Source organism: Poeciliopsis prolifica, unplaced genomic scaffold (assembly GCF_027474105.1).
Source record: "Poeciliopsis prolifica strain line A6 unplaced genomic scaffold, Auburn_PproV2 SCAFFOLD002, whole genome shotgun sequence".
Classification (NCBI taxonomy): Eukaryota; Metazoa; Chordata; class Actinopteri; order Cyprinodontiformes; family Poeciliidae; genus Poeciliopsis; species Poeciliopsis prolifica.
This window is the reverse complement of record NW_026562377.1, coordinates 2,787,353-2,931,531: the sequence shown is the minus strand read 5'-3', so window position 1 is coordinate 2,931,531 and position 144,179 is coordinate 2,787,353. Positions and strand designations below refer to the sequence as shown.

General features: G+C 36.6%; 7 protein-coding genes across 17 annotated transcripts in view; 5 read left to right on the top strand and 2 right to left on the bottom strand.

Annotated features, from left to right (window-relative positions):
- LOC129373313 (ice-structuring glycoprotein-like) overlaps positions 1-1,840 on the bottom strand; it is a 17,588-nt gene extending 15,748 nt beyond the window's left edge. Inside the window, exon 1 of the mRNA XM_055051203.1 lies at positions 1-1,840. This exon is cut by the window's left edge and continues 178 nt beyond it. Within this exon, the coding sequence (XP_054907178.1) occupies positions 1-1,768 (1,768 nt within the window). The 5' untranslated portion in view covers positions 1,769-1,840.
- Positions 1-20,010, top strand: part of LOC129373265 (discs large homolog 1-like protein) — a 113,555-nt gene extending 93,545 nt beyond the window's left edge. For 9 of the 10 annotated variants that reach the window (XM_055051124.1, XM_055051151.1, XM_055051160.1 and 6 more), the window contains 10 exons: positions 6,123-6,305; positions 10,007-10,070; positions 11,856-11,871; positions 13,312-13,353; positions 13,628-13,678; positions 14,284-14,385; positions 14,688-14,860; positions 14,938-15,047; positions 15,638-15,729; positions 16,206-20,010. In XM_055051124.1, the coding sequence (XP_054907099.1) occupies positions 6,123-6,305; positions 10,007-10,070; positions 11,856-11,871; positions 13,312-13,353; positions 13,628-13,678; positions 14,284-14,385; positions 14,688-14,860; positions 14,938-15,047; positions 15,638-15,729; positions 16,206-16,312 (940 nt within the window). In that variant the 3' untranslated portion in view covers positions 16,313-20,010. Of the gene's footprint in view, positions 1-1,879; positions 2,016-6,122; positions 6,306-10,006; positions 10,071-11,855; positions 11,872-13,311; positions 13,354-13,627; positions 13,679-14,283; positions 14,386-14,687; positions 14,861-14,937; positions 15,048-15,637; positions 15,730-16,205 lie in introns of those variants that run through there. The other variant, XM_055051192.1, reaches the window with a different exon arrangement.
- A 3,143-nt stretch (positions 20,011-23,153) lies between these two features.
- Positions 23,154-34,254, top strand: meltf (melanotransferrin). The gene is made up of 16 exons (XM_055050982.1): positions 23,154-23,270; positions 23,839-23,993; positions 24,423-24,522; positions 25,175-25,357; positions 25,925-26,081; positions 26,764-26,831; positions 26,901-27,085; positions 27,629-27,794; positions 28,536-28,687; positions 28,762-28,858; positions 28,925-29,119; positions 29,955-30,108; positions 30,650-30,717; positions 30,785-30,972; positions 32,241-32,433; positions 33,404-34,254. Exons 1-16 carry the CDS (start codon positions 23,219-23,221, stop codon positions 33,469-33,471), a joined length of 2,181 nt encoding a protein of 726 aa, XP_054906957.1. The 5' UTR covers positions 23,154-23,218; the 3' UTR covers positions 33,472-34,254.
- Positions 34,255-34,550: 296 nt separating this feature from the next.
- ncbp2as2 (NCBP2 antisense 2 (head to head)) lies at positions 34,551-35,866 on the bottom strand. The gene is made up of 2 exons (XM_055051030.1): positions 35,778-35,866; positions 34,551-35,706 (listed from the first exon to the last, which is right to left on the bottom strand). The coding sequence occupies exon 2, from the start codon at positions 35,648-35,650 to the stop codon at positions 35,345-35,347; it is 306 nt and encodes a 101-aa protein (XP_054907005.1). The 5' UTR covers positions 35,651-35,706; positions 35,778-35,866; the 3' UTR covers positions 34,551-35,344.
- A 127-nt stretch (positions 35,867-35,993) lies between these two features.
- Positions 35,994-38,317, top strand: fkbp2 (FKBP prolyl isomerase 2). Of its 2 annotated transcripts, XR_008607325.1 has the most exons (3): positions 35,994-37,045; positions 37,574-37,602; positions 37,941-38,317. XR_008607325.1 is itself a non-coding variant. In XM_055051017.1 (2 exons), exon 1 carries the CDS (start codon positions 36,593-36,595, stop codon positions 37,007-37,009), a length of 417 nt encoding a protein of 138 aa, XP_054906992.1. In that variant the 5' UTR covers positions 35,995-36,592; the 3' UTR covers positions 37,010-37,045; positions 37,941-38,317. The 2 variants fall into 2 exon arrangements, 1 of the variants encoding a protein (XP_054906992.1); XM_055051017.1 differs by lacking the exon at positions 37,574-37,602 and having other exon boundaries at positions 35,995-37,045.
- A 501-nt stretch (positions 38,318-38,818) lies between these two features.
- On the top strand, positions 38,819-40,669 carry ncbp2 (nuclear cap binding protein subunit 2). Its single transcript, XM_055050997.1, has 5 exons — positions 38,819-38,983; positions 39,672-39,758; positions 39,848-39,942; positions 40,059-40,197; positions 40,420-40,669. The coding sequence occupies exons 1-5, from the start codon at positions 38,909-38,911 to the stop codon at positions 40,516-40,518; spliced, it is 495 nt and encodes a 164-aa protein (XP_054906972.1). The 5' UTR covers positions 38,819-38,908; the 3' UTR covers positions 40,519-40,669.
- A 14,972-nt stretch (positions 40,670-55,641) lies between these two features.
- LOC129374690 (contactin-associated protein-like 4) lies at positions 55,642-134,393 on the top strand. The gene is made up of 24 exons (XM_055053232.1): positions 55,642-56,008; positions 62,102-62,212; positions 73,097-73,290; positions 76,556-76,703; positions 78,319-78,522; positions 84,051-84,226; positions 85,922-86,068; positions 87,200-87,467; positions 88,854-89,003; positions 91,753-91,924; positions 103,406-103,512; positions 106,568-106,687; positions 106,776-106,976; positions 108,971-109,133; positions 111,272-111,399; positions 112,362-112,532; positions 115,795-116,013; positions 119,356-119,595; positions 122,806-123,030; positions 123,830-123,966; positions 125,596-125,683; positions 128,416-128,631; positions 129,871-129,942; positions 130,820-134,393. Exons 1-24 carry the CDS (start codon positions 55,924-55,926, stop codon positions 131,014-131,016), a joined length of 3,939 nt encoding a protein of 1,312 aa, XP_054909207.1. The 5' UTR covers positions 55,642-55,923; the 3' UTR covers positions 131,017-134,393.
- The last annotated feature ends 9,786 nt before the right edge of the window (positions 134,394-144,179 follow it).

Here is a 144,179-nt window from a genome sequence, read left to right as displayed (position 1 = left end):
TGGCAAGAGGATCATGATGAGCATCAGTGGCAAGTTGAACATCAGTGGCTGGAGGGGCTGGATGATCAGAAGTGGCAAGAGGGTCAGGATGAGCATCAGTGGCAAGAGGGTCATGATGAGCATCAGTGGCAAGAGGGTCATGATGAGCATCAGTGGCAAGAGGGTCATGATGAGCATCAGTGGCAAGAGGATCATGATGAGCATCTGTGGCAAGAGGATCATGATGAGCATCTGTGGCAAGAGGATCAGGATGAGCATCAGTGGCAAGAGGGTCATGATGAGCATCAGTGGCAAGTTGAACATCAGTGGCTGGAGGGGCTGGATGATCAGAAGTGGCAAGAGGGTCATGATGAGCATCAGTGGCAAGAGGATCATGATGAGCATCAGTGGCAAGAGGGTCATGATGAGCATCAGTGGCAAGAGGGTCATGATGAGCATCAGTGGCAGGAAGGGCAAGATGAGCATCAGTGGCAAGTTGAACATCAGTGGCTGGAGGGGCTGGATGATCAGAAGTGGCAAGAGGGACAGGATGAGCAGCACTGGCAAGAGGGGCAGCATGAGCATCAGTGACTGGAGGGTCAGGACCATCAGCAGTGGCAGGACTAACAGCAGTAGCAGTAGGGATGTGAGTGGTAGGAAGGGCATCACTGGCAGGCTGAGCATCAGTGGCAAGAGGGTCATGATTTTGGTAATACGTAGGTGTGCGAGTAAACGGCTCTAATGAGCCAAGGTCAATGAAACAAATAATCATGATAATCACAGTCAAGACAAATGTACACAAATGACCAAAATAAAAATAAAGAAACTCGTGGTTCCAACAAATAAAAAATACAATGACAAAGAGGAAGAGATCATAAAAAACAAACATTTGATTTTCTTTCTCTTCCTGTTTGGAAGGATGAGTATCAGTGGCAAGAGGATCAGGATGAGCATCAGTGGCAAGAGGGGCAGGATGAGCATCAGTGGCAAGAGGATCAGGATGAGCATCAGTGGCAAGAGGATCAGGTTGAGCATCAGTGGCAAGAGGATCAGGATGAGCATCAGTGGCAAGAGGATCAGGATGAGCATCAGTGGCAAGAGGGGCAGGATGAGCATCAGTGGCAAGAGGATCAGGATGAGCATCAGTGGCAAGAGGGGCAGGATGAGCATCAGTGGCTAGAGGATCAGGATGAGCATCAGTGGCAAGAGGGGTAGGTTGAGCATCAGTAGCATGAGGGGCATCAGTGGCAGGATGAGCATCAGTGGCAGGAAGGGCAGGACAAGCAGTAGTGGCAAGAGGGGCAGGATGATCAGCAGTGACGGGACTAACAGGAGGAGCTGCAGTGGCAGGAAGGGCATCAGTGGCTGGAAGGGCAGGATGGGCAGGAAGGGCAGGATGAGCATCAGTGGTGGGACAAATGGCAGTAGCAGGAGGGGCTGCAGTGGCAGGAAGGGCATTAGTCGTAGGAAGGGCAGGACATGCAGCAGTGACAGGATGAGCAACAAGAGGACGACCGGCAGTGTCAGGACTAACGGCAGTAGCAGGATGAGCATCAGTGTTAGAAAGGGCAGAAGTCAAAGCAATTGGTTCAACTTCAGACAATCCTCCAGAAGGAGAGGAAATATCGTCTCCCAACAAGTTCCTCTCAGCCTGAGAGCTACTGCTGTCCAAATCTCTTCCAGAGTGGTAATAATCTAAGAGTTTCCTCATACCTTTAGCTACGAAGTATCCTACTCCGAATCCAAGTAAAAAAAACACACCATCTTGAATCTTTCCGAAATTTGTCATTGTGGTCTGTTAACTTGAGCGTTTCAGTTCTGACTGACGTTCTGAGAGACAAGCAGAACCTCAGAACCTCTTTGATCTATGATGTATGTGACCTCATCAGTGACCTCACTGAAGTTCTGAGGCAAGATCTTGTTTCTGGTCATTGCTATGGAAACGATCAGATCAGTTCTGCAAATCAAACTACTGACCCTTTGCACATGACGTCACACTCTCCAGAACTCCGCTCACTCCGCCATGCACTTTATAAGTAAGTATGATTAGATATCAGGTTTTCCCCCAGATAGCTTGGTAAGCCCGGTGGTCGGGGCGCCAAGGCGGTGCACCGTGTTTTTGTACTAAAAGATGTGAAATAGGCAGGGAATGTAAATATACTACTGGGTTAGGGTATATGTTCCTGGAAAACATCGCCAGTGAAACACTATTTAAACCATACCATACCAACTTTATTTATAAAGCACTTTAAAACAGCCACAGCTGATACAAAGTGCTGTACAAAAAATAAAACAAAAAAAACCTACAACTACTCTGAAAAATAACAGTCAAAAAATCCAATTCAAATGAGTATCAATTATTTTTACTTCAATTTAATCCAAATTAAGTCAACAGCTCCATAGGCCCCCAGGGGTTCAGAGGCCCCATAAATGCTAATATTTCAACACAGACCACAGATACATAAATGTAACATTTGTTTATAGAGTTTATCAATGCTTCTAAATTTGATTTAATGGTTTTAGCATGCAAAATTAAAAAATGTTAAAAATATTTTTACATTTATATGCAAGATTTTCAGGATCTGGCAAGTTTACCTTGTAAAAGTTCAAAAAACAATATTCATTTTGTTTTGTTACCATAGCAACAATCTGATGCTATGAGTGTAATCTTTGAGTCTGAGCTCCGTTTGTTCACAAATACAAATTAGTAAACTGCAATTATAATTTATTGCTTTTTAGGTTCTCGTAGAGGTGGAGTAGTTTAGTAAACTAAATGTACGAAGCCGTTAAAGGTGCTGATGTTTTTAGCAACAAAAGGGGGCCCAAGAGGAGACCTGGCGATCCCTTACAGAAAAACAACATTTGGGCAAACGGTTCTGTCAGTCAGAGGGAGTCACTTCTGGAACAGTGTGCCAGCTAGAATCAGAGAGTATTCCACCTACAGCGTTTTTAAAAAACACCTGAAACTGTTTCTTAAAACTTCCCAGACATGTCATCATTTTAACTAACTTTTTACTGTCTTTTTCTGAATGTTTGTTAATTCTTGATTGTATGTTTATAATGTCTTTTTTGTTGTTTGGGTCTCCTTGTCTAGGACTACAGATGGAAATTAGCAATTATGCTATAATCTGGCTCATTTACAATCTATACAGTAGTGTTGATTGTTCATTAATGTGCACTGTCCTTAATAAAGATTAAAGATTAAATTCTGTCCAAGTCCTCATACAGCCTTGTGCCGGCCCTGCATGATGAGTTAAATCTGCTGCACTGCGCGCAGAGATGCGCAACAAACAGGAGATTTAATTAAATGCTGCTAATGTGGCTTTAATAGCTCTTCCATTTTGTGTCTGTTGAGTTTTTAATAAGGGCCACAGAAACTGTTGCTCCAGTTTATGGTGAACCTGCATGATGAGGTTAGCACTGGTTCGTTAACCGCTAACGCTCTGACTAACCGGGAACATAGGCATAAATTTTATCATCATTTACCATCCAGCTGCTGCAGCGCGCGAGGCAGTACGCGGCGGTGTGATTGGTCCGGCTGCTTAGCCTGGCTGTGGGCTAGGAAAGCCTGGCTGTGGGCTAGGAAAGCCTGGTTGTGGGCTAGGAAAGCCTGGCTGTGGGCTAGGAAAGCCTGGCTGTGGGCTAGGAAAGCCTGGTTGTGGGCTAGGAAAGCCTGGCTGTGGGCTAGAAAAGCCTGGCTGTAGGCTAGGAAAGCCTGGCTGTAGGCTAGGAAAGCCTGGCTGTGGACTAGGAAAGCCTGGCTGTGGGCTAGGAAAGCCTGGCTGTGGACTAGGAAAGCCTGGCTGTGGGCTAGGAAAGCCTGGCTGTGGACTAGGAAAGCCTGGCTGTGGGCTAGGAAAGCCTGGCTGTGGGCTAGGAAAGCCTGGCTGTGGGCTAGGAAAGCCTGGCTGTGGGCTAGGAAAGCCTGGCTGTGGGCTAGGAAAGCCTGGCTGTGGGCTAGAAAAGCCTGGCTGTGGGCTAGGAAAGCCTGGCTGTGGGCTAGGAAAGCCTGGCTGTGGACTAGGAAAGCCTGGCTGTGGGCTAGGAAAGCCTGGCTGTGGACTAGGAAAGCCTGGCTGTGGGCTAGGAAAGCCTGGCGGGTCCCAGGCCTAGAATACACTGTGAAAATGTGGTGTGGAATTAAGTGTGTTACGGTTCAGTTAGAAGAAGAAAAAAAAGGCAAGCCACACATGAATTCCTCCAGATCACGAGTAGAGCAGGTGTTTATTTAGGTAATCAACCACTGCAGTGTTAGCTTAGCTGTTTGCAGCGGTGGCTAATCTACCGCAGCTTTTATTTATGATAGAAAATAAACTTAAATCCTAAGAACATGAAACTGTAACATACTGAATGTTCTGTTCTTTGTGTCTGAAATGTTAGAGTACTTCTTTGGTGTTGAATCCTGAAACATAAAGTATTGGTTTTTGCCCGTTGCCATGGCAACAAGTCTGCGCGTTGTTCAGCCGACACAAAGAATGCGAAAAATGTGATTTTGAGTTATCTTTCACAGTTTTTCACATTGTTTTTTCCTTTGCTGTTGCGTAAAGCGTTAATTGGTTGTACCTACATCTGTGGGTTTCATTTAATAAATGGAGTCATTCTACCGCAGCAGCGCCGCTTTATGACTGGCAAATAAAACAAGCCCTGTTTTTTCCCCTCCAGCGTTGTGCGCATGCGTGACATTTCCGTACATAAACTGTAACGTGTAAGGGGTTTATATATGTAATTATCTGATCTAACAGCACTTTACTGAAGTACTGAACCCCTTTTTGTTCTCCTCTTTATGTAATATTTTAGTACAAGTTTTTTCCATTTTATTCAGACGCTGTTAAAACTCTAGGTGGCGTTTTTTGACCTTTCGTAAGGTTATTTACAGCTCTCTCTCCCTCTCTCTGTCTCTGTCTCTGTCTTCTCCATCTGATTTCATTGTCACTCACTCCTGTGCCTTTGCCTTGTTTTATTGATGAAGCCAGGAAGGACATTTGGGAATTCAGTTTATTTCAGCCCTAGTTGCCTTGCATTCACACAGTTGCAGAAACATATTGCTGGCCTATTTTTCCCAGGTCTTTTCCCTCCGGAAGAGTTCGCTTCCTATGGTCACACACACATATTACCATTCAGATGTAACAGCAAGCATGAATTACAGAGAACTGGTTAGCAACACTCTCACCTAACTGTTTTGCTTGTCAAGCGTTTAAATATATGAATAGTGGTGCTTAATCTGAAAACACATTTTCACAAAGGTCAGGAGAGATGTTAATCTAGCCAAAACCAGTTTCTAGTCCAAATATCTTAGTACACTTCAAATATGACAAAAATAACTCATAAGTATTATTTCAGCAAGATATAGGAGCTCATTTTAAGTAAAAAAATTCTTACTTTGATTAAAACACACTAGTTTCACTGGCAGATTGGGAAGAATGTCTTATTTTTTTATTTATTTTTTTAATCAATATTAAGAAGTTATTGACTTAAAAAAGCTCATAAATTGCTGAAAAGTAAGTCGTAAGTTTACTTTGTCTTATTTCAAGTATATTAAGGTATTGGCAGTGGAAAATACGTCTAAATATTTGGTAATATTTTGGGTTTTTCTATTGTAACAACTAACACTGTTAACAGAGAAGTTATTAGTGCCAATATCTTAACAGAACACTAATTAGGAAAAACCTACTTGTTGAATGGATCATTGTCCCAAAAGACTGTTGTTCACTGCAAAAACACAAAATCCTACTAAGCACCTTCAGTCGAGTTTCTAGTGTACATATAGTACATTTAACTTGTAAGTAATTTTTAAGGGAGATATAAGAGCTTGTTTTGAGTCAATACATTTTTTAATACTGATTTAATAAAACGTACTAGTTCCACTGCCAGATTATTTCACTTATAGGACATTTTTCAATGTTTGAAGTGAAATAATCTGTTCGTGGAACTTACAACAGTTTTAGAATTTCTGAGGGATTATTGACTTAAAAGAAGCTCCTAGATCGTCCTTAAAAGTTACTTGTTTTGTTTTATTTCAAATGTACTAAGACATTTTCACTAGAAATTACATCAAACGTACTTGGTGATAATTTGTGTTTTTGCAGCGTAATCTGCCAGCGCATTAAATTTAGTCTGTGAATATCTGTTTCTTTTGTTTCCAGAGCTTTGTTCGACTACGATGGAAGTGCTGCAGATCTGAGTGCGCCCAATCAGGCCCTGCCGTTCGGCTTTGGGGACATCCTCCATGTGAGCAGCGCTGGCGAGGAGGAGTGGTGGCCCGCCCGCCACCTCAGCCCCTCGCCCCCAAACTGCCCTGAAGTCGGACTCATCCCCAGCCGAAGGAGGTCAGAGCGCTAAGGGGTTCAGAAGACATCGGTGGGGTTCACAGATTGGGTAGCTGATGGTATTACAGTGTTTCTCAAACTTTTTCAGACCGAGGAACACTTACCCCATTTTACACTCACAAACCGCCTCACTTAACACAACATCTTAATTTATACAACCTGACACAAAAAGATTATCCCCCTGATGTGACTGGCCACAATAAGACTGTGAAGAAATCTACCGGGGACATTTTGAGTTATTTGCATGACAGAAAAGACAAGGAAAGCAAAAAAGTTCTTCACTAAGTGTTGCGTGCACTAATAATGCACATTTGTAATGGAAATGCAGCTTTTTTTCTGTCTAAACTACAAATAGAATTTGGACTGAAGAGACTTTTAAGGAACATTTATGTCCAGTTTTCTTTCGCCCTTCAAGGGCAAGAAGATGTGTTAAATCTCAAAATATCCCATTCTGGAGTCAGAAGCTTTTACCTGTAAAAGGGAACGTTTAAATAATGCATAGAAGCCAGTTGGAAATGATGGCAGCAGTGCAGAAGACTCGATTAAATAGTCGGAGGAATCCAAACCCCTGAAAGGAAGGAAAATTATTATAAACAGGGCGAAGTTTAGAGCCAATATACGTCTTTTTTGTTGTTGTTGTTTTTTTTTAACAAATCTGTTACATTTACTCAGTGCTTCTCAATTATTTTCCGTTACGCCCCTCCTAGCAAGAAGAAAACTATTCGCGCCCCCCACTCCCCACCGTGACTATCCATCTCTGCATAAAATTTTTTCCTTAACATTTTTTTTTTTCGCTGAAAAAACTCTGGCGGCTTATTCGCGTGATTGGGATGTAACGTGTTTAAGTGACGCGCTAATTTATTTGGCTTCATGCTGTCCGCTGCGAGCATTTTTAGACACAGCAAACACACCGGTCTTTCCTCTTCTCCAACTGTAGTCACAGTGAAGCCAAGCGCTAAATACGCTTCGTCGTATTTCTTCTTAGCTTTCGGTTGACTTTCTGTTGTCTCATTATCTTTGTCTCTCTCCGCTTTTCTTTTCATCCCTGTGAAAAACTTTTTCATGTTGGGGGTTGTTGAATAACGGAGGCCATAGACAGAACGCAGTCGGAGCTTTTTGTTGACTTAACACTGCTAACCAAGGCAAACCTGTTGTCTTGTAAGTCGTAAAATGTTGCACTGTCGCAAACGTGACAGAAGTAACAATGAGAGCGCCACTGCCACCTACTGTGCGCAATTACACTTTATACTAGTTCGGCCAAAAAAAAAAAAAAAAGCCTGTTCCCCAGGATCACACGCGCCCCCCCAGCTATCGCACCGCGCCCCCCAAAGGGGGCCCGCCCCACTATTTGAGAAGCACTGCATTTACTCAATTACATTGAGTAGCTTTAAAAAAAAACTTTCAGTAGTATTTTTACTAATCTGTACTTTTTATATTTACTTCAGTCATTTTATTGTAAAGTATTTCTATTCTCAGTTGAGTAAACTTTCTGGATTTTCTACCCGCTAAATGAAAATCAAACATGTTTTAACCCAAAATTCACCAAATACAGACACACACCTGCAGTTTTTGTTAAGATTTTATAAGTTTTTCTATTCAAAGAAACTGATTTGGAAAAAAAAATAATTTGCCTGATTTTGTTTTTCTTTTTTTTATTTATGTGATTTATTGTCATTTTCATCCTTAAAATACCAAAATTTTCACTTAACTTTATATTTGGTCCATCTGATGGGTAATTTTCAAATGTTAAATGATTGAAACAAACTGATTTTAATTTAAGTCAGTGCTAGTAGGAGAAAAATAAAGAAACTGAAATTGAATAAAAATAGGGTGACTATCTTTGTCAAACATGTAAAAAATCGACTTAAACTTTCCTTCAAAATAAACAATAAAGCATAGAACTTGCCTGAATAGATCCGCCCTTTTGGGCACACGTTAAAAATGATTCACTTTTCTTGCAGAATATTTTTTCAAAATCCTAAAGTGTCTTGAAGTTGATTTTTGGTAGATGTGGGTCAGAACGTGTAAATGACACCCAGCAAATCTGATCTGACAAGGGCGACAGTTACATAAAAAGAAAAGGCAAATGTGTTCTGGCATGTACTTCTGTGTAAAGAATCTACGTCTGAAATGTTTTCTGACTTTATCTTTAAGAAATAACACATCTATTAGAAACTCTTCTTTGCTCATAACCGTTTAGGAAAACATCTGGACTGGACTTTTAGGTTTCAACAGTACAGAGTTGCATGAATTCAGGGTTTATTAAAATATTAAATTAGATGTAGATGTAATTCTTCAACACCTGGAAGAATTTTACCTGCAACTTAAAATTTTCACTTTTATTTTGTTGATTTTGTAGCAGATAGAAAATTTATGAAGCTGCAAATTTTACAGAAGTTTGGAGAATTTTTTCTAATGCACAATGAATGGTTGTCAATTCCCTTTTGTTATGTATTTTATTATTTTATTCCGATGATGCAAACACATGCTTTCCAACAATAAATACTTTATCTTTGAACCGAGCTCACTCAACCTTTCCCTCAGTTTCTTTAGACTTGATTTACTTTTATGTAAAATGTAATTTGTCAATTTATTCAGTGTCGTTATCATCAGATAAATTCATCTGAGAAGAAAGCTAAAAAAATCCTCCTTGTCTTGGTGACGCCATTTCCTCAGGCGACTCACAGATGCTGACAGGTTTCTGAGGTGTGAGGAGTCTGTTTGCAAGAGCCATGTTTCCAAGTGTGGCACAGAGGCAGGTGACAAGGAGGGAGGAATGTGAAGTGTTATGGGCTGAGAGGAAGAGAAGGGAGGACGTGTCGGAGGCCAGTGAGGCGAGGATGAGAGGAAACGGGCAGCAGAGGAGGGATTGTCACCCTGATGTTTGACGGAGTGGCTGAGGTTACTAACTGACTAGCCGCTTCGCTAACAGTGTCAACAATGACGCATTTAACTTCATTTAACTTTATTTAAACTTATTAGAAAAAAATATAAAGGTGTTTGTCATGTTGGCCAAATTTCTTGACTGAAAAAATCCTGCAGCAATTGCATGTTTTTTTATTTTTATTTTGGAAAAGGATGTTATTCATTGTAATTAAAAAATTTAACAACAGACTTTTAAAGCTCAGAAAATGTTTCTGCTTTTTATAGAACATTTTGGTGGTTAATTTGAAAATGTGAGTTATTTATGTGAAAAGTTTCAACTGGCTAAACTCAAAAATATACTCATTTTTCAAGAAAATTTGTTTGTGGTAAATTTTAGACTTTTCAAGTTCAGAAACTTCCAAGATTTTTCTAGCAAATTTTCAACTTTTTAATCTAAAAAATTTTCTATTTTATCTAGTAAATTTCTGGCTTTTCAAATTAAAAAATTTCCTTGTATGGTATAGAAAATTTCCAAGATTGATCGAAAATGTTGAAATATGGTACTCTTAAAACTCAGGTATGTCCATGTTTTTTCTAGAAATACTAATTTAAAAAAAAAAGTTTTTCTAGCAATTTTTGACTTTTCAGACTCAGAAATGTTCCAGTAAAAAAAAAGTGAGTTTTTTGTTGAAAATGTACTCCTCCTTTTTTTACAATGCCCCTAATGCGCTTGTTTGATGAGATTTGTTTTACTTCTTTTAGCTTCTTAAAGAAAGCATTAATTTCTTCTCTTTTAGTGCTGATTTCTGTTTTTGCTCATTTTGTTTCCCTCACAGAGCAGAGAAGAAAGAAAGGTCGAGGCTAAAGATGGTCAGAGTGTCGAGGTCTCAGGACAGATCGGTGAGTTTGTGCATCTCAAGCTGATGCTAAAAGTTTGGCCAATTTAACCCGACTGTCGCTGCACATTTTGTGAGCAATTTAATCAGTAGTTTGATTCCAACTTTGTAAAAGTTGTCATTTTGCCTGAAATGGTTCCAACTTCCAGCAAAAACCCGAAACCAAAGTGTTGATAAAATGTAAGAAAAGACTTTCTTTTCATATAAAAAGTGAATATTTTTCTAAATAAACTCTCGTGCTTTAAGTGTTACGTTTAAGTAAAACTTACTAATTTCTGTCTACTTATTTGTTCTCAGTTACCCAGTATTCCAAAACAAAAAACAGCTTCAAAATAAAGCAACTCAACAAGTTATAATTTAAATAGTTCATAACTTGTATTGGGAACCATTTCAATAAATCAGTGTTTATGAGAAATTTTATTTAGAGCAGTTACTCATTAAAGCTTCTGTATGTAAAACCTTAAATGTTTGTAAAAGTGCAGCAGAGATCAGATCAGTCAGACTGAACAAAACTCGTATCTAAGCAACATTTGAATTTTAGTTTTACTTTTCAATAGTCTGCTTACGGGGAATAAAACGTATTTGATGTTCATTACTAGTCATTTTTGGTCCTACAGCTTGAATGTGATTTAAAATCGTTTAAGCCATATTTTGCGCTACATTTCACAGTAACTTTGCCGACCGCCCCAAAATAGATTTTCCTGTTCATGAGAGGAGATTGAAATGAAGCTAAACTCTGTGGACTATCTTCCATTATTTTTGAAATGACCAACATGCCAGTTGTTTCTGATGTTCTATGGTCAATTTTCTTTTTAAATATGCTTCAAAAACACATTTCCAGAAAGAAGCAGACTTCTTCCTGGAAATGTTTTCGTTTTACTTTTTCACTTTGTACTTTGTTATGGAGGTACTTATTTTTATGCAAAATTCACATTTTGGACCCTTTTGTATGTCCATTTGGATTCCTTCTACTTCTAAAAACAGCTATGGCGCTCGGTTTTTGGCAGTAAGTTGATGTTTTTTGGTGTTTGAAAAATAACCCATTTCAAAAGCCTCCGGCTTACAGTCATGGTACCCCGTTACCATGTGAATCCCAGTGAATCCCAGCCCGTTCACTGTCCTGGAGCAACCCAAGCAGAGCTCCAGGACATTTAATCAGCTGGTTGTACTACTGTATGAGCTGTACAATGGCTGCTGGAAAGGATAACTGTTATGTTGTCTTATCATCCAAAAACGACTTATTGCATTCTAGTTGGTTATGCAGGAGGCTCCACTTCTGCTTTTCAAACATGTACAGTTGTATAGTTACTCATCTGTTTGCAGCCATTTTCACGTGCGATTGTAAAAGTTGAGTTGGAGGGATGTTAAAGTGACAATAAGATTAAAATCTTATTAACTTAGAATGATATTGTGCAGAAATCCTGGCCTTACATGTTGAAGGAAACATAATAAGTCGCCTTTAAATGTTAGAAGTTGATCAGATCTGACGCTGCAGCTTGAGTGTGAAGATGAGCTCTTGACACGAGTTTAGCACAGCCTATTGATAGCACCGCGCTGTCGGCTCGATCTCACCCTTCTGTTTTCTTCACGCTGTACGAACTGGTGCGCCACGTGATGAAGAAATGATTATTAAAAATCATCACACCCTCACACACACTTCCTCTCTCGGTTATTTGCACAGCGGACTTTCAAATCGTGTTTCTGCTGACAACACACACACACACACACACACGCAGTTTCATTGTCCTGTGTGGTGATTAATGATCTCTTCTCTTTCCATCTCCTCCAGGATCAAGAGGATAAAGGTGAGCTACGTAACTATCGCTGACACCTGCTGGTCACTATGTGTAACTGCTTGTCCTGATACGATAGTTTTGTATGTTTTGATGGAGGATAGCCAATATTATTCCCCCAAAATAGTTCTAATTTGTCACTTTGTGGTGCAGTTTTCTAAATTAAATGGTATATTAGTGATAAAATTTATAGTTTGCTTTATTTTCATCCAACCAGACCTAATTTGTTTATTATTCCTGAGGAATCTTCTGCTTTATTTGTTTTCAATTAACTGAAATTTAGTTAAATTTTACACTTGTTTTGTTTTTCACAATGATTCCTTGTTAAATCAAGAAACAGTTCAAGTTTTATTTCTGTGCCTTGCAACACAGATGTTTTACTTCCATTTTTTATGTTCTGCAGATCTTCGTAAAAATAAAAATCTGCTGATACGAAAAAGGAAAGCTGCACAGAAGTCAAATAAATCATTTTTTATTACATCAGCACAACGCAGAGGCTGTCTCTGCTTTAAATGCAAGTTTCGCATTGTAGCACAGTCCTGTGCAGACTATTGTGCTAACATCAGCTTTGGTTAGTCAGAGCTGCATCAGTCAGAATTTTATTCTTGATAATTCAGACTGTTCTTCAGGAATAAGAAGTATAAAAATAATTCACTGCAAAAACACAAAGTCTTACTCAGTAATTTTGGTGTAGTGCCTACTGCAAATATCTTAGTACATTTGAAATAAGATAAAATTAACTTATAAGTAACTTTACTGTAAGAAGGAGCAAGTTTTGAGTCAATAACCCTTTAATATTGAGCAAATAAAATGCACTTATAACATGGAATAAATGTTTTATTATAAGATAAATAATCTTCCACTAGAACTGGGTTTCTTGTGCAAATATCTTAGCAGAAAACACAAAATTAACTTATAAGTAACGTTACTGTAAGATATAGTCTCTTGTTTTAAGTCAATATTTCTTTAATATTGATAAAAAAAACTATTAGTTGCATTGGTGGATTAATTCTGTTGAATTTATAACATGAGGGAAATGTTTTGTTACAAGTGAAAGAATCTGCCAGTGGAACAACAACGTTTTCATCAATATTAAGAGCTTATTTACTTAAAACAGGTTCCTAAGTTACTTGTGTTTGTTTTGTCTTATTTCAAATGCACCAAGATATTTTCACTAGTCACCAAAAATACAGAGTGAGGTTTTGTGTTTTTGCAGTGTTACTACTTAGAAAAGAGAAAAATGAGTTGAGTTACCAAACACCTTCTAAACTTTGGCTTTAAAATGGTTGTTCCTCCAGAAAACTGATGACTAAATATAAGACATTTTATTTGTGTAAGTTGTGGTTGTGCCCCTGTGTGTGTGTGTGTGTGTGTGTGTGTGTGTGTGTGGTGTGTGCGCGTGCGTGCGTGCGTGCGTGTGTGTGTTGACTCTGACCTGTCTTGTCCTTCCAGCGCTGGTAACCTCTGGCACCAGTGATAGTGAGAGTAGTTCCTGTAAGTGTAGACCCTCCTCTGTCCTCCATTTCTCCTCTACCTTTTCTCCGCTGCGCCTCGCTCTCCGTCCTCTTGTGTTTTCCATTCCGTCTGTCTGTGCGTGTGTGTTTCCCTCTGTGTGTTAATTATGTGCATGTGGGTCTTGTGGGCAACTCACATTTCTCTCTACTTTTCCAGACCTGCTGGAGAAGTTTTCTTTCCAAATGTAGGAGTTTGATGTGGTGTCAAAAATGTGATCAATAAGCCTTTAAAAATATTTGTTTCTGTTGAACAGCTGGCCAGGAGGAGATCCTCCTTACATACCAACCTGTTGTGCAGCAGGAAGGTACGTAAATGACTCTTATTTTATTTTTTGTTAAGCTTTTTTGAGTTATTTCTATGAAATATGAATCATTAAATCACCGGACAGCATCTGAGATACTTTTCCCCCCAAACAGAATCAGCTTCTGGTCGGGAACTCGGACAGAGAATCATTTAATTTTACATTTTTCCACTATATTACTATTTTTGTCTTTAATAATTTATTTTAGCTTATTGCACAACAAAAAATATTTAGATTTTTCTTTTTATTTCATAGTGAATAAGAGCACATTTATCAACAGACTTGTACACAAAACAACCGATTTGAGAGAAGTCAATTGGATTTTAACTAATTTATTAAACAGGATTTAAAATAGGAAACAAATTAAAAGAAATGAGAATAGGTTGAATTCTTTTTTATTCTGAGCCCAAAAGAATCTTCAAACTGGATTTCTTTTATTTAATAGCATATAAACAATTTTTAAGTTTTGTGGTTCATCAGACATCAGCAGTGAATTTATTTTGTGAAATGAGAAAGATTTTGTCAGATTCAGCCTGTTTTTGCTTTTTGCAATCAAACAAATGCCTTTTCATGGAAATAAACTTTATTCTTTTCATTGTTTTTCCCAGTTAATTACACACGGCCAGTCATCGTGCTTGGACCAATGAAAGATCGGGTCAATGATGACCTCATCTCTGAGTTTCCTGAAAAGTTTGGATCCTGCGTCCCACGTGAGTTTCTTGATTTCTTTTCAGTCAGTAATTCCTTCTTAGTTTTAGTTCATCTGTCAGAATGTTTCTCACTTTTAACATGGAAAATATGTTTTGTGAAAATCTGCCAGTGGAACGAGTTTTCTAAATCGGTATTAAGTAATTATTGATTTAAAACAAACTCTTGTATCTTTTTTCCTATTTCAAATGCTCAAAGATATTCACACTAGAAACCTGACAAAACATAATTTAGATTTTTGTGCTTGTGCAGCGTATTTCTTTTTTTGCCACACCTGAATCTGTCTGAATCCTGTCCTTGTTAGACACAACACGGCCACGAAGAGACTACGAGGTGGACGGCAGAGATTATCACTTCATGTCCTCCAGAGAGCTGATGGAGCGAGAGATTCAGGAACACAAGTTCATCGAGGCGGGACAGTACAACAACCACCTCTACGGGACCAGCATACAGTCTGTCAGAGAGGTCGCCGACAAGGTGAGGCCCGCTCAGAGCGCCGCGGGAGGAGGAGCGCGTTGAAGGCGGCTGATTGTCGGAGTCTTGGTCTCCTGCAGGGGAAACACTGCATCCTGGATGTTTCTGGGAATGCCATAAAGCGTCTCCAGATGGCGGGCCTCCACCCCATCGCTATCCTCCTTAGACCGCGAAATGTCGACAACATCCTGTGAGTAGCAGCTGCACTACATAACGAGGCTTTCGAACTGAAAGGCTTTACAGAGGAAGCGCTTCGTTTTCATTAGGACTGGACGATGAAAAATGTATCGCAGTGTAAGCGTTTCGTAGCAGTTGGTAGGTTTTCTGTTTTAAATGTCAGAAATAACTGGTGACATGACCTTTCATCCAGTTTTCTCCCCAAGCAATTATCAGACACAGTAGCAAAACCTTAAACTGCTGCTGCGCAGGTTACTTCATAGGTCGTTGCTAGGTAACCAAAAGTTACTCAGAAGGCTGTTGCTAAGTAACCAGAGTCAGTTGTTATTGTAGTAAACTAAAACTAATGATATGACAACAACTGAAATTAAGAAAACATTTTTGAAAAATAAAATATCAATTATTAACTAATTGGAAATATGTCCTGGATTACATTTATAAAACTAAAACATACAGAAATTATAGAAATAAAATCCTTTATTGTAGGTTTACTGCACCACAGCTCATTCCCTATTGGTTACAACCTCAAGTTTAGTTTAGTTAGACACCGACTCTTAACTAAAGTAAAATCCGGATTTGAACCTGCGTGTTTGCTCTCTCCAGAGAGATGAACAAGCGTTTGACAGAGGAACAGGCGAGGAAGGCCTTCGACAGAGGCATCAAGCTGGAGCAGGAGTTTGCAGAGTACTTCACCGGTTAGTCAACTTACACACACACACAAAAAAAATACAATGACATGAATGTGGCTTTTTATTTCAGACTTGTAATTTTTCTCATCTTTTCCTTGAATTTACTCCTTTATTTTTCTGTATAATGGCTGCTGGAAAAGACAAGTTTCATTCTTGACTTACTGTTCAGAAACTACTTGTTGCACTTTTGTGGGTTGTGCAGTAGGCTCCACTTCTGCTTTTCAAAGATGTATGGTCGTATAATTGCACTTTTAATTGCAAGCTATTGCAAGCTATTGCAATTAAAAGTTGCAGTTTTAATTGCAATAAAACTGCAACTTTTGTGGGCCGTGGATTTAGACGCCATGAAACAAAATAGGCAGAACTGACTAAAATTTCATTATCTAAGAATTTATTTATTTATTTTCTGCCTCCTCCTGCTCAGAAACAGCGTGTATTTCCTTTGTAACCCACTGATCTCTGTGTGTTTGTCTGTCTTGCAGCAATAGTCCACGGTTCTTCTCTAGAGGAAATTTACTCGCAGGTGAAGCAAATCATCGAGGAGCAGTCGGGTCCTTACATCTGGGTGACCACCAAGGAGCGACTCTGAACAAACACACACATGCATCCATGCACACACACACATTACTGTCTCTACGCTTCCCACTTGATTTTATTTTTTTGTACTATCAGCCTGCTTCCTCTGTTTCGCATTGCTGCACACACGTGTATTCACACAAGCACACGATGGCGGCGCGGCCGGGTCCGTCTGGGACGGCTCCTTCCTGCGGCGGGAGGACCTCGGGTCGGTCCGGCGGCCTCCGGGTGGATCTTCCTTCAGCTTGGTTCCTTAATGTTTAAGGAGTTGGTTCAAATCAAGGCAACTTGTACCATGATCTGATTTGTTTCACTACTGGTCTTCTTATTGTTGTTGTCGTTGTTGTTTTCATATTAACAAAGAGTAATGCATTCGTGTATCGGTTTGTAATGATACATGAGAATATTGTCACCAAGAGGCAGACTTTTGCACGCTGTAGCTTTAAGAGCATGTTTTTGGGACAAAAAATTTGATCTAACTCCCTGTCTGTCTTTCTGTATGTCATTCCACATGGCATTGGGTATTTTTAGAGTTTCTTTCTGTCTTTTTTTTTTTATATTTCTCATCCCTTCGTATCCTCATTTTCTCTTCCTACACTCTAAAATCCTCATATAGGAAGTGAAGATATTTATTGTAATTCTACGTTCCCTCATCACGCATTTCAGCATTAGACTGCAACAAAACAACTTAATTCTAGCAGGTATATTTGGTCTAGTTTACAGTGTAAATATCTTTGTACACTTGAAATAAGACAAAATTAACTTAGAAGTGGCTTTAGAGCAAAACACAGCAGCTTGTAAATAATTCCTTCATATTGATGAAAAGGTTCTGGTTCCGCTGGACAATTCTTTCATTCATAAAAAGACATTTTTCCAAAGTTATGAGGATAACAGGAAAAATGTATCATACATGAAATAATCTGCCGCTGGAACTTGTAGTTTTTCATCAACATTAAGAAATTAATTACATAAAACAAGATCCTATATTTTACTGAAATTTAGATATTTCTATTTCTAACTTAGTTTTGTCTTATTTCAAGTGTACTAAGAAACTAGACAGAAATACTTAAAGATTTTCTGTTTGCAGAAACCAAAGTGTTTATGAAAAATATTCATAACCTGACAACTTTAATTTTAAATTTAACAATTATATTTCCTTCATGCAATATAGAGAATTATATCAAAGTTTTGTAAGATATATTTGAAGCTTTGGGTTAATATTTTTTGCTAAATGATTAAAGTGGAAACTAATTAAAACTAGAAACTTGACCATAATTTTCACATCATTGTGAATATTTCCAGCAGAGGCTTCATGAGCAAAAACATGATGTTTGTTTCAAAAACAGTCATGATTTGTGTTTTTGTTGCTCCTACTTTGTTGTCTGTTATATTAAAGGTACCAAGACGAGTTTTAAATTCGGTTTTTAAAAATTCGGACGGGTCCGAAGTTCTCTAAAGAGACCGGAAGAGGCAGTTCAAAGCAAAGATTCGCCGTGTTTGGGAGGTTTTACTCGACATTGGAATATTGGGACGGGAAATTTGTTCTTCTAAATGAGGGGTGTCCAAAGTGTGCCGCGGGGGCCATTTGTGGCCCACTAACTGATTTTTTTGTGACAGAATGAAACAAAAATAGTTTATACTTTATTTTAATCGACATTAAAAATGATTTATATAATTTGTACTACACAAAGTATCCATGTTTTTACAATGAAGCTTGTGTGATAACGTTATAAATGATAACAGACTAACTATGGGGCACAAAATTTGAGTTTTATTCAATGTATTAAACTTAAACTTAGTTTTGGAAATAAATCCTTTTCTTATCACTGAGATCTAATTTGTTCAAGAATTTAAAAACGAATTGATTTAATCCAGATAATTATTTTTAGTGTTTTGATAATCAAAAATTAACATGAATTTCCTTCAATAAAATAAATAAATAATAACGTGGAGAACTTTATTTGGTTTATTTTTTCTTGTCCCACAAGTATTTTTGGCTTGACAAAAAGTTTGGACACCCCTAGGCTAAAGAATAAAAATGAAAACTAATTACGTTACTTTGTTTTCATGCTTGGTCAGTAAATATGCAGAGCTGGAAGGAAACTTGAATAACACATATAAAACCGGATTAATCTGACTTTTTATCAGCTTCAGAGGAAACATTTGAAAATCAGATATCAGAAGAGATTTCTTTACTTCATTATTTTTAAAAAGCAGGAAAACAATTTTGTCCCAAGATTTCTCCTTTTTCTGGCTTTACCTCAGACTTCCATCTCCTGCGCTCTCCGTGCACTTTGACCTTTATCAGCATAACGCCTCCTTCGTCTCTATCATCATCATCATCATCAGGACTCCTTCCCTGTAAATGTAGTTGCACTAATGAGGGCTGATTTCCTAAAGCATCTTGTGCGTCTTTGTGTTCAAACTTATGAAGATTTTGGTGAAGGTTGTTTTGTTTTTTTTCATCATTTTTAGCAAAGATATCAGATGTTCCATAAATATGAAAGTTTGTCATGAAAAAAAGTTTGACAGAGTTTTGGGCTCATGCTAAGAACATTTTAAAAAATCAAATTAAAAAAGTAAAGTTGAAATAACATGAAAATAAAGTTGTAGTATTATGAGACAGTTATAATATTATTGTAATTTTATGAGGAAAGTAAATTATATTAAGTTGCATTAGTAAAATCAAACTAAGTTTAACTGAGAATAAAGTCATTAAAAACATTCTCACATTATTTTAATTTTATTCTTGTACAACTGTATTTTGGTAATATTGCAACTTCATTCTAGTTTTATAATGTAAATAAAGTAATAAAGTCGTTCTAGTAAAGTAAAGATAATACAAGAATAAAATTAAAATAATATAATAAAGTAGTAATGTTACAAAAGTAAAGTCATTATCACTTTATTATTATATTTTAAGTTTACTCTTGTACGACTTTATTCTCGTAATTTTATGAGAAGAATAAAATTAGTGATATTAATAACTATAAAATGGTATTAAAGTCAGAATAAGATGAGAATGAGTCTTGATATTATGACTTTATTCTCATATTACTACAACTTTTTTCTTCTAAGTTTTATTTTTTCTTGGTCTGTTGTCATAAATCCACTGTATGTATGTTTTTTATTGAGTTTGTATTTTATTTTTTGGTGACGTTGTACTTTTATTTTGTATTTCACTGGGTGAGTGACCTCAGCACGACTTGCTTTGCTTCTCGCCTCCATCAAAAGCAGCTGCATCGTGACGGGACGCGTGAAAATAACCCGAAATGTGACGATCAGCTGCTGAAATTCAGGATGCTTTTGAAGACCCAGCCCTCTGCTTGTATGGACCTCGTCAGCCACCGTCTCCCCTTAATCCACGTTAATCCCTCCAGGCTGACTGGAGGACAGAGGCGTGCAGAGAAACCACCAACTTTCACCACATTTTGAGAGCTTTAATGTTTCCTCTGTTCTTCTGGATTTATGTTTCCTCCCTTGTTAATCCCAGTAGATTATTTGTAACCGTCGGCTGAGAGAACAGGAAGCTCCGTACGGCTCTGCCTGCGTGTTTCAGCCGGGGGACTATGCCACTGTTTGTTAGAGTAAAGCACCGATGCAAAGAATCTATTAAAGAGATGTATCTATATCTAACATAATATAATATTTATCCCTGCTCTAACTGCCTATTTTGGTACAAAAATAAACAAAAGGCTTTATTGAGCTTTACTGCAGTCCCTTTAAATGTGACAAGAGATGACTCTTCCTTCCTTTTTCTCTATCAAATGCATAAAAATGTTGATATTTTCCTTTCATTTCACATTACTGTGCATTTGCAGTGAGATTTTGAATGATAATTAACTTTTTGGTGGTAGTTCAGTTGAAAATTTGCAGTTTTTTTCATCCAGAGTTTCTCGGCGGCCATTTGTGAACAATTTTTTAAAAATGCAGCTAAAAAATTGTTCACAAGTTTAATCGACAGATGCAAATGGAAACAATGTAAAGCGTTTGTCTTCTATAATGAAGCCTTAAGAAAAGGTAAAACAATGTTTTACCTGCAGAGTTTTACAGAAATGATAAATCAAATATCTGCTTTTATTTAATTTACTAGCCTTGACTAAATATAAGAAATGTTTTTAAACAAAGTGACTCGAATCCTGTTCCTGACAGCTGATGTAGATTTATAAAAACTAACAAAGTAGCAAATGTCCACTAGTCTCAGAAATTTTCTACAAGAAACCTTTTCAAATGTCGACAATTTTCAAAAGCCTGAATTTTATTTTTTATAAATTAATTTCAATTAGTGAGTTTTTGGTGGAAATTTACAACTTTTTTGATAAAAAGAAAGTAAATTTAGCTGCATTACTGGCTTTATTTTAGGTTGGATCTTTAGGCGTCCGATTATTTTTGATTTGACGATTTTGCTCACCCCTGATTGAACACATTTTCCAGTCAGTAAAACTTGCAGGTCGCTTTTAAAATGCGTTTAAGCTTCACTTATCGGCCACTTTATGATATTTTTTATTCTCTATGACGTCGATTCATCAAGAGTATGAAAAACATTGATTCTCAGTGAAACGCTGCTAAAAATGTTGCTAAAGGGTTAATAAAGGAGCGACGTTATGAGGACTAACTGAAGTTTCTGACTTTCAGAAACAGCAAGTTTCTTAAAGAGACAGAGGCCCAATTTTAAGGACTTGCATCACAAAGTAAAAAAATAGTTTTAGTCATATCTGCTATGTAGCATTTCTATGACTGCTGAAGTCGTTACTTTTCTGTGTAGCTGGAAAGCAAAAGACAATTTTTATACTAAACTAGTTACAAATGGTATTTTATTGTCTTAAATGGGGAATTTAGACCGTACAGGTCACATGTATAGTAGAGAACATTATTTCAAAGATGCTTCCTTGAACAGGTCAGGATACACAGAACATGTTAATCTTATTTTTATAAAATTCTTAGATAAATAGATTTTGAGTATTTTAAGTTCCTTTTAGAGTGATTTGTTTTGGGACTTCTTGTCACTTTAAGTCAAATTTACATTGTTCATGTAAAAGTGGCTGCAAATAGATGGGGAATTATTCAACTGTTCATGTTTGAGAAGCAGAAGTGGAGCCTCCTGCACAACTAACTAGAACGCAACCAGTGGTTTCTGGATGGTAAGTTAATAAAACACTTGTCTTTTCCAGCAGCCATTGTACGGCTGATCAAATGTGCTGGAACTTGTGGAATATGTGCCGTTCATTTGTGACGTTGCATCCAGAAGATTTTTGAAATTTACCAGAAACATGAACTTATTGCCAAAAAACATGTGGGTGTTTTTATTTTAAGCAATGGTTCATGTTTAGGAGCAGCAGAAACCAAAACGAAACAACAAAAACAAGCAAAATGTGAATTTTGCGTCATGCGTCCCGTTTACAAAGATGTTCAAGTTGTCAGCTTAAAGTTTCCACGCCAGTCAGAACCACAGCGAGACTCTCGGCCTTTGACTTTACAGCAGGTCCAAAGGTCGTATTGTCACGCCATCAGGTCACTGAGTTCCTGCGTCCAACAATCCGGTAATGAGGGTGAAATGTCCTGCTGTAAACTAATGTCAGAAAAACGGAGGTGAAACTAATGTGATGTTTTATTAAGAATGCAAAAGAAAAACAGCTTCTTTATTGTTATATTGCCTCTTGCTGCTGAGCGAACAGCACAGCAGGGATAATTTAGCTCCTTTATTACGGGAGGAGAACGAGGGATGCTCATGTGAAAACAGTTAGGAGATTTTTATTATTATTTTTTATTTGCACCCCAACCAGCTGCCGTGTCACATGACCTGAACTGCTGCAGTAAACTGAGGGGATTAAACCTTTAAATTTGTGTTTTTTTTTTAATATAACTTAATGCTATTCTGAAGATTTCTAGAGCTAAAATATTTATTTTATTAAGTCATAGTTGCAGCTATGACTTAATAAAAAAGGAAAAATGTGAAAGTCTGGACAAACTGTTTTTATCCCTTTAAACACAACGTGATCTAAGTGTTTGTGTAATTTCTAATGATTTCTTAATGTCATTATTCTAAATTGTCCTGTTTCCTCCTAAGAATAATAAGGTTATTTTTATGAAGCAAAGAGCTATTTCTCTTAGCCTTGTCTATAATCGAGAAACATTCAGTGTAACGGATTCTTTATGTTGTTTTTTAAAATACCAGGGAATTTTATTTTAGATAAAAATCTAAAACCATGCAGCCAAATCCTGAACTCTTGAGTCTGATGATCTAAATCCTGCAGGACGAACCCAAACCTGCTGCCTCAGCAAATGACTCCAAACAATAATTAACTGTCTGATGTTTTTCACTTCTCAAATTAAAGTTCTGACTTTTTTAAAACATTTTACAGAAGACGGTTAAGAAAGCAGTCAGATTTCTGACTTTAATCTCAGATTTCTGACTGTAATCTCAGATTTCTGATTTTAATCTTCTGAGATCAAGCATCATATTTTCCTTTTTCCCCCCAGCAGCCCTGATACTCTTATTTTGCTCCATGAAAGATTAGTTTATTTTACCACCTCCTATATTTATATAGACAATGTACAGAAAACAGATTCCCAGACTCTGTCTCATCGCTGTGCTGGATTACATCCCTGCTTTGCTTCGCCACATCCTTAATGGAAAAACACCACAGAGGCAGAAGAGGCAGGCAGGTAGGGGGAAGCGGGCCGGGCTGCAACAGAACCGGGCTGCAACAGAGCCTCTCTGTCCGGCTGCTGGCCTGCAGCCAGGCAGCTTCTTACACCCTGGAGCTGCTGGATCAGTTGCTGGAGACCAGGCTGTAAATCACAGCGTTGATTTACAGCCTGTGATTGTAAATCGGACTTTGATATTGGAGCGAACATATAAAGTGGAGAAGCGCAGAAAGGCGGTTCAGTGAGACCCAGAGGAAGCAAAGCAGAAATCATGACGACGTGGAAGACAGTGGGAGCTCTGCTGCTGCTGCTGCTGCCTGCAGGTAAGACTTTTAAAACAGGAACTAAACATGTTACACTGCAAAAACACCAAATATTACCAAGTATCTGGTCTGGTTTAATGCAAATAGATCACTTGAAGACAAAGACTAATCTCAAGTAACTTTTCAGCAAGATTTAGGAGAAGTTTGTTTTAAGTAAATAATTCCTTAATATTAATAAAAATGTGTTAACTATTTTGTTTCCTAACAAACAAATATTTCCTGCTAGAAGTGAAATGAACATTTTCCAGTGGAACAAGCTCATCAGCACGAAGGAGTTATTGAAAACAATAATCCCTACATATTGTTAAAAAGTTAATTCTAAGTTAAATTTGTCTTATTTAAAGTATACTAAGATATTTTCACTAGAAACTAGACAAAATGCTCTGAGATTTTGTGTTTTTGCAGTGTAACATATACAGGTTATTCATCTACAGAAATGCATTTTTTTCCATATTCAGAGTTAATAAATACAAATTCAGCTTTGAAAAGTATCCAAACACAAGCGCTACGTTTCCAGGTTCTTTCCAAACCTGCTCAGTTTCACAGTAATGACTGATATCCTGATCAGTGTTTTGCCAGCGGACCATCAGGTGGTGCACCGTCTCAGAACCGGAGCAGAAGAAATGCCAGGATATGAGCCAGGCTTTCTCCAAAGTCTCCATCCGGCCCTCCATCAGCTGCATCAGCGGCCCATACGTCCAGGACTGCATCCAGAAACTACAGGTGGGACTTTGGCCGATACGAAAACAATGATTTACTATTTATGACACAAAACTCTGGAAAACCCAAATAATCCTGGTTTCCAGTGTAAATTCCTCGGTTCACTTGAAAGAAGGCAAAAATAACTTCCAGGTTGGTTTTCAGCAACATGTAGGAACTCAGACAAAATTACATGATTATTTTGCAATGAAATAATCTGTTAGATTAATAAATCAGGATTAATATCAGGTTCAAGAAAAGTTGGAATAAACTGTTGTTCTTTTTCTGAGGGTTGTGACTTTTCAGATTGTCTAAAGCTTAATTAATAAGCACCAGAAACAACAACTACTGTCACTTATTGTACTATTTATTAATTGCCTAATTCTTCATTCATCTCTTCTTTTTGCTCTTAGACTCAGAACATTCCTATATATGCGTTTATGTCTCCTGCAGGAAAAAGAAGTGGACGCCTTGTCCATGTCTGGCACTAACATCTACAATGCGATGAAGACTGCCACCTTCAAGATGGCTGCCAGTGAATCAAAGAATGGTGGTAAGACTCTTCATCACATCACTACAGGTCATGTGATGAGATGCAAAGCTTGTTTTTCAGTATTCCTCTTCCTGTCCTGCTCATATAATGACCGATTGCTTTACAATGAGAAACTTACCTCAATGTGCCTCTTTGCCAGGAAAAGGCAACACATTATATATGTTGAGATAGATTAATATCTGGAGTTTTATCGGGCTGAGCTGGACATTGGTAGTTACATCACCTGTAATATCTGGATGATAATCTCTGTGTTGCACTTGGTACATTTTGAAGCCTTTCTGAACTTTGACCCTTAAGGAACTGTCAGTGCTCTGATGATAAGGCTGCAGATCTATTGATCAAAGTTAAATGTTACTGTACGGGTTCATGAAGAGGTCTAGACATGTTTCCAAAACTTAATGGAAAAAATACCTATTTTGCCGTTGTGGCGCGTCCATTGAATAAAAAAGCACAATTAAACTCATGTAAATTAGTTTGCTCAGTGATGAGTCATTAAAAAACTTCTCGTTGTCTTCTTTGGTGGTTCTGCCAGTAGCAACATCCGGTCGTTGATCACGATCCTCGGAAAACGAGTTTTAACAAAATAGTGAGTTTATGTTCAAAATGTCCAGCAGGATTCGCCGCTCCAGTTGTTCTGCTGCTGTTTCTCCAGATACCAGCTCCTACTACGCCGTCGCCGTGGTGAAGAAGGACAACTCCGCCATCAACATCAACAACCTGGCGGGGAAACGCAGCTGCCACACCGGGAAATGGCGAACCGCCGGCTGGACCATGCCGCTGGGATTCCTCATCGACCAGGGCTTCATGTCTGTCATGGGCTGCGACGTTTCCACCGGTAAAACTCACTCAGTTGAGAGGAACATTGTATTTCTCTGATCGACTTCAATAAAAAAAAGGTGTTAGTATTGCAGTTGCAGTGCTACAGCACAAAAAGTACCACAGATTCTTGTTTTTTTGCTCTTTTACCATATTTATTTATTGTTTTTCATAGCAAAAACGTCACTAGCATGCATACACTGCAAAAACCCAAAACGTTTGATATAGTTTATGGAGAGAATATCTTACTGTTTGAAATAAGACAAAACTATCTAACTTTACAGCAACACATAAGAGCTTGTTTTAAATCAGTATTTTCTTAGTATTGATGAAAAAAACTAGTAAAACCTGCAGATTATTTCACTTATAACGTGGAAAAATGTTGCTTTTCACAATAAGCACCAAATCAATTCATCAGATGATTTATTGACTTAAAACAAGCTCATATTTTCACTAGAACGTTTCTTGTTTTATTTAAGGCGTACCGGGACATTTGCATCAGAATCCAGAGGAAAAAAAACCTTGTAAGGTTTTGTGTTTTTGCAGTGTGAGGCCAAGTGAAGCTTTTGTTTGTGCTTCTCGTCAGGAGTGGCAAATTTCTTCAACGCCAGCTGCATTCCTGGAGCTAACCAGGCTGGAGAACCGCCGTCTCTGTGTCAGCTGTGCAAAGGAGACGGAAGCGGGCAGTACAAATGTGAGATGAGCCCACAAGAAATGTACTACAGCTACGAAGGAGCATTCAGGTGCACAAGCATCCATGTTACTAACCAGACCTTATTCACAAAGCGTGTTGTAAAAAGCCAGGTGCAATAAAAACTGTTTTCACAGAGGAATAACAAGCATACGGACTTTGTTTTTCATTGGACGTTTTTCTCCCTAATTGCACTGACTGAACAAATTAAAGCTGTTTTTGTATGTTTGACCAAGCTGGTGAAACTGTTGGTGTGTTTGGATGTGCAGAGTAATAAAATAAATGTAATTTAGCACATTTATGTCAGCGATTTCAGAAACGAAACATCCTCAGTTGATTCAGCAGCGTTTCTCTGTATCGGATCGATATCAGCTGATACTAGATGCCTGTATTGGTATCGGACGTTTATCCCTAGTTTATCCCTAAGAGCAACTACGGTGTCTGATGAGGGTCAGTTTTAGGTATAATAGAAGACGCCATGTTAAATAAACTGTTAGAGCAACAAATACTTTCAGGAAGAGATTCATTTAAATTCTCTTTTTTTCTGTTTTTTAGAAGAATGTGATGCAAATATGAAACTAAATATTAGTTTCTAAATACGCTACAAGCTAAATATTTAAATTAAAATGGAAAAATAAGAAGTAAAGGCACACAGATTTGATTTTGCAAATGTTTGCTGATAAAACTTTTAAAAACAGAATCCCAGCATCTTCTTGTTGTGATGTTTTCTCCAGATGTTTGGTTGAAGACGCTGGGCAGGTGGCTTTCACAAAACACACGACTGTTGCAGAGAACACCGACGGTAAGGGCCCAGAAAAGCTTTTGAGTGTTTGTGATGGATGAAATGGCTGAGCTGTTGTGTGTGCTGCAGGTAAGGGTCCGTCGTGGACCCAACACTTGTTATCGGCGAATTATGAGCTGCTGTGCAGAGACGGGACCAGAGCTCCTGTCTCCGACTGGAATCGGTGCCATCTGGTTCGCATCCCGTTTCGCAGCGTCGTGGTTGGCAGTGACATCACTCCCTCTGTGGTTTTCAACATGCTGAGGGAAGGCGAGGTATTTAAAAAGTCCAGTAATCCAACTCAGATGTCCTTAGCAACCTCAGAGACGTTACCAAATGACATTTTATGGATGACACTCTGATGTCCCATTCTCCTGAAGGCAGCAGAGCTGCACCACCAGAAACTGACAGAAACACTGAGGAGAAGGAGAGCTGTCATTGATATCCATGTGTTAATGTTGCAGAGCTCAGTCTTTATGCAAATAGGTCAAAGTTTAACCTGCTGTTGTTGTGCATCTTTTATCTGGTCATTTTGTGCAACATTTAGCAACAAACATCAGAAAATGGCTCAGAACAGGAACATTGTTTCCACTCTGGCTGCTGATTGGCCACCGATTTCAACTTGAATGTCCATTTTTCATAGACGCTTTTCAAAATGTTTTTTATTCCCATGAATTTTTGTTCTCTGGGAAATTATTTATGATGATGAATACAGAAACCTGGATAATGGACAGGTAGAGAAACATTAGTTAAGACTGTAGATTGACCTTGGCCCGTTCAAGGTCACCTCTAACAGAAACTCTGTCTCTTTTTTTAAGGAAAAGTCAGAATTCGACATGTTCTCTTCAGCGGGTTACAGCGGGGAAAATCTTCTGTTCTCTGACTCAACCACCAGGTTTGAGGCGGTCGAGGCAGACGACCCGGTCCGGTGGATGAGCCCCAACTACTACAACGTGATGAAAGCCATGGACTGCACACCTCAAGGTAAGCTGCATCGCTAACGCCTCGTTTAAAGCTGAACAAGCTAATGCTAACGTTTCAAGTAGCATGAAAAATCACAACAAACCATTTAACTAGTTTATAACATTTATTACATGAAACAAAAGTGATAAAAGCAAAGAAAAACTTACATTTACTCAGTTACTAGAGAAACGAGATTTTTCTTTTTGGAGTATTTTTACTTTTACTTGAAGTATCCCTACTCTCACTACTTCCATGGAAAGAAACTGATTTAGATACATTTCTCTTTGCCTGATTTTATAATTACATTATTTATGTGAATTATTTTCATTTTGGTTCTTAAAATTTCCACGTGAATTTTGGTAATTACTTCTAGAAAACTGCAAAGCAGCTGAAACACAGATTTCCTTTCAATCTGGATTTAAACCTCACCTGTGTTCAGTTTCTTTTGAAACATAATTAATGAAATATTGACCAAAGTGTAATGTTGGCAAAAGGTGATATTTAATGGTTTTCTCAGCTGCATGACATTTTTTCTGTTACTTTTTAATTTTGTGTGTTTTATGACGTACAACTCTTTATTTATTTGCTCCACAAATAAACCCGACTGATTGACAACTTTATGTTTTGGTCCGTCTTGTTAACCTTTTTACTCTTATTTGAGTGATTTCTTGGGAAACAGGAAGTTTTCTTCCTCCTCTGAGTAGAACAGAGCAGAAGGTAATGGAAGGTGATAAACGACCAAACTGCCGGTGTTTTTTGCAGACATCCCCTCTGCCATCCGATGGTGTGTTTTGTCGAGCGCAGAGCAGCAGAAATGTGCTGACATGGGCGCCGCCTTTCAGAGCAAAGGTCTCACTCCCAGGATCACGTGTGTCTACGGCGCCTCTCTGTCCGACTGCATGGCCAAGATCAAAGTAAGTGAAACTCGATCATGTTCAGCTTTGCTGCTTTGGTCTAAAGCTTGCTTCACATCCTCATGGTTTTGCAGAACAGGGAGGCGGACGCCATGACGCTGGATGGAGGGTACATCTACACGGCGGGTAAACACTACGGCTTGGTTCCCGCTGCCGCCGAGAGCTACACAGGTACCAAAACCTAAACAACTCGTTCCCACAGTCCGGCTCTCACGCGCCCCACTCTCTGCTCTCCAGGTGAGCGTGACGGATCCTCGTACTACGCAGTCGCAGTGGTGAAGAAAAGCAGCGGCGACATCCGTAACCTGGACGGCCTGCGAGGCCGGGACTCCTGCCACACCGGCTACGGTCGCACCGCAGGCTGGAATATTCCTGCATCCGCTCTGATGGAGAGAGGACTGATCAGCCCCAAAAACTGCCAGGTTCCCCAAGGTCAGCGCCAGAGCGTCCATCAATGGCATCCGTCATATCCATCCACTCAGATTCCCTCCTGTCATTTAGATTTGATTTTGTGTTATAGTTTCTAGGACTGAATCTATTAATCAGACTAATTGTGAATTGATTATTGAAATAATAATTTACTAATCGATTATTGATATCTGAAGTACACAGAGTTGTGTAGGAACTACTTACATTTACTCGAGTAACTCTTTTGCAAAAGATTATTTTTAAGAGTATTTTTACTATGCCGTACTTTGAGTACTTTTATTATAAAGTATTTCTACTTTTAGTTGACCAGACTTTCTGTTAAACTTTCATCACTTTTTTATTGAATGAAACTAATTAGGAAAATTTCTCTTCTGATAAAATCGGATAATTTTTGCTATTTTTATGAATTAAAATACCAAAATGTTAACTTTATATTTTGGTCCATCTGAATTTTTAAATATGAACTGATTGATAATTTGATCATTTACTCAGTATTTTTCACTAAATACTTTTTTACTCTTGAGTAACTCCAGGATGGTTACTTTTTACTTTTACTTGAGTAAAAATATGTTGCAGTATTTCTACTTTGGGAAAATTAGACTCCAAAAAAAAACTGAGTTTAATTTCTCATCAGAGGACAAATTAAAGTAAAACTGTACAAAAACATGTTAAAAACAACCTTTGACTGCAAATAAGTTTAAAAGCTTTTATCTTCATTTCCAAACGGATTGTGGCGTCTGAGTGTTTCCACCTGGATGGTTTGGTCAGACGGTACAAAACGTTTGGACTCAGATTCTGGTGATTCTGGTCCTGATAATCTGTCTCCTCTGGTTTTCAGCGGTGGGAGGATTCTTCGAGAAGAGCTGCGTTCCCGGCGCCAATCAAGATGGCTTCCCCAAGAACCTGTGTGATCTGTGCGTGGGAGACGATTCGGGGCAGAATAAATGTGAAAAAGGAAAAGATTGGTACGACGGATACGACGGGGCGTTCAGGTACCGAAACCAACCCTGTTGTTTTTAACATCAGGGGATTTATTGACTTTTCTCTTGCAATAACTTACTAGTTTTGTCATGAAACTGAGTTTTTCTGCTACAATATAAACCGTTTCCATGTGTGTTAATATCTCGCTTGTGAGATATTGGATGTTTTACGTTTTTTTCTTTAGGATTCAAACGCATCACTAACTTACAGAGAACCCAAAACGGTACTGAAATAAAAACAAGAAGCATATTTGCATCTTTTCATTAATTTCTACTATTGTGTAGAAAAGGTTTAAGCAGTTAAATGAAATGTCTGCAAAATGTGTCTTTTTTTAAACCAGATTATAATCTATTTTTAAAATAATTATCAGTTGCAGTTGAGTAACATTTCAATGTATAAAAGCCTCAGCAATGAGTAAACTTTAAAGAATTATGAATGTTTCATCTAAATGCCATTTTTAGAATATTTTTTCTCCATTTAAGTTTATATTTAAGTAAAAGCGACGTGTCATGTTTTTATTTAAGGTGTAAAAGCAGTAATTTGCTCATGCAGGTGTCTGGCCAGCGGGGACGGAGACGTGGCTTTCGTCAAGCATTCCACTGTCTTCCAATACACAGATGGTGAGAAATATTTCAGAAATCATCTCAGAGGTTCTGACGGGAATTAACTCGACCGCCGTCGTTTCAGGTCATTCCACGGAAAGCTGGGCTGCGGGTTTGGTGTCCACAGACTTCCAGCTGCTCTGTTCCCAGGGAACCAAAGCCGAAGTCTCCCAGTACCGGCTGTGCAACCTGGCCAGAGTTCCCTCCCACGCCGTCATGGTGCGACCAGAAACCAACATCCACGCCATCTACGGGCTGCTGGACCGCGCACAGGTCAGGACTGCCCAGAGTTTAGTCAAAACCGTGAAAAAGTCTGGCACCACACTGATTGTTTATAATGAAAATGAATTTTTAAGTGGAAAATCTAGAAATCTAGAATCTAGAAACTGAGATTTGTCACTTCACCTGCTGCATATCCATTACAAATATACACAAATCACAATGTTCCAAATAAACAAGAAATACTATTAAAATCACACAACAATAAGTTTGTTCACACGATATGTCATAAAAAAAAACTTCCTGTTGTCGTCTTCTTCATGGTTTCTGCCAGTAGTAACATTTGGTGTTAAATTATGTGTCTTGTGTGAAAGAAAAATAAAAAAAACTGCAGTTTTGCAAAATAAAACAAATTTTGATACGGTCAAAAACTTCCTCATTGTAGCACAAAAGGTTCTTATTGAAAACTAGGAAGTTTTCTTTTCTTTTTCTATTAAATTGGCATGTTTCCATTAAGCAAATTTATTTTTGAAATTTAAATTTGCATAACTAGTAACTGGGTTTCCATTACAAATGTGCGCAAATCACAATTGTACAACGGCAATGTTGTCGTCTTCTTTGTCATTTCTGCCAGTAGTAACAGCTGGTTGTTGATCATGTGACTTGTGTGAAAATAAACTTTTCCATTGCAGTTTTGCAAAATACACTGATTTTGATACAGGAAAAAAATGATGTAATCCTAGCACAAAAAATGTTTTATTGGAAAACATGGTTTTTGAAAATTAACTTGTTTCCATTAAGCTAATTTGTTTTTGCAGTTTTAATTTGCATAGCTAGTAACTGGACTTCCATTACACACATTAAAATCTTTGTCAATATTCTGCTAATCCTGAAAAAAACCACAATTTTGCAATTTGGTGTTTCTGTTAAATAAGAAACGTGATTTAAATCACAGATTAAGTTTCTTCACACAATAAGTCATTTAAAAAATATCCTAAAACTATTTCTTCTCGTCTTCTTTGTCGTTTCTGCCAGTAGTAACATGGTTGTTGGTCACGTGACTCGTATGCTGCGAACAAAATGTGTCCATTGCACTTTTGTAAACTAAACCAAGTTATCCCAGCGCAGAAACTTTTTTAATCATTAACCAAATTTATTTTCAAAATGTCAAATTGTGCGATTACATGGTTAATGGAAACACAGCCAATGCTGATGTGCGGAAAGATTTGATGATTTAGGACAGACCTTAATGCAAAACTTAAGGTTGGCAGTGATTCTGTCGTTTCTCCAGTTTTCCTGAATTTCTTCCTTTGTGTCTGCAGACCCACTTCGGCAGTGACACCAGTTCTGAGTTCAAGATGTTCGACTCTCAGCGCTACGGGGGAACAGACCTGATTTTCAAAGACTCCACTGTTCGCATCATCGGTGTTGGCGACAAGAAGACGTACGAGGAGTGGCTGGGTCAGGATTACATGACCTCACTGGAGGACATGGAGTGCAGCTCCTCAAACACAGGTGAAAATACTTAGTTTTCTGAGAGAAACATTAAAACTCTTGGGTTTATATTCAGAATCATTATTAAAATTAACCACAAACAAATTCTACTGTAATTGCATGGATTCCAATTAAACTGTAGTTATGAAATGATGCAATCAAGTCGAATTTATTAGTTTCTTCAGAGGAAAGCCAGACAGTTATATAGAGTTCTTATGTTTACAGATATTCCACATGCAAAGTTAAATCTAACAGGCTCTGAAATATTTTGATTAATCTCAGAAATATTCTAGAAAAAACAAGAAAATTTCAGTTTCCAAAGCTGAAAATTTACAAAAACAAATATCAACATTTGAGATCAACCTCAGGGACTTTTGTGAAAATAAATTCGGAAATTTTTGAGTTTTAAAAGTCTGAAATTTTCAAGAAAAAAAATCTGATTTTGGCTTTAATTTTAGATATTTTCTAGAAAAAAAGTAATGTTTTTATCTCTAAAAGTAAAAAAGAATTGCTAGAAAAAAAATCAAATTTTTAGATTAATCTCAGAATTTTTTTCCAAAATATTTTGGAAATTTTTGAATTTGAAAAGTGGAAAATCTGCTAGAAAAAAAACTCCTAAATTCTTAGATTAACAATAAACAACAATAAAATGTATTTTAATGCACTTTACATAGAAAACCGAAAGTGTTAATTAATCCTAGAAATGTTAATTTTTTCTTTTTTCATTTTTCAACTTTTCAAACCAGAAAGTCTTTTTTTCCAGATCATTTTTGTGATTGACTTCACGTTTTTAGGTTTTCTGTTTTAGAACATGTTTAAGAAATTTCCAAGTTTTTTCTTGAAGATTTTTGACATTAATCTCAAAGTTTCAGATTTTGTTGGGGCTTTTCAGCAGAAAGTTGCTCATTTCTTTCTTTCTGTCTATTAAAATCTCCCTCATGTAGAAAGGAATGAAAATGTGGGTTTTGATGTTTTCTGGTTGTCGTTGCAGTCGTCTCCTCTGCGTTGCTGCTGCTGGTTGCGTTGCTCAGCCTCATGTTGACCAACAACTGGATGTGACACAGCGACTCCAGATTCACCTTTTGACCTGTGTTTCTTCTTCACACTGTCAATCGCCTCTTCATCACTTCTTTCTTTTCTTTTGCTGCTTTTTAACTCGTTTGATTGCGGTCTAGTCAAATCATTTTGTAGCTTCACGCTAGTTGCTTTCTAGAAACCCAATCCAGTTTGTTTGTGTGTTAATTTACAAGGAGCTGATTGGAGCAATGAAGAGAAACATTGTGTTTGGCAGAGATTTGACACCATGTGAGAAGAAGATGGAGGGCGCCATTTTGTTTACGGAGGGTGGGTTGCCATATCAGTGTGTATGCTGCCACCTGTTACATTTACACAGCGCCTCATCAAAAAACTGATTTTTAAATAGGTTGCTATCATATTTACCTCAAAGAAAATACACTAAAATTTTGGTACAATTATTATAAAAAATGAAGTTTGTTTCTCACTTCTTCTGACCAAAACAAACTTATCTTCATAAGTTAGTCTTCTTATTTTTGTTGCTCCATTTTATTTTGCTTTAAACTGCTGATTGTTGTGTATTTTCCTACAATGAAAGATTTATTTTTATATGACGTTCAGGTGCCATATCAGTGTATATGTACTGACTCATGCTGTCAGACGTTGACACATTCTCTTCCTTCTGATAGAGATTTATTTCTTTGTGAAATGATGAAACGTGTGACTAATATTTAGTTGCCAGGCCAGTGTGCCTGCATAAGTATTACTGCATTAAGCCGCTGCTGTTCTGTGCTTGTCTAAATTAAATAAACATGTAAGCAAAATGAACTGAGTCATGTAAGTTATTCTTTCACGTATTTGACATATTTTCTCCAACTGTCCCTACTTTTCTTATTTTGCAGTTCTTTTTTCACTTCTTCTTTCTCATTTCCGTGTTTTCCAACAGTTTTTTGCTTAATGTTTTTGTTAAATGTCTAAAAATGCAAATTATTTTAATAAATTATGAACATTGGTGGAATAATTTCCGATTTGATGAATAAGTAACTTTCCCACACAGCTCAAAATATTGCTAACTCCAAATTTTCTTTCTATATTTTGCATCTTTACTCACTTTGGAAATAATCTGGTATAAAATAGAGTCTTTATTTAAACTGTAATGGCAGATAAACTCATTATATATACATAGATATACATTTTTACAAATTTAAAAATGTTTCCAGCACAATATGTTTTACAAGTACAGAGCTGCAGAAGCTCTTTGGCAGGACAGCAGTTTGTGAATTTCACAGTGAAATAATAAAATAATGTGTAGATTAAGGTGGCAATAAAAAAAATGGAGCAAAAGTCTCTAAAGGCATTTGATGATGCTTCAATTGTAAAACTGAATAAAGTGATCCTCTTCTTATTATCACAGCTTTACTTGGGATTTTTTGACTTTATTCTAGTAATAGCTTGATTTTTATTCTACGTATTGAATATCGAAATCATGGTTTCCTTCTCGTAATTTTTATTTTATTATTTTTTTCTTAGTATGGTCCTGAATGTCCGTCATAGCAATATTCCAATATTAGTTTATCCAGAGTTTTCCCCCTCTCCAATACAATAAAAACCCTTTTCGTATTTTTTAAAATACGAAAATAAGTGAAGTTAATCTTAAAACAATAGAAGGTGGAAACCAGTTATTCGTGTGCAACAGTTAAAAGGCTCCGCCACCACAGAGTGTTATAAACAGCGCCCTCTGCTGGTAGCCAGGTATTACTCCATAATAATGTGGCGGACACCGCAGCTATAAGGTACATAAAATAACTAATACACAAGGCAGATCGTTAGACTCACATCAAACTGTTATTCTTCATTCAGACCTAAATTCAACATAATCATCAGTCCTTTCAGCAGCCCAGAAACCCTCCGCTCTTCTTCACTTTTTTATCCGCCGGGAGCCATCTTTCCATCCGTCCTTCACCTCCTTCACGAACGTCTCCCGGACTCTCCGCAGGCGGTTGCTCACCTCCTGCAGGTCGCCGGGGACTCTGCCGGCTTCCTGGCGGACCTGCCGCAGCGTCTGGGATCGCATGACTCGCTCCGAAGTGTCCCGGCCGACGATCTGAGCCTTGGTGAGCGCGTACGCCGTAAGCTGAGCCGCCCTGCGGATCGGACGGGACTCTGCCAACTTCTCAATGACCTGGAGGTTGTTGACGAGATAAGCTAACATGCGAGATAGCATTTTGTCCGCCGTCGGTTAGCTGCTTCTTCTTCTCTTTTTCTTTTCCTCTGTCAACCCTGAAATGATACCAGTTTTCATTAAGGACGTAAATAATACATATTTTTATGTCAGAACAAATTTTACTTACTTCAGCTGAAGTTGGATTTAAATGACATAAAGAGACAGCGGACGTTTGCTAACACAACAAGAGAATTTTCTTCTTCTTCCAGAGTTAATTCAATTGAGTTGTATTACCGCCCCCTGTTGGATGTCGGGGATATTTCGATCCACAGCCGAAAGTTAAAAAAAAAAAAAAAAAAAAAAAAAAGACAGACAGACAAAAACAGATGAATAAAGGGCAGGAGTTAACCGTTTGGTTTGAATTCATGTGAGATACTTCAAATTTTTAATTAAAATATTTTACTCATGTTATTTTTCTGTTTTAAACTTGAAAAATGTATTCCCCTTGAATTGTCTAGGATTAAATAACCAACAGACACGGAGGCTGTCTTGGAAGATATATTTTTTATATTACAATTGTTAACAGGTATAATTGTTTATGTTTATATATATATGAACCCCCCGTTTGAATTATGAAATTCAAATGAAAATTTCTCAATGCATATTACATTTTAAAATGAAATATTAATTAAAATGAGTAGACATAAAAAGCGTCAATTTTATTATATTACATACGACATAAAAATACAAATGTAAAAAAAAACGTTTTTGACTTAACAAAAAATAAGTACTTATAAAAATTGACCCATTTTTTTACAGTACAAAGTTAGGAACGGTTTTAAAGAATACAAGTTCTTTGACCGAAATATCCTCCGGAATGTTAATCCGGTAACACCATGTGGTGAACTACATCCGGTCGTACTGCTCGTACATCCGTTTTTCATAAAGGGATTTCCTCGCACCGTTAATTTGTTCATTTGTCCCGCTCCCTGCTCTCTAACCATGCGGCTGCTGTTCCTGGCCGTCATGGCGGCTCTCTCCTTCGGCCCCGCCGTGGTCAGCGGAGCTGACAAGAAGAAGCTGCAGATCGGGATCAAGAAGCGAGTGGACAACTGTCCCATCAAGTCCCGCAAGGGCGACGTGCTGAACATGCACTACACCGGCAGGCTGGAGGACGGGACGGAGTTCGACAGCAGCATTCCCCGCGGCCAGCCGTTCACCTTCACCCTGGGAACCGGCCAGGTGATCAAGGGCTGGGACCAGGGCCTGCTTGGCATGTGCGAGGGCGAGAAGAGGAAGCTGGTCATCCCGGCGGAGCTAGGCTACGGAGACCGCGGAGCTCCGCCGAAGATCCCCGGAGGAGCGACGCTGATCTTCGAGGTGGAGCTGCTGAGCATCGAAAGGAGGTCGGACCTTTGACGGAGAGATAAAGGACGCCTTGAAAGAAATTTATAAGTACGTTTTGTTTTCTTGCATGTTAAAACTGGGTTTAATTATTCAGTTAATACTTTTACTTGAGTAAAGTTTCTGAGTAATTTAAGTGAATGAACTTATTAGCTTAATTATTATCTTAACCATTTGCTTACTAGCTGATTCTTAGCTTATCAGCTAATTATTAGCTTATTAGCATAATTATTATCTTAACTATTAGCTTATTATTTGCTTAATTATTAGCTTATTTTTTATTAGCTTATTTAAAGTGATGTTTAGAGTAACCAAAACCTTTGCTCAAGTAAGAGTAGCACAAATAAAACAAATTATCCATCCAAAAATTACTCAAGAGGAAAAAGTATTTCCTGATCAAATTATCACTCATTTAATATTTAAACTAAAGTATAAAGCGAAGCAGAAATTTTTGTATTTGAAGGACCAAATGACAATAATTAATATAAATAACAAAATTTGTCAAAATATTTTTTTCCAAATCAGTTTTTTTCTCTGTGTTTTGAATTTTTTATTAAAACATGTTTGTTTTTCATTCAGTGGGAAGAAAATCCAGAAATATAACTCAAGTAAGTAAGAAAGGAGAAATACTTCACAATAAAATTACTCGAGTAAAAGTAAAAGTTACGACCAACAGTTGGCTTGACTTGCAGAAATTTTACTTCTCCAAATTAAAGCTATGCCACTCTTGCGACTCTTCTTTAGCTGACCAGTTTTTAACTTTTACATGTTTTATACCATAAAAAGCTGGTTTTCTTTTCTTTTTTTACATTTAAACATTGCAGGATGATAGTTTTACATTTCTGTTTTTCTGTTAATGTGAGATCTTCATCTGTAGATCACAAATTAAATCTAGATTTGGCTTCCTCTTCTTATCTGAAGTTGTTTTGTTTGTTTCATCTTTTAGGATCCAAGAATTGCTGCTGCATTAAATGGAGACCATCTGACTTAAGAAGAATGATCAAGAAGATTAAAATGAAAACCAGGGAAATGAATCTAAACCCCAGCAGAGCCTCTGTTCTGCTTTTAGTAGGACTCAAATGATGACATCATGTAATAAACAATGAGATTAGGCAGTAAAGTCCAGCTTTTGTTCAGGATGACATCACACCACTTCATCTGTTTGTTTTTGCTTCATGAAAATTTGTTTACTTCCATTTCTACATTCCTCTTTCACAAATGATTGACAGTAAATCAGGTAAAACTGAGGCAGGGGCCAAGTGATTATGAGTAATTTTTGTTTTGTAATTACAATAAATTGTTTCCCTAACTTTTTCTTTTTAAGTGCTGGTGGTGATTATTTTTATGTATGTTGTTTTAGCTTTGAATAATTAATGTCTTCTGGTTGTGGAAGAGCATCCTGAACACTTGTGATTGGCAATAAACCACACTGAAGTTTAATTTATTTATGAAAATAAATGAAAGGTGTTCATAAGTCAAAGTTGAACAATTTGGAGACCAAGCAGAAGATTACTGAAAGAACTAAATGCATAAAAAGATAAATTGCACCTCAGAAATATCTTAAAATGTTGAAATAAACAATATTTTTTATGAATTTTAACAGGAAGAAAAGAGTAATAATGGTTTAAGGTGCTATTGCATACAAGATATATTACTTTTACTAGTTAATGTAAATAAAATATAGAGCAAAAAGAGAATTTAACTGGGGGAAAATAAAATTGCTGGCGTGTAATAATTATAGCTGCGGTGTCCACCACATAAGTACCCATTATATCTTGCTACCAGCAGAGGGCGCGGTTGACAACACTGGTGGCGGAGACTTTTAACTGACGCTCACCTGAACCGGAAGTTCTTGTATCCCGATTCTGAGCGTTAAGAAGCAGCAGCAGATCGCTTTGCTGCGTTTCTATCACGATGTCCGCGAAGCTAAACGCTTTGAATAGCGATTCATACATCGAAGTCAGTCAGTACAGAGACCAGCACTTTAAGGTGAGACCAGAAACTTTTTAACGGTGACGTGGAAGTTAATTTAGCTTAAACTGTCAAGTTAGCGAGGTGTGACGCTAACGGCTAAGGCTTTTGAATGGACGCGCTAGTTGCTATGATGTTATTTAACTCCCGAGATACACATATATGCTGTTTATATTGCTGCACATGCAAGCTAAAAATACTGGCTTATACTTGTTTAAATGTGTGATGATATGAGAAAATGTGTTTAAAGTGGTTAAATTTTGTCTGTCTTCATCTACTTTTGTTAACAAATGGAAGGAAAATTTGTTTTAAATTGTAATTTCAAGCCATGATTTGATAATGAAACTCTATCATTTACATTTTCTCATTTTGTGCTTTTATTCAGTTATAAAGAGTTTAAAAATTTAACTCAGTTAAAAAAATTAATTTGTTTTTAGCCATATTTTTTCTGTTCAAGATACTTTTTTTAAAACACAAAAAGTACAAACATTGAAATTTCTCCTCAGAGAAACACAAATTACATAGATACAATCAAAACCTTCAGAAATTTCTTGCATTAAAAACTTTTCTTTTCAATGGATTTTTGGAAGAAAACATTATTTTACTGTAGATTTAGGATATCCTTGTTTAATTTCTTCCATTTTAATGTATAACAGATTCATTTTAGATGGGATTTGAAATGTTTTCTCTGTTTCTCCTGCTTTAGGGGAATCGTTATGAACAGGAGAAGTTGCTGAAGCAGAGCAATACTTTATATGTGGGGAATCTTTCCTTCTACACCACTGAGGAGCAGGTACAAACCTCAGTTATAATCTGACTTTAAAGTCTCATTAATCAAAACATTTCAGGTTTATTTATTTTCGATTTGTGTTGTGACAACAGGTGCATGAGCTGTTTTCTAAATGTGGTGATGTGAAGCGCATCATCATAGGTCTGGATAAAGTCAAGAAGACGGCTTGTGGATTCTGCTTTGTAGAGTATCCTTTCAGACAGAGAAAAATTACGTTTCCACACCCAAAATGTGTTTGCCTGACTGCTTTAACAAATTTAAATTCAGTGTGTGTGACACACACCTTAGCTGCTGTTGCGTCAGATATTACACGCGGGGAGATGCTGAGAACGCCATGCGCTTCGTTAACGGCACACGGCTAGACGATCGCATCATCAGGACGGACTGGGACGCCGGCTTCAAGGAGGGCAGGCAGTACGGCCGCGGGAAATCTGGAGGACAAGTAAGAAGAAGAACTTAAATGTTCATTAGAAGTTAAAGTTTACTGATCTTTAAGAATGTGTTCCTGCATTACTTTAAGCATTATATCACTTACAAATGGTCTCAAAGCATGAGACCATTTTCACAATAACTTCTGGGACAATTTATCATCCAGTAAAAGCTGTTGTAGTAAAAATATAGTGATATATCATTTCTGAGTCGTCGTTGTGTTTGGGTTCTTCAGGTGAGAGATGAGTACAGGCAGGACTACGACCCGGCCAGAGGCGGCTACGGTAAGCTCGCTCAGCAGCATCGGAGCACAGAGAGACCGAACTCCTTTTAGACGGAGTCGCTCCGATCCCGTCCCGGACGGATTCATTTCCCAGCAACATCTGGAAAGACGCTAAGAAAGGAGGAGAAGAAGAAGACGATGAACTTCAGAGGTGGAACTTGGAATTAAAGATGTCAAGGAAACTTACTTTGGCTAAAACACATCTTTCAGACTGAGTGTTTTTTTCTTTTTAAATTATTTTTTTCTTATTAAAGTTGAAAAGTCCAATAGAAAAATGATAGTTATCAGATTAACTCTCCCTGTCTAGAAAGCCTCGTTTCCTCTGAGTTTCTTTACCTAATTGAAAATGTGACAAACTGTTTACCATTTATTTTAATAAAAATGTTTTTTAAATAAATTTCCAAGGTTTCTTTCCTTCACATATATGAATAAATGAACTTGCATTGAGGTTTGGTAATAGTAAAGAAAAATCTGGTTGCTGTTTTAATCAGACTTAACAGTTTGAAACATTTTACAGAAGAATTACTGGATTTCCTTTAAACTTTTATTTATTTTTGTAGCAAATTTACATAAAATTTACAAATTAAACTACACTTAAGATGTAACATTAATGAAAGCAAAAATATATAATTTTGTTCCCTGGTGGTCAGTAATTAACTTTTTTTTCAACAAAATGTTTTGATTTTTTTTTTCTTGCAGCGTGACCTGTTAACCTTTTGTTCGTGGTAAAAATGCAACGCTCTCCATTTTGTCCGGAAAGTAACAAAATCACTGTAGAAGCACCGAAAATGTTACAAGTGCAGTTTGAAGCAGCCATCTGCATTAATCAGCTGCATTAATTTATATGTCAAATACCATGAAAAATCAATTTAGACCAAATTTGAGTTTATTAATTTTTCAATAAACATTTAAAGACAGTATCCAGTGATTTAGGGTTTCTGAAAGTACAGAGTTATTTTTTTTAAGTTGTAATTCACTATTTGTGTTTTTAGGCTTCATTAAGGCCACATGTTTTCTGTTTTTTCCTGTTTTGGTTTTAACATTCTTAAGTGGTTTAACACAGCTATCAATTTTCTGCTTGTTTTTCTTTTTTTTTATTAAATTGATTTGTTAAGACACATTAATCAATACTACTGCAATTTATGGCAGTAAATTTGCACAATAGCTAAAATGAATCCTTTTTCCTAAGACAAGTCAGCACAAAAAAACAAATATTTAAATATAAAATTCACAAAACAGATAAAAATACACACAGCACAAAAAAATAAAAATAAAATGACAGGATTTAAAAAACAGAATAAGCTGTTTAAATGAAAACATTATTATTGTACTAATACAAAGGAACGCTAGGTGGCAGTGTAGGCAAACACCATAATTCCCATTGGAGCCTGTTGTTGGCATTTTAACCCTGAATAGCTAAAACAAAAAAAAAATCAAGAAGTCAAATTAAGCAATTTATCCAAATTCAAATAAAAAGCATCATTAATGACCTCTACACACTTTACCTTAATTTAACCTTGTGAATTAAATTCAAATGCAGAAAAATACTTTTAAAAGCCCTGTTTTGAAAACGTGAGGATTTTAAGACGGACGTTGGATCTGTTTGTCTCTAATCTCCTTCACTCCACTGCAGCTGCATCGTCTGAATTAAACCTGCTTTTATGATAAAGGAGAATCTCCAGCCCATCTATATCGGCTGCATTCGTCCAGCAGCCGATATAGATGGGCTGGGGAGGATTTTCCATTTTTTATGCTTCAGCTGAAGAAGATGAAGCTCTCTGAGCCGGAAAACCGACTCCAGTCCATGTTTGGTTTTATTAGCCTGGTTGAAAAAGTTCAGATGAGGTGAAGATGGAACTGAAGAGACAAAGTCAGAAATGATGGTGACATTATGCAAAAATGGAGAGAAAAATACCCATAATCCCATTCTTTACAGACGCAACGAAGCAATGACGGGGAAAAAAATCATCTATCAACACAATGATCCAATTAAATCAGGAAATACTGATTTAGAAGTTAAAGAACAGAAATTATTGTTTGGTTTTATTAATTCATCATATTTTCTTCTCATCTAATTTAGTTTAAAAATTTTCCATCTATAATATTTTTAAGGACAATTTTGCTTGCAGAGACATTGTAATCTGTTTTATTTATGGCTTTGATTGTGTGTTATTTCAATTTCATCTGCTTTTTTATATTATAAAATTGTCTCAAGACCATAATATAATCGACTGCAATGATTATTTCAGCAATTTATCGTCCAGTAAAATTTATTGTGACAGGTTTAGTTTCCACTGTATTTTGAGATTTAGTCATTTGTCATGTACACCACCGAATAAATCTTACACATTTTAAAATGATCTGAAACAGTAAAGAGAACTAGACATTTTTTTCTTTAAAGTAAGAAATTTTGGCATCACAAAATGTGCAGGAGCCCTGAAAAAACAAACAAAAAATCAAATTTTTCTGTACAGGCCAGGAAGAAAGCATCACACGCTTTGTATTTTATTTAGTTTTGTTTCAGTCTGCGGGTTTTTCAAACTCCTTTTCCTGATGTGGATCTCATTAATTCAGAATAAGTCACCGTTTTATGACTAATTTGGATTTTCAGTAGAATAAAATGCTGTGGTTTTACCTGAATTTTGGTGCCATAAAGGAGAAATTGATGTCCTTGGATGCTGTAACTTGGTGTAGATGTCACTGTTATTCCTGGACTTGCACCACTGAGTGCAAAAAGAATCACAGAAAAGGATTTGACAGACAGGTAGCTGCTGAACCCACAAATCTTTTCTCTTTCCACCAGTTTTAATGTTTCATCATCTGCTGTGTTATTCAATTTGTCATCCAGTTTTCTGACAGGTGAAACAAATAAACCTGGAGCTTCAGCAGCAGGAGTTCAGGTTTTAGCATAAACCAAATATGACTATGGCTTTACAATAAATTCTAATTTTTCTTTTCTTTTCATCTTTGTTTTGTTTTGAAGTGTTAATTTTTTGAAAACTTTAGATTTTATTTGGCTGGTATGGCCATACATAATCTACAGTTCACATCGATTTAAGAAAAAATTACATGATCTTCCCATGATGGAGATTTGACAAAAGTTATATTCTTATGTTTTCCAAAATCAATATGCAGAATAGTTTATTTTCAAGCCTTTTCCAATTTCTGGGAGAAATATTTAAATGCCCTTTTTGCTTTAATTGCTGACATATGACTGTGTGAATGATTAACTCATAGTTTGTGTCAAAGAAGAGAAAGATAAACAAGCATCCTCAGTTCATATTAATTAAACACCTATCATTAAATATTTGTAAAACTGTATTGCTCAAGACTTTAGGACTTCAAAATGATTTTTATAAGTCTAAATGTTTTAAAATATCTTCCTCTTTTAGCCGTTTTCTACACGGTTTTGTACCTCCTAAAAAATACACGTGGAGATGTGGGAAGGCAATTAAAAGTCTAAAATGTAAACCTTAAAGCCATCGTCACCAAAACAAGTCCTGGCATCTGAAGCTTCCTCTCTCATTTCTGGAGCAGATTTGATCCGACCAAGCTGCCAGTAAATGGCTGCACCTCAGCAGGCTGAGGTTAATATTTATTGTACTCTGCCCAGAAAGTGGCTCATGATGACCTGCTGCTGACAAATGAGCAGGATCCTGCAAAGCCAATGTCATCCGCGGGGTTTGACACTGTCACAGTCCTTCTGCCAGACGGGAATGTGTCCCACCTTAAATAGCCTGACATTGCAACTGTATTTGTCACCTGGTGTGGGTGTGCTTGTGTATTTACAAGAAGGGTTCGGCCTTTTCCTGGCTGCAGTCTAAAAAGTGTGCCACTAAAAGTCGGGTCTTAAATGGTGATGTTTGTGCAGGGTTGTCAAAATTTTAAATTAAAAAAATTTATCGTGGTTTATTTTTATTCTTTTATAGCATGAAAGTAATGGTAAGACATCATAAATATTTTATTTATATTTCAGTTTTACAACAAAGTAATAGAGCCATACAAAAAAAGAAAAAAGAAACAATTACGAGAATAAAGTCATCAAATTACAAGAATAGTCATAATATTCTGAGAGTAAACTCATATCAACTTATCCTTGTACATTTATTAGTTAATGGGATTTTAGTCAGTTCTGCCTTGTTTGAGCTCCTTTCAGAGTGAGCAGTTTCAGGGCGCCTTGTCACTTTAAACCCAAATAAATGGCTGCTGGCCACGTCCACCAAACTTTACTGTAAAAACTAAATAACGTAACACAGACGGTAACATAAATAACTGCTGCTAACACGCAATTACACAACCATACATCTCTGAAAAGCAGAACTGGGGCCTCCTACACAACCAACAGGAATGCAATAAGTAACTTCTGGATCGCAACTTTTTTTTCCAGCAGTCATTGTAGAGTGCATACAGTGGTTTAAACAACTGAGCAAATGACTTGGGTAACACTTGATTTGAAGAGGTGTGTATAAAACTGACATGAAACTGACATCCATGTTCATGGATGTTTGACTCTCAGGAAATTTAAAATGAAGATTCAGTAAATGGGTCTTTCAAACCAAAGTTGCATTAAAACTTGCACTGAGTCTATTAAAAGTGTCATTAAAAGTGTCATTACTCACCAAATGACTACAGTTATAAACGTTCATGAAAACTCCCTCTGATGTTACGTCACGTTCATGACAGTGTCATGTCGGCCTTATGCACACCGTTTCCAATAAAGGATTATTTTCCAGATGCCAAAAAAACTTGTACTTATTGCCAAAAGCCAGCTGGGCTGTTTTGCATTGTCTGTTTTGAAGCAAAACTTTTACTCATGCAGAGATGTAGGTCTAATATCAATGTCAGAGGAGATTGTGAGATGATGTTTTATAATAAATAATGAATTGAATGCACTGACCCATTTCTAATGCCGCAGTCCTGTGTGGATCATATCGTCCTCAGTGGAGCCGTTATGCGTATTGATCGAAACAGGCCAGTAGGCTGAATTTAATGTACCGAAGAACCAGTTAATTAAAATACTTCATGACAACTTGAGTCGGCGCGACTCGTCTGCACTCATAAAGGTTATAGGGAATGTTTTCTTTGGCGCAGAGATGATGCTTTTGGACTTTATGGGCATGGTGGCCTTTTCTGCTTTCCAATCCACTCTGTATAACCGCGTATTCAGGATGAACAGAAACAGACCATAAAAAGCACATTGAGAAAATAATTTGACACTGTAAATCTTTACTGTTCCTCTTGGATCAATAAAATATTTCTGAGAGAACAGATTTAATAATTTATTGATTATGGCCAGTGTTTTGTATGTGTTGCATGTTCATTTCAGAAAATCCTGCCTTCCAACACCTTCAGTTTTAACGTTTCAGTTAATTTTGTGTGCAATTTAGTGAAATGCTCAAGTTTCGGCTCAGACGTTGCATGTTTGTGATTGTTGTAGTCTGAAAGTTTCAGAGGCGTGTCTCTCCAAAACAACAGCTTGCAGCAAATTATAACAATAAATATAATAAAACATTTAAGAGGCAACAGTATTTTTCAAAGAAGACGAATAACTGGAATGGAGAAAGAAACTGCTTGCAGCTCTGCACTGTTTGAATATTTCAGGAGGGTTTCAGTTCGGTACTGACAAAGCTTTTTTATTCTGTGTTTTATCTTCTGTCTGACCTTACTTGTTTTTCTATATGTTCTTGAAGTTAAAGAAGTCCCAAAAGATAAGTAACATCGTTTGTTTTCACAAGACAGAATGTGTGAGGATGAGAAGCCACTCTGGGTTTTACAATAAACCTTCATGAGTCGGAGTATTTTCCTAATGTCCAGTGTCACCTTAACCTTCAATTATTGGATTTCATTTTTAAGATAAGAGCAAAAATTACCACTGCATGATACGGCAACCCAGACAGGAGGAGGTTGGTTTAGAAAATAAAACGAATATATAAATGAACAAAAGCCGCGATGGCTATTCTGGGTTGCATTCAGGAGTTGATTAAATTTACTACAACATTTGTTTTCTAGCCATAGAAACAGCTTTAGCCTTCCTGGAAATATATTGGTAATAGATTTAGAACAGAACCAAATTATTTTTAGGTTGCAGCCAATAGTTTTATTGGGAATATGTTTCTGATTGGTTGCCAATCAAATTCATCAATCTGCTTTGCGCCTCAAAGTAGACATGGAAAGATTTGTGGCAAGAAAAAGACACTGTCGCAAAAAACCATAGAAGCTGTGGAAATGAAGTAAAATTTGATGAGATCAATATTAAATATGACATATTTTCTAATAATAAAAAGGGGATTGTGATAAAAACTTGTACAGACGGTGAAATCAGACGGTGTGAGGCAGAATTTATGCTAAATGAATCCACTAATTATTGATTAATAAATAAAAGATATTCTAAAAGTAGATAATTCTTTCATATTAGTGAAAAACTGGCAAATTATTTCACTTTGGGAAAATATCTTGTGAGTAAAATGATCTAATCAGAAGTGAGTAGAGAACCCAAAAACATATTTTTACTCAAGTAAAAATAGCCGTCCAAGAAATTATTCAAGAGCAACGAAAGTATTTGGTATAAAGTTTACTCAAGTAAACTTACCAATCAATTTATCAATCATTTGATTTTTCTTTTTTTAATTTCCATCATCAGGCGGACCAAAATATGAGGTTAGGTGTAAATGTAGGACAGAAATTACTTTATTGTCATGTAAGTAACAAAAAATAAAATCAGGCAAAAAAAAATTTTCAAAATCAGTTTCTTTAAATGAAAAACTTATACAACCTTAAGAGAAACTGCAGGTGTGAATTTCTGGTTAAAAACATGTTTTTCATTCAGTGGGAAGAAAATACAGAAACTAAGAGAAGAGATACTTTATTCTTAAGTTACTCAAGTAAAAGTAAAAAGTACAGTGTAGTAAAAATACTTCTGTTATTTTTTTCTTCAAAAAACTTCCTCAAAGAAATGTAATTGAGTAAATAATATCCAACTCTATCTGTAATTAAGTAATTATTTCCCTATAACGAGCTCCTGTCTTGCTGAAAAGTTATTTAGAAGTTAGTTTAGTTGCACTAAGATATTTTAACTGGAAACTAGACAAAAATACTTGGTAAAAGTTTATGGCTTCAGTGCTCAGATTCTCCAAACCCACTTAAAAATGTGTGGCTAGTGTTAAAAAAATATGTCCCCAGTCTTTCCATACAATAAGGCGAAGCAACAAATCAAATAATTATAATAGGAATATTGCTGACAGTATCTGATGTGGGGGAATTATTTTAATGCTATCTTCGCAGTACAGTAGCAGCTGATATGCAGAAGCTTTCATGAGGACATATTCTCTTTTTCAGGGGAAGTTATTCCCTCACACACACCAACACACCTACTGTTGCCCCCAGGCAAGTCCAATTGTGATGACAGGCACGGCCACCATTATAAGCTCCAGTATGAAATTTAATAATCTCATATCAGCTGAACTCAAGCATAAAGGACAGTGAAGGGGAAATAACCTCTTTTTCTATCAATATTCAGAATGGGATTCAGCAGACAGAGAACTGTAGAAAATGTGAATTGAATGTCCTTTTTTTTTTTTACTCAATATGGATATGTGCAATGTTGGTATAAAATCTGAAGCCTGACCCTTCATTTATTCCTCCATTCTTTTTCTACACCCACTTGTCCTTGCAGGGTCATATGAGTGTGTATGTGGGTGTGTGTTTGGTTGTTTGCCCTGCAATGAACTGTGGACTTGGACCAAAGGTGAACTGGAAAAGACGATGGATATCTGCATCCAAAAAATGTATAGCTGCGTTTCCATTACAAACGTGTGTAAAGCTTTGTCAATATTCCACTAATTTCAAAGAAAAATACATGATTTTGAAATTCTAGTGTTTCCATAAATTAGAAAACAATAACAATTAAAATCACACATTAATAAGTTTGTTCAGACAATAAGTCATTAAAAAACATGCCTGCTTCCACTTCCTGTCGTCTTCATATTTTCCGCCAGTAGTAACTTCCTGTTGCTGATCATATACAATTCGAGCCTAGCAAATACCCCACCTTATCTTAGCGCCAAAATGTTTTATTGAAAAACGAGAAATATTATGCTTCTCAAAATAAATGTAACAAGCAAATGTCATTCTTCTTTTGTAGAATATGTAATTAGATCCTAGTGATTTTGATACGTAATTTGTCCTTAATTGATTTTCTACAGAGTTTTTTATTGCTCATTTCACTTTGGACACCGATAGCTGAAAAAAAATACTGTGATTATAAATTTTTAGGAGTTTTAAAACAGTAACTTTTGAAAACTTTGGTGTTTGCTCATTTTATAACTAACAGATTTTTAACCCTTAGCTTTCAGACTGTCATCATTCCGGTTAGAAACACTTCCAAGGTGAACTGGTAAACTGTCGCATCGTAACGTGTCAAGGTTGCAGAAGTAAAAGACAAAAAACAAATGAGTGACAAAGACAAAAATTCAATCAATAAGCTCTTTGTCCTGTTGGGAGGCGACAATACTGGATTAAAGGCTCACAATCAAAAGATAAACAGAAGCATTGTTTTGATAAGAAAATTGTTTTCCTTTTGTTCATGTGTTTGCATTGCCTTTACATCGGGGAGCATGGTCATGCAAATCTGTTTACATATTAACGGCCAAAGAAATTTCCATATGAAAGGGGAGCAGATGACTGTATGAGTGAGTAAATAACTGTGAGGGACTCTGATGAGACTTTATTGTTATGTCAGCCTACTGTGACTAACAGCAGGTGAGAAACTAATAAATACAAAAAGCATTTTGTCCCAGAAACAGCTTCCTAATTCTGCTCTGATTTATTTTAAAAGAACAAGTTGACGTAACATTTATTTGAACATAAACATAAACACTGAAGCCTGGTGAATTAGTTCTGGCAATTACAAATCTGCACATTTACTGCTAATCCTGATATTTGGATAAAAAGAGGACAGAGAAATTTATTAGTGGGCAGATTAATAAAATGTGTTACTTTTTTATAAAGTGAATGCAAACGAAGTAGTTTAAGCAAAGGAGACCCCAAAGCTTTAAATGGTTGCATCGATACGATATAAAAATATATGCATGAAGAAATTTTCTCTTTGCAACTAAATCATTTCAGGCGCCATGATGGAAGTCGGAAGGGATGGGAGCGTTGAACAGAGCGACTGAAAATGTTTTCCAAAGTTGTTTTTGCCAGTTTTTTGTTAAGATAAACATGTATATATACAGAATAATTTCACATAAAGCATGGGCACCTTAACAGAGGTGTAAAGCAATAAGTTCACTTGAAGTAATTATTAACAGCGAACTTTAACTACACAGCCCTAAAGTTCTTGCAATCATGTCCTAAATAATGATTCTGCATCATGACTCCCAGTCCAATCCAGATGAGAAGTTTCTGGTCACCGCATTGAATCATTTGAACAAACTTCATTCAGATCTGCGAGGAAAGTTTAAAAAAGCTTCCTGACCCGGTGGAAAGTTTGCTTTTCACACTTCTGAACAACCTCCACTTCTTCTCCACCCATCTTAAAAGGGGAAGCCTGACACATCTCCATACCTGTTAGAAGCTGCTGGATCATCAGAAGTGAGAATGCCGTGCTTTGCAAATCTTTTGAGGTGTGTGACCTGAAAGAGATCACATTCCCCATCAACCCATTTCCTGCAGAATCAGACTGTGAAAAGGTCCTTTTGGTGACAGATGATGCAGCCTTCCAGCTGGAGTTGAGTGAACTTTGAGAAAATGACAGATGAAATAAAATTTGAGAGAGGAAACCGCATAAAGTCAATGTGAAACAGGCTCAACTCAACCTAATGATGTTTAAGTCCACTCTGGTTGGTAAATACTATTTTCTACACTTAAAAAAGTGGAATCTAAACATCTGTCGTCACTGACATATTTAAAAGAGCGAGAGCATCAAGTAGTCACAAGGATGTGCAACTTGTAGGCTTCGGGAGAATTATAAAATTTACCAAAGAAAAAAAACCTGACAGCCTGAGGAGGCAACGTGTTGGAACCCAAATGTTTGACTTTTTGTTGCCTTCATTTCTTAACCTTTACACTAATTAACGTTCAGCCCTTTGATAAATTTAAAGGGATCTACAAAAGAAGCAGCTTATTTGCATTTAAAGTGACAAGACGCCTTAAAACAGTTCATTCTGCATGGAGCTCACCAAACTAAATATTATTATCGGAGAGCGATTTTGTGCAAAAAAAAAAAAGAAAAAAGAGTACCTTAACTGTTGAACTCACTGTTCAAGGGTCTTAATAAGTCACCTTTAAATGTGTGTTTGCTGCTGTAACTCCCACACGCTGCTGTCCACAGGCTTCTTCTACCTGGTGTGTTTCACTGCAGGGATTTCTCTTACATAGCACTTCAGAGTCATTATTCGTTCACCGAACCACAAATGAACAGGTGCCTCCTCTCATTTTTTGCTGCCAGCCATCATCCCTTAGCCTACATGCTTTGCTAAAGATGATGACACGGCGGCTTCATCGTTGCTGGCAGTGCGCTGTATCAGCGGGGAAACAAACCAGCCGGCACACGGCTCATTCTGGCTTCGCAACCAGGTCTTGTTAGTGTTCATTTGAGGGCTACATACTGCAGGGAAATAGAGCCATGTGGAGTAGATTCATGCCAAAATAAGCCGCTTTGCACCTGTATAGCCATGCATATGCAAATGATATGTAAATCGTTGTAGTTTGCTCACATTATGCTTATTTCATAGACGGAATGAGACTGATCGCGTCCCCAGTGCATTTAATTTAAACTCCTCCACATCACACCAAAAACTGGCTATTTTAAAGAGATTAGTTGGAATTTATTAGAGAGGATCCATCTTCAGCATGAGGAAAACTAGAGATAAAAAGTAGGACTCATAAAATCCAGTGATCCTCCCCCATTATGTCAGATTACACCTTCAAATGTCAATGTTCTTCATCTGAGATTATATGTGACAGAACCTGACAGAAGGTAGCATATGTATTTAAAAAAATGGTGCATGGATTTAAATGATGCTTTACAAATGAAATACAAAGCAACCAAACAGTCACATTTCAATCACAATATTTACTAAGAAATCTGTTTCCTAAAATGCTGCATCAGTTTTACGCCAAATTTTGGGATTGAGCTCAGAAATGTTCTATTTAGAAATTTCTAAGTTTCAAAAGTTGCATTTTTTACTCCCGAAACTCAGAAATTTTCTTTTTTTTCTAAAACTTTTATTAGATTAATGTCATGAAATGCGGTTAGAGGCAGACGCAGAGGATCCAGGTAGGAGATGATGATCTCATAATAAACAATAACAAAATCCAGGCAGCACAGAATTAGCAGAAAGCTAATGCTCACAACTGGCAGCAACTGGTACAAATGAATAACTGAGGCCAGATTTGACAAAACAGATGAGACAAGGACCTCAGGTGGGTTTAAATACACAGGGAGACAATCAGGAGAAACAAAGAACATGTGTTACCATTCAACACAGAGCTCAGAAACTAAAATACACAGAAAAACTCAAATCACCACAATTAATCTCAACATTTTTGAGTTTTTCTACAAAACTTTCACCTTTTCAAGCTCAAAAATGTTGTTTTTTTTCCAATATCAATCTCAAAATTTCTGAAATTTTTGCTCCTCTTACCCCATTTATGTGTAATTACCCTAATACACAGCTGTAGTTGTCAGGCCAAAGTAATTAAATTCAACTTAATTTCCCCCCCAAAATAAAAAACTAGAATAGATACTTAGTTACAGCCAGTTTGTGATTTACCGCTCATTTTGGTGATATTTCTAATTTGAACATTTTTTAAGGATTTCAAACATAGAATTGAGGTGAAAGAAAAATAGTAGAATAAAGAGATGTTGATAAGGATGTTGACGAGTAGACTTATAAAACTGTGAAGGTTTTAAAAACAGACAAAAGTCAGAGATGTTGTGTCAGAGTGGATGAACTCGGTCAGCGAAAGAATTTCAACTAGAACAAAAATCTTGCCATGAAGTTCTGCTGTTTTACTGCGGTTGCTTTTCTCATCCAAATGAGAACGTATTTTGGTTTTAATGAGATGTATGTCGTTATAAAAGATATAAAACTCTGGATTTTTATGTCTCACTATAACAAGAAAGTTTCTCATTTTAATGATTTGCTGCTCCTCAGTTTATTCCCTAGAGTTTAAATGCGGTTAATATGGGCTGCTGAAGAAATGTGTGAAAGATTTGCTTTGGTTTTGGGTGGATTTGTGGGTTTTTGGCGGTTTCAAACTATTTTGATAACCTTGTAAGTGTTTCCTGACTATTTCTAAAAGTAAATCTGAGCTTTTTTGTTTTTTTTTGTCATTTATGAATCGTTAGCCTGATGGGATTTGAACACTGAACTTCAAAAGTCAGACTGTTTTATTTACAAGACTAAGAGCTTTATTTTGTTTGTTTTGTTTTCAGACAAAGACGCCAGATGAGAGAAACAAAATCCCAGTCTGCAGATTTACTTCTGCAGCTGAGTACTGAACCTTGTAAGATTACATAAAATGTCTTCCAAAAGAACTGAGGTGCATCTTTTGAGGATTTATCTTTGCACTGCAGTGAAGTTATTAAGCTCTTTATAAGGGACATTTTTGTGTTACAATACCTTAAATTTGCATAGTAGCTGCAGAAAACAGGATGATTTCTAATGTGTTTTCTGCATTTTTAAACCAAAACAACAAAAATGTGCACACATACACACTGCAATAACATAAAGTCTTACTAAGAATCTTTAGTCAAGTTTCTAGTGCAATTATCTCATTATACTTAAAATAAGACAAAGCTAACTTACAAGTAACTTTTCAGGGAACTTATTTCAAGTTAAAAATTCCCTAATATTAGTGTAAAAATCCTAAGTGAAATCATCTGCTAGTGAATTGGTACCTTTTATTGACTTATTGACACAAAACAAGTTTTGGATTAAAAACTCAATGCCTTTGTGTTACATTAAGCCAGGGTTTGATCCAGGTCTGCATGAGCAAAAACATTAGTAAAGTTGCTTTTTAGAGTGAATAAACACAAAGAGATGCTGATAAACATCCTAAGTGGCACTTCATACGGTGCTGGCACAAAAAAAAAACGGATTATGAGGTAAGTCACACATTCATTAGCCAAAGGTCTGAATAAATATTCAGTTTAAAAGCGGTGACAGTTCCAGAGAAGGGTTTTTGTTTTTGTTTGTGTAGATTAAATACAGTCTTCACTACTTAAAATTAAGATTTTTCTTTAATTGCTCTAACTAAATATTTTAAAGGAAACTGTGCAAAAAGTGACTGAAGATTTCACCACTTTGTTTTCTTTGTAGCATTCATTTTCTGAACTTAGAAATGAACATAATGGCTGCTGAGAACCCATAAAATATATACTCTAAAATAATCTTATGGGGATGACAGGTAATCTGCATTTTATGATGTATTTTTGAAACCCCACTGGCACATTTATGGTAAATTTACAAAGTTGAGGTTTGAACATGCTGATTACTTTTCCACATATATGGCAAAACTAAATATTTTAGGATTTTCATTTCAGTCTGACTGAATTTTCTTTTCTTTGTGACTTTAGAAGTAATGTACAAGTAAAAAAGAAAATCAAGATTAAAGTATTTCAGTATGTTTTTTTTCCTTTGTGGACCACAAAAAAGATTGATTTTTTTACAGTCTTTCTGACCATGAACAAACATTTTTCATGCATTTCATTTAACAACCAAAAAAATCAAAATAGTACAGAAAAGAATAAAAACTTCAAACAAATTCTTAAACTCCTAAAATAAAATATGATCGCAAAACTAAATAAATAAATAAATAATGAGTTACTGTAAGCTTTTTCACTCACTATTTGGTTACATAGCAAAAACCTGTTGAGTAACTAGCGCAGCAGCAGTTTAATGTCTGGTTGACATCGTAGGATTTTCAAATTATCCGCCCATATTTAGAAACCTGAGCGACGACACACATATAACAATAAAAAAAAAAAAAAACACCACAAATCTTAGAACAGTTTCTCTCACCAAGAATTATTAGACTCCAGACAGGAAATCCCTCAAAACCCCGCGATACTATACGTGAATTTATAGTAAACAAACATGGCCGCCGACTCGGAAGCAATGGCGACAGTTTGTGGAGTTTTTTTTACGAGGAGTAAAAGAGAAGTCGTTGGGAAAAGGAGAAGAGAGAACGGAATATGACGTGGAGGTGTTTTTTTTGTGTTTTAGTCGTTAACCATTTGTTATAATGTGTTTTAATTGTTCTCTATTTTGTCAGGTGTTACATTTGTGCTGTTTTACGTTGTTACAAGATATTTGGAGGCATTTGGCTAGTGTAGCGTCGATCCATGGCGGAATAAATAAACTGATCTTTAGAGCCATTCCGATTATCGATAACCGGGGAAAGGGAATAAAATACCAAAACTTCCACGTAATCATATATTTTAGTACGACTGATGATCAGAGGAGGGCAGACTAGCTAAAAAGTAAGAGTGGAACTCCTTCAAAGTAGTTTATACAAGTAAAAGTGAAACGTAGCTGTCCAAGAAATTACTCAAGTAAAAAAAGTATTTACTGATCTGATCACAATATCAATTATGTAATATTTAAAAACTACATAATCAAGCAGAAGATGAATTGAAATGTAGGTATTTTCAGGACAAGGATTTTATAAGTAACAAAAGCTAAGAAAATAAAGCAAAAGGAAAAAAAATCTTTCCAAATCATTTGGAAATTGATTTGGTGTGTTTCTGTGTCTGGGGAATCTTTGGTTAAAACATGTTTGTTTTTCATGCAGTGGGTAGAAAGGTTTGAAATTTTGCTCAAAAATAGCAATGCATGGTGATAAAACTACTCAAGTAAAAGTAAAAATTACAAAAATGCTCCTAAATGTAGATTGAAAAAAGTTGCTAAAGTCTATGTAATTGAGTAAATGTAACTGTATGGTTGATCATTTGATCAGTTACTGAGTACTTGACTTGCCATTTTATGAAACTTGAGTTTTGTCTTGGATGGCTTTAGGTTTCCTTGAATAAAAATATGTTGAAGTAGTTCTACTGTGGTACTTTGCCCTCCTCTGTATAACAGACACACAGTTGCCTAAAGAGTTAAAGGCAGCGCAGCCTGCTGCTCTCTGCTGAACTCAGGACTTTCTCTGACTGGAAATCTTAAATCCGCCAGCATCTCGGAAGCAGAGGTTGTGCTTTTGGCTCGGACCTGCCAAAGCCTCATAAAATCCCCCCTGCCTCTCCCTGCGTGCTCTAATTGACACAAGGTAGTGGGTGTGAGAGCATCCGTCCCTCTCCCCGGCTGCTGGCCAGCCTCTACACCCTGCTGCAGGCTCTGCTGCAGCGCGGCCGGCGCACCGGAGCGGAGCCGGAGAGGAGCAGCTGCGGACGGATCCACTGCCTTCTGACAAGCGGAGTTACGCTCTTCAGCATCCTGGCGCTTCAACATGTCTCCGAGGAGTCAAATACTCGCAGGGATTATCGCGTTTGTCGCCTCAGCGCTGCTTGGCTCAGGCGGGACAGATGGAGAAGGTGAGCGGCTCGTGCGCTTCCGGTGCTGCTCGCTGTTCACGCAACTTTTTGGGTCATTTTTTAGGCAGTTGGGAGGTAATTTATGTGGTACCAAAGTTCAGGTGGACGATATAAATCACTTAATACAATAGAGCATTGAATACATTCAATTACCAAGGATGCTAAAATAAACAATATAAATAAATAAGACCAATGGTCTCAAACATATATATATATATATATATATATATATATATATATATATATATATATATATATGGATGTTCCTCTTTTTATAAAGAATTTCACATCTTGCAAATTTTGGCAGAAACGGATGCATCGTGAATTTTAATTGCAGAACAACTAATTTTGTGTGCAGCCTTAAGAGGTGATCTTCAGTCAGTGACCTGATTCTGAAAGTTTTAATGCAAAAATAAAAGCAGTTTCCCTTTGAAACATTTCATGTTTTCTTCGAAAGCAAGTGAGAGAGAAAGAAAAAGAGAGTCTGTCAGAGGCGATGAGTAAAGATTTAACAGGGGGATTCTTCTGCTGCTTTTGCTCCAATTTTATACTCAAGTAAGCTTCCAGAAAATATCTTGAGTTGATTTTTGAGGACAGGGATTATTTGAAAGGAAATCACTTTGTTTTCTCCATGGATCTTAACTCTGTTGAGTCTCTACATTCCTGTGATCTGTTTTGTTCTAACATGGGAGGTTTTGTACTCCTAGTTTCAAGACTTGCACAATTGGGATTGCTTGGTGAAATCTAAAGATTACTGTATCAAAATACTTTCAGAAGTGTTCAATCAGCTGGAGATGGGTCTGAAATCGATTGTGGAAATCGATAGATGATCAGGGAGGAGGATGGGGAAGAGAAGCATCAATAGGCTCTGTTATTTCTTAGCTTTATTGATTGTTTGAAAGAGATAACAGCTTTTAAAGCAGGGCTGAAATTGATCCACAGTGTTATCAAACGGGTAAATTGTGTTCCCTAAGTTATAATTCCCTCTGCAACTCAAACATGAAGACCATAACAAGCAATTGCAAACAATAACTGGTGTTTTTCACAGACTGTATTTACGTTTGCAGTCAGTTACAGCTTTTATTTATCTGGCTTTTGATTAAGGGTTAGGGTAGGAAATCAAATTATAGACAAAGCTAAAAACAAAGGGTGGAAAGTTTCTTCAGTTTCGAACTGAAAAAATTTCTTTTGGTCCCATTTTGTAAATTTGACTACAAATTACAATGTTGGCACCTTTACTTTAAAATGGCATGGTAAATTACTTTGTTACTTTGAATTAATTAGTAAATCTGTATCACACAAAAGTAGAGCAAGTACATTCAATATGTCATGAAAAGTAGACGGAACTAAACTATTTCATTAAGTTATCAACTTAACAAAAGCATGTAAAATTTAATTGTGTAGTAGAAGTGAACCAGACATTAATGTCCATAACACTGTAAATTTTAAGACTGTTTAATTGAAAGAGATAAATACCTGATAACTCGACTTTGGTCAAGATGGATTGAAATGTTGACTTTAATTCAATAAATTATAACGTAGTTACGCTTTTAAAAAACATTTTAATAATTAGCTCAGTTATTTTGAAGTATGTGGCAGTGGCGATTGGCTGGCAAGGTATCCCACAATGCATTGTGCCACCAGCCACAGCAACTGATTAAACCTTGTCTTGGTATTTTATTCTATGTTGCATGACTTTGTGATTTGTGTTTATGATGTAAAGCACTTTGAAATGCCTTGCAGCTGAAATCTGCTATACAAATAAAATTTGATTGATTGATTGATTGATTAATTTGTCACAGAAATCTGTTTTAAGCCATGAAATGGTCAAAGCTTCATCTATTTTCTCAGTCAAGAAAATTGCGAGAAACCCTCCCAGAAAGTTTGAGATTAATCTCAGAAATGTTCTCAAAAAACGTGAAAATGTTTGGAGAAGTTTGAAGTTGTACCTTTTGAAACTCTGAAATTTCTAAGTTTTTCTCTAAATTTCTGGGATTAATCTTAAAATTTGAGGGTTTTTTTCCTTGAAAATTTTAAACCTTTTGATCTCATAAATGTTTGAGTTTTTTTCTCGACATTGTCTGTGATTAATCAAAAAATTTCAGAGATTTTTGGCAGAAATTTACTCCTCTTTATAACCCAAAACAATAATCTATTTTGTACAAATGTGCAACTAAAAACATCTTATTACAAAGGAAATTAAAGTATTTGTGATGTCCACTTCAAAAAGTCTAAGTGTAAAAACTTGCCAAGGTTTTTCTGAGTAAATGTCACTCCAGATTTTTTCAGTGTAGTTTCTCTCCATCTGTGTAATGCCTTTTAATCACATCCGCACAAACGCTTTTCTTCTTTGAGCTGCTCAATCATGTGGATTTGTAAATGTGAACTTGAACAAGCCTGCTAGGTAAATAATCCAGACTGCGTCTGTCTTGGGTCTTGAAGGAGACGGCGCTGCGTCGTCAGACGCTGCACTGCCAGACCTTCTCTTCTTCAGACTCAAGTGCATCACTGACATTTACAGGCTTATGAACTAATTCTATTTTTCATGCAGCTCTCCCATCAGACATAACTGCAACAGATGGCAATTATTTCCTCTATAAAACACCTGACATCATCTCCCTTCCTGTTTACACCAGCAAGAATCACTGGCCACTCTCGCCCAGATCTACTCTCTCAAATTCACCAAACATTTGCCCTTGACCACAAAGGTGAGGGCTGAAATGACTAATCGTGATTAATTGATTATTGAAATAGTCATTAACTAATTCATTGATCAATTAATCATTAACTGGATACAGACTGAAAAAGGTTATTCTTTAAGTTTTGTTGGCCATTCTAGACTCTCTCAGATCAAGCAATATTGATCCTTTCCCACAGAAGTGTTTATGGCTGAAAAAATTAATCCAATTAGTCATGATTAATCGAGTATTGAAATAATGATTGACTAATTTAGTAATCAACTGCTAACTGGAGGACACAGACTCAGAAAGGGCCATCGAGCCCAGATCTACTCTCTCAAATTCAGCAATATTTTCTCTTTCCCACAGAAATGTTTTGGCTCAAATGATTAATCACAATTAATCCAATTCACGAAATAATTGCACTGATTGAACAAATGAAAGTTGTGGGTTTTTTACATCTTTGACCAAACTGTTGGTATCAGAAGTGCATCCCTAACAGCAGTGGCACATCTATTCAATGTTATCTTGGTAGAGCATTTTAAACCCACTTATTTACTGTTTTATGGCTTTAAAACATGACAATCTTTTTTTTTCTAATTTTATTAAACTTTTCCCAGAGTCAGTTTCACCACCAGCTGACTGGACCCACTTGATATGAAAAGTTTTGTCGGACGGACATTTAACTAACAGACCTTTGTATTTTTTCTTACTGATTTGTGTCAGTATTATTGCAACCATGAAATACAATGAGGTGGTCATGATTTTCGTCATTCTTACACCTCAATTCCCTTTTTTGTTGTTTGGTTTTGTTTTTCTGCTACCATCCCAACCTGCTTTCATGGCACAGCTAGATGTATATTTTGCTTAGTCTAAAATAATATATTATTCCGCCTCCAGGTTGATTATTGCTCTGCAGATGCAGCAGGGTTACCTGGGTAATGCTCATGTGGATAAGAATGTGGGCTGGCTTTTTGATTATTTAAGAATTTGCGACTGCATGGATAACTTTAAGCAGTTGTGTTTTTCCAGCCTGACAGAAAATAGGTGGATAAAAAAACATGCTGGGAGAGAAGTTGGTTTCAATTTGGGGCTATCTCCCCGCTTCATAACGACTCTGACTCTGTAGGACTTCTAATAGACTGCTAGTTTGCATAGAGAGACCATAAACCTGTGAATAAATTCTATTTAATTTGAATGGGAGAGACATTTTGCCTGAACCTTTTCTGTCCCTCATGCTCCATCATAGCATGAACGACTTTTGGAGAGCAAATCAGAGGTCAATGCATCCTTGCATGGTATAAATCAAGTTCACTTAATGTCATGTGTTCAGCAGAAGTTGAGTCATAAAAGGTTCCAATTAAATCAAGGTCACATAAAGATGGAAGTGGCTTGTGGTGCCATTCACGAGTCTGGATTTATTAATTCAGGGACAAATAATTTAGCGATAAAAGTGACAGATCGCTGCCATCTGCCTCTGTGATCCGGGGGTATTTTGTGTTTGCAAAAGGCCGGCTCCGGTGTGGAAGTTCGCCTCCTTAAAAACCAACCCGTTCATCAAACGGTTCTGTCTTTAGATCAGATAAGTAGCTGTGAGTCCCAGAATCACCACAATCTTCTAAAGTAACAGCAACACTTTCCGAAACTGCAACATAGCAGAAATAAGCCAGTTGTAGTGAATCAATTTATCGCATGATGCATTAAAAAAGCACATTACTCTCCATTTATATTTTTGATGCCACTTTTGTTTGCAGAAACTTTATAGTCATAAAAACAGAGAAAAGAGAAAAACAAAAAAATGATGCTAATTTTTGAGCTTGTTTTAATGTAACTTTTTGTGTAAAGTAATATATTTAGTTAAACTGTACAAGAACAAACAAAAAAAATATAAAGACATGTTTTAACCTCCAAATTAGTCACACAAAAACCATCTATCAGGTTGAACATTAGTTTTTTTTAATGTTTTCCTATGTTTGGTTCTTAAAGGGTTGAACAGAAACTGTTCATTGATTTCTATCGAACCTGATGGATGGATGAATTCAAAATGTGTTGGTCTTCAATTCTCTATATAATACCAGGCGCCAACATGATAGCCCAATCAAACCTGTCTGATTTAAATATAATGTTTTATCTTAGTTCAGCTTATTATCAATTTGGTTTAAAATATGGCTGCTGGCAGCAGTTATGCGTTTTGCTCCCAGTCCTCTCCAGTGTAAAAGGAGGAATGTGATTGTCATATCGCTAATATTTAATCTATTATTGATTCAAAGCTTGTTGTACAAAACAAACAAACAGAAAGGTCAGAGGTCACTGTATGTCACCTGGAGTTAATTGAAGAAGGAATAAAATATGAGCAGAAAAGCAGAGGACTTTGACTCGGTGCATTTATTGCTGCTGTCTTTAAGTAATGCAGTGACATCATCAACTCCTTTCTTCATTTCACCCATCAGTGGATTTTCTTTGTGTGTGAGAGACATGTGACTCATTCGCCAAACTCACCTCATCTCACCTTCACTTGGCTGCAGCTCCAGGAGGAACAGTAACGCGAGTTTCATCAGTAAAGTTCAGTTCCTCTGCTCTAGTTTTCTTTGCTTTAATGTGTTTTTGAACAAAATAAACAATTAGCTATTAGCGCTCCACAGCTCTGCTCAGTAATATGTTCTCAAAACTTGGTAAATACTGTTGAAACCTTTTTTAGTTAATTAGTTAATGAAGGATTACATACAGTTCAGGTTATTCCGATTCATACATCAACTTTTCCTCCGTTTTGACCTTTGTTCCAATAATTTGGTGAAATTTGACCGACTACTTGTTGAAAATGTGTTTTACTTTGTGCAGCAAGAAATCGTTATTCATCCACCGACAATCATTGGCAAAAAAAGCAAAGATAGCATTTCATGTTGTAGCCTTGAATTTTTCTTTTCTCAGAGTTTTGACTTAATGCCAGTTACTGAAATCAACAGTCAGAATTCTGAGGAAAAAAGTTGGAAATCCGAGAAGAACAAATCTAATATTTGTGGAAAAAACATCAGAATTCTGAGATTAAAGTCAAAATTCCAAAATTAAAGTTAGTATTCTTAGGGAAAAAGTTGCAATTCAGAGTTTTATTCTGAAAAATAATTACAATTCTGATATTAAAGTCAGATTTTGGAGGAAAAAAAGTCAATTTAAAGTCAGAATCCAGTTTGTCAAGATTCTGAGAAAAAATAAATTCTGTAAAGTCAAAATTATGAAATTATAGTCAAAATTGTGAAATTAGCATCAAAATTCTGAGGGGAAAAAAAGTCAGAATTCTGAGATCAAAGTCAGATTTTTCTGTTTCCCGTAGCCCTGCAAGTTTAATGAAACAATTTTTTTAATGCTAAATACTGATTTGTGTCTCTTCTGCCTTTTCTGGCGTGTGATTGGTCAGCAGCGGTTTGTGACAGCCCTCTGGTGTCCAATCTGCCGCCGTGGTCCTTCAGGAGCTCCTCTCAGCTGTCGCCCAGCCACGGACCGGGCTTCGCCAAAGTCAACAGAAGAGAAGGTGAGCGGTTTCTGAAACAGCTTGCATGTTGAAAACCAGCTGCAACGCTCTGCCAGACACGAGTTGGGAAAAGTTATTCGTCTCTACACACTTTCGGCACTGATGTCATTCTGGAGAGGGCAGCCATACTAGCATTAAACAAAACATTCTGCATTCAAACGGTTTATTAGGATAAATATCACAAGCTGTAGCTTTAATGAATTAAATGGTCGGACTTTCAGTGCCTTTCGAAAGTTTCTTCACCCCTTTAACTTTTCACTTCTCAGTGTGTTTAATTGAAATCTAAATTAAACGAATACATGAAAAATACAAAAATTAGAAATATGAATTCATCTCAGTATAGAAAACAGTTCTAGATCAGGTATCAATGACAATGTTCCCCATCCATAAGGCCGTATCTATGCAGCATAACTTTATGCTTCATGTTCTGAGCGATGTCACACTTTATTATTTATTTTACATTATATTTATAATTCCTAACTGCAGTTTCTGGTTTATTTCAGTTTATTTTTACATATTTGGCCAATCAACCGTGCTGTTTTTGTCACTTTCAGATGTTTATTATAATTTTTTTTAATGCATTTATTTATGTGTTTTAAATAAGAAAACATTCTGCACCAGTGTGTGTTGGATCGGTATCGGCCGATACTAATATTGGTATCGTAAGTGAAGAAAGTAGATCAGTGAATTTCTAGTTAAAACAAAAATCTTGCTTGTTATAATTAAAACAATTCTTGTTTTACATCTAATTACCATCAGAAACCTTATTATTTTACCAATTTATGATTATTTTTTGTCATAGTAATGGCAGTTAAATGCTTTCGTACAAAACAAATATGCATTCAACACTTTTTTTCTGTGAAAAATGCAGAAAACTTTTTCTTCAGCTTCACAGTTGTGCAGAATTTTCTGTGTTGTTGCATCGCAGTAATTTGAAAATGTTCTCAGGATATGAAGTCATTAATTAGGGCCTGTTCCCTTCCTACTGCTTTAAACGCACAGACTTCAATCTCCATTGTAAACAACAACAAAAAAAAAACAGATAAATTGATTTGCATTAATGTGGCCTGACCTCTTGGGTGCATTTTAATGAAAAGCTGCACCATGCAGTTAACTTCACGGCTCACATAAACAGGCCGAAGTCGGTATTTTACGCTCAGTGGCTGCCTTTTTAATAAGTACACAGTGTGCTTTTGAAGAAAAATGTAAATACTTTTGTGTTTTACTCAAGTGGAAACACAATTTCTCTCTTTCCGAGTGAGAATGGTCGCCTCAACTACCTGCATTGTAAAACCATAAAGCATTTTATTTCATTAAATAAGCAAACTGAGATTGTTACAAAATGTGGGAAAGAATATTTATATGCAGCACTGAAAAGGTTGAAAAAAATAAATAAAAACATGTATTTTCCTGTGAGTTTAATCTTTTTTAGTAGATGAGAATGTAATGCTTATTTATTAAAATGTTTCCATTTGAATAGAAATTAAGGTGGACGATGAAAACCTTTTGTTTTTAACATGAAAAAATATGCAAAGAAAAGATTTAAAATGGGTAGATTTTTTTGATCAGTTACCAATATTTATTTATCTTACAACTTCAAGTTCATTTGTATCAAACTCTGAAGCTCAAAGTACTTTACCTCTTAGTTGTGAAACAATCAATAAAAATTACATTTTAAGTGTGATCATTGAAATCATCAATAGAAGGCTGAACTTGTGAATCTGAAGGTCCAGGTCAAAGGTCATCACTACTGATCACAGATTTCAAACCGTGATCAGACGTTTTTAGCTGTGACAACAGAAGAACTGACGTTTTTACATAAACTGAATGTAAACCCTCTTTTAAGTTTCTTTTTTGTTAAAGAAGAACCGGACTTTAAGCCGCTACTTTTGTCCCACGTTTTGAACCATGTGGCTGGTGTCCCGGTGTGGCTTTTCTGTGGACTTTTCTTCAACCACCAGGGGGCGCTCTTCAGCAGGAAGTGAATCATTGGAAGTCAGAATTGGAAATCAAAGAAGAAAGCGCTAATTTTCATTTAGAACTCATATGATGCAGCTTTTAGTTGAAGGCTGTCGATCTTTCAGTGCAGGAGGGAAATAGAGCCGCTACATGTAAACTCGGCGTTAACGAAACCATGGTTCAGCGTTGGAGACAGAAGGCTATGTCCTTAATATATCCAGCAGATTAATTAGGATGCAGCCCTCTGCTGCCCTCTGCTGGGTCGGAGATACCAGTGGCTTATAGCCTGGTGCTGCTTATATATGTATGTTTCCAGTTTTTTGTAAAGAAATTATAGGAGTGGCTTATCGTATGGTGCGCTCCATAGTTTGGAAAAAACAATAATCATTCCTAATTTTCCTTAAGTTTTAGTCACAAATGACTGAATTTCCTATTTGTTTATTTTTCCACATTTGTGTGAGGATAACATGCAGAATTACAGAGATCTGTGCCACTTTACAGTTTCTGTGGCTCGGCTGGTTGTTGGGATCAATTTTACAGAAGCAACCTTCAGGCCTGTGCGGCGCTCGGGGCACAGTGTGGAAAAGCCAATGCACCTTGACTGAATCTGTGCTCTTCGCCTCAGATGCGTCCTGTTTTGTTGGCTGCAGTCGTGCGTTTTCCCAGCGGAGCAAACAGAGAGTGTGTGTGCCTTTCCCCGGCACGCTGAGAACAAAACATGAAAGACAAAGCTAAACTGCAGGCGCAGCCCGAGCTGCGGTCGCTCCGAGGGACGGAGAGGCTGGCGTGCAGATTGATACTACGGCAGAAACCTTCACTGCTAAACCTTCGTGTTGCACGGAGGAATTCATGGAAACTTTATTAAACCAGTACTTCAAAAATGCTGTAGTGCAATCTCATGTCTGAAGGGAATAACATTGAGTTGTGATTCATGAACAGCAGGAGGAAACAGTCCAGCCTGGATGTTGATGCGGGCTTTGTGAAAGGTTTGTTTGGCAGCTTCTTTAAGGAGGCCACTCTGAAACTTTCCCCTTTTATGGAGCTCAGTTGCTGACAGTGGCTTAATGGTGACCCATTTTGCTTCCTTGAACAGATAAGGATACATCCATGGTCTACACAAAACATGTTCATTTGAGTTTTTCTACAAAATCATTTTTAGAAAATTAGATTTTGATCTTTTGAGCTCCTCTCTATCACTTTGAATTGATTTAGGCTTCTGGCCACTCCCCCAAACTTAACATTTACACCCGCATGTGGAAATGGCTGCAAACAGCTGCCAATTAAACAATTGTACATGTTTGAAAAGCAGTAGGGGAGCCTTCTGCACAACCAACAAGAAACTCAGGAATGCTAGTTTTTTTTTTTTTTATAGAACTGTTCTGAGATTAATTTCAAAATTTCTGAGTTTTTTGCCAGAAATTTACTTCTTCTTGTTTTCCATCTGCGTTGTCACTGATATGCTGCCGTATAAATCTGGAATAAGCTGAGAACTAAATCTTGATCTAGTTGACTTTTGAATAGCAGCTGTTGATGACAAAACATGGACAAACTGCTAGATGTAAAGGAGCCAGCGAGGATGTTGGAGATCATGGACTGTCCTGGATTTGTTATTTTGTCCCCATATGTGGACGTGTCCTGGTTGGACAGCTCACACACTTTGGCCTTTAATCTCCTGCTGCAGCTCGCAGCGCCGCATCCCTCTGTGTATGTACAGTTTGTGAAGCAGCTGCCTTGCATCTGTGAAGGTGAATAATTCATGCGTCTCGGGACCCAGAACAGTTGCGAACAGAACAGGGCTCCTTTAGCCGAGCCGAGGGCCCCAAGTCACGGATGAAGGCCGGAGTCAGAGATCAGCCGCGGCCCTGCAGCAGAAGGCTTGTTTTAAAGACCAACCTGCTCTCATTATGCTACCCAATTGTTTTGCCATGAGCAAAGAAAGGAAGAAACGCACACAACCAGCAGAGAGTTTTCAGCCTTTTCAACGTTTTTGGGACTTTATTAGACTCAAAATGTGTCTGTAAATGTTAAATATGTTTCCACAGACAGAGAAACAAACACACCTGCATGTTTTCTCTGAAATACGTCAAATAGATGTAGAATAAAGCAATAAAATAATTAAAATTAACGTATTCTGAATTATTAAAGTTTGCATAAAGACTGTTGAAGTACACCAATGTATTAGGACAATTTCTAAAAAGGAGTGAATTTCCACAAACATTTCTCAGAAATTTTTAGATTAATCTCAGAAATTTTGTAGAAATTTTAGGTTTTTTTTCTAGAAAAACAAAGATGAAATGTCTGACCCAGAAAACTCAAGTCAGAAATTTTGAGATTGATCTCATAAGTAAAAAAAAAGAAATTTTGAGTTTATTCTCAGGAATTTTCTGGAGGAAAAACAGAAATTTCTGAATTTGGAAAGTAAAAAAAAATGCTCGAAAAAATGTGAAATTCTGAATTTCATCTCAGAAATTCTCCTGAAAGAAAATGGAAATTTTTACTTTTGGAATTCAGAAATTTCCAAGTTTTTTACTAGGAAATTTCTGAGATTAACCTAATAATTTTTTTTATTTCTTATTGCCAATGTACTTTTTAAAAATCTACTCAACCTGCTCGTTGTAGTTCTGTTCCTGGTGGTGGTGACATCATTTGATTCAGGTGCGTTGAATTAAACATGCAGGACGCCGGGCCTCCAGGACCGACTGTGGGAACCACTGATCTCCACCGTAACACGCCGCCCTCCAGCCCTGATCTATGACTCGGTCGAATTGTTTTTGTCTAGTTCGTTGCTTTATTGTTGCCTCATCAAATGTGCAGCGAATTTCCCGAACTGTCTGCCTGTCTGGGGTTTGCTCTTTCTGCCGGTGCAGCAGGATTATTTACCCAAAGCCTCCGGATTTTTATCCCAATACAAAAACACAGAATGGTGTGTAAGAATACAAACACTTATCTGAAGGATTTGCAAATGAAACCCAAAGCATCTCGAGTTGTTTGTTTCACAATTCAGCTTGTTTAACAGAGTCTGAACCGGAACAGCTTCTGCTCAATTCTGGGGAGATGAATCGCAGAAACCTTCAAAGAAAAACAACTTGCTGGATCATTTCCAGCTGACCAAAAGATGTTGTATCTTTAGCAGATTTAATATCAGAAGACTCTTAATTCAGTCAGGTTTTTCCCATAAATCAGTTTATTTCTTTAAGAAGTGTTTTTATCATGTTTCCTGAGGCTGGCGCCACACGTCGGGTCACGATGATCCCTGGAGATTTTGAGTTATTGGCCGGTTTGGCTGAATATCATGGCTACTTCTAGATTCTGGTCTTAGAGGGTCAGAAAGGTTAATAGATTTTTATCGGTCTTTCTTGTTCAGAAGTTCAGAAGAACAAATGTCCTTGTTCCCTTCGATAAATCATCAAGCAGCAGCGTGTCACATTCACAGCAACAGAAGTCTAAATGTTTTAGACAAGCTTGTCTTCTTTAAGACAAAACCTGAATAAAAACAGAAAATCAGGTCATTTAAATGTATTTTTTGTGACTTTTTCACCTGAGATTTTACTGTTTGATTCTTAAAATTGCTGATAGTACGCTGCTGTAACACACTTTAATCATAATTACAGCCTAATCTTCCGTGAATTGGAGAGAAAACATGGAGATGACTTAATTCTGCCTCATAGCTAAATGTTAATGACAACATTTAACATTAATAGGCAAATGTTAATGGTTGTTTTAACAAGTTAACTGGGCTGTTGTACCTTTAAACCAGTTTAATTATTCTGCAACAGGCTTCAAACACATGGAGTGATCACCAATCAATTTCTGGAAGCGGTAATTTAGATTTAAAAAGCCAGCGTAACATTAACATGGCCTCTAGGTTTAAATTACGAAGGCGTAGAAAAAGGTATTGATCTTGGTGTGATGTTTATGCGCCGCCTCAGCTTCTCCAGATTCTCCTCTTAATCACGTTTTCTGGTGAGATTACACAGAAATCCTCTTAATCCCAGGTAGTCAGACTCACCACAAATCTAATTATTCTGGTAAATATCACCGCATGTCTTCACAAAATCCGACTAAAAACAAATTATCTATCCAGAGTTTCATTCAGTACTGCTTTAAAATTCCTCTCTGTGAATTCAGGGAAATAAAAATATCCTGTTTGGATAATCCCAGAGAAAGTATCGTAACGTAAGATATCTATTTCTATGCAGCATGTTTAGTCAGAATAATGAAATAAATTGTTATCAATGCATATCGAAGGTTAATAAACATTAATATTTATTTAACTCAATTTGGTGAAATCTACCTAATGTGTCAAAATAAAACCAATATTAAATGTCAAATTTAACAACACATTTTGCTGGATGATAAACTGTCCCAGAAATTGTTGCAATTAACAATAACATAGCTAATTAATTAATTAATTCTTAAAGATCAATATGCTCTAATTTTGTAAAGAACATTTAAGACTATAACTGGAATAAAAATTTAAATAACCAAAAAATAAAAGACCCAAAACAAAATGGAAATAAAAACCAAACACAAAAAAAAGATTAACAATCGTGTTGTTGAAACAAACTTTTCTGTGTTTTTTCTTCATAACCTCCATCTTTGTCTGATTCCCATCATGCATCTCTGCCTGTGAAATTCCCAGAATGCTCGGCATCTCTACGGGCCAGTCCTGGTTTTATGCTGCAGTCTGAGGCTGAAGCAGCGTTCAGCGTACCGAGTGACCCACTCTTTATGGGTTTTCTGTAACTTCACCACTCAGATTGTGATCCTCTTTATTTCACATTCACAGAAAAGCTGCTTCTCAGTTTGTCTCTTTAGATTCAGCTGACTTTGGTTATATTTTTTCCTTTTCAATTTCCTAAGTTGATGCATCATATTTACATTGTTCATGTGTATAAAATCCCTGAAATTTCTATTTCAAAATTCAAAATGTGCTTGAAAAAATATGGAATTTTGAGATTAATCTCAGAAATGTTCAGAAGAAACAAGGAAATTTCTGAGATTGAAAAGTTTAAATTTTGCTAGAATATTTTTTATTTTAAGATGATTCGCAGAGATTTTCTAAAAGAGAAAAACTTGGATATTTCTGAGGACCAAATTTTCGACTCAAAAATGTGATACTCAATTTTTTTTACTTTTTTAGAAAAAAAAAAACCGAGTATCACAAATTAAACTATCTACTATGGGTTAGAGTAAAAAAAATATTTGGGCTTATTTTGTTATTTGTTGTTATTTATATGAATTATTGTCATCTTGGTCCTTAAATTATCTAAATTTCAAACTAACTATAATTTGGTCCATCTAATTATGTAATTTTTAAATATTAAATGATTGATAATTTGATCAGTTACTCAGTACTTAAGTAAACTTTTTACCAAAGCAATTTCTTGGTTGGCTACTTTTTACTTTTACTTCAGTAAACATATGTTGAACTAGTGCTACTCTTAATTGAGTTCTGTTTTTTAGTTCTTTACCCACCTTTGCCTGTTAGAAAAAAAACTGAAACAAATTAAAGTAGTGTAAAAATCTAGGTTAATTTTTCTACAATTAATGCAACCTCTCCTGTAAGTAAATATGTGACTGCAACTGATTCTGTGTGTATTTATTTGGGGTGAAAGCATGAAAGCAGTGCTATTTTGGATGTTTCCTCCTGGCTCTGTGCTAGGATGCAGGCCAACTGGTGGTGTTAGCCATGGATTATGACTTTTAATGGCAGCAGGTTTGGGAGCGTGGGAAAATAAACTCATGTGTAAGTTTAGCTCCCAGTGCATCAGATGTTTTTAGTGTCTTACATCAGTCCTTGAGTTACCCTGACCTGGAACATTTTCTCACTGCTCAACAATTTTCCACTAAAATATACTTCTTGGGGGTCACATATGTGGTGGATAGATTCACATTTTGGACATTTTTATACTTCCATTTGGGTTTCTACTGCTTCTAAACAACAACAAAAAAAAACATTGAGTTTTTTGGCAGTAAGTTAATGTTTTCTGGTGTCTGGAAAATGAGGTTTAAAAAACCTTCCCCACTGCCCAACCCCTGTGGAGGCTATATCGTTACCTGGCAACCCCAGCGGAATTCCGCCCGTTGCCTAGCAACCCCAGCGGAATTCCGCCCGTTGCCTAGCAACCCCAGCAGAATTCCGCCCGTTACCTTCAAACTTACAATAGGCAGTTATTTTAACTTGATAAAGTGACAGAAAATGACTCGGAACATTAATGTCTGCGTTAAATCCAAAGTAATTTTCTAGCTGACTTTAGTTGTATTTTAACGATAGCAGTGAACTAAAGTGAAGTTTCATTTTCAATTTAAAACACCTTAAATTGCTTTACAGTGCAGTTTATTAAGGGTTGTTTTATTTTGTGTGTTGTTTTAACATCTGTAGAATAAATAAATAAAACATGTACAATGCTTGTTTTTTGACCAAAGCATAATTTTAATTTAGAAACTATTTATCTGTATGATGAGCTGTAACCAATGAATTAATCTTTGCAGAAACATGAATGCTTGAACCAGGTCATTATTGTGATTATTATTATTTAATTAATTTATTTATTTATTTGCGTTTCGTAAAAAGAATCAAAATAATGTTGAAATATTGAGATTACATAAGGTTAAAGTAAAAGTCAGTGACTTCATTCAGTTAAGGTAGCTCCTAACATCATTGGAAGAAGTTAATATTATTTATAATCTGTGGAGTTTTGATTTGTTTAAATCAAATTTCTCTCAGATGTTTAGTAAAATTTGCCACCTGCCTCTCTGAGCGCTAGCTCAGATAGCCTAGCCTCCGTTCAGAGTCTTGATATTAGTCGATTTGCTGAGGTAATGAGGTAATTTAAACATCCAGCAGACCAGCGCTATAATCCTCCTGACCCGTCTTTAACCTCAATTACCGCAAAGAGTCGTTCAAATGCTTTGGAGTCATTACAAGCAGCTACTGAAGCAAAGATTTTCTCCCACCAGGAGCTCAAAAAAATAAAATGTTTGACAAAAGGTCTAATGTTTACGGGGGGAAAGTTATTCTGAATAAATTCACCAGTTTCTACTCATCCCTCAGGTGTTGCCCATTAGGGCAATGTTGACCCTTTCCTCGTCCTGTAGCCGTGGGTTGATCCTCTTCTCTTTGTCGCGCTCTCATCCTCTTTCTTTTCTGCGTCTGTCGTCTCCAGCCCGGCTGTAATGAGTAAAGGTCGGCCTGTCTGTGCTCTTCACTTGAGCTGTCAGTGTCTGTCTTTTACTGAGCTGCTTATTAGCTTTGACCTTTAGAAGATGCCATTATGAGCAGGAAAGAGCAGAAAAGAATCTGAGACAAAGTTTCTTCCATTGGAAAGCTGTTGTTTCATGTTTTCAACATGTGAAAATGCTTTTATTCAAAAGGGAAAAAAAGAAAACTGCTTGTATTTGTTTTTTATATTGACAAACGTTATTGGTTTGCATCTCAGTAATGTGGATTTACTATGGAAATCAACCAAACCATAATCACAATTAAATAAATACAAAATCTTTGTTTGGACTTTCATGTTGTCAGTAGTTCATAGAATAAAATAATGTTCGTTTTACTCAAACATTTACATATAAAAAGTAAAATCAGAAATCATTTTCAGTGGTTTCTTAATTTTTTTTCCAGAGCTGTATGTGTATTTTTTTATTTGACCTCATTTACAAGAGAGACCTGTTGATAAAATAAAATTACAAACACAGCAACAAAACAATTAAGAAACTTGTCTAATAAAATATGAGCTGAAAAGAAGAGCAAGTGTCATAAGAAGATTTTAATTTTTGTCTTAAAAGAAAAACTTCACTACCTTTCATTGTACTCCTGGTGGGGTAGTAACTAGTTACATTTACTCAATTACATTTACTTGACTAATGTTTTTGAAAAAAAAAGTACTTTCACTTTTACTTTGCTGCATTTTTTACTTTTACTTGAGTCATTTTGTTATGAAGTATTTTTACTCCTACCTGAGTAACATTTCTGGATTTTCTACCCACTGAATGAAAAACAAACATGTTTTAACCAAAAATTCACCAAATTCACACACATGTAGTTTTTGTTAAAGTTCCAAATGGTTTTTATTTAAATAACTGATTTGGAAATTTTTCTTTTGCCTGATCTTATTATTTTTATTACTCAACTGAATTATTGTCATTTTGGTCCTTAAATGCCAAAAATTCAGTTTAACTTTATATTTTGGTCTAACTATGTAATTTTTAAATGCTACATGACTGATAATAATTTGATCAGTTACTCAGTACTTCAGTGGACTTTATACCAAATACTTTTCTTTTTTACAAATTTTCCTAGTCAACTATTTAATTTAATGTCAACATATTCAATAAATGAGTGTGTATTTTTGATATTTTTATGCTAAAACACAAAGTGAGTTTTTAAAAAATGACCCGATTTGGTGAAATCATACCAGTGTTTTGGCTTTTCACACTTCCTTTAGTTTTAATGGGATTTTTACCAGCCTGCACTGTGAACACGGTGTGAACAAACCTCGTGTGTAGCTGGATGCCCTCTCCAGCTGTTGCTCCAGCTGCTGTCAGGACGAACTGAGGCCCGTTTCCCTCCGGAGGCTCGGCCGTGTTCTGCTAATCGCTGTGGAGAGGACAAGCGTTGCAGCTCGGTGGCTGCTGTCATGTCGGCGTGAAAATGTGAATAGACACGATTTCCAGTTATTCTGAACCACATTGTGCTCAGTCCTAGTGGCTCGTGGATAAAATGTGGAGCTTTGTAAACAGCTTGGGTGGCTTCCCAGAATAAGAACACTGAGCTGGAAACGAACGCAGCACAATCTCAACAGTGTGTGCTGCAGATTTTAAAGTCATTGAATCCAATCTCAATAAATATCTTTACTTCATGACTGAAACCGGATGAAAGAATCTGAACCGAATTGTTGTTTTTGTGTGTAATTTGTCCAGGAGCTGGAGGATGGACTCCTCTGTGGTCAGATAAGTACCAGTGGTTGGAGGTGGATCTGCAGAGACGAACCCAGATTACCGTTGTGGCCACGCAGGGTCGCTACGGCAGCTCTGATTGGCTGACGTCCTACCTGTTGATGTTCAGCGACACGGGACACAACTGGAGGCAACACCGGCAGGAAGACAGCCTGGGGGTAAAGTTTGTAACGACTCACGAATGAGCAGTAAGGTCAGGATTCTGGGATTAAAGTCAGGATTCTGGGATTAAAGCCAGGATTCTGAGATTAAAGTAAAAAATCTCTTTATCTAAGAAGGATTATGTGCAAAGAATGTAATAACCATTTTGTATATCTACCTGTTCAAGGAAGCATAATAAGTCACCTTTAAGAGTTACAGAAGAGAACTTTCTGTACGTACACCTGCAGCAGTTCGATCACGATTTGATTTTTTATTCTGGAAACTTCCAGACGTCCTTTTTTTCCTTTTAAGAAGAAAGGGAACACCCGTCTTCAGACTATATCTGCCTTTGGCGCAACTTGTAACTCAGACTTGCAAAGAAGTCTGAAGTCTGTCTCCCCAGGTCACATCACCTGAAAAAATGGAGGTATGACTTCTTCAGCGTTAAAACGAGTTGATTTGACACTCGGCGCGTGAGGCGGTGCTTCCTCACCAGCTGCCAGATTGAGCTTAAATCTGTTCGTATTAGTCAGGGTGGCTTAGTGTCACAGAAAAGGTGTGAGTTTGACAGTAAAAACAGCTGCTTCAGTCACAGCTTCCTCTTGACTCAGAAAAAACAAATCATCTGAGTTTTACTTTTCTGAAGCACTGGAAGCTTTATCACTATCTTTACACTACTTACAGCTAAGTGCATTATTAAAAATGTGTTATTTGAACCTTTTTCAGTCATATGGTTATAGCACAAAAAAGAATGCTGGCATCATAGTAAGCAACCAACTTTCTGGTCAAATTAAAGGTGATTTCTTAAACAGATTAGGAGAGGTTTGTGCTTAAACAAAACATGTTCCTTACATTATTTCACACAAAATAGTTCTTAGTAAGATTTTGAGTATTTTCGAGATGTTTTAGGGCGTCTTTTCACTTTAAATCTAAATAAGCTCCTGCTGGCCATTCCCCCCACTCAACATTTACACACTTGAAATTGGCTGCAGACAGGCGTGAAATTATACCACCATCAATCTTTGAAAAGCAGAAGTGGAGCCTCCTGAACAACCAACAAGAACGCACAGGTAGTTGCTGTTTGGTAAGTCAAGAACTAAACACTTGGTCAGTGATAAAACCAGCTGACCAAATGTACTGGAGTTCAGCGTGGGTTGCTAGGTGACAATGCAGTGCCTCTGTAATGTGTGCCTGCCGATTTGTAATGTTATATTTTCCAGACACCAAAACACATCAACATATTGACAAAAATCTGCTGGGTTTTTTTCTGTGTTTTTAGAAGCAGTAGAAATCAAAATGGAAGAACAAAATTATTTTTACAAATTGAATTTTGCATAGCAAAACATGATATAAATACTGTGATTGTTTTGGCTTTAAAATGTTTCCCTCAGTCAAACGCGCTGACAGAATATTCACGCACTACATTGTGGGGAAGGAAAGGCTTTTGCAGCTCCACTTTTCACAACCAGCTAAAACAAAGTTGGTGGAATCAACTAACTCTCTGGTTACCTAGCAACTATTTAATTCTTTGGTTACCTAGCAACTACCTGTTAACTTACGCAGCAGCAGTTTAAAGTTTCACCAAAATGCCTCATAACTGCTTAAAAAAACAAAAACAGTACAAAAGAGGACTAGCATGGCAGTATTTTGGATATTTAAAATAAAAAACTAATCAATAACTATCAATATGAAACCATATTTTGTGATAAGTGATAGGTTTTCAGCCATATTGTCCAGGCCTACAAGCTTGTTTTTTTGCTAAACCTTATTGCCACGCCTAATTCAGCAAAAATTTTCCATGCAGACTTCATGAAAGACTTTAAAGTTATTTTATTTTTATTAAGAACTTCTTCGCCCCAGTTGCTCTGTTGTTAATCCCTCCATCCTGCCGTCCTTTTTTAAAAGTTTCATCCTTCCTTCATCTCTGTTTCTCCTCCCCTGACTGAAAGCTTGTCAGAAGCGGCTCATATTTGTAAAAGTCCTCGGGCGGGTAAACGGGATGGCGTGTTCCTCGGCATCCTCAGCAGGAAACTGAGCCATTTGTTGAGCTTAACGCTCGGCTGCCCGGCAGGCTCAAGCCTTCAAAGCAATGAGATCACAATTATGCAACTCCAGAGAAGCTAATCGCGCTCACAAAGGCTCATCAGCTAACAAACACACACACACTGACAAAGTCACAAGCTGTTCAGTAGATGGAGCAAAGCGAATGCATTCAAATGCGTGCATCCAAAAATCCAACTGTTAACTTTTTGTAAGAGTCGGTTTGGTCTTTAGGGGATTCGTCTCGAAATAAGGCTCTGTGGGGAACTGTCACACAGGCAATCTTGCTGGCTTTTCAAAGGCGGCTGATTGGGGGAAAATGGAAGCTATTAGTCTTTTAACAGAGGCTCAGTACGGACACAAAATGGGATCCAAGGGTTATTGATCACTGGACAGAGAGGGAGAGGCGTCATCAGCAGGTGGGATCAATGGCCTGTTAGCTCAAAGTTGGAGAATGCAGATGTTTGGCTCAAGGCTGAGCGTTGGTGAGACTTTATGTCTATACCAAATGACAGAACCGGTACAATAGTTTAATCACTTTAAATTGATGAGTTCTACTGGATTTCTACTGATGATAAAAAGAAAAAAGTTAAAAGATTTCTGGTGTCTAGAAAATGAGCCGTTTCAAAAATCTCTGCAATGTTACGCCACGAATCAGCAAGGATTGCCTGTCACCTAGCAACCCCAGCTGAGTTCCTAGCGTTACCTAGCAACCCAAGCACATCTCCAGCACGTTTGGTCAGTTGGTGTTACTGCTGTATAGTCCAGTTTTTATTGATTACTTTCAGAAATTGCAGCGGCTGCGGTTTGCCACAGCAAAGTGAAAAATAACGCCCAAAAACAGGTGAAGAACAACAACAAAAAACATTCAAACTCTGACAACAGCTCTCCAAACGGACAGATCAGATATTACATTCAAGTGTGTCAGGAACTGTAGACAGTTCATAGCAAAACACTGAATCCCTTTTTATATGCTGCAATTGATCTAGAGTTTAAAATAACATTGCAGCTCATTTAAGAATATTGTGATATATATCGTGTATCGTGATATAGCAAAAAAATGTATCGGGATATTAAATTTTCCCCCAACCTTAGTTGCCTGGTGGCTCATTAGCTAGCTAGCATCCAACAGTCAAAACATAAACTGGCGCCCATGACTCATATCAGCAGGCTGATGGAAAATCCAAATTTGCTACAACATTCTAGTTTTGTAAAAACTAACATCTAGTTGTGTTGCTTCAGGCGTTTCCAGGTAACAGCAACGCAGACTCTGTGGTCCAGTACAAACTGGATCAGCCAGTGATCGCCCGCTACCTTCGCCTGATCCCACTGGACTGGAACCCCACCGGGCGGATCGGACTCCGACTGGAAATATACGGCTGCAGATACAGTGAGTGTGGTTACAGTTACTGTAGGATGCTGTTTGTTTGCTTACCTACAAATTATTAGGTTTCAAAATTTCTGTTGTGTTTGTCTTAAATGCTGCAGTTTGTTTGCGTATTTCTGCCACTTCCTGGAGTAGTTTGGCTTCTTGGTTGTGATTGGTTCTTTCACATCCAAAAAATACTCTGATTGGATGGAAACGATCCATTTGTGATTGACCTGAAATGTAATTTATTTACACAAAGGTTGTAAACTAAACTAATAAAATAACAAAAAAATAAAATGAGACATTTTTATTAGCTGAAATAAATAAAAACCATAATTAATTGGGAAAAACTAGAATTAACTGGAACTCTATTGTGTGTTTATAAACTAAAATATACTAAAATAATAGACATACTATGGCATAATAATGTTCCAATTTGATGTGAAATAGTTTTTTTCCCCACTGAAGCGGTTTATGTCAACTGTTGGCAAATTATGGCACTCCATAATAACTAATAAAAACTAGCAAACACACTCTAAAACCTAAGACTGAATGAATTAGACAAAACGTCACAATGAATCTACATAATATAATGTGAAACTCCGATTTATACAGAAATGCAGTCATTTGCATGTCAACAAGTGTGAAAGACGCATACAATTTTTCAAAATTTTTGCCTCTTTTGGTGTTCCATACCCAGGAAGCTGCAATGTCATAGTGGAGCGTGTGTCAGATGCATATTTAGCAACCGAGTTTAGACGCTTAACATCACTAGTTATTGTCTGCTTACATAGATTTATGCACTCGCATCAGTTTCACTGCACATTCAAATCTGTGGCACAAAGACAACGGCGCAGAAATTCAGTTTTAGATCAAAACTGAATGAAAAGTGAGGATTTATTTTATTTTTATGTTCTAGTAAAAGAGATACAAATTCAGCAGCTTGCTACTGAATGATATTTATAAGTTCTCATATTCTACCTGGGAAGTGTTTGATATTACAGCCCCTCACAGATCCACACGCATTGATGCAGCAATACACAGATTGGTCTGCAGCTTGGAGTTTAAGTGCCAAGATGTCTTGTTTCTCTTGAATTGTGGAAAAAATGCATCTTTACTTTGGATATTGCTCTCTAAAACATGGTGGAGGTGATGATGTTGTTCCTGATAATAAATGTAAGGAATGATGACTCATAAAAAGTACCAGGATGTTTTTTGTGAAGCAGAAACAAAGGAAAAGCTGTTTGGTCTTAAACCAGGAAAACATTTGGCACAACTCAAGCTGCTGAGCTCTATTGGAAATCTTTCATAAGAGTTGAAGTCAGCTGTCCACAGAAGGACTCATACAAGTTTTAAGAGCTTGGCTGGAGCAGAGGAAGAGTGGCAGAAAATATCTACCAACTGGTGCATAATGCCTGAAAACATTTAGCAAAAACACTCACAAATTCTTCTTTATTTTTCCTTATTGAACTCTTCAATTAAATTATTGTTGGTAATTAACTTTTTCAACTGAAGTTGCACCATTTGTGTTTGTATTTTTGAATTCATATCCTACCATCTACATCATTTGTTGTGTTTAATGTGATTTAAATGGTAAAGAATCAAACCCTTAAAGCTGCTTTGCTGTGTTTCGCAGCCTCTGAAGTGGCACGTTTTGATGGGACAAGCAGCCTTGTCTACAGACTGAGTGCCAGAACGAGCTGGACAGCGAGGGAGAGCATTTCTCTGAAGTTTAAGAGCTTGAAGAATTCAGGAACGCTGCTTCACGCAAAGGGACAGAGAGATCACAGCCTTAACCTGGCGCTGGAGAGAGGAAAGCTGCTGCTCTACCACCAGCAAGGTACCAACCTCAGCAGGTTATTTATTTACACTCAGCCTTTTATTGTCTATTATACAACTGAAATCATTCAGTAGTGACGGTTTCCTTTTTCCCATCCTGTCAGGTGTTTTTTAGTTTCCTCATTAGAAGAGGTTCGTCAAAATCATTAAATATACATCTGATATATTGATTATTATTCTAGTTAAGGCCACAATAGATGGATGAAAAACCAAAGAAGGAGAAAATTTCCTTTAAAAGAATTTTCTGAGTGAAAAGTTGAAAATTTGTGAGGGAAAAAAAATTAACATTTTCAGCTTAATCTCAGAAATTTTTTAGAAAACTTTTTAAAATCTGATTTTGAAAAGTTCAAACTTTGAAGGAAAAATTAAAAAATAGAATTTTTTTAAAGTTATGAGTTGAAAATTTGCAAGAAAAGACAAAAACTTGTGAAAAAAACTTGAAAATTTTTGAAAAATAAAAAAACTTTCCTAGTTTTTTCTAGCAAAGTTTCAACCTTTCAAACTTCTTTTTTTTTTTAAAGAAAATTTAAAAAATTTATCTTAAAATTTCAGTTTTTTTAGCCAAAATTTTTTTCTTCATTTATTTTTTTCCACAATAATCCTGATCTGCTACCCTAATTATTAGATGTTTTTATTTATCATAGCTAGATTTTAAGCCATGTAACCAAAAAGTCCAATTAACTACTGGGTGATATAATTACTTTTTGCTTTGCAGCAGTCATTCTATAAAGTTTTAGAGTATGCAGACTGTTCTTTTGCCTGTTATGTCTAATAATGCAACAACCTATTGTGAGTTTCTTCCTTTGGGGTGAAAACTGTCATCAGTATTCAAGGTTTTTGTTGAAGACGTGATGAAGGACGGATCGAATTTTGAATATTTGAATTCAAATAATCTGGAAGTTCTCGTCTGCAGACGCTCCGTCTCTGTTCAGCCATTATTCATTCATTGTTCATAACTGAGCAAATGTCAGTTAAATGCCTAAACTGAACAGCAATTATGCAGAGCGTCCCTGTTCTCAGATCCATAGATGGGATTTAATACCTTCTGCGAGTTTCGTTCCTTAAATAAAAAGAGGCGAGCTGTCGGAAGCAGTTTTATCCGAACGCTGTTTGTCAGATCTGATCTCAGTTAGAGCTGATCCAATTTTGAAGAAACTCAGGGGAATTGAGCTTTTTCCTGTCTTGCCAGTAACCTCTCTATGCTGCTTGTTTAGTCATAATTCTCTCGTAGCTCAAAGAAAATATCACACAGTTTGGTTTTCGGTACATTTCACTGCCATCAATCAATCAAATTTTATTTTAAAGTGCTTTACATCATAAAAACACAAAAATCAACAATGGAAACATTACAAGATGTTGATCAATGTTTCATTTCTTATGTTTCATTCTAACCCAGTGGGTTTTAGTTTGGATTTAAAGGAACTCAGTGTTTTGGCTGTTTTGCAGTTTTCTGGAAGTTTGTTGTTGGTGCACAGAAGCTGAGTGCTGCTTCTCCATGTTTGGGTCTGGTTCTGGAGATACAGAGCAGAACCAGAACCAAAGACCCGGGAGGTCTGGAAGGTTGCTATGACAACAGCAGGTCTTTAATCTGCTGAACCTTTTAGTGATTTGTAAACTGACAGCAGCATTTTAAAGTCTATTTTCTCAGTGCTACTGTGCTCTATCTTCCTGGTTTTAGTCAGAACGCCAGCAGCAGCGCTCTGGATCAGCTGGAGTTTTTTAAATGTGAAGACACTGTTGCAGTAATTAATGCAGCTAAACATAAACACATGGATGAGTTTCTCTCATTAGTTAACTAGTCCTTTAAATGATCTTCAGGTGACAGAAGGCCGACTTTGTAACTGTCTTTATGTGGCTCTGAAGGTTCATGTTCATGTGACTCGTGATGTGAAAAAGTATTTTACCTTTGACACAACCACGTCCTCCGAGAAGAAAATTTTGAATTTTTTCAGAATTGACATTTTTCCATTTAGCAGATTTATTTTCGTAATTCCAGTTATACGGTCAATGGAAACTCACCTACTAAAAACAACAACCCTCTCAGATTTCTGTAAACATTTGGAGAAATTTAAAGGCTTTTCTTAAAATCAAACAGAGTTTGGGGTTAGCAATAAGAATCTAAACTTAGCAGCCATACAACCTCCTTCATCACCTCACAGACGACTCATACAGTTGTACTTTTTTGACCTTACCATAGTCGTTCTGCATTCACTGATTTCCCTTTTTAAATTGCATGCTCTTTGAAAATCTTCTCTTTCTCACAGCTGCACCAAACTTCCTCCCACCATGACTCTCCCAGGAGTTTGCAGACTGTGTAATTTAGATCAATAGCTTTGAGCGTTCTCTCTGAGCCACAGCAGGCCCCTCCACAGTCAGCTGTTGGCAAAGGAGAGAAGAGAGGGACATAAAGGAAAAGATGACAGAAGATTAAAGAAGAAAGGAGGAGATCAAACTAACGGAGTGAAGATAATACCCAGAGGTTAAAGCGTATTATCTCCGTAGGAGAGCGTAAGATATTCTCTGAGGCTCCTCTGGCTTATCTTTCACATTCCCAACCCGACTCTGCTGGTCGCTCTGCTCTCTTCAGCACAAGCTGCGCTTCCATTGATCGTGTCATAGCGACATTTTGCAAATAAATTCAATTAACAGAAACCCAACCATTCTGGAAAGACTTGTTTTTCGATAAAGTTTGTGCACTAGGATGATGTGTTTTTGTTTTTTTTGTCCATATCTAAACTGTGATGGGGACACCTTTTTCACACGAGTCACATGATCAACAACGGGATGTTACTACTGTTAGAAACCATGAAGAAGACGACAGGAAATGGTTGGAGGATGATGGCATGGCACATTTTTCAATGAGTCGTCATGTGAAAAAACTTATTCTGATTTTAATCATGTTTTTTAATTAATGGAAACACCAAATTGCGAAATTATGTTTTGTTGACTTTGTGGAATATTCACAAAGGTCAGAGCACATTTGTTATGGAAATGAAGATATTTTTTTAATGGGAACCAAACTATTTTGAAAAAACAAATGTTTCAATAAAACCTTTTTCCATTAGGATGAGGTGTGTTTTTTGTTTTTTTGACTGTATCAAAATTTGTTTGTTTTGTAAAACTACAATTGAAAAACACTTCAGGTGATGGCGTGCCATTTATTATTTTTGTAATGACTCACCGCATGAACAAACTTATTTTGTGTGATTGTAATTGCATTTCTTGTTTGATGGAAACATTGCAATTGCAAACTTGTGTTTTTCCAACATGGCGGAATAAGAACGATTTGTGCACATTTTAAATGCAGTAGACTTACTTATAGCTGTCATATCATGCGGATCTCAAGCTAGTTGAGGAAAATGTAGCTAACTGTGCAACCGAGCTAGATAAAACTACAACACAAAACTCAGCAGGAGAAGATATATTTTGGTCCATAACACAAATTTGCATAAATTAATGGCTCAGTGAAAACACAACAAATGTCAAGTTATAATTAGCAGACAGGCACACAAACAAATAAATATAGTAGTTAGACCTTTCCTCCCAGCTTGTGGGTGACTGAGCAGTTGGAGTAAATTGAGTCAATCATTAAGATTTATGTCCATGTTTTTAAAATCACCTTATTTCCCCTTCACATTTATCAAAATGCCAGATGACTTTAATGCAGCCTGCTGCTCTATGATTAAGTTCAATTGTGATTTTTCTCTGGGAAGCTGTAACGCGCAGCAGTGAGTGCACTTCGAGCGACTGTGTCCTCCTCTGGCGCTTTCCACCACTGACAAACGATGTTAAGTATTGCTGACTAAATTAGGATGGGATCAGAGCAGCGCGCGGGTCCAGCCGCTTGTTAAGTAATTGACTTTCTTCTCTGCATTCCCAACATTAAGGACATGCTGTGGTTCCTGGCTGTGCTTTGAAGAAATAAAACCGCTGAATATTAATGCGTAACGGCAACAAAAATCACTTTTATTCTCAACTCAAAGCAACAAAAGCTTCAACCAGACCATCCCACAGGGCATCCAGGCAGTGATACTGGAATGACTCTCCCTTAGCTGAGCTAGTTAGCAAATAAACTAGAAGACAATGGACTGTGGCTATTACTGACACAATTGTCTGTTCTATCACACTTTGTCTTTGGTGATTTATTAGGAGCCTCTAGGAATTTTCTTTGTAAACAGCTGCATAAGAGTTTAAGAGGAGCCCGGAGTCAGACTGGCACTATGTTGTACTTTTCTGCAATAGAGAAAAGAGTAAAGTAGGAATATCAGTTATTTTCCCTCAGTAGGAAGATTCAGGTGCATCAGCAGCAAATTCACTGCAAAAACTGAAGATTTTACCAAGTAATTCTGGTCTAGTTTCCAGTGAAAATATGTTAACACTTGAAATAAAACTCAAAAGTAACTTTTCAGCAAGATGAGCGATTGTTTTAAGTCAATAAAGGCTTAATGTTGATGAAACATTTACTTGTTCCAGTAGCAGATTATTCCACTCAAAACGTGGGAAAATTAAATAATCTGAGAAATTATTAAAGAAGCTTGTTTTAAGGAATTATTTGTTTTAATTATTTCCTTAAAACAAGCTTCTTCTATTTTATTTATTTATTTTTTTTACTGAAAAGTTATTTGTAAGTTTTGTCTTATTTCAAGTGTAACAAAATATTTGTTTTATGGGACCAAAATTACTTGGTAAGATTTCGTGTTTTTGCAGTGAAGTCATGTAGAAAGGTTTAAAATGTAAAACAAAAAGGTAATCAGTTGGACAAAATTAACAAGGTTGTAAAATATAAAACAGAAAAGTACTTTGGAGTGATTAAAAATATACTCAGACTGAAAGAAATGCAGAGCTGTATTATTTCTGGAACAGTTTGTATCCATTACATGCAGTTAAGGTTTATCTTCCTCCCTGATGAAATCACACAAATTCTTAATATTTCTATTGAAATTACAATTAAAACTTTTCAACCTGTGGTTACTCAGCTGGGGTTGCTAGGTTACAGGCTGTGCTTGGCCGGGGTTGCTAGGTTACAGGCTGTGCTTGGCCGGGGTTGCTAGGTTACAGGCTGTGCTTGGCCGGGGTTGCTAGGTTACAGGCTGTGCTTGGCCGGGGTTGCTAGGTTGCGAGCCAGCTGATTTTTGACGTTGCTTTACGCTGGAGGTTTTTGAAAAGACTCATTATTCAGACACCAAACATGCATTTAATTAAGTTTATTTATTTATCTGATTATTTACTTTCTTTCTCTTGCTCTCTTTTCTACTTCTAACTCATCACTAATTTTTCAGGCAGTTTATTTTGTAGCTCAATACCTTTTTTGCTTTTGTTATATTATATTATATTATTATATTATACACAAATTGGTGAATAAAAAAAGTTTAATTAAATAAAAGTAGCAGTAGACGCCCAAATGGACGTGTAAACATATAAAATGTGAATTTTAAGGACTTTAAAAACACAGTTTTTACAGTAGATTGCAGATTCACTGCTTTATCGTTAATCGGTCTTCTATTTAACTTGACAACCTTTTCTTTGCAGATGTGAGTTCAGGTTCTGGGGGCAAACTTCTGGTTTCTCTTGGGAGTCTGCTGGACGACCAACACTGGCATCACGTGAAGCTGGAGCGGCTCGGCTCTCACCTCAACCTGACGGTGGATAAAAACATGCAGCAGGTTCACGTCCCAGCCGAGCTCAGCCACTGGCGCATTCACACGGTACGACGCAGAACTACTTACAGCGCAGATTTATTAGAAATTATGACTATTTTCAGATTATCAAACCCCTTATTTTAAATACTTGGAATCAACAAAGAATCAATTTAAATCTGAATATTTGTGAGGGTTTAAGGGTGGATGTGGAAGCAGCTCAAAGTTTTTTGTGTGGCCAGTATAATTTGCAAAAGTGAGTAAAAATTCATTCGTGCAGACAGAGCTTCTGCACAATATAATGTGAGATGAAACATTACTGGATAATTTCAGTAACATTTATAGTAAATTTACTTAATTTTCTTCAGGGCATCTTTACGTTTTAATATTGCAACATTAAATCACTCAACAAAAATAGTTAGAGATTAAACTTCATATAACATCGTCAGATGAGGCAAAGTGACATTTACTTAAAGTCACATCATTTATATAAGAACCTAATTATGCTAATGCAAGCAGCACATGAACATAAGTAAAATTGGTAAGTGCTGATTAATATTAATGAGAATAATTTATAATAAGTGTTGAAACTGGACTTTGGGTCACAGAAATCTTTTGAATGATGTTCCTGGTAAACATCAAGCCGTAGTATAGAGGTCAGCGATTGTTTCATATTAAGGACGAAGCAGAAAAAGCAGCAGCTGCTGCATCACAGATGGTGTTAAAGTATAGGAACACAGTTTTCATTATGTTTGATAGCCAGTCAGATTTGCCCCTGCCTGTCACCTACATTATGCATTTTGTATACGCTCTCCATTAACATCTGACTGCTTCCGCAGCTTTAGACAAACAGAACCTGCAATGACTTCATTACATCGGAACAGAGAGCAACTGAAGCCAAGTGTGTTTCTGTTATTACTGTTTATTCACATACAAAGCAGAATAACTGTAATAGGTCAAAAATTAACTACTGTCTCAAATAAAACCACCTGTTTGTTGCACCTGAAAGTGCATTCCATTTTGCAGAAAAATTGACACTTTGTAGCAATAAATCAATTAATTCCACGATAAATTAAAAAGAGATCAATCGTTTGGTATTGTTGAAGAGCAGCCATTTTGAATAATATAGTCAGTTTGCACTACCTGCCTCTTTTGCCTGTTTTCCCTGTCAAACCTGAATCATTAATATTTGAAAAGCTTTTTTAGTTTTAGTTATTATTTTGGATATTTAAAATATTTTCTAGTTGCACTGTTAAATATTCTTTATAAATTAAAGTTGTCTTTTTTTATTATCTTTGAGACGGTGTACTTGCATTAATAGGCCATTATTATTGTAGTAGTGAAATGAAAATGATCTCAAAATGACAATATTATTGTTTATTGCAATAATTTCTGGGACAATTTATCATGCAGGGAAATTTGTTATTGTGACAGGCGTAGCAGCAACAAAAAAGAGGAAAAAAATAGTTTAAGCTCTATTATTGCTGGGCTTAACCCTTTAATGTGTATTACAGCATTACATTTATTTTGCTTTGAACTAAGTCAAACCAAAAATGTCCATCTGATGAAAATACGTCAGATAAAATCCACCTGAACTGACAGGAAATGTATGTATTTTTAATATTTCAATAATATTTTTCTAATGCTCGACTTCAATATATTCTACATGAAATTTAAAGCAGCAAATAGTGTTCAAAGATTGAATTTTTAAAAACTTTATAAAACCGAGTAACATTTTTTAACGTTTTTGAATGTTTTTTTTAGCTTAGTGTGGCAGCTGTCCAGAGCCACGGACTCCAAACTCCAATCCTGCCCAACAGGAACTTCCATGGATGCCTGGAAAACCTTTTATTCAACGACCTTAATTTGATCAAACTGGCCAGACAGAACAGCCCACAGGTCACTGCACTGGTGAGTCACTCTGTTGGCTTTAACATCGGTTTAATCTTTTGTTTACATTGTTCACACGGCCACACTTCCGTCACGTTTGATCAAAATGCTCAGAAAATTATATCATGGATTTATCTGTACTTAAATTACAAATTACATTTTTATCCATTTCATTTAGTGCAAGAAAAAGACCCAAACACCTAAAGTCAATCAAAATAGTTTATTATTTTACATTATTCATTGTAAATCCAAACATTTAAAACTATTTTTATTTTTTTTTAAAGCCATTATGTTTTCAAGTCATTCTAGGATCTGTTGAAATAATTTATTCTGTTATGATAAGATTTCAAAACCCTTCCTATTGCTTGCTGAGTTTAATAAATTTGATAAAATTTCACATTTCATTAAAAACAAAAAATGAAATGTGGTTCTAATTATTACAAAAGTTTATGTTTTTCATTGTAATAAAATGATGTAAATTTACCATGATTAGAAATAAAAGGTTCAATAAACATATTCTTGAGCTGCAGTTGGGGGCCACATAAAATTGTACAAGGGCCCAAAAAGGCCCTTGGGCCACAGCTTGGACACCCCTGATTTGGTGTGATCTGTTGTTTTTTGTTTTTTTATATGAAATCACGATCTACAACTCTGGACAAGCTTAACCGTATCTGGTGCCATCTTTCATTTTTATGCTAACGGTCAGAGCCATGAACATTATCATCATCTTGATTATTATTTAGTTTTTTTATTCATACTCATCATCAGCCTCTTTAATGTCATGATATTCTCCTTCATTATCATCGAAGCCTAAAGCAAAGGATGCAGCAAGGAAGGAAACAAAACAGGCAGAAGTTTATTACTTATTCTAGATATGATATGAGCTCTGAAATTTATTTTTAAAGCATTTTAAAGCGCCTCAGGCATGACTCTCTGGTTTCTGTAATAGTTTATGGAGATTTGGGACAGAATGTTTCCTGAGATTTGTGCATAACCTTCATGTTTTTAATTGACGCTAATATCAATATGGCAGTACAGGTGTCATTTCTCCGAGATGAGACCTCTGTGACATGCAGTCAGACTGATTACGCTGATGAATATTTATGTTCATCATCTGCTTCACAGTTGTTTCCCCGTCTCGTCTTTCTGCAGGGCAACCTGACCTTTTCTTGCAGCGAGCCGGTTTTTGTCGCCGTGACGTTCACCGACTCTCACAGCTTCCTCCAGCTGCCTGTCCTGACATCATGGCTGTCAGGGGTTGTTTCCATAGCACTACAGTTCAGGACGTGGAACAAGGCAGGGCTGCTACTGACCTTTGACCTCCAGCAGCAGGACGGCTCAGTCTTCCTGTATGTCAGTGAAGCCAGGCTTCGCCTTCAGATCAGTAAAGGGGGAAATACTCTCCTGGAGCTCAGCACCGGTGAGTCAGGATCCTGTCAGCTTCATTTGGCTTCAATGTCAGGCTAACAACAAACTGAGGGACTTTTCATGGCAGTTTTTTTTTCCAATCAATGGCCTAAAAGTTGCACAAATTGGAATTACGACAATAAACTCACTTGATAAAAACACCCGTTTTGGAGAAATTCGCATTCACAAACTTTTGCTCACATCAAAATATTTAGCAAAACTCCAATGTAAACACAACCGGATGTTACTACTGCCAGAAACGACAAAAAATACAAGAAGCAATAGGACGATGACGGTGCATTGTGTTTTTCAGTGACTCATTGTGTGAACAAACTTATTCACGTGTGATTTTAATTATGCTTCTTATTTAATGGAAACACCACAGTAATGAAATTACATTTTTTCAACATTAGTGGACAAAGTTTTGCGCACAGTTGCAATAGAAATGCAGCTACTGATCACAAAATTGCACAGACTGGAAATACAAAAATAAATTTGCTTCATGGTAACACAATAATTTAGAAAAACAACTGCTTTTTCAAAAAGAGTTTTTTTCGCTGCATCAAAAATAGTGTAACCAAATAATGTGCAACCAGATGTTACTACTGGTGGAAATGACAAAGAACAAGACAGGAAGTAGTAGGACAACAATGTTTAACTATTTATTGTGTGATTAAACTTATGTCTGATTTTAATTTTGTTTCTCATTTAATGGAAACACTGCAATTGTAAAATTGTTTTATTCCTGTACAGTTAAATATGTATAAACAGCATCATTTTGTTTGTCAAAAAGCACAAAAAGTTTAAAAATCGTCAGTTACTAGTGTAACAACGGACAACAGGTAGAGAATTCCACCATAGGATTACACTGTATACCTGAAAACTTTCAAAAATCTGCATAAAACGTAAACTGTGGAAAAACCGTAAGACGTATCAAATAGCCGAAACATTTGAAAATAGTTTAAAGACTTGTGACTTGTTTAAAAATTGAATGGAGTTTCTAAGTTGAAGTAGCCAGACGTGGTAAGCCGTGAAAAAGCAGAAGACTTTAGCAGAATTTTGTTGGGACTGCAAATTACACAAAAGCACAAATATTTCAAAAAGTAAAATAGTGAAGTTTAACAAAAGACTTACCAATAATGTCCAGAAAAAGCAGAACATTTCGATATATGAATTAGCACAATCAGTTGAAGTTAGTAGGAGTAGTCAACAACCGAAAAATGTGATCAGGATCTTAATAAGTGAGAATGCAGTAATACAAAAAGAGTTGCTTATAACCAAACAACCAAGTGAAAACAGCTTATTGAGTAAAAAGCTAAATTAGACACGTATGTGACAGTCATGGATGAAGATCTAGTGCAGAAGTGTGACTTGTTTCTGTCCGTGTGCGTTTGTTCAGGTGCTGGTCTGAATGACGGCCAGTGGCATTCTGTGGAGCTGAACTCGATGGAAAACCGCCTGAGCATCACGGTGGACAGAGACGAAGGAGCCACGGCTCACACCAGCATCCCTCTTCTTCCCGCAGCAGACAGTCAGCTCTTCTTCGGCGGTCAGAGCAAAAATATCACAGATCTGATTAATGTTTGCTATTTAATGCATTTTACAGGCTCGAAGAGACTAAAAAATATCTCTTTTATGTTCTATACAGAAGTAAAAAGATGGCAAAACTGCTGACTGGTTAAAATTTAAGCCTGTACTGCAGGTACAATTATCTTTTATAGGTTGGAGTGAGTCAGGCTTTTTGCAATTTCTTTTTCTCCATTTGGTCCTAGTTTAACGCATCGCACTCCAACATACTTTCTTTATTCCTTCTCATTAAAATAATAACTTCTCCTACTTTTGTTTACTGAGGGAACAAAAGTCAAAATTAAAACCTCATACAGAAAAAAAACATGTTTTGTCTGATTTGGTGCAGATCAACGGAAGATGTTGATAGCAGAGCCAAAACCAAGATAAATGTTTTTGCACAGCGGCGACATAAAGCATGAAAGTCTATAGATGCTATTGTGCTGCTTTTTCTTGTGACGCAATTTTTGGGTTAAACCATTTTCCATTTACTATTCTCTTTAGTTTTTCTAGCACATTAAGTCACTGCACATGTCCCCTTATGAGAAAATTACAGAGAAAAATGTTGCACACTAAATAACAAGTCAGTGTTTTGCAGGGTTTTGCTAGTTATGCTAGCTTGACTATGACATCCTTGACATGTAGATGTGGTGTGGAATTTGGTGTGTTTTGTTTGAGTTACAAAACAAAAAGAAAAAATGGCGACCCGCACATCAGCTCTGACAGATCATCAGTAGAGCAGACGTTTAAGTTAGCTCATCCACCGCCGCTGTGTTAGCTTAGCTATTAGCAGCATTAGCTTAGCTATTAGCAGCATTAGCTAATCTACCACAGCTATCACTTTTTAATAATTTCAAAACTAAAGCTGAAAACATTAAACTATAACGTGCTGAATGTTTTGTTCTTTGTGTGAGAAATGTTTGAGTGCTTTCTTCATAAATAGGTGGCGTTGTTGTGTGTAGCATAGCCAACACAGCGAGTGAGGGGGGAAAAGTGTTTTTCAGTTATTCTTTAAAAAAAATTCTGCGTTATTTTTACTTTTCTGAGGAGTGAAGCACAAAATTAATAATACCTACATCTCCGGGTTTCATTTAATTAACAGAGTCGTTCTACTGCAGCGACGCAGCTACAGATAGCATGCAGAAGAATCGGCTTTTTGCTCTCCAGCGTTGTGCCCATCCGCCAGATTTCCCGAAGGAAACAATAACGACGGGTCCATACTATAAGATTGCACTTCATTCTTTCCACTGAATTAATGATTACTGAACATTGAGTCAATGTTTTACACACCTTTATGAATGAGTGCAGCGGTTTTGAAGGGGAGTATTAGACTCAAAGTTACAGTTTATCAATATTTATTTGATAGGCAGCCAAATGGATAATAATGTACTTCAAGTGTTACACAGTTATTGATTAACCTGGGAGGAGTTGCAATTATTTACAGCTGGTAAATATGCTGGACGTATTTGGACCATCATTTAACTCATAAATCATAAATGAAGAGGTATTTATTTTATAACTTAATGGAACATGTCCCTTTTGAAATTCACCATTTTTCTCTTTTTTCTTCTTCTATGTTTCTAAAATTGAAAGTGACACAGAGCAGTGTGTCATCTTATTCACCTCTTCTTCTGTTTTCACGAGCTGAACTGTGTTCCTGACAGCCCGTCTTTAACTGGAGCAGTGCAGAGCCTGCAGCGAAGTCGCTGTATTTGGCCACTCTGTGTCATCATCCAGGATTAACCTAAAGCGTAAATCTCTGAAGGATAATACAAGTAGCTGTTTTTTTTTTCACAGGATAAGACTCTTCTTGTGCCTGGAGGCAGAGAGGACTCTAACAAAAAACACATCCCACAGGCAGAGATAATAGGCAAAGTGTTTGAGGGAAACCAGCTAATAAAATAAGACAGTTATTGCATAATTTGAATCAAACACAACAGAGAGAGAAAAATATCGGTTTGATTTTACAGTTTGTTGTAGAGGATCCTCAATAGGCAACAAACGATCCTCAAAATGCAAGCAACCCATTACAAGTAGGCTGAAGTGACATTTTGGTGATTTTAAAGTTGGAAGGAAACCTGGATCTTTCTCAACGATATGAGTATAGTTCTGCAATTCAGAAAATGGCTGTAATTTAAATTTTCACAATTGAAATTACAAAAATAAATTTGGAAAGTTTCAAAAAAATAAATTCTTTGTGAAAACATTTTTACCCAAGGATTAGGGTTTTTTTCAGCCATATTGAAATGGTTTTGTTTTCCAAAACTACAATGGACATTTTGTTTTCACATCTCTCGAGTCACATGATCATTAATTGGATCTTACTACTGGAGGAAACGACAAAGAAGACACCAATGGTAACATCCGGTTGTTGAAAAACTTTCTTTGCAGTTTTTGCGGAATAAACCACTTTTGATACAGCCCAAAAAAAAAAACAAACACCTCAACCGAGTTTCAGAACTTTTTATCAAAAAACAAGTTTTATTCAACGTTGGTGTGTTCTCATGAGGCAAATTCAATTGTGAAATTTCTAATTGTTCAGTTATATGACTAATAGAAACCCAGTTAAAGGCTCAAGAGTTCATACCAGAAATATTAATTTTTTTCAATCCAAAACTACAAAATTAGTTTGACCTCTTTGTTAATAAACCCTACAAATCATCACTATTTTATGCCTTTTTTTCTGCTCACGTGTCTCTTACCATCCGGCTCATTTGTGTTTGTGCCTTCAGGCTGTCCTGCTCAGAGCGGCGGGTTGAGCTGCAGAAACCCGATTCAGGGCTTTCAGGGATGCGTGCGTCTCTTGAAGTTGGACGGCCAAACGGTCGACTTGATAGCAGTGCAAGAAAGACGGCTGGGAAACTACAGCGACCTGAAGATTGATATGTGTGGCATCATTGACAGGTTTGTAAAGCTAAAGTTTGAACAGTTTTTCCTGTGCTGATTCCAGATAAACACACTGTAAAAATACAAAATATTACCAAGTATTTTTTTGTTTAGTTTTTTAGTATAAGTATCTTAGCGTGGACTTGAAAAGGAGAATGGAGCTCTAAGTTAAAGAAATTAATTTGTAATCAAATTAAGTTGGTGAAACTTTTTTTATTTACATTTATTTAACATGACAACTTAAACTTAACTTGGATAAACTTACATTTTAAAGGACTTCACTGCAAAAATTCTAAATCTTACCAAGTATATCTTATTGTACTTTAAATACGACAAAACTGACATTTCATCAAGATATAAGAACTTGTTTTAGGTCTATAATTTCTTTTTATTGATTTCAAAAAACTCTACACTGCAAAAACACAAAAGTTTTACCAATTATTTTGTTTCATTTCTGGTGCAAATATCTTATTGCACTTATAAGACAAAACTAACTTACACGTTAAGTTTTCAGCAAAAAAAACAGGAGCTTGTTGCCAGTGAACTAGTATTTTTCATCAATATTAAGGAATTGTTGACGTAAAATATGGAGCTAAATTGATGCTGTAAAGTTTTTTTCAAAACAAAGCATTTTGAAACTGAAAAACAATTTTGAAACTCACAATTATTTTTAATTTGTCTTATTTCAAGTACACTAAAGTATTTGCACTATAAACTAGACCAAATAAACTCGGTAAGGTTTTGTGTTTTTGAGGTGCACCAATACAATTCCCAGTCGTTGGAGGTTAATCACCTTAAAGTATGTGCTGCTAAATGCGGGAATTAGTAGAAAAATTAACCGTTTCATTCCACTTTTGGGGAATAATTGAAATGTAAAAATCATAACTCTGTTTCTCTCCATTTGTCGTGGAAACAATTTAATGATGTGGAAACAATAAATGAAGCTGTTTTGCTTCTTCCTCACATTTACACAACTAGAAAAGCCCGTAAGCATCACTTTAGTGTTTGACACATTGAAAAGGGGCTTCACACAAACATGTTGTTGACATGCAGAACAAAGCAGGAGTGATTTTGGTTTCTGGCAACCAATACAGCTTCAGAACGTGAGACAACCATTCAAAGTTTCTGAATGGTTGTCTCAAAGCTTTATGGATAAAAATGTCAAAAAAGCTGGAAATTCAGATCTTAGTGATTCTCTCGGACTTTCCAAGAGACGTTGTCCTTTGAGCAACTTCAGGTTTCTTCCTGTTTTTTTGTGTTTCTTCAGAGATTCACTGTCAGGTGTCTCAATAATACACAACATGCTGGTTATAAGAACAAAGGCTGACACCCAATACTTATGACCTGAGGTGCATGTAGAGCTGACACCAATATTTACTTTATTTAAAGACATGTGGCGTCTGACATTAAGTCAAACTGAACTTTTCCCTGTAGTTCATTTAATTACCAGAATTATTGTTACGTTTTTAGTTTCTCCACATTCAGAAGTTTACAAACCTTTCCATAATATTTTGGTGGAGTCACCATTATGGGTAACCTACTACTAATTTATACTAATGCTGGAATTTTGGAAAACAAATGAAATTGTTCCTGTTTTGGTCTTTACTTCTAAAACTCTTTTAAAATATTATGTATAAAAACTCCAACCAAAGTAGACACTGGAAAATGCGATATTTGGTTCAACATTAAAATAATGCGCTGCTATAGCACAGTTTTGCTTTGACATGATTCCTAATCAACATTGTCTGTTATTAACTTTATATTCTAATTTATAAAGTTACTGATTTATTCTAATAAATGGTTTAGCCATTGAAAATACTTAAACCTGAATGTTTGTCCCAATAAATGGACTTCCCGGTGCCATGATTCCTAGACGGAAGCTGTTAGGAATCAGCTTCCTGTTTCCTAACAGGGAACAGGAAATGTGTTCTCTGGAAAAGTGAGTTCATGAGTCTTTTGGTCAGTCAGCTGCACTTTTAATGGCCTGCATGTTGAGCTGAACCACTTTGTGTTTTGAAGCAATCTGATTGGCTGACAGAGACTTTAGCTTTGGGCTACACTGCCCCCTATGGGTTTGACATGTTTAAAGCAATGATCAGGGGTGTATCTACAACAGCGTACTAGCGCCACTGTAGATAGAAAAAAAAGAGGAGTTATTGTCCATAAAAAATTCTGAAACTTTGAGATTAATATTTTAAAATATTTTTAAAAGTATTTCAAAAGTAATCTGAGCGAGTGGTAGCATATCTTTACAGAATAATATGGGTCCAAGGATTGAGCCTTGGGGTACTCCACATGTGATTGCTCTTTGCGCTAATGAAAAGTTTCCTGTTGATACAGAAAACATCCCTGTTCTCTGTTGTAGTGTGTTTGAGGTAAAATAAATCAACAGATCTTCCTCCCTTTAACTGGAACGTAATAAAAAAACCTTTCAGAATATTAGAAATCAGTAAAATCTGTGAGGCGTAGTTATGTTAGTGTATGTAAACTTCTGAAATATGAGCAAATTATTAAAGGTTCTCAAATTCTTCAGGCATTCTGGACATAGAAATAGTTTTCTAAAATATAATTTACATAAAACAGAAATAGCTTCACTGTTAGGAAGTAAGAAAATGTAGTTTTAACTCGACACAAACAACTTTGTCCAGAGAAAAGTGAGTTCATGAGTCTTTTGGTGAGTCAGCTGCACTTTAAATGGCCTGCATGTTGAGCTGAACCACTTTGTGAATAAAAGAGAGACGTGACGACGAATCCCTGAACAGGAGCAGCAGAAACTCAAACAGAAAGGCACATCTTCCCTCCTGCCTTGATTTCTCTGTTCAGCAGGCTGCCGTTGCTTAAAGTCTTCCCAGAATGCACCAGTGACGGTGAGCATGTCGGCAAAGCTGCTGCGCTGTTTCAGCCGGAGGCGGTGATAGAAACCGAGAAGACTGGAGATCTGGAAGCTCAGTAATCCAGGAGAGATTAGAGAGTCAAACCTGAGCAGAAAGTTTTTATTTTCCAACATTGCAGCATCAGGGAGGCGCGTGCAAAAAGTTAATCACCCTAAAGACGGGACACACTGATTCAAATTAGTTTCTAATCTTCTAAATCCAGATCAGTGTTTCTCAGACTTCTTCACGCTGAGGAACTTTTAACCTGTTTGACAAATAATTTGAAATTTACCTTATATTTATCTTAATATATATAACCTGATATGAAAAGATCAGATAAGGAAATAATTCTTCCCTTCATATGAATACTCCTCGTTTTCTTTCTATCTGTATTTTCAGTTTTTCTTTTGAGTTATTCGGTCTGAAGCCACTTATCTGTTATTATTTTTAAACACTATTATTTGGTAAACAAACTGTACGCGTCACCCTTTAAGCTCACATTACCAAAGAACATGCAAGTTAAGCCGTCGTGCTAATGGCCTCCACACCACCAGGGGGCCTCCAAGAGCATTATTACTTTTTCTTTTTTTTTACAAACTGCAATGTGTGTTTTTGATGACGTTACTGTTTTTCACCTCAGAGATCACTTTTATCACATTCTACTAAGAAACTAAAAGATAGAAGGTATTTGAAAAAAATAATTATATATTTATATTAAAAACTCAGTAAACTTGATGTATAAATAATAATAAAAAAAAAAGATAATCGTTAATTCTGATCAGAGATCAAGGTCATAAAACTGCAGTGCAGGAAAACGTGCCAGCACTACTTTTGCTCTGATCCTCTGAAAAGTCCCGGTTTCCTCCTTCGCTCCTCAACGTCAGAACCTTTTTCCATTCCCTCCCACATGTTCTGCTTTTCTTTTCCACCATTTTGGGCCCTTTGCTCTTTACATTTGGTTGGATAAATTTAAAAGCAATTATTTATGTTTGTTTCAAAAAAGCAAAACAAACAACAACAAAAAAAAAAACATTTTTCCACAGCAAGTATGAGCAACACTTTGTTGGTATTCTGTTGCCGTCAAAAACACAATTTTGCAGTTGCAGTGTTTCAATTTAATCAGAAGAACATTTGAAATAACACAAATAGCTTTGCTTATGCGACAAGTGATTGTAAAATGACATGAAAAATACATAAGAAATTAAAGTTTAACTGTATGTCATCGACTCTTTATGCAAATTAGGTCATTGCCATGAAGCTAAAGCGTGATTAATTGCAACAGCCCACTCGGGGGGCGCTGGAGCGCTGCAATGGAGTAGGCGCTTTTTTGTGAGGCTCCGTATTATCTCCCCAAACTTCGCCTCTAACATAATACACCTGGCCCTTTATTCAATATTGTTTTTCTTCAAGAGATTGGGAATATTTTTTTTACTCTTCTCTCTCAAAATGGGGAAGAAGGACGGCGCACAGAAGGAGACAGCCCAGCCGAGTTCCGGAGCTAGCAACGAAGCTATCCTAGGTGCTATCACAGCTCAGGGGGTGCAAGTTGCTAAGCTTTTCGATCTTATTGATGACCTAAAGAAGACAATGGAGGGCCGTTTCAACACTATTGAATCTTCTCTCTCCGCCGTGCAAACTCAACAACGGGAGATAGAGAGCCGAGTCGACACCATTGATGAAGCCATGTCGTCTGCTGATGGCCGCATCTCGGCCCTCGAAGCCTCCTGTGGTCAGCTCCGGGATGCTAACGCTCTGTTGAGAGAGAAGCTAAGTGATCTGGAAGGTCGGTCCCGCAGATGTAATATAAGGGTGCTTGGCATCAAGGAAGGTGCAGAACAAGGTCGCCCTACTGACTTTATTTCACGGCTCTTACCGGAGGTACTCGGAAAGGATAATTTTGTCAAGCCCATCAAGATTGACCGCGCTCACCGTAGTCTTAGGCCGAAACCGTCACCTATGGAGCGACCACGGCCATCATCGCAAAGATTCACAACGACAGAGACGTGGCTAACATTCTGCGACTCAGCCGCTTGCATTCACCCCTGATGTACAACGGAGCCCGTGTGTCCATCTTTCCTGACTACACAGCTGAAGTCGTGGCGCAACGGATGGCCTACAACAGCGTGAGGAAGAAGCTAACCGACACGGGCGCTAAGTGCTCGCTACGCTATCCAGCCAAGCTGCAGGTTGTACACAACAACATAGTTAAGACTTTTCTCTCCCCGGCGGAGGCTGAACATTTCGCTGATTCCATCTCTGCCGCAGCAGATGTCCCAACCTAGGCTCACTGGTTGTACTTGTTCGGAAATTGTAAATCCCTGTACCTTAAAGCACAATAGGTTTGGTTATGTTTTCCTTGTATGTTATATTCTCAGAGGTCATTCCGGGTATACATAAAGTACTTAACTTCTTGTTAGCTTGAATTCTCACTAGTTTGTATACCCCCTTGTGGTCTTTATATACCTGAATCTGAAACTTAGAATTGTCCAGGTGTTTTTATTTGTACTGTTCATTGTATTTTGGAGATCTCCGGGGTTCTTGCTCCCTATTTAGGAGTGTTATGGTAGTTCCCGTAGTGTACTGCTCGGGTCAGCTCCCAGCAGCCTCCCTTAGCTTAAGGGGAAGCACTGTTTGTTTTTACATTGCGGTGTGGGAGTGGGAGGGGGTTGGTTCGGTATTTGGTCACTTAGTTCTAGAATGGGGGGCAGGGAGGGGAGGGACGAGTGGGTGTGTGGTTTTTTCTTTCTTCTCTTTTCTCCCTTTCTTTCTTCTTTTCCTTTTCTTTTTCTCCCTTATTCAGCTCAGACAACACTTTTTTGTCCACCGTTCTGAATTTTCTCTGACGGTGCTCCTTTCATGCCAGCTATGAATCCGATTACCTTCATCACCTGGAACTGCAGGGGTGTGGGTGGGGCGCTCAAGAGGGGCAAAGTTTTTCTCACTTGAAGGATCTGTCTGCTGATGTTGTGTTCCTGCAGGAGACAATATCTCACCTACGGAACAGAGACGTTTGAGGACATCATGGGTGTCATGTGTGTATCAATCCAACTTCACCTCCAGGGCGAGAGGAGTGGCCATTCTCATCCGTAAAACCGTTCCATTCATATTTAAGTCACAGGTGACTGATCCAGGCGGGAGATACGTTCTTATTACTGGCATCATTAATTCTGTCCCCCTGGCCCTTCTTAACATCTATGCACCTAACTTTGACTGTCCAGACTTTTATAAAAAAGTATTTAATCTTGTAGCGGAACACACTGAATATAGGATCATTGTTGGGGGTGATTTTAATTGCTACCTCGACCCTGTCCTCGACAGGTCTTCTCCTAAACCTGCCTCGCCATCGCAGTCCACATCGGTTATAACCAAGTTAGCAGCATCTTTGGATCTGGTTGATGTCTGGCGGCATCAACATCCCATAGAGAGTCAATATTCTTTTTTTTCCTCGGTGCACAAATCCTCAACAAGAATTGACTATTTTTTGGCTGACTCAAACTTATTACCCCGTGCTCTCAAATCCACCTACCACCCTATTCTCATCTCTGATCATGCACCATTGTCAGTTGAATTTAATTTTGATACCCAAAGAGCACAGTACAATTGGAAACTTAATCCCTCCCTGTACTTGGACAGCTCCTTTGGCAAGTTTGTCTCTAATAAGATCTCAGACTTTTTGGCTTACAATGATAATGGCACTGTCTCGGATTCCACACTTTGGGAATCTTTCAAAGCTGTGATAAGAGGTGATATTATATCATACCAATCCAATCTTAAGAGAGTCAGACGTAATCGTCTGGCGGAAATTGAGAAACAAATAACCACACTGGAAGACACACTCCATCGCTCCAATTCAGACCACATAATTACCTCGATTGTGAATCTAAAGTATGAATATAACTGTATTTTGGGTGAGCGGGTCATGGATGATATTCAGAGGCTGCGTCAGAGGTATTTCGAACTGGGAGACAAAGCAGATCAAATACTATCCAGGCAGTTGAAGGGAATGCAGGCCGAGCGAGCCATTAATAAGATACTCTCTCCATCAGGCCAGCTTCTGACAGATCATAAGCTAATAAACAAAACTTTCTTTCAGTACTACAATAAACTTTATGCCTCCAATACAACTGCATCTACAGAGGATATCGCACGCTTTATTCAACCATTGGACATTCCGACTCTTACAAATGCCGCAAGGCTGGAACTAGATGGTGATGTTACTCTGGAGGAGATAAGGGCAGCAATCCGCTCTTTTCCTAGTGGAAAGGCATGCGGTCCTGACGGCTTTGGTATCGAGTTTTACAAGACTCATATTGACGTGGTGGCGCCACTCATACTGCGTATGGTCAGGTCTTCCGTGGAGGTTGGGCATTTTCCTGAGTCTCTATATGATGCTAGTATTTGTCTTTTACTTAAAAAGGACAGAGACCCTACTAATGTGGCTTCATATCGCCCCTTGAGCCTGCTTAACTCTGATCAGAAAAATTATTGCTAAGGTCTTAGCTAACCGACTGTCCTCCCACATCAGTGCTCTGGTACATCCAGATCAATCTGGATTCATTCCAGAAAGATTCTCTTTCTCCAACACAAGACGACTACTTAACATTATGTATTCTCACGCTCTTACCAACTCAGCAGTCATATCTTTGGATGCTCAGCAAGCTTTCGACCAGGTGGAGTGGGGATACATGTTCGCTGTTCTCAGAAGATTTGGCTTTGGCACAGGTTTTCTGTCTCTGATAGAAATGCTTTATGCTCATCCCAGGTCTCGGGTGTTGACCAATAGAGACAGATCACCTGCCTTTCTACTGAAACGTGGCACTAGGCAGGGCTGCTGCTTGTCTCCCATGCTATTTGCGTTTGGCTTTGGAACCCTTGGGCTGCCATCAGGTCTAATCAACTTATCACGGGTATCACATGTGGTACACTAGAGCACGTCATAGGCTTATATGCGGATGATGTAGTCTTGACATTGCTTGATGCTAGAGCCTCTCTTCCACCGCTTCTCGAAGTGCTGCAGAGCTTTGGGCAGCTCTCTGGTTTCACAATCAACTGGAATAAGTCTGTCTTTGTGCCTCTGTCTAACGGACTTGACTCTGGTTTTCTGAATAGTTTACCATTAAAAATCGCCCATGACCACTTTATGTATCTCGGTATCAAAATTCCCGTAAACTCCAAGTTACTATTCCAATTAAATTATTTAGAGTTACTCTCTAAGCTAAGAAAATGGATTGACAACTGGCGGTTACTCCCACTCTCATTAATTGGTCGTATTAATATTATCAAAATGGTTGTACTTCCTAAGTTTATTTATCTCTTCCAAAATATTCCAATTTTTATTCCTTCTTCCTTTTTTAATACATTGGACTCAATGATTATGCCATTCATTTGGGCATACAAACCTTCCCGAATCTCTAAAGCGCATTTGCAGAAATCTAGATGGGAGGGTGGCTTTGGCCTTCCGATTTTTCGGCACTACTACTGGGCCTGCAATGCCAGAGCTTGGACATTCTGGACGTCATCCTCTGCCGAGGCGGGGACTCCTTCCGTCTCCCTCCCTGGCTGGCCTCAGATTGAATCTCATAACTTGTTACTACAAACTTCTGCTTCATTGCCTGCAATATTATTCTCTAAACCAGATATCCCCCTCAAGAGGCTCACGTCTGACTTCATACTTTGGAACTCAGTTAAAATTTTGACACAAATAAAGAGAGTCTTGAAACTCCCAGACTTGTCTATTTATGCCCCTTTGTGTCATAACCCCTGCTTTAAACCGGGCCTCTTGGATCCTGCCTTCAAACTCTGGTCAGGCAGGGGCCTCTCCTCTCTCAAGGATCTTTTTATCAACAAAAAGATTGCATCATACCCTCAGCTACAGTCTAAATTCAATTTGTCCCCAAATAATTTTTTTCGCTATTTGCAAGCTAGGAGTTTTGCAAACCAACTTGCTTTAAGCACAAATCAGCATTCAGCGCAACATGTTTTTTATGATCTTCTTATTAAAGCCCCCACCTCCAGACATCTAATCTCACTGTTTGTGAATGTTTTCTCTAAGCCGGAGTCGTCCATTCATATCAGAGATGCCTGGTCCAAAGATTTGGGAGTTACAATTCCCACTGCGCTCTGGGACCGTGTGCTGTTGGGGATAAAAAACTGCTCTATTAATGCCAAATTGCAACTAATCCAGTTTAAAGTGGTGCATCGTCTGCACTACTCTAAAGCGAGATTGAATAAAATATTCCCAAGTCATTCAAGTACTTGTGACAGATGTGGACACCCTAAGGCTACTCTTGGACATCAATTTTGGCACTGCCATTATTTAACAACCTTTTGGTCTGACATATTCTGTCTCTACCAAACTGCGTACAAACAACAGATTCCTTTGGACTGTCTTGTTGCTCTGTTTGGGGTATCTGACTCCTGCTCTGCTCTGCCCTTGTCTACTCGAGAGGCTCTCGCTTTTGGGATGGTTGGCTAAACGTGTCATTCTTACAGAGTGGAAGTCTGCCTCACCTCCCTCCTTTAAATGTTGGCTTAATAGCATGGCTTCTTGTTTACACCTTGAAAAAATACGCTACACTCTCAATAATAATGTACCCAGATATGCTGGGACATGGGGGCCATTCCTTGAACATTTGAGTAATACCACTGGACACGGTTAGTGGCAGGCTAACGTCTGCTCTGTGACAGTGGGTGGGCCTCCCGGTTGGTGCACAAGTGACTTAATGCACCCTGATGCATTCATTTCCAGCAGTCTGCGAAGGAGCTGAATATTTTATTTAGTTCTTACTTGTTTTATTTGTTCATATTAACCCTTCTTTTTTTATTTATTTATTTATTTTATTTTTTTTTTTCTTTTCCGTTTCCCCCTTCTATCTATTTGTTGTTCTAACTTCTATCCTTAATAACCTGGGGTGGGTTGGGTTGGGGTATCACTGTTTGTGTTGTCTATTTTCTGGATACATAAAGGACAGTCGTGATCTGGAATCTATTTGTAACTGCGATCTGTTTTGGACTCACTTACTGATGATGACAATATAGAAGATCCCAATTCCAGCGTCAACCTACGCCAACTGGTCATCACGGTCTGATCGACGATCCGGATTTCATTGTATTTTGATAACTGTCCTGCAGTTTTGTTCATTTGTTGATAACAATAAATATATTACAAAAAAAAAATTGCAACAGCCCACTCTAATAAACTTAAATATTACCTTGCACCTGACTCACGTAATTAGATGCAATGGCAGCCGCTCAGAAACGGCTCTGCAGGGAATGAAATCAGCAGCGCCAGTGGCATGCTGAGCTCAGATTCTGAAATAAAACATAAAACAAAGTTGAGAAGTTTGGAGTCTGGTGTTTGTGTCTCGCTATGCAGCGCCTCGGAAAAATATTAATCTTCCTCCAACTTTTAACATTTCTGTCATAAAACTTGTGAAAACCTTAATTTTGGGCTCTTTCCTGAATTAATTTTAGGTATTATTCAGAGTTATTCGGGCTGAAGCAAATTATCTGTTATTGTTCAGATCTGTCCGGCGCGTAAATATGTTTTGATTAAAACCATCTGCTTCTAACTTTAGCTGTTTATTTTTTCCTAGCTGTTTATTGTTCTTCTGGAAGGTGAAACTCCTTTCCATTCTTGGGTTTTTTAAATCTTTCAAATGCATTCTGGGTAAATGCAACCAAAGCAAATGTGCTAAGCTAGTGTTAGCGGAAAACATAACTTATCTTTTGCTAAAGCCAAAGGAAAACATTCTGCCAAAATCTCAGAAATTTTTAGGTTCATCTCAGAAATTTTCCAGAAAAAACTTGGAAATTTCTAAGTTTGAAGACTCAAAAGTTTGCTGGAAGAAACTGATATTTGAAGAGAAATCTCAGAAATATTCCAGAAAAAAACTTATACATTTTTCAATTTTGAAACCCATAAATTTCTGAGTTTTTTGTAGAATATTTCCGAAGTTTATCTAAAAATTTCTGAGATTTTTCTGACAAATATTTGATTTTTAAAAACCAGAAATTTTTTTTCAGCAAGTTGCAACTTTTCAAACTCAGAAATGTTTCTGCTTTTCAATAAAAGTTACGAGTCCTCATAATTTCTGAGATTTTTTTAGTACATTTTTAACTTTTAAAATTGAGAAATTTTATTTGTCTTACAAAAATTTCAGAGGTTTTTTTTTTTGGTGGAACTTTACTCCTTTTTTCTGTCTGGAATGGCCCTAATTCACCATCGTACTTTCCAGAATAATAAAAGAGAAAAGATAGCAGCAAAAAAATAATAATTTTAGAAAATCAACAGACTATTTTAAAGCAGACCACAATCCTTGCTGCAAAACGGATTATTTTTTATTAAATTTATTTCATAATGATTGAGATTTTGTGTCGAGCAGCACCTTTGGATCCCCTCGGCGGATGGGCAGAAAGGTGTTACATCTCAGAACAACCCAGCTGGTCCTGTTTAAATTTCATGTGTGTGTTTTTTTTTTTGTAATATTATTACGGCACCTGCTTGACTCCTCTTCATCAGAACAGATGTTATGAAGACGCGTGAACCTCCTTGAGAAACGTTGGAAGAAGTTTTGAAGACGACTGAGCCGAGCCGTTTGTGCGTTCTCTGTTTTCTGCCCTGCAGGTGTTCGCCGAGTCACTGCGAACACGGAGGAAGATGCTCTCAGTCCTGGACAAACTTCCACTGCAACTGCTCCAACAGCGGCTACCGAGGAGCCACCTGCCACAGCTGTGAGAGAAACGGCGAGACATGCAGATTAAAATTAAGATTCAGATTTATGTGTGTGCCAGATTAACGCTACAGCAAGAATAAAAACTAAAAGCCAAAGTTAAAAAGTAAAAACAATAAAACATGCCAAAAAAAAATACAAGTATAAATCAATACATGATATAAAGAGTACAGCGGTGAATGTCATTGTCGACCGACAGATTAACGCGGGATTACTAATCTGTGTGTAGCTGAAATACTTTATTCTGTAAAAAAGGAAATCAGTCTTATGCTAATACTGAGATTCTTTTGCATTCATATAAAATAAATATTCAAATATATTTTAAATGAAGGGGCGGAAATCAGAAATTCTGAGATTGAAATCGGAAATTTCCTAGAAAAACCTTGTGAATTTCTGAGTTTTAAAAATTTAAATTTTTCTCAAAGAAACTCCAAAATGGTGAGAATAATCTCAAAAGCCTTGGAGACCACAAAAAAACTTTGAAGCTTTTCATTATTAAAACGGAAATTTCCAAGTTTTTTCTAGAAAAATTATTAAATTAATCTCAGTTTTTCTCTCGCAAATTTTTGACTTGTTCTTGTTTTTTCTAGAAAATTTCTGAGATGTCAAAATTTCAGTTTCTTCTTTCAAACTCAAAAATTTCCAAATGTCTACATTTTTCTATAGTTCAATCAAAAATTCTCTAGAAATAAACTTCGATATTTCTGAGTTTTGAAGACCAAAATGAGATTATTCTCTGAATTCCCGAGTTTCTCTCAACAATCCTTTCCTTCAAAAGTTGAAAACTTTCCAGAAAAAACTCAGAAATTTTTCAAAAATTTTCACATTTTTTCAAAAATCTCAGAAAATTTCTAGAAAATCCTTGGAAACAGCTGAGCTTGAAAAATCTGCCATTCGCTAGAAAATACCCAAAAATGTTTAGATTAATTTCTGAAATTTTGTAGAAAAAAAACTGCATGTTTCTTTTTTTTTTACTTATTTTATTTATAACTTGGATTATTTTATTATGTTTTTTGTGTTTTTTTTAATATATAAATTTTTTACATGAAAAATTATGGAATTAACATTTAAGATAGTCATATTTTACCTATTTTCTGCTTTATTCAAACCTTGTTTAAAAATAAATACTTTAAGGTGTATCTTATTTTCAAACCTAAACTTAAAATTTTCACTTATGTAAAAAACTGTTATTATCCCACCCATGTTTTTATTGGGATTACTTTAATTAGACAGTCTGTCCCTCAACAGTCAATTTTCCTGTGCATTTCTTCTCAGTCCATTATTTAAAAACTTTTTAAAGATTTCTTCTACCGTAAATAATTAGTATAAATCAATTTATTGAGTTTTTCCTCTGCTGTACTCTACAGAACAGTTAAATAATTTAGTTTGAAGTATATGTTTTATTTACAAATGCATTTGTAAACCAACTCGTGTTTACCGGTAGTGAAGCATTACCTGCAGGTCTTTGGAGACGTTCAGATAAGTTTGCTCTAAATTTCATACTTTGCTCCTTAGCAAAAATAGCATCATCCCTGGTGATACATAATGCAGGAATGAAATGTCACCTTTCCACTGGGGGATAGCGGAGGAGAGAACAAAGGGACTGCATCCTGCTGGAGATGAAAGCCACAATTTTCTCCCACTTCTGTCTTCAAAGCGCTCCGAAAAGCACCGTGTCAATTCCCAGCTCCTAAATGCTGCTTCTTTTTTCATCATGCCTAATATTTTTAAGTACCAAAGTCTTTCAAGTGCTAAAAATATCTTTAAATACTTTTGTTTCCCACTGAAAGAACAAAACCGATGATATTTATTTAATATTTTTATCTGCAGGATTGTAGTTTTGATGGTGTTGAAGTCAGAGATGGATCAGTGGGGCAAATGATATCTGTTTCTCTGCAAAGCAGAGAAACAGACAAAAGATGTGAAGAAAAGAGCAGAAATATTATTTATTGTCCATTTTTTAGAGAAATTCAGATGTAACAGCAGCAAAGTGACCAGGCAGGGTTACACAAAATTACAAATAAAACCCAAAACACGCAATAAGACACTGTAAATGTAAAGATAAAATTACAACATGAGAAAAAAATATTGGGTGGAAATTTTTTTAAATTTAAATTATTACTAAAAAAAATTCACTAAATATAGGCACAGAAAGGGCGTGTACTGATTTTTCAGGAAGTTCCAGGAGTAAAAATTCACATTTAGAGTCAGATAGGAAGCTATATTTATTTGGGAAAAAATACTTTTAGGCTTTTTCCCAAAAATACTTTGGTATGTTTTACACAAAAACGTACCAAAGTATTTTGGTTTAGTTTCTAAATTTCTTAGTACACCTTAATTAAGTCAAAACTAACTCACAAATAACTTTTCAGCTTGTTTTAAATAAATTATTTTCTTTATATTGAGAAAAAATGACTCATTCATTGGAAACTAATTTCACTTATAATCCAGTGAAATAATCTGCCAGGGGAACTGAAACTATTTCATCTATATTAAAAATTAAACTGAAAACAACCTTTTATATCTTGCCAAATTCTACCTCTAAGTCAGTTTTATCTTATAAAAGATATTGAGATATTTGCACTAGAAACTAGACCAAAAATACTGAGATTTTGTGTTTTTGCAGCGTAAATTTCAGTAACTTCAGTGGATGAAGAACAAACTTGTTTTAACCAAGATTTAAACGTGGAGTTTTTGTTAAAGTTTTATGAGTTTTATACCGAAAGAAAGTGATATGAAGAAATGTTACTTCTCCAAATTGTAAATAGTTGTAATAAAATTCATTATTTTTCAAATTTTGACTTTAATCTCCGAATTTTGAGAGGAAAAACAAAGTCGGAATTTGGGGAAGAAAGTAACAATTCTGAGAAAAAAATTATAATTCTTAGAAAAAGTAATAATTCTGAAAAAGTAAACGTTCTTTGGGGGAAAAAAGCCAAAATTTGGAGAAAAGTCAAAATTGTGGGGGGGAAAAAAGGGTCAGAATATTAAGAAAAGTAAGAATTATTTTTTTCAGCGTCCTTATCCCTTTCCGTAACGTTATGTTTTCTCCTTAGCAAAATACGAACAGTCGTGTGAGATCTACAAACACAAAGGCGACACTTCGGGTCTGTTTTACATCGACGTGGACGGCAGCGGACCAATCAGACCGCAGCTCGTTTACTGCAACATGACGGGTAAAAAAAACACAATTAAAAATGTAGATTTCTTTCATTTCACACAGAAGTTTAATAAACTGTGTTATTGTTGTTTCGTGTCCTCCAGAGGACCAGACGTGGATTATAATCCAGCATAATAACACAGAGCTGACTCCAGTCCAGGCCTCCGCTGACACGAACCAACACTTCGCCAGCTTCCTGTATCCGTCTGAGGAGAAGCAGCTTTCCGCCGTCATCAGCCAATCGGAGCACTGCGAGCAGGAGCTTTCCTATCACTGCAGGAAGTCCCGCCTCTCCAACAGCCTGGGTAAGATCTGGAAAAGTTAAAAAAAAGATGTCTGGAGGCAACGTCTTTGCAAAGTAAGCTTTTCTAAATCTGAAACCAGGACAGAGTGAACTGCTGAGTTCGTCCGTTACGTTACTATTTAAAACATTAATTAAATTTCACTTCCTTATTATCTGTGCCGCTTTACAGCGCCTAATTGGTTTGGAAATCATCAAATTTTATTCTTTTATTTAACTAGGATTTAAATACACAGCTGAAGGCTGTTGGGAGGAATTAAAGAGTACAGAGTCTGATTAACTTCTTCTGCTCTCAAAATGTTTCTTATCGGCTTGATGGGGAGAAAACGGCTCTTATTTCCTGTCCGGGTTCATCTGCACTGCAAAAACACAAAATCCTGCACAATGTGGTTAGACCAGTTTATAATGCAGATACCTACGGAAGAATATTAGGGCCTCTATACATGGAACAAAAATTAACAAAGGAGTAAATTTTCACCAAAACCTCCATTTCAGAGCATTTTTTAAAAGTATTTTTTTACTATTTTGTCAAACTAAGATTTTTTTTTCTAGGAAGTTTCTCAGATTAATCTTAAAATTTTAGTTTTTTTCTAGCAAATTTTCAGTTTTCAAGTTTAGAAATTTTAAAGAAAATTTTTTGAGTATTTTGGCAAAAGTTACTCCTTTTTTCTTTTAGTTTTTAGTCAACGTCTTAGCACACTGAAAAAAAGATAAAATTTTACAAGTAATATTTTAACAAGACATGGGTGCTTGAATTAAGTCTTCATTTTGTATATTAATTAAACTGGCAGATATTTTCACTTAAAACACGGTAAAGAGTCTTTTTATAAGTAAAACCTAGAATTTTTTAACGATATTCAAAATTTATTGACTTAAAACAAGTGCCTGTATCTTTCTGAAAAGACACCTGTAAGTTAATTCTGTCTTATTTCATACGTACTTAGATAATTACACTGTGAATACTTTTTGGTTTTGAAGTGCAGGCTATCCAATAATCTTAAAGACTTGAATGTGTTGGCAGACGAGACAAGCAGAAGCTGCTTTGGGTCATTATTTTATGTAACATGGAGAGATTAATTTGCTAAATTTGTTAATTAGGGGAGAATTAAAAAACATGAATTAATGAAAATTTTACGTTGGAGATGTTTTGCATAAACTGTCACTGATTGACTCTTTTCACACAGCAGTGGGGCTACATTGATGCCAAAAAAATGTCCTTGTAAATATCTTTGTTTCTTTTTATTTGTTAAAAAGCATGGCCTCAGTGTGTGTGTGTGTGTGTGTGCGTGTGTGTGTGTGTGTGTGGTGTGTGTGTGTGTGTGTGTGTGTGTGTGTGTGTGTGTGGGTGGGTGGGTGTGTGTGTGTGGGTGTGTGTGTGTGTGTGGGTGTGTGTGTGCGTGTGTGTGTGTGTGTGTGTGACTTAAGTCATTTCTTGCTAACAGATGTATTCTGAGCTCATTTGCTTTAATTTCCAATTCTGTGAATTTAAAAACAGAATCCGTTAGGGGAATAAAGGTGCATCATTTCTACCTTCCAAAAAAATGTATGTAAAAAGTTTATTAGTTTTCTATGTTTAAGAGTCTACAATGTTTTATGACAGTCAAGAAGTTGAAACAATGCATTTTAGTCACTACAAAAGCGCAGTTTCATTCTTACTTCATACAGGGGAGCTATATGGAGTTACATTGGGGCCATAAAGTTTGTTCAAAAGAAAAAAATTAAGTTAGAAAGAAAAAAATTTAAGCTGTAAAATCATTTTTTAACTGAAAAAATAAGTTTTCACAATTTATTTTTCAGTTTCAAACATTGTACTTTTGCCTCTTCTTATCAAAAATGTACCTTTTCTTTATTAAAAACTAAAAAAGGAAATTGTTAATTAAATTTTTAAATAATGTTTCACAATTTTTCAAATTAATATCTTTTATCTGTATTTAAAAATGTTAAACTATTAAATAAATGTAAATTATTCCTTTACTGTCCTGCATGTTTTTGTTTTAGACGGGACTCCTTTCAGCTGGTGGGTCGGCGGCCCGGCTTCGGGTCAGATCCAGAACTTTTGGGGCGGAGCTTTGCCCGGCAGCCGGCAGTGCGCATGTGGTCTGCAGAACAGCTGCCTCGACTCGAGCTTCTACTGCAACTGTGATGCTGACTATGACCTGTGGTACGCCAAATTATTTTGCAGCTGCGTTTCTATTGATCATGACATTTTGAAATTAAATTCACTTCATAGAAATATGCCAGTTTAAAAAAAAATCAGAATTTTTTTGGTGATCAAAATTGGTTTATTTTTGCAGAACTGCAATGAAAATACTTTTTTGCATCACATGATCAAAAATCATCATCCCTCAGCTACTTCCTGTTGTCTTGTTTGTGGTTTCCTCTAGTAGTAACAGCCAGTTGTTGATCATGTGACTCGTGGTGTAAAAAAAAAAAGTGTTTCCATTGATGAAATAAACCAATTTTGACACAACTGAAAAAAAAAACTTTTATCAAAAACATTTTTGAAGGTTATTTTGTTTCTATTAAGACTAATTTATTTTCAAAATGTCAAATTTTTTGACATTATAATCTAAATGTTATGAATTTAGATATTGCATTTATGTTTATATTTTGTTCTCTATAGTTTGTGTTTTATATTATCAGTTTCTTGTTTTAAATTATAGGGGGAAAAAGAGAAGAATAAACATCCTTTGTGCCCTTCAAAATAAAAGCATAAATATAAATGTCTACTTGAACAGAAGAAATATTAATCAAAACTTACTCAACTTAAAGTTTACAAAACAGCCAAATAATTAATTTTAACCGGTATAAATGTATGTAGCATTAGTGTGCTAACGTTAGCTAAATCGCTAAACAGAAGAAATAGCTCCATTATTAGCGCCTCAGCAGATTAGTGGACGTTTGCCCACTACTGGACGTAACATTCAGTAACTTCATTGTTTATTCTTAATGTTCTGCCAAACAGAAACAGTTTTGATAATAAAATTGCTTCCTGAATGTTTTAAACTCATGAATTTCTGATTTGAGGAATCTTCTATTCCAGGAACAATAATCTCATCCCAGATTATCTCCTGTTGTTGAATTCTGCTTCACTTTGTTGCTGCCTGTATCTTATCAGATCAAATCCCACATTATTTCATTCTTGTGTTGTGCAGCAACAAAGCAGTTGGCTTGGATGTGCAAATGAATCACTAAGCTAACACTGTCCAGCATAGGACGCTGTGTCAGCAGAATCTTTTTTTTTTTGTCAGCAGATCCTCAACTAACCCTGTGAGAACAAATGACTAGTCGAAGCAGAGTGTTTGCTTTCCAGACATAATTTCTTCCACTCTTTTATCTTGGCTTTACTTTCTGTGGGCAAACTTTTACCTTTTCTCATTACACTGCAAAAACACAAAGCGTGCTACCAAATATATTTGTTTTAATTTCCAGTGCAGATTTTGAAATAAGCCAAAACTAATTCACAAGTAACTTTTCAGGAAGATGTACAAGTTTGTTTTAAGTGGATAAGTTTTTATTATTTATTAAAGACATTCTAGTTCCATTAGCAAATTATTTAACTTAAAACAAGACATTTTTCCCTGTTATAAGTGAAATAATCTCGCAATGGAACCAGTACTTTTTATCAATATTAAGAATTTATTGGTATGAAATCTGCTACTAAGTTAGTTTTGTCTTATTTCAACTGTACGAAGATATTTTGCACCAAAAACACTTAGTAAACGTTTGTGTTTTGCAGTGTACCACTTTTTCTTCAACATTAAGCAATTAGTTACTCCTATATTTTGCTGAAAATTTACTTGTTGGTTAATTTTATCTTGTTTCAAGTGTGCTGAGATATTTTCACTCAAAATTAGACAAACACTACTTGGTAAGATTTCCTGTTTTTGCAGTGTAGAGACTTTTTAATATTGCACAGACACAGCAGTGGTTTTCTTATTTCAATAATTATAGTGGTTAACTGTACAAAACAGAGCAGGAAAACAGCAAACTCTTAAATACTGAGGACTTTTTTGTTGAGTTGGCCTAACTGGTTAAAGTTTTCTTTCTTCAACTTGTACTTGGTGTACTTACTTTCCTCCTCTGCAGTTCAGTAGTAAAATAATCTGACAGTGAAACTAGTCCTTTTGAAATCAGTATCAAACAGTTATTTACTTAAAACAAGCTCCTATGTGTTGCTGAAAAGTTACTTGTAAGTTTTGCCTTAATTCAAGTGTACTCAGATATAAAATTAGACTGAAATGACTTGCTAAGACTTTCTGTTTTTGCAGTGTACTGAGTTCTCGTCTTCCTTCTCAGGACTGAGGACTCTGACCTTCTCAGCGATAAGGAGAGCCTCCCGGTCCGGTCGCTGGTGCTGGGAGACGTTCACCGTTCGGGTTCAGAGGCTGCCTACAGGGTGGGGGCGCTCCGTTGCCATGGAGACAGTAAGTCCAGGGGCGTGACCTCAGAGCCGGGGGGCGCGGGCAGAGGCGGGACCCAAACATTATGCTCAATAACTTCATTTGTTTAACTCAAGTAAAAGTGTTTGTCTGCCTTTTCTCTCTTTTAATTTATTTCTTTGTGCTTGGATTTTTATCTTTCTCCTCAGTTTTATTTCTTTTTTCTTCTTTCCCTCTTTTTTACTTGCTTTTTCATTTTTTCTTCTTTCTTTTTTCCATGTTCCATTTTTCCCTTTTGTCTCTCTTGTTTTTCATTCTTTTCTCTTTCTTATATTCCTATTTCATTTTTTTGTTCTCTTTTCAGGCTTTGTTCTCTTTTTCTTTTCTTTTTTCCTCTTTCTATATCCATACTTCTTTTAATCTTCTTTCTTTCTCATTTTCTTCTTTTGTTTTCACTTTTTTCTGTTCTTTTGCTTCTCATTTGTTATTTATATCCTGTCTTCCTCCTCTCTCTTCTTCTTTTCTTTTAAAAATAAAGTTAATCTGATCAGTTTTGCACCTGGTTCTCCATCTTTCCATTTAACTTGTTGTGAAATTTCACTGCAGCAAATTAAACTTGCTAATTAGCAGACTGCCTGCTAAAATATGGCCACCTTATGCTACGTAATAACTACCAATAGAAAATGTTAAATAAATTAAACCAGGTGATATATTTTATGAATGCTTATAATTTCTCCATTAAGTTTAATGAGTTAGTAAATAAATGCCTAAAGATAAATCAACATAAATGGGATAGCATAGCTGCTGTTGTGCCTTTTTTCCTCACCTAATTAGCCAAACAGTTGGTTCATTTGTTTACTACATGGTTTCCATTACACAGCCCTCATAATGAGTTTTCTCTTTAATGAACTTCATTCCAATGTGATATATGCGACACGGATGTAAAAAAAGGAAAGTTTTGCCTCAGTTTTTCTAGCTGGAAACAGAAAACTGTTTGTTTCTTGCAGAAAACTTCTGGAATGCTGCGTTTTTTGACAAGGAGACGTCGTACCTTCACTTCCCCACCTTTCATGGAGAGCTGAACGCAGACATCTCATATCTGTTTAAGACAACTTCTTCCTCTGGGCTTTTCCTTGAAAACCTCGGTATCAAGGACTTCATTCGAATAGAGCTCAGCTGTAAGTGACATCTCAATGTTTTTGCTGTCTTGTTCTGCACAAGGGTTTGTGTTGTTTTCCATCTGACTGCAGTCTGCCGCTCTGATAGTTATTCTGGAGCTCGACTCTTGAGAGGATTCACAATCAGATGTTTTAATATTGAACTGCAGAGGAGGAAAGGTCTTCTCTGCCTGCTTACTTTCGTCTGGGTTAAAGTTTAACACACAAGTTGAAGAAAAAAAAACTTGAGCCATCCGGGTTGACTCAACAAAATTACCTCAGTTACATAAGAGTTTGCTGTTTTCTTGCTTTCTGCTGCTTTTTTTCAAGAGTTAACAATGAAAATTTATAAAGTAATGCAGACAGTGCTGTGTCAGTGCAATATTCACTATTCAAAAGGCTCTGCACTGCAAAAACACAAAACCTTACCAAGTATTTTTGGTTTAGTTTGTATTTCAAATATCTTAGTACATTTGAAATAAGACAAAACCGATTCTTTAGTGAGATATATGAGCTTCTTGCCAGTTGAACTAGGATTTTTCATAAATAAAAACAAATTGTTGATGTAAAACTGTGGAGCTAAATTGAGGCCATAAACTTTGGTTAGAAGAAAAAAAACAATGAGAATTTATTTTGAAATGTAAAAAAAAGAACTGAAACTGAAAAAAGATTTGAAATGGGGAAAAAAAATGTGAAAACTACTTTTCCGATTCAAGATTTTTTCTTTTGGCCCCAATTCAGTTCCCTATAATACTAACACCTGTTTCTTGCTGAAAAGTCACTTGTAAATTAGTTTTGTCTTATTTCAAGTGTACTGTGATATTTGCACTAGAAACTTTGTAAGGTTTTGCATTTTTGCACAACTTTAAAAAAAAAAAAATTCACGTAAAACAAGACATTTTTCACTGTTATGAATAAAATGATCTGCCAGAGGGGAAAATTATTGACATAAACTATGAAACTAAATAAAAATCATAAGTTCTGTTTGAAATAAAAGATAAATGAAACTGAAAAATGAAGTTCAAAACTGAAAAAAATTGTCAAACCTGCTTTTCAGATTCAAGTGGGTTTTTTCAGTTTCTGTGTTTGTTTTCCTTTGACCAAATTTTATGGCTCCAATTTACCTCCATACAAGTTTCTATATTTTGCTGAGTAAGTTAGTTGTGTCTTAGAGTGTTAAAAACTAGACCAAAAATATTTGGTGATGTTTTCTAGTTTTTGCAGTGTAGATGCAGCACTCTTGGTACTGTATTGAAAAACACATTGAAAAACAATCATACATTTCTGATGTCTTGTGATTTGAATATTGTGGACTCTAAAATGCCACAACTTGGCGTTCACAAATACAGAACATCCTCCTAAACTAACAAAAAAAAATATTAATCGTGTTTTAAACTTTTTATTGGAGCATTTGGGGAAAGGAACCAGCTGATGATGTCATGCCTGAGGCCTCCGTGTCACGTTTCAATTGATTTAGCTGAAACCGAAGATCCCTAATTGCAAAAGATAAAACTGAAGAGCTCTGACTCCGGGGGATAGTTAGCTTTTTGCTGACAAAGCGTCCTATAAATGCAGAAACTCCCTCCTATGAAGCGTTTAGCTGCACACGTCCCCTGTTCAATAAACCGTTCGATATTTAAAGTGTGCATAGCAGATTTTGCTGCATTTGTGGTTTTGTCTTTCCTTTTCTTGCTGTTTTGTTCCACATTCTTGACTCTTTTTGGGTTTTTTGTTGGCCTCAGGATAAACTCATGGTGGAGTTTTTCTGCGGAGCTCGTAGATGATGTATTGAATCGTAAAAGACGCAGGAGTCCCCTCAGTCGGGGACCTTTCTGTAATTTCATACCAATACCAGCAAAAAACTCTTTTCTGCTCCTCACAGTCAGATATATGAAATATATTACTTACCGACTCAATAATTATCAGAAATTTGTAAAAAAAAAAAAAAAAACTATGTTATGATATTCATATGAATATATGGAGCTACAGAACCAACAAATAAATTGTATTACATCATTTTTCTGCATTATGAATAATAAAATAGATATTATATTACATATGATACATATATGTGTATTATAGACCTATATATGTATTATATAGCTATATATAATACAGATATGTAATATAATAGGTATTACGTTACATATAAAATGTATTAAATATAATATGTAACACATGTAACATGTAATATACATGTAATCCCTTCCACGATTACATGTATATTACATATGTAATACATGTATATATTATATTATTTACAAAATTTTTTTTTTTCTTGGGAAATAAATCATTATTTATAATTATTTTACAAAACAAAACCACCTGATTTTGATATGTGCCAAAACAAAATGAGTCTTTCACTCCATACTGGATGCATTACGTTGTATATAAACTCCCTGTGTTGATCTTAAATCTTGGAAATTCACTCCTTTTGCTCCTCATGTGAGGAAAAGTGCAGCTGACTTGCAGAAATAGACAGATTGAGTCGAACGCTGCTGCTGCTCTGTAAAGAAGCCTCATTGTTAACTCAGAGCATGCAGGTTTTCGTTGTTATCGTGACAGCTGGAGTTAAGATGTCTCTGAATTATTATTACTCACAACATGACTGGAGCCAGACAGCTGTTTCCAAATTAAGTTATGATTCCTTGAGAGTGCTTGCTTCTGCGGGTTTTCATTTTTATCTCAGTCCTATAGCAGCCTATACTTTCTCAACTACAACAAGAGAGAGGCCGTTTTTCACGCTCTGCTTTTGTTTCCCCGAGTGATGGGGAGTATAAAATGGGTCTGTGGTCTATACAAAACATGTTCATTACAGTTTTCTCCACAAAATTATTCTTGCATATTGAGGTTTTAGTTTCATCAATTATGCTCATTTTAAGTTCCTTCCGAATTAAATGTTTTAGAGAGTCTGTCACTCAATTGCATCTGAAAATGGCTGCAAACAGATGTGCAGTTATACAACCTTACATTTGTGAAAAGCAGAAGTGGAGCTTTTATCATGTCAACGTTTTTCTCATAAATATTATTTATAATAGTTTGACTATGTTCTGTTTATTCACTTAATATTATGAATTTATTCTCATATTATTTTGACTTTATTATCATAATATAATTTTATTCTCATAAGACTGACTTTATTCTTGAAATATCTATTATTATTGTTTCTGTTTACTTCATTACAATTTAAGGAAAAAACATCCAGCTAATTTCTTACTCATCAAAAGGCACAATAATCATAAGCATAAATGTTTATTTTATGGTTTTGTTTCCTCTTCGTCAGCTTCCACAGAGGTCGTCTTCTCTTTTGATGTGGGGAACGGACCTCTGGAGGTCAAAGTGCGCTCCAACCTCCCGCTGAATGACAACCGGTGGCACAGCGTGAGAGCTGAGCGAAACGTGAAGGAGGCGTCGCTGCGCGTCGACGACCTGCCTGCTGCCATACGAGAAGCTCCAGCTGATGGATTCATTCATCTGCAGCTCAACAGCCAGCTGTTTATAGGTGAGAAGCACAACAGAACGAACCGTGAAGCTCACTTGAGGTGAAGACGAGCTTTCAGCAGAACTTTGCACTTTAATAAGGTGCACAGAAGTTTAAAGAGCTTCTCATCAAATCTGAACAGATCATATTTTAAGCAAACTTATAATTTTGAGATTGATTGTTATCTTTGAAGGTTTCAGCAAACTTTGAGCGTCTGAAAAGACAGTTTTATTATTTGTTATGTCCCCTTGAACAGGTTAAAATAGGTCTATGGGAAATACAAAACATATTTATTATATTTGTTTTGCACAAACTCATTCGAAAAGCAGAAGCAGATGGTCAATAACAACACACTTGTCTTTTCCAGCAGCCATTGTACACACAGCAATAAAACCAGCTGGAACTCTGCTTGGGTTGCTAGATAACGGGCAACTCCCCGCTGAGTTCTGATGTTACAATTTGAATGTTTTTGAAACAGCTAGTTTTCAAGATGCCACAAAACATTTTAACTTATTGCCAAAAAAAAAAATGTTTTTTTTTTTGTTTTTTTTTTAAGTGTTTGATCTGTTTTTAGAAGCAGTAGAAACCCAAATGGAAGAACATTGCTTCCATTTGGAAAACATTTGCAGGTTTTGTAGTCCTTACAAGTGTCACAGGTTTCATCTTGAACCTTTATTTTAATAAATGTTGGTGGTTTAATTTTCCCTTGAATCATCAACAAAGCGCTTTTAGGAAACTGTTGAGGTTTTCCTCAATGATTCAACAGAAGTAAGAAATCCATCCTTGGTTCCAGGGATTTATCTCGGCAAATATTCTGAACGTTTACACGCATGAATGTCGAATGAAATAAAAGCAACGCTGAATAATGATGAAGCTGGAAAGATGCAGAACCGACTGGCTGACAGGTTTAATCTCATAATCCTCTGACATCAGGAGAGACTCATCAGAATCCACTGGTCTGATCGCCGACTGCCGGCCCGTTGATGGGACGTTTGAATGGAAGTGAGTCTGTGGGGATTATGAGATCCACAGCTTTCTTTGTGCTGTCGACAAAGATCTTATTCAAGGTGGATTTGAGGAATCACAGTTCTATTCCTGTTGAATTGTTGTGAAAAGAAAACTCACAAAACAGTTAAAGTATTTCATGCTTTGATAAATGGCTTATTGCACTGGTGTAAAGATTACGGTGGGTGTTTGATGGGCAAGTTGTTTATCTTCCTTTAAATTGTGTCCCACTTGTAAAGAAAAATTTTTTGAGTTTAGCAGTATAGTTGAGTGGATCATCTGAGCCTGTCCCAAACAAGGACAGGCTGTTTGGAGGAAGCAACGCGGCAATGTCGGGTGGAATCTCACCAAAGCAGAGAAATACTGAGATGAGTTTCTGCAACCAGTGGAAATTACACAACTCTAAGAAACCAAACAGTTTCCTACAAGGCGTGAATGTTTGACTGCAAAGAGCGGGATTTATGCGGGAAAGGAATAGGGACACTAACAAAAAAGAACTTTTTATTTAATCTCAGGATTCTGGTTTTAATCTTCGGGGATCAAAATTCAGAATTCTGAGGAAAAAAAAGTTAGAGTGCAGAGAAAATAAGAAATTTTTTAAATTATTCTCAGAAATTTTGAGTTTCAAAAGTCAAACATTTTCCAGGTAAACAGGAGAAAGCTCAAACTTTAAGTGAAATATAAATCGATTGATTCCCAGCCTGGTTGTGTTTTTCTTCTTCATTTCCAACTATTTTGCTTTAAAAGTAGTTTTTTCCTAAAGTTTAGACTCCATATTGTCGTCGATGATAAACTGTCCTCCTGCTTCTCTATCTGTTCCAGTCAGAAGAGGCCCTTCAACCGGTTTCTAACAAAGTGTGGTAGGAAAGTAAAACAGCTTAAATGGCTGAAATTGTTGCTGTCATGCAGGATTTTGGGTCTGACTCACAGGATTTCTGTCTTCCAGGCAGATCCAGTCCTCTTCCCTCATTTAGTCGTCATTTACTTGCCTCCCTTAGGAAACGTCTTTTCTCCAACTGTTATTTCTTCCTAATTGTTACAGCAAAACCTGAAGCATGTGCTCTAGATTTAGATCTTCCAATGTTTATTTTTTAAAGTAATGGTGCTGAAAAATTTGAACTGAGCATATCGAGCTTTTTCAAATTCAAACCGGAAGCCAACTCCAGTCTGTGACGCACAGATTAGGGTGAGCAGGTTGGGCCTGGAGGAAAAATGTCATTTTGCCAAGTCTCTGCGTTTGGTTGCTTCGTTGAATGTTAATTGTCATGTGGAAGGCGAGTCAGGTTTCCTTTTGCTTGTCAGAGTATAGGCTTATTACCGCACAGCAGATGGCCGATGGCCCATCAGCCAAGTAGTTAATCAATAAAAAAGCCAAAAAATAACGCTACCCAGCGTGTGTTGTTGTTTTATGACGGTGTGGCATATCGTAGTACAGAAAAAGGCAATGATTTGTGAGCATATTAGCATGAAAGGAGGAGAACTAAGGGGGTCTATTATGCAAAAATTCCCATTTTGTAGATTTTTGTACTTTTATACGGGTCTTAATTGCTTCTAAAAACAAACCCGGCTATTTTCTGGGGAAAAGAAGTTCAGGATTTTTGATGTCTGGAAAATTAGCTGTTTTGAAAACCCCCATAATCCCTGTGAATCCCAGCCCGTTACCTAGCAACCCCTGAGCTTCCTCCTGTTACCTACCAACCCAAACTCAGTTCCAGCATATTTGGTCAGCTGGTTTTATCGTCATATGCACTGCGCAATGGCTGCTGGAAAAGACAAGGGTTTTGTCATTAAGTTTTGTCAAGGAACAACTTGCTGCCTTATAATTTATATTTATTTCACAGAAACAATAACATTTTATGACTAAAGCATGCTCATTTGGCAAACTATTTCATTGTGACAGTTTTATTAAAGGCAGTTTCAGGATGCTGCACTCACCTCTGAAGGTTGCCTTTATGGCTTTAGTCTTGTTATCTGATCTCAAAGAGAAACGTTTTCTTAGACATGGAACAGCAATATCATGAAGAATTTTACAAACTAAGCAAATGTTTGGATAAAATGTTAGATTTTCAAATCATAATCATTCTTTGTGCAGTAGGCTCTACTTCTGCTTTTCAAAGATCTATGTATGTATCATATCGCATCTGTTTGAAACATACACACCAAAATCTGCCTTTTTTTGTGCCAAAAAATGCATCACCATGTTTTGTAGCTCATTGACCTCTAATAACCTGTTCAATGCAGCAAGTTAATAACAGACTGAGTGAAAGTACAAATCAGGTTTTTGCTTTCTTCATTTAACAAGGAGCAAGAAAAAAAGAGCTATTGTGACTCCAACGCTGCTCTTTTTCTTCTTTGCAGGAGGCACCGCGTCACGGCAGAAAGGCTTTCTGGGCTGCATCCGCTCTCTTCAGCTGAACGGCGTCACACTGGACCTGGAGGAGAGGGCGAGGATCACACCTGGCGTCCGACCCGGCTGCCCCGGGCACTGCAGCAGCTACGCAGCGCTCTGCCAGAACCAGGGCCGATGTGTGGAAAGGGCCAGCGGGTTCTCCTGTGACTGCAGCCACTCTGCCTACACCGGAGCCTTCTGTCACGAAGGTACAGACACACTGACAACTCCACCAGGAAATTCAGAATAAAGAAACCCTGAAGGTTTTAAAAACTTTCTTTTTGAGAGTTGGGTTTTTCACACGTTTTTAGATTATATGCACTAGATATTCCTTTATGAAGATTGGCAGGATGTTAATTGATGGCAGCAAAAGACAGCAAGCCTTGGGGAAACATGATCTAATATCTTCAAGAAATTAAAAGAAAATCTCCACTGAGAGATCAAATTGGGTTTTTGGAGTTTCTAATCCCTACAGCTGCTTACACAATTTAATTCTCTTGGATATCTGAGATCATTTATAATTTCAGCATGTGGTTCAATGCAGGTTTGTAAGATTTAAAGAAGGGGAGCACATCTCCTACTGGCACAAATTATCACAAAGGGGAAGAAAAACTGAATTTGCAAAATGGGGACATTTGATTGTCTCATAGTTACAATAGAAACTTCAATAAAACGCAGTTAAGATTTCTAGGAAAATAAGACTCCAAAAAAATTTATATTTTACTTTTTTTTCTACTTCCATTTGCTTCTCAAGAGCTTCTTGAAACAGATCAAGCACTTAAAAAACAACATGCAGCCATTTTTTAGCAATAAATTTGGTGTCTGAAAAACGAGCCGTTTCAAAACCCTCCCACTGTACCGTTACCGAGCAACCCCGGCAGAGTTCCGCCTGTTACCGAGCAACCCCGGCAGAGTTCCGCCCGTTACCGAGCAACCCCGGCAGAGTTCCAGAATGTTTGGTCTGCTGGTTTTACCGCTCTATGCGCTCTACAATGACTGCTGGACAAGACAAGTATTTTCTTGTTGAATTCCCATCCAGAAACAACTTGCTGCATTCTTGTTGCTTGTGCAGAAGGCTCCATTTCTGCTTTTCAAAGTTGTGTGGCTGTACAATTGCGCATCCATTTTCACTTGCTAGTGTAAATGTTGAGTTGGGGCCTCGGCCAAGAGCAGCAGTTTATTTGGATTTAACGAGACAGGACTCCCTAAAACAGCTCATTATCTAAGGATGATTTTGTGCAAACATGTTTTGTATAGGCCATAGAACTCAGAGAAGCATATCCTGCATGTTTTTCTTTACTTTGTCACCTTCCATAAGATAAACTTGACACCTGAGAAGTTTCCTCCTCCTGTTGTCTTCATCTTTTGTTATTACATCGACTTGTTTTGATTTTCAGAAGCCACTTTGCTTCTCTCATATAGCTGGATATGAGTCTGTGTTTGAACAGCAACCGATGTTACTGCATTTTATTGCATTTTATCTTGACAGCTCAGTCCGCACATGTTATCCAGAGGCCCTCCAAAATAATATTTGTTGTTTGCCGGTTTCATATAGTGGTGACAGGCAGCGACATGAACCAGCTTCTCAGAGGAATTTGACAGCCACTTTATTCCACTGGAAACACACACAGCATTCAGATGGGTGTTGTTTTACTTCTTTCAAAGTTTTCATACATTAGATGATGAGCTGAGGCACTTCACATGTTTCTATTAACATATTAACAGATCTTATTAATGATAACTTTATTTTTAATCTTAAAATGTAATACAGAGAGCAGATTTAATCGGTGCAAGATTTAATCTTAACATACTGTTACAATGGCGACAGAAACACAGGCAGCTTGTGTTTATTGACTGTATTTCTTAGTGGTGCATGACCTTTAAAGGATTTCTACATCCCATAAATTCAGCAGCCTGCCTGCTGTGTGGTTAAAGTAGCACGGGACATAACATTTATTACTGTTATGAGTTTATTATGTCTGGAAATGTTACATTTCCAGTTCCAGTTCAAATCAATGGCATCTCCAGGCACCAGTTCCAGTCCAAATAATAAATTACTCAATAGTAGGAATGTTTTTGAAAAGCTCAATGTAATCAGAGATGTGAATCATACAGATCAGAGACCAAACCTTTCCCAAAAGAGATCACAACTGTCAAGCTAAAATAAGTTGTGGGTCACCAAATATCTATTTTGTTATGAAAAATGTAAATAAATAAATGAAATAAATTTTATTGTGAAAACAAATTAAGTTCACTATATTTTAATAAAATCTAATAACCTGATTTCTATATGGAAAGAATCTGAAATTTGTGTTTGTGGTTCTATTAAATGAAAATAAGAGCAAAATATGTGGTTAACTTGAGTAGTTTGTTGTTCCTACATTACTCTTTTTACATTATTCTTTTTCCTTTAATTATATTACCAGGAAGAGTTTGGTGAAATATATCTGAGCTTTTCTTAAATTGTGGACAAGGGCCGGACGGAATCATTGGAACGGCTCAAAATGGCCCCCAGGCCACAGTTTGGACATCCTGGCCGTAAATTAACTACACAAAGATTGTTAAAATCCTTTATTTCTGCTAAGAATGAAGATTCTTTCCTCACAGCTAATAAAAACACAACATTTACGATTGAAATATTACATCAGACTGATGAAAAATAATACATAAATCTTGACTTAATGAATATAATTATAAAATACTTTTAATTTAACAAATGTTATTTGTGCGATTCTAGCTGACCAAAGGTTGAGGAAGGCCAAAATGTTGACTTTGAAGCAATTGTCTTTCCTTGCAGCCATTTTGCAGCCATAAAACCAGCTGACTCGCCGCGCTGGCGCTTGTTGTAACTTTGTCAGATTGTTTCATTTAAAACATGGGAAACATTTTCTGAGTGAAATAATCTGCCAATGTAACTAGAACTTTCAATATTAAAGGATCATTGACCCAAAATAAACTCCTATTTCTTAGTTAGTTTTGCTTTATTTCAAGTATACTAAGATGTTTAGTATAGCACTAGACATTAAAACAGAATTACATGGTGAGATTTTGTGTTTTTGCAGTGTACTTCTTAAATTTAAACCACATTGAACATCTTTTCACGTTGATTGTTTTTGTGATTTTGTGTTAATTTAGAAATATTTGTAAGAAATCTACAGCTGTCCATGTAATCTTAGCAATCATTTATATTAAACATAGTGCAATTAAACCACTTACAGTATTTGCAGAAAATTCAGGAGCTGAAATGTTTCATGTCAACAATACATTTCGTATGCATGTTGTGTGTTGTCTGTGATGAACAAAATGCTAATGCTAACCCGGTTGAAACTCCAACTCCTGTGGAGCTTGTGGCCATGTTTTAGCAGGATTCCCGTCAGCTTGCCCGCTGATAACCGCCTCTGACTTTTTTTATCTTTCAGAGGTTTCAGGCAGCTTTGAGCCGACAACATCCATCACGTATATCGTAAAGGAGCCATATGAGGCGAGCAAGAACAGCAGCTCTCTGCACTCATCCATCTACTCTGATATCACACTGAGAGGAGAAGACGTCTCCCTGAGCTTTAGGACCAGTCAAAGCCCTGCGCCGCTGCTCTATGTCAGCTCTTTTTACGGGCAGTACTTGATCCTGCTCATCAATAAACATGGTGAGGACTTTTGTCAGACAAAGATTTTCTGTAACCTATAGCCCTTTTGTTCCTTCAACTGCTTTTCTGTTTTATGGATTTGCTCTCTCACACTTTACTAGTTTGTCTAAAGCTATTTCAACTCGCGTTCATCAGTTCAGAAAGGTTTAAGAATGTATCTCTTACTGATAGTTATGTAAAGGAAGATTACGGCCAGTGAAAAAAAAACTTTTTTTTTCCTCACAATTTTATCTAAAGTCAGAATTTTGAGGGGGGAAAAAATCTCAGAATTTTCTGAAAAATAGTCAGTATTCTTATATTAAAGTTTGAATTATGACATTCACATCACAAATTTGAGAACAAAAGCCAGAATTTTGAGAAAAACCTCAGAGTTCTGATATTAAAGTCAGAATTTTGAGATTGAATTAAAGTTTTTATGAAAAAAGAAGTCAGAATTTTGAGGTGTTTTGAGTTAATTAATTGATTACTTGGTTTTCATGTTTAACTTTTTCACAATTTTCAAATTTTCCAAGATCCTAAATTTAAAGTTTTCTTAATCTTCATAATTGCAGCACATATAGATTTTAAATATTTCACTCTGGATTTAATGAAACTTTGAGTTTCACATTCTGACCAAAATACTGAACTTTTTTGTAAATATTAACCTTATTTCAGATGTGCCTGCATAGTTATAGTTCCTTTTTCAGGATAGAAAATGTACATTTAAAACACTTTTGTCTGTTGTCATTTTTATTTTGTGCATTTTATTTTTGTGCGTCTCCATCGACCTTTTGTTTATTTGTTTGTTTGTTTTTTGTAGATGAATTAGAAGTGAGGTACAAGTTGCAAAGCAACAGAGACGAGGAAGTGTTGAGCAGCCGAGTCATGAACTTAGCTGACGGCCGTCTGCACACTGTGACCATCAGGCGACAGGCAGACGACACTGTGGCAATGCAGGTGAATACACACACACACACACACACACACACACACACACACACACACTCACACACTGTGGCAATGCAGGTAAAGACACACACACACACACACACACACACTCACACACACACACTGTGGCAATGCAGGTAAAGACACACACACACACACACACACACACACACACACACACACTGTGGCAATGCAGGTAAAGACACACACACACACACACTCACACACACACACTGTGGCAATGCAGGTAAAGACACACACACACACACACACACACACACTGTGGCAATGCAGGTAAATACACACACACACACACACACACACACACTGTGGCAATGCAGGTAAAGACACACACACACACACATTCACACACACACACACACACACATTCACACACACACACACACACACACGCATTCACACACACACACACACACGCATTCACACACTCACACACACACACATTCACACACTCACACACACACACACACACGCATTCACACACACACACACACACACACACATTCACACACACACACACACACACACGCATTCACACACTCACACACACACACATTCACACACACACACACACACACATTCACACACACACACACACACACACATTCACACACACACACACACACACACATTCACACACTCACACACACACACACACACATTCACACACACAACACACACACACGCATTCACACTCACACACACACACATTCACACACACACACACACACACATTCACACACACACACACACACACACACACACACACATTCACACACACACACACACACACATTCTCACACACACACACACACACACACACACACACACACACACACACACACACACACCTTCCCATCTACCTGACAGCTCAGAGCTGTTTTTAGATTCGTTGACAAGCTGAGCTGTTGTTGACAAAGATTTCCTTTAATATTTCAAAATGTATTTATATTAATACCAAACTAATCAATATTACAGGTTGACTTCATGCAGAAGAAGTGTTGTGTTTTATTTGATGAATGTGTGTTTACGTCTCGTCTTAATTTAATGCACACAGAAAATTAGAGGCACAAAATAAAATAAAGATGCTAATCATTTAATTTAGCTGCTATTCCATCGATTGATTGCAGAATGTACCAGAGATGCACAGACCCAGTATCAATATCTGTATTGGCTCCCATATTAGAATTCTAGATTGGGTATCTGTGGCAATGTGGGGCAATTAATCAATCAATCACATGATAAATTAAAACGAGTTCAATAATTTCCGTTCTAATGATTTGATATTTTTTGAAGTGCAGTTTTGTTTACAAGATTCCATTTTATTTGTCGTTTTGATTGTTTTTGTTTGTACTTCATTTTTATTTTTTTTTTAGAAACAATTTATAGTCAAATTTATTGTGATAGGCCTATTTGCAAATATTAAAATCTTAATAAAATCAATTAGTGTCTTGTTGTACCGACACAAACTAAAAAAACAGTCATGATAAAGTCGTAACACTTGCAAAGTTTTTCAATTTCTGTCTTCATTTAATCCTTCTTAATGGATAATACAGAATCTTTTCTGAGCAGGTCGTTATTGCTTTTAGATTTTGTTTCTAATCAATAATCTTTCAGATCGACCAGAATGCCAGAGAGGAGTTCAACGTGACGGTGGCTGACGTGGAGTTTAACGTTAAATCAATCATTCTGGGGAGAGTTCCAGGTAAATAAAGTTCTGTTTTTATCCCGTTCAGAACCAAACAGTAAAACGTTATCAGGGTTTCAGTTGTTGAAGTGACCGAAACACCAGGAAACGTTCAGAGGATTGGAGTCAACAGAAAATCTCAGCTCAAAGTGTTCAGTTTCACTTTCAGCTTCATTTCTGCCAAAGTGAATGACCTGATTGGCTTAACGATCGTTAAGCAGAATCATCTGAAACTGTCCAAAAAACTAACCTGAAGGGGAAAAGGTACCGCTCAGAAGTCTGACTTCATTCTCCTAAGATTAAAGGTCAGGATTCAGAGGACAAAAGTAAAGATTCTGATAAGAAAAAAAGTCAGAATGACATTAAAATCTGAATTTTTTGGAGAAAATTAAAAATTCTGAGAAAAAGTACAAATTAAAAAACGTAAAATTTCTTAAATTAGTCATAATTCTGAAAGAAGATAAAATTTTGAGAAAAAAGTGTGATGTGGAAGAAAAAATTTAAATTCCTGAGAGCATTTTTTTAAAAAGATTTTTTAGATATAGATATTTTTAGATTAAATTCAAAATTTGAGAAAAAGTTTTGAAGATTAATTTAAAAATTTTTTTACTGATCTTAATCTTGGTCTGTATTTACGTGATTGTTTTCCATATTTTTTCTGCTATAATATTTGACTAGATTCAAATATGGAGATTCAAGCACCAAATTTGGCTCAGATGGTCCTTAGACGTCCCTCTTTTGAAAAACCTCTTAAAATTCAAGATGGCCGCCATATCAGGGGCTGACCTGATATTACATCTTGCCATAAATACAGACAGACCTCCACAGTGCAGTTGATTCTGGCATCAAACTGTATATTTTTGACCATGTAGAAATCAAATCTGTGATCCTAAACTCTCTCAGAAACTTAATTTTACCTTATTTTGATTTATTTCAGCTTTCTGCTCCACTGAACGACAAAAGGATATTTCCACCATTTATTATAGAGCAAATTGGAGCAACAACTAAACTAGAAATATTGAAAGTAAACAGAAATAAATATGACTTTATAACACGAAACCTGATAAATCATCTCTGCAGGAGCTGCTAAAAGCAATAAAAGCCACAGATTGGATGTGTAGGATTACTTCCTGTCACTCATCTGCAATTTAAAACCCTAAACCTGATTAAGCAAGCAGCTGATAAAATGCTGGCTCCAGCCAGGTTATGCTGCCGTGTCATATTTATGTATGGAATATTTTTCCCCCTCTGGTTATAAGTTAGCTTTCTGGCAGCGTTGTGCTGCGTAATCAGGCACCTCAGCAGCAATAAACGTGTTTTATTCTGATATTTTTATCTGCAGAAGCTGCTGGAGTTAAAGTTCAGAACCTGATTTTCTAATTCAAAATTTAACATTCTGTTACCAGATACATATTTCAATTTGTTTATCTGATTATTTTTAACTAAATTAAACTTGGTGACATTTTTATCTCCTTCACTTAAATCCACAAACTTCTTTTTCCCCCACAGCAGCAGAAAAGACGTTTTCTTCATCTGATTAATGTGCAGAGCTTAGTTCATCATCGTGATTTCACTATTCATTTTGTGTTTCCTAAAGTATTAATATTACAGATGAGACATGTTGTCACCTTTCAGTATTTATGGCCGAGCCGCTCTGCAATAAAGCATAACCTGGCTTCTGCTGTTTAGCCTGGTGAATAATGACTCCACTGTTTAACAATCGAAGCAGTTTTACAACTTTTGACAGAAAATCAGTCAAAAGATTAATGGATCGGCCGCCGCGCCTAGATTTAACTTTTTTATTGTCTTAATACACCAGATCTACTTTTTTAATTGAAAATGAGTAACTTTTCATCAGCGAATTGCTGAAATTATTAATTAATTTCCCCCAGGACTTTGTACATAGTTGCAGATTTTGTCAAAAAAAAAAAAAAGATTTTTCTGGCCATTTCAGTAAAATCAGTAAAAATGTTCTCACACTGCAAAAACACAAAATCTTAACAAGAATTTTTATTCTAGTTTCTAGTGCAGATATGTTAAAATGTTTGAAATAAGACAAAATTAACTGAAAAATAACTTTTTACCAAGATGAAGAGGCTTGTTTTAAATAAATAATTCATTAATATCAAGTCAATTGAAGTTTGAGTTCAACTAAAATGTCTTTAGAAAGACAGCTAAAAAAAGAAAAAAAATCCACCAACAGACATTTTCTAGAAAAAATGTCTGAGTTTGAAAAGTCAAACATTTGTTTAAAAAAATGTTTAGATTATTTTCAGAAACTTGAGGGAAAAAACCATGAAAATTTAGAGTTTGAAAATTTGCTAGAAAAAAAGCAAGAATTTTGGGATTATTCTCAGAATTTTTCTAGAAAAAACTTGGGAACTTTTGAGTTTGAAAAGTTTAAAATTTTCTAGAAAATCTGAAATTTCAGAATTTTTAAATTCTGACGTTTTCTTGTTTTTTGGTGAATTTACTCCATTGTTTGTTCACATTTACTGTTGATAAATTCTGTAGCAAAAATTAAAATTTTCCCGTCAATGTGGTGCTGGATGTTTTATTTTATTGCTATTTTGTTGGCTATAACATAATTATTGTCGCCAAACATTCTATTTTGTTTCTGTTTGTTTTGTTTTACACCATCTGGTAATAAAAGCTTATTGTTGAGGCCATTTGTTCACGATTAGCTCATGAGAACAAACAGTGAGCTGTGTTGTTCCTGTATTTTAATGCTATTATTGGTTTTTGTTCAGAGTCTGAAGGCCTGAGCGCGGATCTCGCCGGCTTGGCGTCCGCCGGCTTCACCGGTTGTCTGTCGGCCGTTCGCTTCGGCTCCATCTGCCCTCTGAAAGCTGCTCTGCTGCGACCCGACGGCCGCGTTTCTGTCGCCGGCGCCGTCGTCGGGTCGAGCTGCGCCGCGCCGGCTCAGGCCGATTCCTACGCAGCAGAAACGACACATTCGCTGTCAGGTAAAAACACAACGACCGCAGCGTTTCCTGGTCTACTGTGTTTTTAAAATTATACTTATGGAGATTTTATTTTTCATGGCTCATTAAGCATTCATCTCAGTAAGCAGGCAGACAGTCGGCACAGCCGCAGACGAGTCATCAAGCAGCTCTGGGAAATCGCTTCAGCCTTTTGGAAATAATACTTTCACTCCTTCGGTTTTAAAGCTGATTCACATTCAGGCTGCTTTCACACGCGCCATGTTTAATCTAAAGTAATCAAACTCCAGTTTATTTTGGGTCAGTTGTTGAGGTGTGAAAGTGAAATTAATCCCAAAAAAAATACAAATGAACACAGTCATCAGCATAAAAGAATATCAAAATCCCAAAAATAAACAAGATGAATGTAATTTTCAGGCTTGTTCACTGCAAAAACACCAAATCTTACCAAGTTAATCTGGTCTAGTTTCTCATGCAAATATCGTTTGAAATGAGACAAAACAAAGCTTGTTTTAAATCAATGATTCCTTAATATTGTTTTTTGAAGTACTAGTTCCACTTCCAGCTCGTTTCACTTGTAGCAACATATTTCTCCCACTTTACAAATCAAAAATGTATAAATCTTTATTTATTGGGAATATTCCAGATACAAGAAAAAAGAGGTGTAAATTTCTGCCCAGAAATATTTTCTAGAAAAAGCATTAAAAAAAAAATCTGAGCTTGAAAAGTCTGAAATTTGTTAGAAGAAAATTGGATTTTTTTTACTTTGGAAACTCAAAAAATTCCCAAAAGTCAAATTTTTTCAACTTTTAAAACTCAGAAGTTTTCAAGTTTTTTTCTAGACAATTTCTGCGATTAATCTAAAACATTTTTAAATAGGAGTTTTTTTGTTTTTCATCTTTAATGGCTCTAAAATCCGTCACAGAAATAATCCGCCAGTGAAACTAGAACTTTTTTTGTCAACATTAAGAGTTTAAAAAGCTCCCAAATCGTTCTCAGAAGTTATTTGGTAAGATTTTGTGTTTTTAGCAGTGTGCGCTCAGTGTCTTCTTCACTGTCATTTTCTTCAGTGGTTCTTGGTGCAGCGCCCTCCTCAGGCGAGCAGGTGAACAGGTTTTTCAATAGTTTGTAGTTGGTTTCATTTCAGTGTGAAATTGTGTGAAAACACACTAAATCTTTATTTCTTGGTATTTTGATCTCGGATACTTCCCTTCTTCTGTTTTGTTGGCTTCTTAATATTAAGTATTTTCATTTTTTCTGCAGACCGGCCTCACTCTGTGGATCCCGGCCAGCCTTTAGTCAACACCATTCGGAGTGATTCAGCTCTAATTGGAGGTAAAACCGGTCATATCTCTGATGACAACAGTTCGTCTCAAATATTTCTTTGTATTTGAAACATTTTCTGATGCTCCCATCTGAAAAGCTCTTTGTCATGCATGAGCTTCCCTAAAAAACGTCAATTAGAAACCTGATGGTTGGTGAGAAAAGCTGAAATCTGTCTGGGGAAATCAAACTTCTCCACCGCCATTATGTCCACCATTAATGTGATGCTGAGACCTTTTCAAGCCCGAGAGACTAAAAACCCAATTACTTCCACAAATCCTTCTTAATAAATTAGAATACCACCAATAATTCAAATTAATTTAGCAATTAAGTTCTAACAGTGAAACTCTGTCTTACAGACTCATGAGAGAATATGAAATACTATTGGTCACATCTAATCAAAATCAAAATTTATGGTTTAAATATTTTTAAAAAACAATTTAAAACAAAATTTCAAGACAAAAATCTTTTGTTCTACATAAGTAATGTCCAAATTTGTACCCCTGAAAATTTTTTTCTATCAAGTTTTTACTTTTCAAACCAAATTTATTTTTTCTAGAAAAGTTCTGAGCTTAATCACAATTTTAGAGTTTTTACATTTTTATAAATCTATAATACACAGTTATACATACAGAATTACATTTTTCATGACTTCAGCATTTTAATTTTTTTCTAATACAACATTTACATTTTCTGACAATCAAAATTTCTGTTTTCTGGTCATAAAAAATAAAAAAGCACTAAAAATATAAATATTGTTATAATTTATATATGCTTGATTTTCATTCTCTTCTGATTTAAATATTGAAATATTTATATTTTTTTATATGTATTTAGCAACATGAAGATGTTATTGTCTTCATGCCTCTGTGTGTTTTGTGGTTCTCAGGTGTGATCGCAGTCATCATATTTATCGTGGCGTGCGCGGCAGCCATCTTGGCTCGGTTCCTCTGCATCAGGAAGGAGACGTATCGCAACCAGGAAGTGAAAGCGGCGCAGCCCGGTGACGGCCGCGCCTTCCCGTTCGGCGGCCAGCCAGAATCTCCGAGCGTTCAAAGTGAAAACCAGAAGGAGTTTTTCATTTAGCACAAAATAACCCGGAAGGACTGAGCTGGATAAACTACCAAACAGTGCTTTACCCTTTCTTCCCCTTTTGTTTTATTTATTCGTTTACTTTTGTAAATACGGACTGGCAGACATATTGGACTCACTTTAAAGAGTTAAATATTTGAACTTGTACAGTTCGTAGTGATTCGTGTGGTTATTTAGATCCATTTCCAAAGTTTTCTGTCTAATTGGAAGACAACGATAAACATTGCACTGCAAAAACACAAAATCTCATCAAATATCTTTGGTCGAGTTTCTATTTCTGTCTTACACTTGAAATGAGACAAAACATATAAGTAACTTTTTAGCAAGATGCAGAGGCTTTTTTAAAGTAAATAATTCCTTAATATTGAAGAGAAAAGCTCTAGATTGTTTCACTTATGTCACAACTGACACTTAAAATTAGCTTTTTATTTTGATTTAGGTCAATAATTCCTTCATACTGATGAAAAATATCGAGTTCATTGGAAGATTATTTCTCTTATAATGCAAAAAAAATTTCTTTTTACAAGTGAAATTATCCACCTAAAAAGAATCAGTAAGTAAACTACTAAAAGTCACACAAACAAAAACATGAAATTTTGCGACTTAAAAGTTCAGATTATTTCACTTGTAACAAGATATTTTTTCTATGTTCTAAGTTGATTTATCTGCTAATAGAACTAGAACGTTTTCAACAATATTAAGGAGTTATTGACTTAAATCAAGCCTCTTTCTGAAAGGTTACTTTTACGTTTGTCTTATTTAAATGTGCGTGAATCTAGACCAGACTTACTTGGTAAGATTTAGTGTTTTTGCAGTGAAAACTTTAGAGCTGGGGGAGATTTGTGAAAAGTTTTTTTCTAAGACGAGTTTGGTAAATTTGAGACGCCAAAAAAGCTGTGGAGATGAAAGTACGGATTATCCCAGGTTTACATGGAACAACCCAGCCAAAGCACATTCTCAGAATCAAATAAAATCCATCTGTTGCAGGTAAGAATTGTTCCAAAATGTGCTGCATATATGAATACCAAATTAAAGTCAGTCTAAAACTTTATCGTTGAGTTGCTTGGAAAGCTTCTCTTTGCTTTTCTCTCTACTTTGTGATGAAAAACTGAAGGAATGTGTTTTTTCAGCTTTGGGTTTTAATGCACCACCTGCAGCGATCAGCCAACATCAGAAGCAGCTTGAAGCAGCATGGACCATAAAACATAACTCTCTCTCACCTTTTTCACTTTGTAGACACTTCTTCATGGTTTCTGCTGACGTCCCGATCCGTCTCTCCTAATGCAGGATTTGAGACACTCCAGCTAACTTTTAGAGTCCATATTGTGCAAAGCTCACAAATGGAGCGAGGGATTTTCATGACTTGAGCTTATAAAGCGTTTTTATTTTATTTGTATTCTCTGTTCTCTTTTAAAAGAAATGACCTACCACTTCAACTCCAACAATCCTCTGTCTTGTTTAGCAGTTTTTCTTCTTGTAAAGTAACAAACAATAAAAGAAAAATGCTCTGGAAGACACCGAGAGGTAATTCTTCCATCCTTCATAATTCAAGGTTATTCTGCAAAGTGATCAGATCCATATTAACTTTATAGAGTTAAGGTACAATTATTGAAGTAATGACGACAACAACTTTTGGGTTACCTGGAAAATTACAGGTTGATGGTTTGAGATGCAGTTAAAATGTCAGGAAATGTTGAAACTTTGACAGTGCAGTCAGTATTTAAACACAAATAATTACACAATTTATTTTAGAAAAAATGCTAAATGCATTAGCATTTTAGTTCCATCGGGGTTGCTAGGTGATGGGTGGAGTTCCGTCGGGGTTGCTAGGTGATGGGTGGAGTTCCGTCGGGGTTGCTAGGTGATGGGTGGAGTTCCGTCGGGGTTGCTAGGTGATGGGTGGAGTTCCGTCGGGGTTGCTAGGTGATGGGTGGAGTTCCGTCGGGGTTGCTAGGTAACGGCTAATTCCAGAGGTTTTTGTAGTTGCTCAAAATAACAAAGAAAAAAACATTTACCTTATAGCCAGAAAGCAACTGGGTGTTTTTATTTTTCTCAAGCACTTGAACTGTTTGTAGATGAAAGTGGAAATACAAAGGTGTTAAAAATGTACATTTTGCATTTCTGGTCCCCTTTAGACGACAGGTTTTTCTTGTGAGAGCGACTTCACACCCAGGAGTCCCGTAAGACGTCGTGTCAAAGTAAATCAGTATGAAATGGGTCATGACATCTGCCAGGAGCTTCGCTTCCTCTTCCTGCCGTCTGCAGCTAAACCCGGGTTCATGTTGGACTCTCAGGGCTCCTGAAAGACGGTCCTGTTGAGACGTGGCGTGTTTTGTCTCCCGTTGTTTCCTGTGTCTCCTGTCATCAGCGTGCAGCCGCTCTCCCTGCAGGCCTCATCAGAGGCAGCAGATCGCTGTGATCTCAGGGTCTCCAGGTATTTCAGCTCCAAACGCAACAGTAAAATAACCAGAGGGGGATTTTTACAGGAACATCAAGACGAGTTATTTTTTAAACAAGCTATAATTATTTCCAAATTTATTTGGAAGTGTTTCTTTAAGTTTACACTGTATTCTACTAATTTCTAAAATGCAACCTTCACAAACTTGACCAAAATTTGTTGTTTCTAACTTCATTTTCAAAAAGGAAAAACATCTGAAAAACTAGTTATCATTGAAATATTTGTCTTTTTTTTCTTAGTTTGTAACCCTGACTTATTTATTGAAAGAAATTAATAATTTTGTGGGAAATTTAGACAAACTGGTTCATGTCTCATTGAAAGTGTTTTTGTTTTCACTTGCAGAATAAATGAAATGATTAAATTCTTCTCATCTGAGGTCAGATAAACAGAGACCATCACTTTGCTTTCGGTTGAAAATATTGAAAATCTGTTTTTCCTATTTATTTTGTTTTGTTTTGGTTCAGTTTCATTCAAAACCTTCCAATCAGATTTCCTGATCACTCACATTTTGCCCAGCCGTCATGTTTTAACTATTCCACATCGATATTACAGCTTATGATGTGATGTAAGCCGTATCTCAGCATCAGGTGTCCACTTCTTGCATCATGTAATATATGAGCAAATGCATAGCAGCTCAATGGAGTGATAATTAAATTAATGCCTACTTAAGGTTGGTGTCAAGTGTGCTGAATAAATGTGCTAAATGTTCTCCATGCTGTGCGAATGGAGCTGATTAAAGCCTATTCATGCAAATGAAAAAGCAGCCATGAGTGATAAAGAAGAGGCGTTTCTGCTGCACGGTGAAGGTGGGCAGGATAATTATGAGAAACCGAATCCTGATTAGTGATCTGATGAGACTGCAGCTCTGCGGGCAGCAGTGATGCCGCTGCCTGATTACAAACGACTTTGAAGACCTCTGTTGTCAGATCCTATCCATCATAATTGTTATGGAAAATTAGTCTGCAAGAGAACTTTGGCTCTTTCTGCTCCGTGTTCACAAAACAGTCGGTTTGTTTACAAGCCTCTGGTTTTTTTTTCTTGTTTGTTGTTTTTGTTCTGCAAGGTTTTTTGTCTTTAGTAAAACCAATTGTTATTTTCCATCCTTCATATTTCTGCATTAACATGTATTCGTTTGTCACACTGAATTCATATCTATTGCAACAGAAAGTTTAAGTTCTATTAGTTTACAATTTATAATCAATCTCTGGCTTTTACAAAGCATTTTTTAATGTAGTAAAAGGAAACCTATCATGAAAAATTCACATTTTGAATATTTTATAAGCCTGTTGCCTAGCAACCCCAGTGGAGCCCAGCCCGTTGCCTAGCAACCCAAGCTGAGTTCCTCCATATTTGGTCATCTGGTTTGTCGCTGTAGAAATGTTTTGTTGTTGACTTTCCATCCATGTTGATTGTGCAGGAGGCTCCACTTCTGCTTCTTAAGGTCGTGCGGTTGTATAATTGCGCGTCGGTTTGGAGCCATTTTTACGTTGAGTTTGGGTTCGTGGCCAGAAGATTTAAAGTGACGACACGTTTAAAATCTAAGAATAAATTTATGCAAAAAAATGTAACAAACATGTTTTGTTTAGCGCTGAGATTTATCCGAACCTGTTCAAGGAAGTAAAATAAAACGTTATTTTAAATCAATTCTAATAACTCAAAACCAGAGTGTTTATATCTCTAAAACTGTTCTTATCTAAAAGACGCCTTTGGCTGTCATTTTATTACTGACTGATGTAAATGTTGTAGCTTTGCCTCAAACCTGCTGAGATTGATTGTTTTCCAATAATTATCATGCGAAACTCCTTCTGCCTTGCAGCGTACATTCTCCCCTAAACTATTTATTCAAGGCATGTGAAATTCCATCATTTTCTTGTGAACAGAAAAGCTAATCAGCTCTGATTACATCTTCAGCTGCATTGTGCATACTAAGCTACATGTCAGTGATCAGGTGCATGCATAGCTTCAAAACAGCTCATGTTTTATTAACATCCTGCATTAAAACAGATAAAAATCATATTTCACCTCCAGGTTCAAGAGTTTCAATGGAAACTTGATGCAGCTTACAGAGAAACTGCATAAAACCAATAAAAGAAATGGTTTAATAAGTGCACTTTAGTATCAGAGTGAATCACTTCTGCACAGCAAACTTTCATATTATAGCAATAATAAATAATAACCAATAAAATACAATAAGATGCTCATTATTTGCCATCTGTACAACTAATTAAATCCTGTCTTCAAAAAACATGTAAATCACCGTAAATGTACAAAAACACAGACAATATTCCACATTGTCTTCATTCATCATAAAAAATAAAACTAAAGAGAATAAAATGTTTAAGAACTGAATGCAACCTCCCATTAGATTTCTGCTCATCAAGGACAGCAAACAGGTTCACGCTGCTCAGAAACGCAGGAAATTCACACTTCATCTGAAGTTTTCTCTTTTCCAACAGCTATTTAAGTAAAATTAATCAAATTCACAAACAATCGTGTAATTTTTGCTCAATCTGAAACATTTTGTATTCAGCGGATGCAGAAAAAATGGAAAAACTGCTGAACATTAATCACTAACCTGTTAATACTCTGAACTACAAGATAAGTAAATAAATGACATCTATAAAAACATACTGTAAAGAATAAACGTTATATATAAAAAAATACATTTAAAACAAGATGAACAGTAAAGTTTTGTTAAACTTGAAATAAGACGAAACTAACTTACAAGTAACGTTTCATCAAGATGTTCGTTTTAAATCCATAATTCCTTAATATTGATTTTAGAAAGCAACCCAGTTCTGGACCCGCTGGCAGATTATTTCACTTTTAAAGCAGGAAAAAGTTTCACGATTAAACAATAATTTCATCAAGGAATTATTTAGTTCAAACAAACTTTTCAGTTAATTTCGTTTTATTTCAATTGTCCTGAGATATTCGGACCAAAACAGAGTTTGTGTTTTTGCAGTGTGATATTATTTTGTCTCCTTGTGAGAATTTAATATTTGTTGTCAGTTTTCTGAGTCTTCATCATGAACTCTGCCTCTTTAGCGCCACAAATAGATCCACAAAAAAAAAAAGATCCATTTGGTTTGTTCTGCCAGGTCCCTCATCCAGCTGGACTCCACACATTGATCACAGCTCCACTGATTATATCTTCAGATGCATTATGCAGAAGAAGCTCCATATATAAAAGTGATTTGGCGGACACAAATCTGCACAGCGCTCATGTTTTATTGATGTTGTGCATGCAGATGGCGTTCAGCCCTGAGGCCGACCGCTCCCCACCGCAGCTCATCTCTCCGAGTGTCACCAGGACCTCAGACTCACCTCTTCAGTCTCAACTCGTTTTGACAAATAATAGAAGCTGGATTGGCCGTAGCAACACGCGCTGCATGTGTGAGAGCGCCAAGCTGCTGTTCTGCAGCTTGTGCTAAAACAGAAACGCTGCGTTTGAAGGAATTTTAAATCCGTTTGCCTTTTACATAATGTAAAAATAGAATCAAATCTGTTGCAATAAACAATAAATCAATTAATCGCATGATGAATTGAAACTATTCCACTTGCATAATTTATTGTTTTTCTTTGTTTCTACCAAAAACTGAATGGTAAAATCTTCAGTCTGGTTCTTTAGTTTCAACTAAATCTTATTTTGATTATAGTGACTTCATAATTTGTTGTTTTGTTTTGTTTATTTAAAATGTCTTCCAGTTCCAACGTGAAATGTTCAATTTAATGTTAAAGTTAATTGATGTTTTAGAAGGATTTTGAAACGGCTCTTTTTCCAAACACCAAGGAACATTAATTTATTGCCAAAAAGAGAATTTGGGCTGTTTTGTAGAAGGAGTGGAAACCAAAATGGAAGTGTAAAAATGTGCAAAAGTGAATTTTCCATAATGTTCCCTTTGGTTTGTTGATTCGATTCGATTCGGCTTCTGGGTTCAACAACATGAGTCAATCGTCCGTCTGTCTGGCTTTCTCTGCTGCCTCATTATGACAAAGTCAGGTTTGTTTTGTTTTTGCTCCGCATCCTTGAGGGAGCATTATGAAAAGTAGATTCTGTTATTTTTACAAAAACATGTTTACATTTGTCAGGGATGTAATGCTGAGAACCAGCTGGAAACAAACACCAATGACTCAGAGAGTCTGAAATATTCTGTCCAGATACAAACAGCACAAGGTTACATTCAGTGTTTTAACCCGATACGTACATTAAAGGTGAGATTTTCAGCATTTCTGAACGGTACAAAGTTAAAAAACACTTTCATATTTTCATGGCATTATATTAAAAGTCAACAGTAACATTGATTATCTGAGAATATTTCCCAAAGCTATTGGCAATAACAGTGATGTAATGTAATAACCGAGAGCCTCAACATGTTTTCTGACATTCAGCAAGAAGAAAAAACAAAACTTGCAATCAAAACTTCATTTAAAACCAGCTGATGATAAAGTTTATAGGAAAACCATGAGAAAGTGTCAGGCTAAAGGAACCGAGACGGATGAACCCAAATGGAGCCAAACTGAAAACACTAATACTAGGAATAATAAGAATAAATAAAGAAATGAACTGTTATAGAAAGACGAAACATAAAGGATCAAGATGTCTTTGCATAGTCAGGCTGTGGAGTGAGAAAAAAATCTCTGCCAAACAATTTGAGATCCATCTCAGTAATTTTCTAGAAAAAAAACTGAAACATTTTTGAGGTTGGAAAGTTGAAAAAAACTCTGAAATTTTAGATTATCTCAGAAATATTCTATAAAAACTGTCCGATTTTGACAAGTCAAACATTTTGTAAAAAAAAATCTGAAATTTCTTGATTACAAATGTCAGACACTTTTGAGATTTGAAATTAAGAACATTTTTGAAAATAAAAAAAAATTCAAACTTTTTGTTCCAACTTTTTTTTGGAATTAATCCAATTTCTGAAAATCAAATTCTTGACTTTTCATACTCAGAAATTTTCAAGTTTTTTTCTGAAAATTTAATGAGACATTTTTAAAAATCTCATCAAAATTTCTGAGTTTTACTGAAAAAATCTTTTATTCAATGTTTTCTTCCCTGTACAACGTAGTTTAGCCACAACTGCACAAAATGTAAGAAGTTACTTTAGGTTTAACTTCAACAGCTTTTATGTTTCAGGAATTGATTAATTGGTTTGTATAGATTTAAATAAACGTAATTTTCTGCTTGCTGACCGGAGCTACAGCTGTAATGACTGTTTTTCTACTACATTTTCTCATTGTTTTTGCACCTGGACTCGCCTCGCCTGGCGTCTCGTCTGCAGAACCTCTCCTCTGGTGGAGCTCAGTGGGAAAAGGTCACAGGAGAAGTTCTGCTTCAAAGCTCTTATTTAAGCCTAATGATGCAGATTTTCTCATCTAATTGCTGAAAGTCTGGAGTGGAATAGTTTGGATCACCAGTGACTTTAAAGCAATCAGCATATCAATGCATTTCTGTTACAAATGTGCAAAAAACTTTGTCAATATTCAGCTGATGCCAAAAAAACACAATTTAGCAATTGTGGTGTTTCTCTTAAATACGAAACTTAATTAAAATCACACATGAATAAAGTCATTATCAGATCCTCCGACCACTTCCTGACATCGTCTTCTTTGTCGTTTCCGGCAGTAGCAACATCCGGCTGTTGATCATGTGATTCCCACTAAGCAAAAAGTTGTTTCAGTGGAATAAAAACTACCTTATTCTAACGCCAAAACTATTTATTGGAAATAGAGAGGTTGTTTTTTTTTTCAATTTGCCGTGATTCCATTAAGTGAATTATTTTTTTAAATGTTAGATGCTTTTTTTACAAAACATTTTTTTAATATTTATCACCCTTTTTCATATTACAACCACAAAATAAAATCTATTTATGAAAAATTCTAACCTTTTGATTTGAGCAAATTTATGAAATAGCAAAATAACCTGTTTTATTAGATAAAACTCTGCCCTTAGTTTTCACACCACTAAACTAAAAGAGAGTTTAACTAAATGATAAATGGCAGCATTTAGTTGATAAATAAATACTTCCTGCTTGTTATACACTTTAATAAATTAGAACTTTTAGGATTTTGGTTACATCTGTTACATTCCCTTCAGGGTTGCTCAGATTTACAACCAAAATAAACGTGCTAAGCTAACGCTAGCGGGAGAAATGGCTAATAGTTTATTACCAATAACAAAAAATTCCTGCAGCCGTTAAAATCAGACGTTTTGTGAAGAAGGAAGTTGGGCTCAGTTTTCTTGAGAAGGTTTTGTGTTGTTTCCTTCATTAGTTCCTGGTGCAGCGCCCCCACAGGCCAGGAGGGGAACAAGTTTTTCAGAGGGTTTGCTTTATTTGACTCAGTGCTGCTGAAAATGCAACAAATGTTGCAATTTTGGTCCCCAATGGAACCGAGTCTCTGAGACTATCAGGTATGGAAACATTCTAACTGAAACCTCTTTGCTTTCAGTTGAAAAAAACGAGTTGTTTGTTTTTTACAGTGTGTTTTCTTCCCTTCAGGGTTGCATCAGCTCGTAGTTTAAATTCTAGACAGGTGGACTCTGCTCGCTAAAACCTCAACCTCTAACTGCATCTGGTTGCTCTGAAACAAATCTGAAACTTTGGTTTTACCTTGTAAATTGGGACAATGTGATGATTTTGTGGGAAGTTTTAGGTTGGATGTAAAACAGCGGAAAACAGACTTGATTCTGGAAAAGAAGAAATGCAAATTCACCCAAAATCAGAGCGTTATTTAAACCATGACAACCTGACAGACAAGGAATAGTAAACACAATTTAGTAGAAAAAATAAACATTTTTTAGTCCAACATTAGGGGAAAAAACAGCTTTTCTTGTCCCTTTTCTTTTGCATTTGCCCTGAACTGACGACAGGTTTTCTATAGAAAAATATGAAAATAAGAGAAATTCTGCTGTTTGGTTTGTGGCGTGTTTAGAGGTGCGTGCTTTGGCTCTAGATGAAACTGCGGCTTGAGGAGAAAAACAAAACATCCGCGGAAGTGATGTGAGTCAACGAAAGGAGTGATTGGGAGCCTAAGGAGCGAAGGGTAAAAGTTTTGAGTGAAAACTTATTGGAGGAAAACTGATGCTGTGGATGGATGTGTTTGCTGTCAGGTCTGTTATGTCCTTCACATGAAACAGTGAAAATGGAGAGAAACTTATACCTTAACATACCTTTTCACATGCACAGAATTAATATTGTTGACATGCAAACCATGATTGTTGGTGTAAATAGCAATAGATCCTATAAACATGTTGCACTTCATTGTTTATGTGCAGAAACTTTGCACATGCAAACAACACAGGAGGGCAAAAAGACGATTCTTTTACTTCCTTCCTGTCGTCTTCTTCGTCTTTTCCTCCGAATCTGTTTTTGAAACTTTGGTCAATAAATGCTTCACTGTCCGTGTTCCATAAATTATCCCAGAAAACGTTTAAAACATTTAGTAATAACCTGCCCAAAATGTATTATATTAACATTAATAGTCTCCAGAACTAGAAACCTGAACATTTAGAAAAACCAACATCTGCTTTACAGACTTGTTGCCCCTTTGTATTCGCTCCCAGTGATTATCTGAATTAGTTCACTTAGCCAAATCATTGGAAATCCATGAGAGCAGCGCACAACGCCTCTGACAGTGAATGTTTTGTCAGCAGAAAGAAGATCTGACTGAACAGAAGAGACGATTTTCTTAGACAAATGAAAACACAAAACCAGATTTATTAAACATTTCTCTGTCAAACTCTGAGTCTGACATCAAAAATCTGCTTCCTGGAAAGTGACATTTCCAGGTGACTGATTGCAAACAGAGAATGCTGAAGCAGGTGTGAAAGTTATAGATGTGTATATATTATCAGCACACACTTACAGAGGGAAAGGCCGTTACATTTAAAGGATGTTTGCTGCTGATGTTGAACCTTTCAGAGTAACGGCTCCTCACACGCTGTTCATCCGTCGCTCATCCGTCGCCCATCCGTCGCTCATCCGTCGCTCATCCGTCGCTCATCCGTCGCTCATCCGTCGCTCATCCGTCGCCCATCCGTCGCTCATCCGTCGCTCATCCGTCGCTCATCCGTCGCTCATCCGTCGCTCATCCGTCGCCCATCCGTCCTCTTCCAGAAGATTCCCAGATTATTCCCAGCATAAGCTTTAGTACAAATCAGCTTGGAGAAGTGACAACATAGCGCCATTGTAGATTTTTAAAAATGTCTTGAAAAACAAGGATAAATCAGTTAGCTTAGACAATGTTTAGAAAACATGCAGACTCTTAACAAATGGTCAGTTATAAATATGCAAAGTTGTTTTCAAAAAGCTCAGTGTTTTTGTGTGTTCTCCCTTTTTGTCCCATTTGTTTCCATAATCACTGCCACAAAACTAAAGGTCCCTCTTTGCTTATGTTGTCAACCATTTATATAAAGACACTTATTTTGTTTATGTGGTGTTTTTTTCTCAGTTCATGCAGAAATCGAGTCCAATAAATCAAAACGCATGAAGAAAAGGAAGTGAGAAAAAAAGCACAGAAAACCAAGAGAGACCGTTTGACAAAGTAAAATCTTTCATCTGCTAAAGAAAATATAAACTTTGATTCTTCATGTTTGTGTTGGTGCGTTATTATTGAAATATTATTGAAATATTATTGAAATATTATTGAAATATTAACGGGCGTGGCTTGGCTGGGGTTGCTAGGTAACGGGTGCAGCGATATAAGTGAAATAATTTAGTACTTTCTTCATTTACTGCATATTATTGAAAAGTTACTGATATATGAACTTTGTCTCATTTCAAGTGAACGAAGATATTTACGATAGTAAGATTTATGTATCTTAGTGTTATGTATGTATCTAATCAAAATTCATTGATTAGATTTTATGTTATTGCACTTTTAAAAAGTATATTTTTAAATAAGTTGCATCACAGTTTCCTCAAACCTTTAGACTCTCAATGAGTGTAAAGCAGTTTGCACCAATCTGATGGTTTAATAACCAGAGTAACAAATTACAATACACTCGTGGTAGAGCTCAGTAAGAAGAGGTTTTGAATTGAAAACAATTGTTAACTTAAATTGAGTCCCACCACTACTTTTTAAAAATCTTGTGCGGTTTAGGGACTATTGGGTTCGGGTCTATTGGGTTAGGGTCTATTGGGTTAAGGTCTATTGGGTTAAGGTCTATTGGGTTCGGGTCTATTGGGTTCGGGTCTATTGGGTTAAGGTCTATTGGGTTCGGGTATTGGGTTCGGGTCTATTGGGTTCGGGTCTATTGGGTTAAGGTCTATTGGGTTCGGGTCTATTGGGTTCGGGTCTATTGGGTTAGGGTCTATTGGGTTAAGGTCTATTGGGTTAAGGTCTATTGGGTTAAGGTCTATTGGGTTAGGGTCTATTGGGTTAAGGTCTATTGGGTTAAGGTCTATTGGGTTAAGGTCTATTGGGTTAGGGTCTATTGGGTTAAGGTCTATTGGGTTAAGGTCTATTGGGTTAGGGTCTATTGGGTTAAGGTCTATTGGGTTAAGGTCTATTGGGTTAGGGTCTATTGGGTTAGGGTCTATTGGGCAGTATGAGTTTTAGTAATGCAGTTTCTCCGGCTGAATATTTGACTGTAATATAAGAAATGTGTCTGTTTTTGGAAACTTTGAGAGCTTGGTGTCGTTTATGTGGCAGCGTTTGGCAAGCAGCTTCTGAGCGGCAGGTGGTCGTGGTTTATTGGGACGGTTATTAACTCAAGCAGGTGGCTGCCGAGCGACGTAATGGACTGCCCCTTCGCTTTCACCTCCGGTATCGCCATCAGCAGCGGACGGCAGCTCGCTTGGCGCAGGCAGGACTCTGGCATCGGGGCCAGAGGTGTCTGGCTGATTGATAAGACTGTTGGGTATTTGAGCATCTAAACTAACTGTGATTAATGCCTCGGTGTCGGGCGGATCACAAACTGCAGATGCATGAAATTAAGCTTAATCACAGAGTTTGTACAGCTGACTTGTTCCTGTTTTGTTGTACTTTGATGGACGAGGTAAATATATCAGTTGTTGATTTAATGGATCTTCAGTTAAATGCATTTAGTCTCAGAGTAGAGACAAATGTGGACTTTATTCATATTCAAAGTTTAAAAAGGTGAATGTTTAAACTTCCTTGACCTGGTGAGGATTTATCTTTGGGCTGAACAAAGCATGTTGATGACTGTTTTTCTTTTTGCACAAAATCATGATGGAAAAATGAGATTCTCTGCCTGTTTGAGCTCCTCTCAGAATGAGATGCATATTAGAGCCATTGCAGAAAAAAGGAGCAATAAATTACCACCAAGAAACTCAGAAGTTTTTTAACCTCAGACATTTTTTTTTATTATCATTTTTTTCTCCGAAGAGTTTTTGCGGCACTAGTGGCTCGTATTTTTGACAGTAGGCAGACAGGAAAAAGGGCAAAAGGTATACAGCAAAGTTCGCCAGGACCGGGAGTCGAACTCGCGACATCTGCATCAAGGACGGAGGCCTCCAAACATGAGGCGTGTTAATCCCTGCACCACCACAGCACAACCCTGACTGCAGACATTTTAGACAAAACAAGATTTTTGGGAATTTTCTGGAGATGTTTCTGGGTTTGAAATGTTGAAAAAATGTTTAAAATAAATTATAAAAGTTGAAAGTTTTTGACTTTTGAAAATTTAGAAAATTTCCACTCAGTTCAGAAATGTTCTTGTTTTTTCTAGAAA

Bases quoted from the DNA above. Each gene is read 5' to 3' on its own strand.
- fkbp2 (XM_055051017.1), top strand. From the start codon at position 36,593: ATGCGGCTGCTGTTCCTGGCCGTCATGGCGGCTCTCTCCTTCGGCCCC.
- ncbp2as2 (XM_055051030.1), bottom strand. From the start codon at position 35,650: ATGCTATCTCGCATGTTAGCTTATCTCGTCAACAACCTCCAGGTCATT.
- ncbp2 (XM_055050997.1), top strand. From the start codon at position 38,909: ATGTCCGCGAAGCTAAACGCTTTGAATAGCGATTCATACATCGAAGTC. The intron at 39,759-39,847 runs GTACAAACCTCA...TTGTGACAACAG, and splicing joins TCTACACCACTGAGGAGCAG to GTGCATGAGCTGTTTTCTAA. The intron at 39,943-40,058 runs GTATCCTTTCAG...CTGTTGCGTCAG, and splicing joins TGTGGATTCTGCTTTGTAGA to ATATTACACGCGGGGAGATG.
- LOC129374690 (XM_055053232.1), top strand. From the start codon at position 55,924: ATGTCTCCGAGGAGTCAAATACTCGCAGGGATTATCGCGTTTGTCGCC. The intron at 106,977-108,970 runs GTAAGATCTGGA...TTTTTGTTTTAG, and splicing joins CCGCCTCTCCAACAGCCTGG to ACGGGACTCCTTTCAGCTGG. The intron at 111,400-112,361 runs GTAAGTCCAGGG...TGTTTCTTGCAG, and splicing joins GCTCCGTTGCCATGGAGACA to AAAACTTCTGGAATGCTGCG.
- meltf (XM_055050982.1), top strand. From the start codon at position 23,219: ATGACGACGTGGAAGACAGTGGGAGCTCTGCTGCTGCTGCTGCTGCCT. The intron at 23,994-24,422 runs GTGGGACTTTGG...TGTCTCCTGCAG, and splicing joins ACTGCATCCAGAAACTACAG to GAAAAAGAAGTGGACGCCTT. The intron at 24,523-25,174 runs GTAAGACTCTTC...CTGTTTCTCCAG, and splicing joins CAGTGAATCAAAGAATGGTG to ATACCAGCTCCTACTACGCC.